Source organism: Chanodichthys erythropterus, chromosome 5, assembly GCF_024489055.1.
Source record: "Chanodichthys erythropterus isolate Z2021 chromosome 5, ASM2448905v1, whole genome shotgun sequence".
Lineage (NCBI taxonomy): Eukaryota > Metazoa > Chordata > Actinopteri > Cypriniformes > Xenocyprididae > Chanodichthys > Chanodichthys erythropterus.
In genome coordinates this window covers 6,912,232-7,043,756 of record NC_090225.1, presented here as the reverse complement: position 1 = coordinate 7,043,756, position 131,525 = coordinate 6,912,232, and the positions used below count along the sequence as shown (strand labels likewise).

The window sequence follows — 131,525 nt, the reverse complement described above, 5'->3', positions numbered from 1 at the left end:
AGTTTTCACTAAATGTGTTTACCGCTTTTTAAGCCAGTCATTTTCTCAGAAACATCACTCCACCCTTAAATGAAAGAGCAGAAACAAAACAAATGTAAACAAAGTGGTTATCATAATCAATCACATGCAATAATGTGAATAGACCGTAATCAGATCTGATTGATAAAGACGGGATCTTTAGTCTTTTTGTTGGAGAGAGCTTACAGAAATCCCTTAAGGTTTCTGAGAATGAAAAGCATTGCCACATTTTATAATGCCTGCCATATTTTCTGGTCAATTGCCCATTTCACAAATGCTTCAGTAATGAACCAGAACAAAGAACGCCATCATGACTTTCGTCAAACAAGTACCAGGAATAAACAGAATCATGCTTGTACTAATTTATAATTTATTACAGATTTTCCAAATGGAAAATCTCAGTAATGCTTTGCAGACTAAGAGAAGTCAAAGATTGAATTATGGAGAATAAAGTTAAATCGATCTATACGTGAGAAGAGAGCAAGCACCAATACTGGGCAGCATACTGTACATATCCGAGCGATATCATAATTACTCTATCAAGATACTTCAAAGAAAATCCAAACATAATGAGTGCAGAATAACACTAGAGTCTGTGCAGGACTTTAATTACTTCAGCTCCTCTGGAGAACTCTAACCAATAGCCTACATTCTTGCCATTCCCGTTATTGTACATGGCCACAAAATAGGATTATACATTTATTTAAATGGATGGTTTCCCAGTAGGGTTTGCTTCAGTCGGGCACTGCAGAGCAACTTGACAGTGAGCAGTTTTAGTCAAAGTAAACTAGTTCAGAGTCGCTCATTGTGAAGCAAAGCCATTGTGTGGCTAAATTAAGCACCCTTTCAATTCAAAGACCCAGTCTGTAACCCTCACCCAAGCCCCAACGACCCTCTGAGTAGCACCACAAAAGTGTCTTAGCTTACAGAGGAGCTTTGTGCGTATAGTTAAGAGTATCTGGCCCTTTTCATGGTATGGTGAACTACTTGATTATGCCATTGCTGTCCAATTGCCTTCATTTGAGACACCCAAAGAGGGACAAGTGGAGCCTCAGATCAGCAGTGAAAGAATTTCAGACACTAAGGCTCCATTTCTACTTTGTTTCACTACTTTGCAGAGTTGTAGATGTGGAATGAGTGCAGTGTTAAGCAGCTGAATTCTGCTTTGTTTAGGTGCCAAAGCTGTGTTCCATTACTGTCAATGGTGTGCGCCGCAGCGTCCCGGATCTCTGTGTTTGTGCAAGTAAAACAGGATGTGGCATAGTGGATCTACATGGGATTTTTTTAATGTGAGAAAACATTTGTGTGTGCACATGTGTGTGCTGTGTGTGTGCCACCATTATATAAGTGCTCACTGCTGTCCTGAGGGGGGTGGAAACCAAAAGCTGCAGCTCGCTGTATGAAATGTCTGTTAAACAAGACTTTTTCTGCACTGATTTTAAGGGAAATTCTGCAGAGCAAGGATGTTTGTCCCCACAGATTTTTGAGCCAAGTGGATTTGTTGCATGATTGTGACATGTTTTGTCTAAAATAAATTTGGTCACAGTTTCATATATGTACAGTGCCTTGTGAAAGTATTCATACCCTTCTTTTTTTTCCGCTAAACCGCTTTAAATTACTTTTTTTCACAATTCTGACTATTTTTCTCGCAATTGCAAGTTTACATCTCACAAATCTGACTTTTTTCTCAAAATTGCATCAGAATTCAGTTAGAATTTCATGATATAAAGTCGCAATTGTGAGTTTTAACGTCAGAATTGTGAGTTATAAACATGCGAGTTTATATCTCACTATTCTGACTTTAAAACTCGCAATTGTGAGTTTATAACACATAATTGTGAGTGTATAACTCGCAATTCTGAATTTATTTCTCGCAATTGTGTTTACAATGCATAATTGTGAGTAGGGCTGGGCTATATATCGCATGCGATTGTCACGTGCATTTCGTCAGTAAAGCCGGTTCCCTGATTACCGCTAAATCGCCATCACCTGCTTTCAAATGGAGCTGCATTTAATAGACCGAGACGTAGTTCACTGATAAGCCACGCAATATCGCGTTCATTAACGCAGATATCGAAAACCGGCTTTACTGACGAAATGCGCGTGACAATTGAATGCGATATATCCCCCAGACCTAATTGTGAGTTTATAACTCATAATTCTGACTTTATTTCTCGTAATTGTGAGTTTAAATCTCACAGACAAGATTTAAGCTAGTTCCAGACTGAAATGCATGTGTGAGCTGTTTTAATTTAAAGAAACTTGCACTGACATATCTTGAAATATGCAAGAGCCATTGTTTTGTCTCAAGATGCTTACCAGTAATGTTTTTTTCAAGGGTATATTTATAAAAACTACTTAAATACCATAATTGAAATAAGGCCTAATCCTGGCTTAATCTAAGCCCTGTCTGTGAAACCGGGCCATAAACTCGCAATTCTGACTTTATTTCTCGCAAGTTTATATCTCGCAATTCTGAGAAAAGAAGAAAAGTCGCAATTGTGAGGAAAAAAAAGACAGAATTGTGAGATAAAAAGTGAGAATTGTAAGATTAAAAATTTTTTGCAAATTTATTAAAACATAAAAACTGAAATAATTACATTGCATAAGTATTCACACCCTTAACGCAGCAGTTAGCTAAAGCACCTTTAGAGCCGCAAGTCTTTTTGGGTATGATACGAGTGCAACAAGCTTTGTACTTCTGCATTTGAGAATATTATGCCATTCATCTCTGCAGATCCTCTCAAGCTCTGTCAGATTAGATGGAAACCGTCAGTGAACAGCCGTGTTCAGGTTTCTCCAGAGATGTTAGATTGGGTTCAAGTCTGGGCCACTCAATGACATTTTTGCTGCGCTGCTCACACTGAATTAAAGCCACATAAACCCTTGTGCTTGGTCAAAATACACCTGAGTTAACATGAAAAATAACAAATTTCACCATAATCATATAAGTGAAGTGTTCCGTATTTCACAGTCAACATATGACCTTCAGACCTGTGAAAAAATGAATAAAACACACAAAAACACATCATTGTCAGGAATTTTGGGCCAAATTTCAAAGGCCTGTTTAAATGATTAAAACTAGAGATATATCTTAACTTTAAGATTACTTTTATCATATAAACCACACATATACTACAGCATGTTATATGCATATAAAGTATGTGTATGAGAGGAACACACTCTCATCACAGCAGAGTATGCTGCCCATGATAAATCAAATCACGCTACAGACCGTGGTCGCCGGAGAACACCTGAAAAATGTGGCACAATGGACAATACTGGTCTGTATTTGCAGTACACAAGCAGTTCAGCTGTGCGTGACAAACACTGCCAGTATGAAAGCACAATGGACGCGTGTTGCACTTCTGCACTGCCTCCACTCTGCTTGTTTGCCAGTGTGAAACGGGCGTTAGCTGTTAGGGTCATTGTCCTGTTGGAAGGTGAACATTTTGCCCAGGATCTGAGTGCTCCAGGTTTTCATTAAGGATATCTCAATATTTTGCTGTATTGAGCTTTCTTTCCGCCCTAACGAGTCCCTCAGTCCCTGCTTCTAAAAAAAAACACCACAACACGATGCTGCCTTCACCGTGCTTTACCGTTGGGATGGTATTGTGAAGGGGATGACTGGTGCCTGATGCACTCATTTTTCATTCAAGCTGCTGGTCAAGGACAGGTTGTTTTAGGAATTTTCTCTGTGGGAGTGGACCACTACAATTTCTTCAACTCCTGTTATATCAGATTATCTCAAAACAGTGTGCTTAGTGTCTGCAGACTGCAGCAAGTGAAACAACTAAATCATCTTCAATTCTTTAAACACCTCAAAGCTGATGAGGAAATACCTGAGGTGAGACAGTGGCAAAACGCTCCCATTGTCTTTCTTAAGATGCTGATAGAAGGATTCTCAGTGGAACCTGCAGGAAATTGGCAGGGCATACAATGAAGAAGCATATAAAGGGAAGATAAAGATATGGCGCAGTGGGAAGGCTAGTTTATGTTCGTCTACAGTGAAGGTGATAGGATCTAAATTGAGGAAGTGGGGCACAAAGAGTCGTCTCTGTGATGTTATTGAAATCCATGGGGTAGACAGAGATAAAACTGAGCTTTATCAAAGAATGAGGCACAATCTATCTGCATCTCACATAACACTGCCACTACACAACACACACGCACACACACACACTTTTCCTGCTTGTGTTGTTCTTAATAGTGTAGGTGTCAGCATTAGCCATGATAACATTAAGCTAGCACCCTCCAAACAAATGCAAGGACACACAGGCACCGACAGCTGTTAAGTGAGTGTAAACACACACTTTCAACTGTTTGTGTGACAATGGTGACATTTTGAACCCGCCACAGGGAAAACTCAAGCCATTTCAAACTCTGTTATCGTCATTTCTTTTCTGTCGATGGATTTAGAATGGCATGATGTGGGCTGTAGAGAAACTGGTGATGGGTGAGTGTTTGTTGTCATAATATTACCACAATAAGAGGTGTTAACATTTCACATTAGAGCATTTACTCTTACGTTACTCTTATTGAGGCCTAGATGGAATCTACAGACTTTCTTTGCATGTTATAAGCTGATTTTTAAGGTGTAATCTATTAAATTCTGCAGATTTAAACATGGTAAAATGTAATGAAATATTTATTTAGAAATTTAAAAGAGAATGTGTGGGAAATCAGTTGCCAAGGACCAGTGTTGTAACGCATTACATGTAACATGAGTTACATAATCAGTAGGGATGTAAAAGTATTATCAATATCGTGGTATCGCAATAGCAAAATTGTCTCGATATCATCGTGGTCACATGACTGTATGAAACGATACGTCTTCTGAGCAAAAAGTGTAGGTTTTTTCAGCCCAGTTGAGCGCAATGGAGGGAAGTGTTAACTAGGGTTGGGAACCGAGACCCGGTTCTTATCCGGAACAAAGTGCAAAGATCGTATCCTTTAATAGAGACGTCTCACCTCGTGAATTTTTCCCCCTTCTATTTTTAATTGGTTGTTTAAAGGTGCCATCGAATTGAAAATTGAATTTACCTCAGCATAGTTGAATAACAAGAGTTCAGTACATGGAAATGACATACAGTGAGTCTCAAACTCCATTGTTTCCTCCTTCTTATGTAAATCTCATTTGTTTAAACGACCTCCGAAAAACAGGCGAATCTCAACATAACACCGACTGTTACGTAACAGTCGGGATCATTAATATGTATGACCCCAATATTTGCATATGCCAGCTCATGTTCAAGGCATTAGACAAGGGCAGCCAGTATTAACGTCTGGATCTGTGCACAGCTGAATCATCAGACTAGGTAAGCAAGCAAGAACAATAGCGAAAAATGGCAGATGGAGCAATAATAACTGACATGATCCATGATATCATGATATTTTTTGTGATATTTGTGAATTGTCTTTCTAAATGTTTCATTAGCGTGTTGATAATGTACTGTTAAATGTGGTTAAAGTTACCATCGTTTCTTACTGTATTCACGGAGACAAGAGAGCCGTCGCTATTTTCATTTTTAAACACTTGCAGTCTGTATAATTCATAAACACAACTTCATTCTTTATAAATCTCTCCAACAGTGTAGCATTAGCCGTTAGCCACGGGGCACTATCAAACTCATTCAGAATCAAAATGTAAACATCCAAATAAATACTATACTTACGCGATTAGACATGTTGCATGACGAACACTTTGTAAAGATCCATTTTGAGGGTTATATTAGCTGTGTGAACTTTGTTTATGCAGAGCTCTGGGGGGGCGGAGACCATGAGCAGTTAAAGGGACCGCAGCCTGCATTTCTAATTATGCCTCAAAATAGGCAGTTAAAAAAATTAATTAAAAAAAATCTATGGGGAATTTTGAGCTGAAACTTCACAGACACATTCAGGGGACACCTTAGACTTATATTACATCTTGTAAAAAAACGTTCAATGGCACCTTTAATATTTTGTCCTTATTAAACAGTGCACTGGAAGTTCCAAAAAATATCATATCATGGACTTTATATCGAGATATTATCATATCGTGAGATTTTAAAATCGTTACATCCCTAGTAATCAGATTACTTTTATCAAGTAACTAGTAAAGTAACACATTCATTTTAAATTTACAACAAAAAATCTGAGTTACTTTTTCAGATTTATTGACTGACACCTCTTCTGTCCCCATGTTGAGAGAAATCAGGAGTAAGTGGAGAGGTGTTGTGTGTGCCGTGTAAACATGATGGTTATTGTAGTTCTAGACTAAATGTGAACATGCATTTACTCATCTCACTTGCACGAGAACAGATTCACCAAGCGGAATAAAAACAGTGAAATGCAAACTCAGAATATGAATAAAACCTGGATAAATTAAATATGTTAATAACACAAATATACTTTATGTATTTAATCTCACTTTATTAACCAATGTCATTTATACTGACCTTCGATGATCCAATTTAACCATACCAATAAGCAAAAATGACTTTAGATAAATATCACATTTGTATTCCTTTTTTTCTGAAGTAGGAGTGTTAACTTTTTTCTCCTGCATTCTATTCTTCTGAAATCCAGAATGGCAGCACAGCTGAATGGTTTGTTTGAGCTGTGCACTATATGAATTTGCATTTCCTGAGGCTTATTTATTTCACCTTTGATGTCAAAGGGCTTTTACATTTGCCAAAAATAGAACTTTTTTTGTTGTTATTTAAAAAAACAAACAAGTAAACCCAGCCCAGGTAAGAAAAATTGTATGCAAAAGTAACGTAACCTGTTACTTTCCGTAAAAAGTAACTAAGTAGAGCAATATTGTAATGCATTACTTTTTTTTAAAGTAACTTTCCCGAACACTGCCAAGGACATCCTAGTTAAGTGGTCATTGTGTAAACAATAACGTAATGTAAGTTAGTCAGTCGTAAAGGCAAAATATCTGTCAGGATCCTGTGATCTGTCTTTATTCTAAAATTTGTCATTCATGTTTTCATGTTCATTTGTAGTTCTGTCCATGGTCTTTGTAGTTATTTTGTTCTTTGTAATTAGTTCCAGGTGTTCTTTGTTATTATTTTTTTCAGTTAGCTATTTAACCATGGCTGCGCATACTTGCAAACTGCGCATTGTCACATAATCTCACGAGTAGGTACTTATTTTCAATATGTAATTATTTTTATTTAATGTATATTATCTTTAAGCTTCCACTATGACAATAATAGTCTAAAAGTACAAAAACAATCAGCCTAGTAACAAGATTAACATAGATGAACTAGAGTAATATTACCGGTAATACTGAATTTGCTGAGGTAATTTACACTTACTTGATGCTGCATTCAGGATAGCTTGGAATTTTCTCACCTCATACTAGAAAATTATGACTGGAATGAGCAACTGCCTCACAGTGCTAGTGTTGAGTGCACATCGGTTGAACACTCATGATTGCAGCGTCTTGAATGATTACAAGACAAATGAAAGCTGTGATTTACAGACTGATTGACTTGGATGATGATATGAGTGATAAAAATCTCTCTCTGTTTCACACACAAATAAAGAGGATGGGATGGGGGAGTTCAGTGGATTTTTTCCTCTTTTGCTCATTAAGCAGCATTACAGAAAGCTTTGCTTAAATTACATGGGTGGATTCATCAATAAGTGATGTAACACTTGGACTAAAGTGGGTTAAGCATTGGCCCCTTCCATCCTGTGATCTGCAGGCCTGCAGTGTGCCAGTGGCTGAACGCGGCCTCCCTAAACTCATCAGAGGAAATAATGAACGCTGGATCCTGAGCTGCCACAGCAGCTGTGGAAATGTTATGCTTGGCTGAGACAAGCACCAACAGCCAAAAGTTCCCATAGATGATGCATAGATGTCTGCTCAAACACTGCCTTTGTTCACCAAAATGGGCTTTCCATGGGAGTGATGGGTATATTTTCACACATTTATACATTTTTTGGTTCATTTTTGTTTTGGGAATTGCATAAGAGGGTGTGTTTTTTTTTTTCACACCACCCACATACTGAGACTCTTTCTATCATGGTGGGAACTTTGAATTGCTTTGAACTTCTTTTGTTTTTATTCTGAGCAAATTATATTTTCCAAATTATATAAATCTATTGTATGACAGTCTGAGAGTTCTTTAATATTTTTATTGAGTCATTTCCTCATGGGGACTGCTGGCTGGCTTCACAATGTAGGTGATTTCAGGGTTTACTATCCTTTTGGGAACATTTGGTTTAATCTAGGTAAAACCTGACACACACAGAGAGAGAGACAGAGAGAGAGAGTGTAGTTAATGCTCAGTGGCATTTTGGCGAGTGACCTGTAAAGCACTGTCATTATCTGGATTGATAGAATCGAGCTAAATGGGGCAGATTCTCTAGTGCCATCAATCACTGAGAAATGATTCAGGGTTTTGTGTGGCCACTAAAGGGACAGTTGAGGATATCATTTTACTGCTGTGTTAACAACATATTTGGACTGGTGACACTTGATCATAATATTTAAACAATATAGCAGATGTTGTGCTGCAGCTACTGATTATCACCACGTCTGTCATTGTTCTGTAGCCACAAGGTCACCGCAAATCAATCACGGCAGCGTTTGTATTTGAAAAATACCATGATTGTGAATGTAACATTGTTTTTTATATAATAACAAGAAGTTAATACCTTTAAATTTCTCAGCATATACATTTCTCAGGACCTCACAACTTCTCTGGTGAAGAAGGCACAGCAGTTGTTGTACTTTCTGAGGAGGAAAACCAACTTGTCCCAGCAGCTGCTTGTGTCCTTTTACTATTGCTCTGTTGAAAGTATACTAACCTATGGCATCTTGGTGTCCATGCTGGATGTACTGTGGCAGAAAAAAAGCACTGCAGAGAATCATTAACTCAACACAGACAATCATTGACTTACAGCTGCCTTCACAACAGGGCGTTTACGGTGGGCCAGAAATATAATAAAAGGTTCCCCTCACCCTGAATGGCAATCATCTCTTCACTCCGGAACCCGGACGCTATCGGTAAGATAAGATGAGCACATCCAGACTCCTGAACAGTTTTTACCTACTCGCCATCAAGAAAAGAGGTGAACTTAGGGTTTAATATGGAGTTGGCCCACCCTTTGCAGCTATAACAGCTTCAACTCTTCTGAGAAGGCTTTCCACAAGGTTTAGGAGTGTGTTTATGGGAATTTTTGATCATTCTTCTAGAAATGCATTTGTGAGGTCAGGCACTGATGTTGACAAGAAGGCCTGGCTGGCTTGCCAGCTATTTAGACATTGGGGACACCAGAAAACCTATATTACATCTTGTAAAAGGGGCATTATAGGTCCCCTTTAAAGGTGCACAAGAAATACATATTCTGAATAATATGTATAATAAATTAAATATAATGCTATGACTGGCAGATCAGCAAACTGACAAAGATGTGCTGTTCACTTGTATTAAAAGCAGGAACAGTGAATGAATTATAAAGTGCATGAATACAGAGACAGGGGTGAGATCGAGGGTAAAGAGTAAATTGAAGCCATTTAAGGATGCTAGGAATACTCAATGGAGGTTGTCATTCATTCAAGAATATAAGCTTCAAATGATGGTGCAGTGCCTACAGCAGCGCTGGAGTAAGTGCCCTGATCGTTCAATGCACTGATGAGAGGAGACGGGTTAGAGGCATGGGAGCATCTGTTTTTAGTGTTTCCTCCCTCTGTTTCACCTCCATGTCCTTCCACTTTAGTACTTAGAACAGTGAAGGCCCATCCCAAGCTGTCTCACAGTTTTAAAGTAAGTTTGTAAGTCGCTTCAGGACAGACAGTATCAACAACAGCAGGATTTCTGTATTTTGTAGTGTGATAAAGTACTGCTGTAAAGTACTCTGTACTTCAATACTTTGGGCAATACTTCAGTATAGAACAGAATACTTAAAGGAACACTCCACTTTTTTTGAAAATAGGCTCATTTTCCAACTCCCCTAGAGTTAAACAGTTGAGTCTTACCATTTTCGAATCCATTCAGCCGATCTCCGGTTCTGGCGGTACCACTTTTAGCATAGCTTAGCATAGTTCATTGAATCTGATTAGACCGTTAGCATCGCGCTTAAAAATGACCAAAAAGTTTTGATATTTTTCCTATTTAAAACTTGACTCTTCTGTAGTTAAATCGTGTACTAAGACCGACGGAAAATAAAAAGTTGCGATTTTCTAGGCTGATATGGCTAGGAACTATATTCTCATTCAGGCGTAATAATCAAGGAACTTTGCTGCCGTTCCATGGCTGCAGCAGTGCAATGATATTACGCAGCTCCCGTGAGCCCCTGCTTGCACAGGGAACGTGCCTTGCAACCATGGAGACGTTTGTGAGAGACGCTGCGTAATATCATTGCACTGCTGCAGCGATGGAACGGCAGCAAAGTTCCTTGATTATTACGCCTGAATGAGAGTATAGTTCCTAGCCATATCAGCCTAGAAAATTGCAACTTTTCATTTTCTGTCGGTCTTAGTACACGACTTAACTACAGAAGAGTCAAGTTTTAAATAGGAAAAATATCAAAACTCTTTGATCATTTTAAGCGCGATGCTAACGGTCTAATCAGATTCAATGAACTATGCTAAGTTATGCTAAAAGTGGTACCGCCAGAACCGGAGATCGGCTGAATGGATTCGAAAACGGTAAAACTCAACTGTTTAACTCTAGGGGAGTTGGAAAATGAGCCTATTTTCAAAAAAAGTGGAGTGTTCCTTTAAAGAATACTATATTAATTACATTTCCAAGAAAAACAAGCATTTAGACATATGTAAAAGCATAAGATATATACAAAGCTAACGGGTCAATTTAATTTGGTTTATTTTACGTTTATCGAAAATGTAATTTGTTATGCTCATACATTCTCGACAGTCACCTTAGCACAATCTTTGAGCTAAAGCAAAACATTTTAATTGTAAGATACAGTATAACCACCACTGCAGATGGATGTACCTGGTCAATGTGAACATGTTTAATGATCAGACTATAAACAATTATATACAAATGAAAAACCAGCTGACAAATTTCACGTGTCAGAAAGTAGGTTTCAGCTAGACATCTGGCGTGTCCTAGAGATGAATTACATATAATTAAACTAATTTTAGTTTAATTAGATGTAATTTTAAGTTACTTACTAGTTAATGAGAAATTGATTTCATCAGGCTATTTCCAAAGCAAAGCAAAACGTTCATTTTTTTATGCTTAAATAGTACAATTAAAAGTGAAAACTTGCTCAAAGTATGTTTTTGGTTAGATACTGGTTAGATATTATCAGTCATGTATAAGAGGTGGTAATACTTCACATTACAATGTCTATGTTACTTGTATTATACATGAAAATTAATGATTACAAATAGTATATAATTGTATTGTACAGTATTAACATGCTGTTTCCAATCAAACTGCATAATACACAATATATGTCCATGGTGTATGTACTAGAAACCATCTACACTGCTTAATATATAGCCTATTTACAGTGGATATTATTAAATATTTCAGATGAACATTTTACAAGCATCATATGTAGTGTCATTGGGAAAAAGATACAATATTGCTAAAATTCATCTTTACACTAAATACAAAAAAGAGCAAAGCCATTCTTCTGTAACTAAAGAGTGTATGGATGAATGAATAAAGAATAAGCTTGGACTTGCTTAGAAAGTTTGCATGGCAAATGATCAAAAGACAGGAATAGAAGTGAAAGGCTGCTCTTAATGTGGAACGGCCGAAACTCCCATGGAGGACATCCACGTGTGCTATATCCAGCAACAAAAAAAGCAGACTATTTTAGGCACTATGCATTTAAAGAAACATTGCTTAACTGTAAAATGGCCGCATTCAAGCACAACATTAAATATACTAATGTGCTGTTGTCAAGATATTATACAGTTATCAGTAAATTTAACAAAGAATTTGCTTTCCAATTACATTTGTTGTTTATAGGTCTGCCAATCAACTTAAAGGGATTGCTCACCCAAAAATGAAAAGTAACCCATGATTTACTCACCTTCAAGCCGTCCTAGGTTAGGTTCTTCTTTCAGATGAACACAGTTGGAGTTATATTAAAAAATATCCTGGCTCTTCCATGTTTTAGTGAATGGCTCTCATAATTTTGAACCAGAAAAAAATGCATCCATCCATCATAAAATATAATAACTAGCTTCTGGCAAACTATCATGGGACATTTTTCATTTCTGGGCGAACTATCCCTTTTAAGATTAATTAAAATAATTGCAAGACATGTTGATTAAATGATTGTATTGTAGAAGAACAGCGTGTTACACTCTTTGTGGTAGAATCACGAAATTATGGAGTACATTTCAATCTTTAATCTACTGTAAGCACTGTTCAGACACAGTTCAGACACATCAGCACAGCACACTCACATTTTCAAATTGTACAAACGACATTCTACAGAATTAATTCAGCATGAAAGGTAATAAAGATGAAAAAGAACAGAATTGGTGTCAATGGAGTATGGAGAAACTGAAGCTAATTCCCCATCTTACTAACCCTTCCTTGAGCATTGCCTTGTGATGCAAAATGAATGACTTGTCTTGAGAAAATGACAGAATGTAAGTTCATCTAGGAAGTTCAATGAATGAAAAAGTTAGGAAAGGTAAAGACAAAAGTTAAATAGAAGACAAAATATAATTCTTATATGTTAACACTTTTAAAATGTTGATGTAGTTAACTACATCAGTTAACATGAACAAACAATATGTAGCTACTAACAACATGTACTAATAAATGATTAAAAACAAAAGTTGTATCTGTTAATCTATATAATGGTTCTGAAAACAACAGTTGTATTTTTATTAACGTTAAATACTGTAACAAATGTATTGCTCATTGTTAGTTAATGTTAGGCAATGAGAGTTTGACGAGCAGGGCGGGCGAGAGCCACGAGGGAACGGCGCGAGGCCGGTGACGCGAGTGATAATGAGCGTCACCTGTCACGGAGGAGCTCCGGAGGCATAAAAGGATGAGCGACTACAGTGAAGGACGAGAGAGGACCAGGCCTGGACTTTATTTTATGTTTTATTATGTTTGTGTGGCCGGCAGACGTCTGCGAGGGTCTGCCGGCATTACTTTCGTTTTGTTCTTTGTTTATTTTGGGATTAAACTTTGTTTGAATGTTCGCCGGTTCCGGCCTCCTTCTTCCCACATCTACTGACCTCGTTACAGAGAGTTAACGTTAAAAGTGTAAAAATTTAACTTTTGGCCTCATCCCCAACTTTTTTGCATCCCCAACCACACCTTAACCCTACCCATAATCCTACTCACATCCCAAATGACGCAGTATACACTATGCACTTATACATTATGTACTTATTCGCTATGTACTCATCCATGTAGTGCGTGAATTGTATGAGGTTATTGTGTCATTTAACATCCGAGTCTGATCCCCCCCCCCCTCCCCTCCACTACATAATTCAAGCTGTGACAGGTGAGTGCATGAAGTGTCCAACATTCCATACTTCGTTTTTTCCTGTTAATTTAGTGCATCATCCGGGTATTTAAATACTTTTTCTTTTTGGAATTTTCAGTGTGAACGCACCACTTGCACTATTTCTGCTTAAAAATGTCATAGAATACTGCATAAATATGTGAATTGGTATGCACCTCCTGTCTATCCACCCATTAAACAGTTAAGCTCCACCTTTGAGCTCCAAAGAGGTGGAGCTGGAGGTCATTTTGCTCTGCAGTGAGCACTACTTGCCTTCTAGCGGTTAAAAAAACAAACTACATGTATTTTGCGGAAGAACATTGTTTTGGTTGCAACCAAAATAAAATGACCCATCACAACAGATGATGCTTTACAATGAACTCTGTTAGAGAGCTATATACAAACCCAATTCCAAAAAAGTTGGGACACTGTACAAATTGTGAATAAAAACAGAATGCAATGATGTTGAGTTTCAAATTTCAATATTTTATTCAGAATACAACATAGATGACGTATCAATTGTTTAAACTGAGAAAATGTATCATTTTAAGGGAAAAATAAGTTGATTTTAAATTTCATGGCATCAACACATTTTAAAAAAAATTGTGACAAGGCCGTGTTTACCACTGTGTGGCATCCCCTCTTCTTTTTATAACAGTCTGCAAACATATGGGGACTGAGGAGACAAGTTGCTCAAGTTTAGGAATAGGAATGTTGTCCCATTCTTGTCTAATACAGGCTTCTAGTTGCTCAACTGTCTTAGGTCTTCTTTGTCGCATCCTTCTCTTTATGATGCGCCAAATGTTTTCTATGGGTGAAAGATCTGGACTGCAGGCTGGCCATTTCAGTACCCGGATCCTTATTCTACGCAGCCATGATGTTGTAATTGATGCAGTATGTGGTCTGGCATTGTCATGTTGGAAAATGCAAGGTCTTCCCTGAAAGAGACGACGTCTGGATGGCAGCATATGTTGTTCTAGAACTTGGATATACCTTTCAGCATTGATGGTGCCTTTCCAGATGTGTAAGCTGTCCATGCCACACGCACTCATGCAACCCCATACCATCAGAGATGCAGGCTTCTGAACTGAGCACTGATAACAACTTGGGTTGATCTTGTCCTCTTTAGTCTGGATGACATGGCGTCCCAGTTTTCCAAAAAGAACTTCAGATTTTGATTCGTCTGACCACAGAACAGTTTTCCACTTTGCCACAGTCCATTTTAAATGAGCCTTGTCCCAGAGAAAACGCCTGTGCTTCTGGATCATGTTTAGATATGGCTTCTTTTTTGACCTATAGAGTTTTAGCCGGCAACGGCGAATGGCACGGTGGATTGTGTTCACCGACAATGTTTTCTGGAAGTATTCCTGAGCCCATGTTGTGATTTCCATTACAGTAGCATTCCTGTATGTGATGCAGTGCCGTCTAAGGGCCCGAAGATCACCGGCATCCAGTATGGTTTTCCAGCCTTGACCCTTACGCACAGAGATTGTTCCAGATTCTCTGAATCTTTGGATGATATTATGCACTGTAGATGAGGATAAACTCTTTGCAATTTTTCTCTGAGAAACTCCTTTCTGATATTGCTCCACTATTTTTTGCCGCAGCATTGGGGGAATTGGTGATCCTCTGCCCATCTTGACTTCTGAGAGACACTGCCACTCTGAGAGGCTCTTTTTATACCCAATCATGCTGCCAATTGACCTAATAAGTTGTACATTGGTCCTCCAGCTGTTCCTTATATGTGCATTTATCTTTTCCGGCCTCTTATTGCTACAGCTTTTTTGGAATGTTTAGCTCTCATGAAATCCAAAATGTGCCAATATTTGGCATGACATTTCAAAATGTCTCACTTTCAACATTTTATATGTTATCTATATTCTATTGGGAATAAAATATAAGTTTATGAGATTTGTAAATTATTGCATTCCTTGTTTATTCACAATTTGTACAGTGTCCCAACTTTTTTGGAATCAGGTTTGTATATCAGTTTATCTGTTCGATAAAATACCTTACTTGCCTGTTGAGAAATAAAAACGTAATCTCTGCGTCGCCTTTACATCATTTAAAATCTCTCAGTTCTCCAACTCCAAAAAGCCAAGCCAATATTGATTCTTGTTTTATTACGAACTCTGTCGCATTCTTGTTTTGCTAGCAGACTCTCCTCTATTCAGCGTTTATTTTAAATGGGTGATTCCCAGGAGGTTTGAGATTTATCTGCTCCATGTCAACCTTTCCACACTCATCTTCACTGACATTTCTCTCACTAGATCCTTATGTAATTACCAGTAGGGGATCTACAAAGTGAAAAGCATTAAAAGCTGTTAAGCAATGTCAGAGTGGTTAACTCAAAATGTTCTTATGTTCCTGATTTAGCTCCTGTCTCAGTGGAATAGTCGGAGACGGCTTTTAGCTTGGTTGCATTTGTTTCCTGTCTATAGCTGAGGATGTGGAGGGGTGGGCTGTTTCTGAAGAGGAATGTGCAGTGAACCGAAAACACAACCGGAGCTTATGTGTTAACATAGTTATTTATGAGTTTATGAGTTTACATATGCGTGACTGCGCTCACATTCATATATTCACTGCAGGGATGAGAAATGAGTTTAACCACCTCAACAGCTGTGGTTTGTCATCCCTGGCATTTGTACATCCACATGGGAAGAAAACTCCAAGAACACTTCGGTACATGCAGCTGTTCACTCTGTCTTTTTCTTCCTGCTATCCACCCCCTTCATCTCTCTCCAGTGGGCTTTCTTCAGGAACAAAAACAAACCCTTCCCTTCACTCGCTTAAAAGCTTTCATTCGCAATACAGAGTTGATACAAGACGTGGAAATACTGAGCTATAAACACCTTCATGCTGGATCTTAACTGCTGCATTAAAAATACATCATTGCACTTTGCTGTTTTCACTTTATGCTACTTTCCCATACGAAAAAAGATCACTTTAACATCTCGGTTGTCTAAATTAAAATGCTAAAAAACATAAAATCAACTAAAATCATGTTTCTTTCCATTTAATCAATAAATACAAAGTTCTGTCATGAAATTCTAGTTGGCACAGGCTGTTAGGTCCTAAATCTGCTTGCAATCACATCATTCTCTACAGAGCACAGCTGATTGGTTCCTTCTGTATCAGCATCCAATGAGCTCGTTGCTCGTTGTTCAAATTTGTTTGAAGTTTGCAGCACGCTTTCAGAAACCCTCCACCTTTCCCAGCTCCACCTGTATAAATCTGCTACAGGTAATTCATGCGTGCTATACTGTACAGCAGCAGCATGTCTTACGCTGCATTTACACGGGGCGTCAACACTTGACGGAGGACGTGTCTGAAGCTGGGTGCTTTTATAGTGACAACAGCAAATCACATTACTTTCCTGTGTTGCATGAACGCAACTGGCTAGCATCTGCACTAGAGTATATGCATAAAGCGATCTGGTTGGCTGAAGTTGGACAATGTGGGTCTTTGAAAAAAGGTCTAGAGGAGACACCAAGATACCAAATTCTGCAATTTGAACTGGGACATGGGTGAATGACTAAAACACAAAAGTATAAACAGACCTCTAAGAACGTAAAGTGAAATAACTGTCAGGTAGATGATGAGTGTTCAAAGGTCCACTAGAAGTCTGTGGAAAACTTCTGGAAAAAAAAAAAAAAAAATCAGTATTTATCTTCTGATATATGGACCCAAATTCATGAGTAAGAACTTATTTTGTCTTGCTGACAGTCCATGAGCAAACACAAAACATGCAGTCATTCTACCGATTCTTCACAATGCCCCAGTCTTTTGCCTGAGCTTCCAGCAGATGTGGGGTTCAGATTCCTCACTGTCATTACTGAGGCCCTGCTTCAGTTCAGAATGACACACAAAGAAAAGAAAACCTCTCTGCTGGAGACACAGATCATGTGTCTCCGAAAATAAAACAAGTTTCTCCAATTTCTTAAGGATATAGACACAGATCAGACATTTACATTAAAATAAAACATCCAGAGAGTCAATGTGTCTTTACCATTTTACAAAGGTCATCGCTGCAATAGTTTCTAATTGCACCTTTAAATTAGTATGTTCAAAGCAACGTTTCTCTATTTACTGAATACTGCTGATGTTTCAGATAACATGGTTCAGTGAGTGGACAGGAGGAAACAGAATAAAGTGCATAACAACAGCCAGTTTATCTGATCTGGGACTGGAGCACTGGAACAGAAACAAATGTAACCCAGTGTACATTCAACTATATGTGTATTTAGTTGCATGTGGGCCTATTAAAGGGCTAGTTCACCCAAAAATGGAAATTCTGTCATCATTCATTCACCCTCGGGTAGTTCCAAACCTGTATAAATTTCTTTGTTCTGTTGAACACAAAGGAAGATATTTTGATGAATGTGGGAAACCATTGACTTCCATAGTATTTTTTTTTTTTTTTTTTTCCTAATATGGAAGTCAATGGTGCCCCAAAGCAGCCTGGTTACAAACATTCTTCCAAATATCTTCCTTTGTTTTCAATTCATACAGATTTGGAACAATTTGGGGGTGAGTAAATTATGACAGAATTTTCATTTTTGAGTCAACTTTAATTCAAGGCTATAGATATAATGCATTATAAAAATATTCTTAATGCATTCATTATGTCTTGCAGTGCATTGCATTATCTCATTACCTCATGAATAATTGTAACCACACTTATAATACATTATAATACTTCATTTGTACACTGACAGAAATTATAATGCATTAAAACACATGAACAACCAATTTAATGTGTAACAACGAATCTGCAAATATTATAATGTATTTTTATACACTTATGAAAACATATCACTGCAATGTCCATATTGATCATACCTTTATAATGCATTATGCTAATGATGGCTGCATTTTTTAAATCAAAAATACAGTAAAAACACTGTGAATATTATTACAATTAAAGCTGAATTTTCAGCATCATTACTCCAGTCTTCAGAGTCACATGATCCTAAATATGCTGATTTGGTGCTCAAGAATCATTTCTTATTATTATCAATGATTAAAACAGTAGTGCTGCTTAATGTTTTGGTGGAAACATAAATCTTTTCTAACATCATAAATGTCTATTGTCACTTTTGATCAAATGAATGCATCCTTGCTTAATAAAAATATTAATTTCTTTAAAAAAAAAAAAAGAAATACTGATCTCAAAACATTTGAACAATGGTGTACACATTTACACAGGTTTTACAGCAGGTATAGCACCTAAATACAAGCTCCACCCAGCCAGCAGGTGTCAGTATATTTTACTCTGACCTGGTCTCTAGCTATCCTGCGTGAACTTGATTTGAGGACAGCACTGTTGAGACAGGTTGATACAGCAGAGTTTGCGACACACTGCCATCTGCGTCCACTGGCACTGTACACACTGAGTGCGCCTGTATTGTTAACTGGGTTAATTCCCTCTGGAACATCCTCTGAGAGATAAACGCCCTGTGAGAAAATCTCTAATCCGGGATTTTTTGTAGCAGGATCATCTAACTCAATTAAAGTTAACTTCATTTACGATCAGAAGTCAAAGAGTAAGCTGCTGCGTTTGATCTCTCTGAAGAAAACGACACTGAATAGATCACAGGGATGTAAAGTAAGGAGGAGGGTGTTGCACACAGCTGGAATACATGGCATACTGAAATAAAAAAAAAAGAGATTTAAATGTTCACCTCACAGACAGAACACATTCTAAGCACTGTGTTTGGTGTCAAAAAAAGAAAAAAGATCACCGTCCACTTGAAATCTCCTTTCTGTCCTGTTTATGATGCTTGATTAAATTCACACAGCAAGTGAGTCCAAAGAAAATAAGTCAAGAAAACTGCTCAGCTGTCTAGGCAAGGATTCAGCCTCAGGGTATTGAGTCACACAGATGGAAGGATGTAAAATGTGTCCATCTAATTTAAATAAGCCCTGGGGAGCTGAATAATCTGAGACAAATCACTCATAAATCGCAATTTATAAATACTTAAAGGGTTAGTTCACCCAAAAATGAAAATTCTGTCATTTATTACTTACCCTCATGCCGTTCCACACCCGTAAGACCTTCGTTAATCTTCAGAACACAAATTAAGATATTTTTGTTGAAATCTGATGGCTCTGTGAGGCCTCCATAGGGAGCAATGAACACTTCCTCTCTCAAGATCCATAAAGGTACTAAAAACATATTTAAATCGGTTCATGTGAGTACAGTGGTTCAATATTAATATTATAAAGCAACGAGAATATTTTTGGAGCGCCAAAAAAACAAAATAACGACTTATAAATGAATCGGAGCATAAATGAATCAGTGTGTCGAATCATGATTCAGATCGCGTGTCAAAGTGCCAACGGCTGAAATCACGTGACTTTTTCGCTCCGAACAGCAGATTCGACACACTGATTCATCTGTGCTCCGAAGTTTCCTGAAGCAGTGTTTTGAACTCGGCCATCACTAAATAAGTCGTTATTTAGTTTTTTTGTTGGCGCTCCAAAAATATTCTCGTCGCTTCATATTAATATTGAACCACTGTACTCACATGAACCGATTTAAATATGTTTTTAGTACCTTTATGGATCTTGAGAGAGGAAGTGTTCATTGCTCCCTATGGAGGCCTCACGGAGCCATCGGATTTCAACTAAAATATCTTAATTTGTGTTCTGGAAATTAACGAAGGTCTTACGGGTGTGGAACGGCATGAGGGTAAGTAGCCTAATAAATGACAGAATTTTCATTTTTGGGTGAACTAACCCTTTAAATTTAAAGTCACCATGAAATAAAAATGGACAATTCTTTTTTTTTTTTTTTTTTATGGAATATTGTAGCACTTAGCCTATTATAAATTATTTATCCATTTTCAGTTTGATCTTTCTGATCTTTTCTTTTCTTCTTTTCATCACATTTGAGTGAGAGACCATATGGTTCAAGTTTTCATTATTTCATTATGTTTATGCTCATATTGGCCTCGCAAGCTCGCTAGTTCAGCTTGATTATGGAAGAAAAATTTGCTGGCACAAATCACAAGAATACTGTAATATTTTACTGTGCTATAATGACATTTGCTAGCTAATGCAATATTTACTTTTGCACTAACCTTCAACCATAGCAGAAAACATGTTTTAAAAGACAAATGCACTGGGTTATTAATATGTTTCCAATTATAATGTTATAGAATCTGTCAATAAAATCAAACACACGTCAAACTCGTATACCCTACTCTAATATGACGCCTCCTCTGAGCTCGAGTTGTGCAGTGCTTGTATTTTACATTGTTGATCACTAGGTGGCGCAATACGACCAACAAACGATCAGAGAGCGGGAATAGACTGTAAGAGAAAGAGACCAAATTTGTATTACCAAATGTATAGCCTATGAGAGTTTTGAGATCTGAATGTAAGGACACATTACTGAAATCATTTAGACCTTCATACATTCCCTTTATATTATCAGGCATCATCTAAAAGGATAGCATGTCTATGATATTCTGAGGAGTAACAGATTCTTATCAAGCACCATGCAGTGTCAAAACAAACTTTATGAAAAAAGAAGATCAAGCACATGCAGCTAAATGATGGTATAAAAATCATGTGGTGAAAAATTATAGGTATACTGCAATGTGAATAGCCTGTTTCTCTGGTTCAGGGTGTTGCCTCCAAAAACAAACAAACACATCTGAGACAGAAGCAAAGAACCTGTTGTAAAGGACAATACATCTATAATTTCTTATTAGTAGTTTAAGACACCAAATATAAAGAAAGAACACGGAACAGACATGTGTGTTGGCTCTTGCCCATCAAGGCTTTGCCAAGCCAACATCAAAGTTTGTTTACTAACTTTATCTTCTAGTTTCTTATTGTCACTTATTGCCTATGGTAACAGAAAAGGAATACCTTTACAGACCACCAGACATGAAAGAAAGGAATAGGTGAGTTAAATCCTAAACTTATGGTAGGCCTATAGGAAACTTTATAAACTAATTTTGCCCTATAGCTACCAGTACCAGCATAGAGTAGGCTATAAAAGTATGTCCCTGCAAATCTCCACTCACAGTTCACAGCAGTACCTGAAGGTGAACAGTCGGGACAAATCTAAAAACAATCCTTTGTTGCTTGGTAACTAGTATAGCACAGTACGTTGGGTTCCCTCCTATGTTTTGCCTGTCTCAGTGAGGTTACCTGAATTCTCCTGCATAGCTCGAACCTTCAAACACCTTATTAGTCAGTGATACCTGAAGTGCAGCTAAACGGGTAATTCTATCGCTGAGCGGCTGTGGTAAGTGCAGAATAAAGTTCTCGAGTCTCTACCACGGATCATTTACTTTAACCTTTAACACACACGCACGCACATGAGGTTTACTCACTCAGCCTTACTCGACAAATACAAGATTATGCACAGCTGCAGATCTCAACAGTGAGTCATAAACAATAAGGAAGTGACATAATAGATAAAAATAATCAAGCAAATAAAGAAAAGAGGGCACGAGTCAGGAGTGACGTTGTTTTGACTCGTTTACCTTGCCTTATCATAAATCAATATGGATAGTGACTGAGCAGAAATGCAGGGAAGCTATCTGGTGTTTTTTTTTGTCCAGAATCTCCAGAGGCAGTGACTCACTCAGTTTGTCAGAGATTAAGTCAAATTTATTGTTATTTATTAAAGGATTATTTCACCCAAAAATTAAAGTCCTGTCATTAATTACTCACCCTCTTGTCGTTCCACACCCGTACGACCTTTGTTCATCTTCGGAACACAAATTGAGATATTTTTGATGAAATCCGATAGCTAGTCTTGACTAGGGCTGGGTACCGAACTCGATACTTTTTAGGTACCGATCGAACTGCCTCGATACTACCGAGTATGGAAAAGTGTCTTGTCATTCGGTACCAAATTTCGGTACCTCAGAATGGAGCCGATCGAGGAGAGGCGCGGAGAAATGCTTTCGCTGTCTCGTTGAGGAGCAAGTAACGTTGCGCTACATTGTTATTTATATCTAAATATGTAAAACTATACGCGCGAGAGAGACCCTATGTGCGAGAGGGCGATTGAATCAACTGTTTCGTTTTCAGTTTATCTCCGAATGGACGGGTGAGAAACGGATGTTTATGTGAGCAGCCGGTTCACTACAGATACTGTTAACAGAAAACAAAAGTGTAGCACTGCCTGCAGAAACAGCGGAACGCGCAATGTTTTTTAGACTAGTTATGGACAGGTACAACACACAGCAGCTTTACATCAGCGTTCGTTCCTCAAGTCTATGGAAACACGCGACCGGTTCGTGACAGGCTCGTTCACCTGCACGAGCACAGGCTCTGCCTCTGGCTCAAGAACGCGAACAATTCTGCTGAAAAAGGGGTATCAGCGTCCTCCTGATACTGCGGATAATTTGCGGGTCGGGCCAAGTAATAAAAAAATAACATTCAAATTAATTGCGGGTGGATGAGAGATGAATCATTAATGTGTTGATTTTAATGAAGACACAGAACTCTTATTTCACGGTAAGACGCAACGAACTTGCGTCACTCTTACTTCCGCTTTGATCTTGTTAATAATAATAAATTTTTTGAAGAACAATTGCTGAGTGATTTAAAAAGAGCCTCACATACTTAATTTTTTGCATTGAAAACTAAACTTTATTAAAACTATTTGCACTGATTTATTGTGTTGGGTAAATTTTGTTAATTTGTGCTTTTTTTATTCCCCGCAGTGGCTCAGGACAGGAGATGAGTCTTTGAGTCTGATAAAAAGTCAACAAAGTTAAAATATAAAACCAAAGATTTTTTTGAGGTTATGTAATTTTGTTTAAACAGATTCTTTAAAACTGGTACCGAAAAAGGTATCGTTTAGGTATCGGTATCGAAGTCAAGGTATCGGTATCGTCTCGGTATCGAAAATTTTTGAACGATACCCAGCCCTAGTCTTGACTCCTCAGTAGACAGCTATTTAACCACCACTTTCAAGGTCCAGAAAAGTGCTAAAGACGTTGTTAAAATAGTCGACGTGACTGCAGTGGTTCAACCTACGCTATGCTGTTTACGTCCAGCGCTTCCAGGTTCTACGTCTGAACAGCCACTCATTATTGGCCGGCTCCTGCGTCAGCATCACATGTATGCGCGATCAGCTTGAGCTTATACTGAGCTATTTTTGTATTGTCCATCTGTCCAAAGCCACTGGAAGGCAAGCATGCAAGCCAAAAAAGCTTAACGGCTAATGCTAACGCTCTTGCGGTACCGGGCGGTACGCAGAGAAGAATACCAGAGGCCATTACTAGTGATTGGACGGTTGATACCAGGGTTCCGATGCTCAGACGCAGTTTTCAAAGCAATATTGAATCACACACTGTACCGATGCTTGTATCGAAATGACAATACCATGTGACTGATGACGTTTGAAGCTTTGAATGTCATGCAGTATCGGAAAGTCGGGTAAGCTGGTTTGAAAAAATTGGCGCTTCGCCTGATGCACAAACCCCGAACAGAACATAAGGGTTAAACAGCTCACCCAAAATATTTTTTTCAACTACTCACGTCATCACATCATTGTATATTTTATATTATTGATCAATATGTGAATCCGTTGACCAGGCTACACATGACACGAGTTGCAGTCTCATTGTCACAAATTAATTTAGATGAGATTAGATCCGATTAGACAGAACTGATCCAAGACAAGTCATTCCCTATGTCACAGACTTCCGAAGCTTTTGGCCACAACCAGATCTGCTCCGCCTCCGCGATGATTTGATAGTGGAGAAAACAAGTCTGACCACCAGATGTCGCTAATGCGCACTGTGTTAAAAGCTTTGAGTAATGATCCGTTTTTTGGCACAGTTTGATGAAAGCCTCGGTTTCCCATCACTAGCCATTACACGATATGTTGAGAGGTGCCGCACGTGATTAAGTTAGCCGTTACAATTCTGGTCTGACAGTTATAAATGTTTGAGCGATCTACAGCTACTCCTGCAAACGAATGAGCTTTCCGTTTGCGTATTTACCGCCAAAAATTTGAGCACTGACAAAACGTGGTCAGATTTAGGCTGTTGTTTGGCGAATGTACGTGGGAAAACAGTCAATTCGACAGGAATCCACGCGAAAGATGTCTCCATGCAGGTTTCGCTTTTTGCAACTTAAAGGGATAGTTCACCCAAAAATGAAAATTTAATGTTTATCTGCTTACCCCCAGTGCATCCAAGATGTAGGTGACTTTTTTTCTTCAGTCGAACGCAAATTATGATTTTTAACTGCAACCGCTGCCGTCTGTCATGTAAAATAAGTCAAAATAAAATATAGTCAAATAATAGCAGTAGATGGGAACTTCAACTATAACAGTAAATAAAACTTGCTAAGACAAATCAAAATTAAAACCTGCGGCTCGTGACGACACATTAATAGCCTAAGACACGAAACGATCGGTTTGTGCGAGAAACCGAACATTATTTACATCATTTTTACCTCTAATACACCACTATGTCCAACTTCATTCAGCTTCCTGTTATTGAGGTCAAAAAACGCGTTCTGAAGACGGAAGTGATGTCTCGCCCATATACTTCAATGAGCGCGAGACATCACTTCCGTTGTCAGAGCGTGATGACCTCCTTCCTAGCCGGAAGCTGAACGAAGTTGGACATAGTGGTGTATTAGAGGTAAAAAATGATGTAAATACTGTTCGGTTTCTCGCACAAACTGATCGTTTCGTGTCTTAGGACATCTTAGGGTTTAATTTTGATTTGTCTAAGCAAGTTTTATTTACTGTTATAGTTGAAGTTCCCAATCACTGCTATTATTTGACTGACAGAGGGCAGCGGTTGCAGTTAAAAATCATAATTTGCGTTCAACTGAAGAAAAAAAGTCATCTACATCTTGGATGCCCTGGGGGTAAGCAGATAAACATCAAATTTTCATTTTTGGGTGAACTATCCCTTTAACCGAACCTAAACTTTGAGGTTACCGAAACTTTTGAAAACCCAGCTGAAACGTAAACAAGTAGACTGCTAATAACAGGTAGACTACTTTTAAGACAACCCAATTTTGTTAGTTTCTTCAAAATTCAATTCACCCTACAGTTAAAACCGGATGTCTCCATCTAGAATGCTTTCGCTGGGGCATTTTTGTAGGGTACAATACAGAAAAATTTAGACTTATGACACACTTTCCATAGAGACTCCAACAACACAAAACCACACTCCTCACGTACAAACACTGCTTATCTCCCTTTCTTTTATCCTGTATCATTCCACTGGGTGATAACCAACATAATGACCAGCATAACCCCGCACCCTTTTGTTGTAATGTGACGTCATTTATGATGCTGTAGGTGTTTGAATGTCTGGAGATTCATTTGATTTCTCTTTTAGAGGTTACAGTCACAGTATGTATGACCCTCCTCGGCTACGAGCCTGACTGTTGCTCGAGCAATAAAACATTTTGAATATAAGTTATGTGATGGTGACATTAATTGTGCAGGATCAGGATGTGTAGACTATATTAGATTATATCATACTAATCATTACTGATAAGACAATAAATAACCTACTCCTTTTTTTATTGGATGAACTAGTGATTTGTGGCTACCCTCATCAATGAAGCACCTCTCAAACCCTTTCATATGGACTGATGTGTGGAGTGCTTTGTTTTAATTCATTCTCTGCAGCAGATTTGAAGTCAATAAGAAACAGAAACCATTTTGTCATATTGAAAACCACTTGACCACAGAACAACCTGTTCCAGCTATTTGATCCATCAAGTGGTAATAATCTGTTGTGTTAAAGCACCTACACGTCAACACAGGTGAGGTATGCTAACTAATTTTGAATAGCCTATTACTGACTCATGAAAGCAGACTGACTGTTTGTAATATAACAGGTTTAATAACTTTTTTTTCTTGTAACAAAAAGAACTCTGAACATATAAATACAATAAAGTAATTAAAAAGTCAACAAATGTTTCAAACAGATTAAAGTGGAAAAGAATTATAGGTATTACTTTACAATAAGGTCTCAATAGTTAGCGTTAGTTAACGCATTAACTAACATTAACAATTAGCAATAGTTAAATTTGTTACAGAAGTTATTATTCTTTTTAAACTTTTCATTTTAGCTCAGGTCTATTAGATAATACAGTTACAACTTTTGATTCTAAAGTGTTATTAAATGTTGAAATTAAGATTAATACATTTTTTAGAAGTATTTTTCATTGTCAGTTTGTTAACTAATGAGTTAACAAATGTTAAATAATGGAGCCTAATTGTAAAGTGTGTCTAAACAATAGAGAATCAGAACATATTAAAACAATATCTAGGGCATGTTGTAGTCCACATTAAAATATAAAAATGTTTAAGTTTGGAAATAAATAGCCTTAGGTCTTTAGGTATTTGATACTGTGATTAAGACAATAGCCAATACAAAAAACTGAATGGCTTTTTAAAACATTTAAATACTGTTGTAGTAGCAAAGAGTATAGAGCAGCTGCTTTGTTACCGGGGTAACCACTGAATTTCTGCAGAGTGTGAAAGTGCAATTCCATTCACCGCGTCTCCTTCACTCGTTCCGCCATGCAATGCTCATGCACATTGAGCCTGTTTACATCAGTGCGTGTGGCTCTTCAAGAAAAATACAGCAGTGTTGTGCATTTTAAACGGTTGGTGGGTATTCTTAAAATGCATTCTAAAAATCTGAATAATTTGTTATAAATTATTATTTACAGTATTTTCAAGTGCCCACGATAACAATATCGCGCTTATTAATCATTGTGATAAATCGTATTACCGCATACCGGCACAATGCAAAAAAACACAAACAGAAACTTTAATACTGTTTATTAAAAGAATTTACTACGTAAACAAATCAAATGTCAGACTTACAAGTTTCCAATGTTGAACATAATGGATTCACACTTCTCAGCCTCCTCCCCTGCAAGCATGTCCCTGTGGGATTACTGTTAATTAAACACAAAACATAACAATTTGCCCTTGGACAAAGGGAAAGATATACACATTAAATGTATACCTTGGGCTTTGACTGTCTGAACAAACACGGGGCAAGATGTTTCTTGCATGGAGAGAGCAGTAAAGAATTAAACACTAAGCAAATCCATAATAATTCTATGGTCTTTTCACCATGGTGACAGGCATAGGTCTAACCAGCTTCATTAAATGCAGTTCCAGAGGCAGCCCACACAAACCTACCCACGACTGAAGAGGCATACAACTGTGTACTGAAGTGACTCGGAGATCTCTGCAGGAGATTTAACAATATTTTCCAAACACAAGAAATAGGAAGAATACAATCTTAGCTGGAATGTTGTTTAACATTTTAGCACATATATAACTGGAAACAGATTTTACAATTTTGGAAAATACTGTAATAGGAATTTTAACATGCTTTATTAGAATTATTAGGGTATTTCATTTATATTGTTATTATTATCATCAGCATCATCTATATTATTATATCTATAGTTGTTTGTTTTGTTTTTTTCAAAAATTGTAAATATTGTTTGCAAAAATGCATAGCCATGCACCATTAACCAACTACAATTTAGAAAATCCTAGTTTGAAACATGAAATAAATATACACAAAACTGTACAAAGCTATAAAATAAATATTTCCATTGACACATTTTTTACTTATATTGTATATACTGGAAGAAAGTATGTATGACTGAAAAGTGACAAATTAAACTCAATATAAGTATTTTCTGGTCATCTATACAGGGCATAAACCTGAATTATTTACTAAGTATTTAGTTCATATTGAAAATGGCTAAAATGGTACAACAACAAAATAACACACTCGATCAATAACAATTCTCCCATATATCTCAGCAGTGACTCCATTATGCTTTATGGATTAAAGCGGCAAAGAGATCTATTGTTTTGTAAGGACTGAAATGCCTGATAATGTCATGTTCTTGTTGTCTTGTTCTGTTCATTTCACTTCATGGGACTGTGCATCAAATAGAAGCTGGTCCTGCTCTCTTGATATCTGTCAAAAAAATAAACCCAAAATGTTTAAGAGCCTAAAGGTTCTGTTTTGTTTAAAGGGATATTTTGCCAATGTCTATAGAATAACACAAGAACTAACTCGTATTGTTTTGAATGGGAGAAAGTGTAACGTGCAATATGGCAGAATAAGTCACGCCTTCTACATAAGAGCCAATAGCCGGTAAAAGCTCCGTTAGAAGCTCCGGTTCATATAGAAACAGTCAGATGTGCGCTTCCAAAATGAGACGCAAGACGCGCATTTAGGACTGCGCATGCGCATTAGCATGCTAGCCTGATTTTTTTTCTTTTTTTTCTGTCATGATTCGAGAGTTTAGAAACAAAATTTATGAGACAGTTGTTGTCAGATTTCATTGATGATTTCAAATATGAAATTTAATCGAAAGCTTGGCAAACAGCTTTGGAGAATTTGATGTTTCCCAATTCAAAGAGACAGGAGCTGCACTTGAATGCGAATCTGAGAGCCATTTCAAAGATGGCCGCCGAGTGAAATGACTTAAAGGGACTTTGAATTTGTTTTTTTTCTCTCCTTAAATTCAAATTCCAAACATGTACACTGCTATTATTTGCTAAAGTTGTAATTATTATGTAGCTCTTGCCATTAAACAACAGTAGCTATATAATGAAAAAAGACAAAACAAAATCATCATAAAAGTGATGGATATGTCTCATGTGCAATATCAACTCTTCTGAAGCCATGCAATATGCGATGAACAGAGCAAAATTGCTCATGTCTAGAATTCAAAAGTAGCATGTCTTGTTCAGTTACTACGCCCAGGAGAGCCAATGGCATTTTAGCAACATTAACATGCCATTTTGAATCTGGAAGCAGAAACTAGCACTGCTGAGTGCTTTGTTGCCCTAAATGAGGATAAAAGGGCTTAATGACCATTTCCCAATCTATTTCAATGCAATCTCCAGACTCTCTTTTGATCTTTCACTGTCAATCTCATTCTCTCTCTAGTGGACTTTAAATTCACTTTGAATGCGGGCAGTAGTCAAGATGTTTCTCATCCACAAACCTGTCCTGGCATGTTTAAAGATTCTGCAGGAGTGCCTCTCTCGCAGGAATATAAGTCTCACAGGATGTAAACATTGCAAGCACAGACCATATGAGCTGCATGACGACAAGCATCTAATCACAGCTTGTGACCCTCTGGGAGAGTGGAGGTCAGACGTGGATGCAGATCTATTCTGCTCTCATTAGAGACTATGATGGAGGTGTATGCATGGACATGAATGCTATTTGTCAAAAGGAAATTGTGGGGGATTCAGAGAGGGAGAGTTGATAGAGTAAAATATGAAATATTAATGGCAGGAAACATAATCTGTCAAGCTCCAAAAATCACAAAGCACCATAAAGGTATCATAAAAGTGGTGCACGTCTTATGCGCTATATTCGCGTTTGAAGTCACTAACTATTAATCAGGTGCATTTCTCATTGCTTTAAAATGAGAAAATTTTGATCTAAAAGAGAAGCAATATCAAAGATGATGCATTTTGAATCTGGCTTCAGAAGATTTGAAATATTTATTGTATTTTTTATTTTAGTCTATCCTTTTTGGTCACTATAAACTGTCACTGTATGAAAAGACGTTAGAGAAGATATTGTCAAAATGTCTTATTTTGTGTCCCATGAAAAAGCAAGGCTGCGTGTCCACCAAAGCGTTTTTAGTCAGCTGAAAATGCTAGCTTTAGCCCTGGGTATACTTCGTTTTTTATCCATACGTTAGTTGAATGCACAGCCTTGGAAAGTATACTTCATTTGACTTTGAGGACGTTTTGAGCAATCTCTCGCCACGAGTTACAACCCATGTAAACATCTTTGTATTATTTCATGCTCTAGTTGTTCAAATGAGGGTACTTTCTAACACCTAAATTAAATGCGCATGTGCGATCAAGTGATGAGCGGATAATTTTACTCAAAGTTGAACATTCATTAACTCGAGGAGAACGGTTAAAAACGCTGAGCCCTCAGCGCTTGAGTGTGAAAAAGATGCTCAGTGCCTATAGTTACGCTCCTGGCGCTCCCATTGAAAACAATTGGAAAAGTACGCTAGCCACTGGAAAAAAATGCTTTGGTGGACACACAGTCTCACAGCATACTGTACAGGACATGAAGGTAAGCTAATAATTAAGTAATGACATTGTTTTAATTAAACAAAGCACTTTAGAATAAAAAAGAAAAAATAAGACAGAATCATTTAACAAGACAAAAACAATGAGTCTGAACACAAAGCATAAGGGAGAAAGCTAACTACACTATCAGCAGTGCTCATCTTAGCCCTGTTCTGAACATGTGGCCTTAATGTTCTCCACTCGGCTCCGTTGCAATCTGCATATTCTGATCTAAACAGACAGAACCAGGTGCTACGCTCTCCTTAAGTAGTGGGAGATATGCCAAAACGCTCTTGCACGCAAGTGTGGGCAGCTGAAGCTGGACCAGTTCCAGGACGAACATTTACACAACAGTTTAATGGACTTACTGGAAGAGAAAGGATAATTAAACCTCCCGATATCACCATGTTACAATGCTCATTGTTCATCATGTCCCAAATAGAATTATATTTAGTTTATTTACTGGCAGCAGAAACCCAATTTCATGACGATCAGCTAATTCGCTAATCCCTGTTAAGACTGTGAGACCTGACTGTAAGAGGTGCTGTAATAATTGGTCATGTCAAAAGGATAATCTAAAAAGGTCTGCATCAGCTTTACCTCTGCTTTGTGGTTGCCCTTGAAACCTAGCAGCCAATGGCTCTGGAATTCTGATGAAGGAATCCAATGAGGAATCATGTCAGTTCTTGTGCATAAGCAAGAAACATACAGATCCGAATCGGACAAATCCAGAATTAGCGTGTTTAGTGGTCCATTTCTCAGGGTTATACAGGTACTCATTCTGTCCACACACTGTAGTCTTCCCTTTCGCAGCATTTTCAATTTTATTGTATTGTCACTTTCATAATCATTTGCAATCTTCCCGTCCTTGTGATGCATTCCATTCTCTCCAGATCTGTCAGAATTAGCAGCACCTCATGGAAAAAACAAATGCTACCAGTCCATAAAGTGCATCTCAGTGGTTAATACTGTCATCTTCCCTAGTTCCCACCCCTGTGAAACTATTAATAAAAGCCTTATGTACACAATTAGTACCATCAAGTGCATTTCTCATTGTATTTAAAGTCTGATATCCCTGCTGTTCTTAATCATGATTAGTATTACAAGCTGTTACTGATATGGTCAGTGTTGGCATAAATTAGAAATACTAAAATAAAGGACATATGCAAAGACATTCAGTGCTTGACGGCACTAGAGTTTTCACACAACTTGCTTCGTCCAAGCGCAAACCTCCATCTCAGTTTATCTTGTAACTTTTATTACAATGCTGCCTTGTCTCTTCCAACCAGTCTGTAACGGAATCATTTACTTGATTCTCCCAGAAGGGCTCGTTTGTTTTGAAGATTCCCTTGCTGCGTGTCCCTAACTATACATCCCCAAATCCAACCCGAATTTTAACACAAGCACGCTGAAATAAGCCGAGAGCTGTGTGATATAATTTGCTGAGGTAGAATTTCCATGTGTTCGTTCTTTGCTATTTTGTAACCAGTGGGCATTCCTCAGTCTGTTGAAAGTCAAAAGCTCTACATTTGAAATGTAAACGGAGAGGCAGTTTGTCCTTTTAGAGGAACACCAATGTTTTGTTTATCTTCCAATAAAAGCTGCTGTTGCAGCTACTTATTAGCATCCCATTAAAGTTAGTCTGGGTGAAAAGGGGATATTAGACAATGATACTGCCCTTGAACACTTTAGAGGACACCAGCAGTTGAAAAACCTCTCCACAGGGTAGGTAAGGTTCACACAGAGCTTTCATCAGGTTTACTACACAGTTGCGTGTGCTTCCTCTTCTCCAGGATCCTGTTGAGCTCCTCCGTGAAGGAGTAATAGAGCGGAGACGTGGTATCTCCATCGGTCTGTCTCAGTAACACATAGCTGTTTCCATTCATCTTGCGTAAGACGCTAGGTAAGGTGGCAGAGAGTCCGTTGACGTACTCTGAATCTGGAGGCGGAGGGAGAGGTGGAGCGGGAGGAAGCTCTTTGTTGGGTGACGTTGCTGCTTCTCCGGGAACGATCTGCAGCAGGCCGTCATGAGCGTCGGCTTTCCCGTTGCAGTGGCTGGAGATGGTCTTGAGCTCCATGTGGGCACCTCGCTTCCTTTCGGCATGAGCAGCGGCCCGCAAAGAGTATTTACCTCTTCGCCCTTGCAAACAGAATCCCACGTAAAGAAGGACGACTGTTAGAACAAAACAAAGGCCTCCTAGGATTGTGATTAGGGATAGGTACATGGCTTCCATGTTCCTCACGGACAGGAACTCGAAGCGAGGAGACATTGGGGTTGGATGGAAGTCCTCCGGGGAGTCACTTTGGGAAGTCTGAAAGGTCCAGTAGATTGCTGTGGTCAAGTGCGGCTGCGTTGGCTCCACAGGAGGAAGTACAGGAAGCTCCTGGCGAACTGTCAAGCTGTAGATCACCACAGGAACATGGACACCATTTTCCAGGGCAAAGCAGCAGTAGTGGCCACTCTGGTAAGACCGCGCTTCGATGACTAGGAGACCATCAGTGCCGACGCGGTAGCCAGAGTCCAGTCCGTAACCCTGCAGTTTCTTTCCATCCAGCGTCCACTCGGGGGTTGCCAGATTGGAGCTGAGCTCACACTGAAGCAGCACGTCATCGCCCGCCATCACAGAGCGAGAGCGGTGTAACACTTGATCTATGATAGAGTAAGGACACACACATACATCATTTACAGGGACATGGAGTCCTGTAGGGTTAATTAGCTCGATTATATCACTGCATTAAAGGTAATTCATTGGACACTTCTAATGAGAAATAACCTGTAACCCTAGATATTGGCTAATATCCACTTCATCCCATCCCACCTTATCTGACTAATTGAGGAATAAAGAGACTACATTAGCTACATTTACATGGACACCTTTTGTTTTAATCTGAATGTACACAGCAAAATCTCCAGAATTAAATCAACTCTTAGAGTACATATGGTCCCTCTCTAAATAGTGTTAAAATAACACTAAAGCAGAGTTAAAGTTAATGAGATAATTAAGCAATTAATTAAGTAATGATTGTGCATTAGTGATGAACACCTGCTGTTAACAAGCAGAATCACTGAAGAAAAGAGAAACACAAGAACTACAACTGACTTCAGTCACAGCCTTAATAATTGCTTAATTATCTCATTAACTTTAACTCTGCTTCAGTGTTACTTTAACACTATTTAGAGAGGGACTATATGTACTCTGAGCAGAGTTGATTTAACTCTGGGAATTTTACTGTTACATGAATGCTAAATGGCAAGGTTGATTTGTGTGTTTATATGTCACAAGCTTCAAATTGGAATTGATTTTTTGACACACGCACACTGCATGAATATAGTTTCCCGCTATTTGCGCATACGAACCACTCCTTGCTTCTTTTCTTTGTTTTAAAGAGCAGACTTAATATTTATCTATTTCGCGGCCTAATTAGGAGACGACGAGCCCGTGAACCGCTGTGCTGTGCTGCTTATATTTATCAAGCAGTAAAAGCGCCCCTTCCCACGCTCAAAACAAGGCATCTGTGGATGAGAGTACGAAACAAGAACTGGTGGGACGTTGTTCTGCGTTATTTCAAAGACGATGAGTGGAAAGAGAATTTTAGAATCATTCAACAACAACAGCCCGTTCCACACATCATACATCATTACTAGGGCTGGGTATCGATTCAGATGTTCCAGATCGATTCGATTCCGATTCTTGATTCGATTTTCGACTCAATTTTATGTGAAGGTGGCATCAACGTTGACAAAGCACCTGAAACCGCCATTTAAGCACTGAATGAATGAATGACAGGTTCGCCTCTCGCTCCTTGGTGACATCGCGCAAGGCAAATAAGAGGGTGACATCTAGTGGAGAAGACTCGTAATTAGATTAACTTTAATCTTGCATTCAGTGTTTGCGGAAATAAATATGGGAAAAAAATCGAAAAAGTTTAAACCACCCCTTACAATCGGAAAATTTTTTTAATCGGATTTGGCCAATTCATTCTGATTGACATGGTTACATGTGACTTTTTTTATTCCAACTGTGTTATTAGTCCAATTACAGTTGGATTATTAGGGTCCATGTAAATGCACATACTGATTTAGAAAGCAACAATCAGTGTTGTTATTGTTAACTAAAAAAGATTCTAAAGAAATTGTAATTGAAATAAACCTGAAATAAAACATAGATAATGAAAAACTTAAATGAAAAATTACAAATGTTGCTAATTGAACTAAAAAAAGTACTTAAAATACTAAAATTACTAAAACTAAAAATAAATTAAAAATAAAAATAAATTTTTAAAAAACAATAAAAATGACAAAAGCAAAATTAAAATGAAAACTGAAAATATAAAAATAAATGTTAAATCAAAATATTAATAAATACTATAAAAGCATATAAATAATAAAAAAATAGCACTGAATCATCACATTAACAATGACTATTACAACAAATGTGTTTCATACCATCTGCTGTGGATTCCTCACAGCCCTTGTTTCCATTCAGAATATCCTGTGTCAGATTAGCTCTGTAGATAGAGAGAGGTTATTATTAGGGACGCACCGACATTAGAATTCTGACCGATACTGATAAACCGATAATTATTTTCATATAATAGCTGAAAACTGATAAATGTCTGATTATCTAAATGAAAAACAAAACTAGAAACTGTTTACATTTTTAATGCTACAAGTGAATCCAGGTATCACATCATTATAATGTACAGTATGAAAAAAATGCTATTTATTTTGATTTACTACAGGTAACATTTAAATGAGCGTTAGATGACAGCATATAGGAGAAATGAGCATGCACAATTAAATATTCAAATATAAAATATTTTAAAAGACATTTTTAAAAAGAAAACTAAAATTGTCTGACAATCAATATGGTACAGATATATTTCTGCGTAATTAATATTTCAATGATCAGATTTCACCAACTCTGGCTTTATCCAATACACATTAAAGGTGCCATCGTTTTTTTACAAGATAAAAAATAAGTCTAAGGTGTCCCCTGAATGTGTCTGTGAAGTTTCAGCTCAAAATACCCCATAGATTTTTTTTTTTTATTAATTTTTTTAACTGCCTATTTTGGGGCATCATTAACTATGCACCGATTCATGCTGCAGCCCCTTTAATTCCTCACGCTCCCCTCCCTCGGAGCTCGCACTAGCCTTAAACAGCATAAACAAAGTTTACACAGCTAATATAACCCTCAAAATGGATCTTTACAAAGTGTTCGTCATGCATACTGCATGCATGCGTCGGATCGTGTGAGTATGATATTTATTTGGATGTTTATATTTGATTCTTAATGATTTTGAGGCTATGCTCTGTGGCTAAAGCTAACATTACACACTGTTGGAGAGATTTATAAAGAATGAAGTTGTGTTTATGAATTATACAGACTGCAAGTGTTTAAAAATGAAAATAGCGACGGCTCTTGTATCCGTGAATACAGTAAGAAACGATGGTAACTTTAACCACATTTAACAGTACATTATCAACATGCTAATGAAACATTTAGAGACAATTTACAAATATCACTAAAAATATCATGATATCATGGATCATGTCAGTTATTATCACTCCATCTGCCATTTTTCGCTGTTCTTGCTTGCTTACCTAGTCTGATGATTCAGCTGTGCACAGATCCAGACGTTAATACTGGCTGCCCTTGTCTAATACCTTGAACATGAGCTGGCATATGCAAATATTTGCGGCGTACATATTAATGATCCCGACTATTACGTAACAGTCTGTGTTATGTTGAGATTCGCCTGTTCTTCGGAGGATGAGATTTATATAAAAAGGAGGAAACAATGGTGTTTGAGACTCACTGTATGTCATTTCCATGTACTGAACTCTTGTTATTCAACAATGCCGAGGTAAATTCAATTTTCCATTCGATGGCACCTTTAAGTTCCATGACATGCATAAACAAAATCAGGCTATGTCCTTATTAACAGAGTACTTGCATTGAGATATGATGTCAATAACAATCACACATTTTCATTCAGTTAATTAAAAAGTAAATAAGGACAGCAGAGGTACTAGTATCAATGACCATGCTTTCATACCTGCTGTTGTGTGATGTAATGTCCACACACTCCAGTCCATCCCAGGCACAGAAAGGATCACGTGCCATCACGCAGTCAAAGCACGAGGAGTATCTGCTGCATGTGGACAAGGGCAACTGCACCACTGAGCTGGCCGAACCCACATACACACTCATCTGACAAAGAAAGGTTCAAGTGGGTAATAACTAAGATTCACATTGATGGCAGTGCATAAAATCAAATTACACTCATAAAAATTCAAACAGAATTTAATGGTTTTGCAAACCCTATAATGGGTAATAATAATGTATTTACAACTTCCAGAATGTAGACACACTCATTTCACACCTGTTTCTCAGAGATGACTATACTGTCCACTGGCTGGGGCTCCTCAAACAGCTGCAGCTCCTCAATGATGTGCAGCTGACTATTAACCTTTACAGCCCGCTGTAGCCAACCTTCATCTGGAGCAACATCAAAACCAGATGAAATACATTCCAGTGTCACACCACTTTCAGATAAATGATTTAATACTTTAATAGAAATTGTTATAGAAAGCACTGAATATATAGTATATGTTTTATTAAGACCTGCACAACCCTGCTGATCAAAAAAACCTCAAATAAACGGCCAGGTTTTTGATAGATGAAGTCACTGCAGTACCTGTCCCAATGAAGAGTATGTGGTATATCTGACCATCTAGACCAGTCACTCTGTGTACGGCAATTTTAGTGTAGTCCACATTTCTCCTAAACAGCAGGGGGCGTTGTCCTTGAGGAAGGATCTGCCTGTACATGAGCGGATGGCGACGGACAAAATGAAGTACGTCATCTGGCAGGTTGGTGGAAGAGTTGATGCCTCTTGCTCTGAGTTGATCTGTGATGCACTGAAGAGAAATGGAAAGCGAGGTAAAGTAACCTTCCAACAACACATAAATTAGTGTAATGTCCAGCCTAGGAAAATTGACATCTTTGCCCTTTATTAAAATATTATCATTTGTTAAAGATTTTTTTAAGAATATTGCATAGTTGTGCTTGGAGTCACTTGTTGTATTTGTGATAACGCAATGAAACCAAATTGTGCAGACATAATTTTTGCGAAGAAATTATGAACACGTACAAAAATAAGAGAGAACCAACAAAATATTAATAACTGATAATGTTGTAGCTGATGTATGCTTTTTCCTGTGAGTCCGTTTTGTGAGTGTCCCTTTAAATGCAAATGAGCTGCTGCTCTCGGTCCGCTTTCGAGAAGAGGGCGGAGCTTTAACAGCTCGCACTTTGGTTGCTCAACAACAACAAAGCTGGAGATTCTCACACAGCCAAAATGAGGATTGTCAGTAACGGTGTTCAGCCTTACATTGTTCAAACCGGAGTCGGACACTGATGGAGAGACTCAGGAAGAAGTTACAACTTTTAGAATGCAACTGGACGTTTCTGAATGGTAAATGGATAAATTTATGTAGTTGCTGTGGAGGTGATTCAACTCATCGACTAGCATTTGCTGTCATGTTAATCTTTTGTGCAAATCCAGTGTTGAATTGACCCTCGTTTGTGAAGCAGTCCAGTGTAAAATGACGGCATGGTAAACAACACTCAACTACAACAACTCTTCCTCTTCTCTAAAGCAGCTCAACATGGCCTCACCCCCTTTGTTTCGTGTTCTCGGGGGCAGGGTTTGTGTAAATTTTAGGGTTAGTGATGTCACTAACCCGGGAAGAAGCTCATTGTAGTCCCTACCAACAGTTTGTTGTAGTCCTTAAACAGAGAATTCAGTAACACTTCAGTACAGGGAACACGTATTCACTACTAACTACAACTTTTGCCTCAATTAACTCTTAATTTACTGCTTTTGTAGTGTTTCAATTTATGCATTGGGTAGGATTAAGGGTTGTAGAATAAGGTCATGCAGAATAAGGCATAAATATGTGCTTTATAAGTACTAATAAAAAACGAATATTCTAGTAATATGAAAGGTAAAAAGCAACTAGTTAAAAGTGAGAATTGAAGCCTAAAATAAAGTGTTACCGAGAATTCTTTATAAGAAAATATCTCCCTTTGCACTTAACTTTGAGCGTCATAACTTTGCAGATGTTGTTTATGCTCAAACAGCAACGTTACACACTAACTAAAGTTAAAAAAAATGAAATCATAATCACCCACCCCTTAACCAAGTTTAGTGTTTTATTCCTCCCTCATATAAAAAAATAAATAAATAAATAAATTAAAAAAAATAATAAAAAATAAAAAAATTTATATATATATATATATATATATATATATATATATATATATATATATATATATATATATATATGTATTATGATTCCAATATATTCCGATGATTCTAACTTGTAGGGTCATTAAAAACAAATATCCTTTCCCGACATCACTTCTAGCTATTACTGTACATGCTGCCATATTTTCACAACCTTGAAAGGCTAGCATACACAAACAATGCCAGGTCTGAAATTCTCCCTTCTTCTTGCAAAGTGGGATTACCCACTAATTTCCAAGAACCAATCGAGAATGTAGGACACTGAGCTATTCTCAGTCTCTTGACTGAAAATGGACATTTTTTTAATTATCTGACAGAAAGTGTTCAAGCTTTCGGGAAGAAAATCTTACAGGAAAGGCTTCTTTTTGAAAACCTAAAATAGGCCAGGGAAAATCAAAACTGTTCATTCCTTTACATTTCTGAGAACAACATCAGCCGTCACTCACATACAGACTCACTCATAAGAAATATCACTGATTCAAAATTCATAATGTAGCCAATCAGCAGAGATGTTCTGCCTGCTGCTAATCTCCATGGCAAAAGCTTTGATGAAATAAGCCCCTTTTCTCCATGTGCACTCTATAAAATTGCTCATCAGTGTCTGATTTCTGGATGAAACCAGATCGACGCTCTACCTGTGCCTTGCACGGCGGTTAGAGAACTGTAGTAGCTCCACCTGTGAAATGCTGACTTGTGCTTCCCCATCAGAGTCAGCAGGCAGGCAGAGTTTCAGGGATGAGGATAATCAGGCCAGTGTAAGACGAAACAGAGGATCAGTATAGCTGTAATCCTGTATAGCTACTGCTGGTCTTACCGAGCCGGGTCGAGGTTCTGGCACCTTCCCTGTGTACTCTGTCCATTTGGAGCTGGAGTCTTCTTTGCTCTCCATGTAAGGCCCCTCAAAGGCCCATTGGATATCCGAAATGGAGTACTGGCAGATAGCAGATGCTTTTACATTTTTCCTGAAAAAGAAGCTCTGGTGAGTATTCTTTCAAAGTAGTACAAAGGAGAGAAATCCAACACTACATGATGTCAGGTATAACCCTGAACCAATGCTGGGACTATGAACACCCACGCTCAGCTATTTCTTTAGGATATATTTCAAGGAAGCACAAAGAAAATTTGTGAATAGAAGCTGCATTCATGAAAGTGGTGAATCAGCCTAGGTGTGAGCACTTTGTAGCTGATCCAGTTTCCATTTGGTATGCTTGGGTTTATTAACCGAAGAGCCTGTCAGCCTGTGCTGCGCTCATTGTTTCTCAAGGTCTTGGCATGCCAGCATAGAACCCTCATAAGCCCACTGTGTAACCATGGAAACATGAAAAATAGATTATAATTTATTAAAAAGTGTGTGAGAGAGGTGAGGGATGACAGTGAGTGGGTGAAGGGGGCAAGACAGGAACATAGACAAAGCTCCTCAATTGATCAGAACAACCTAGTGAAAAAAAGTGTAAGGGGCATTTATTAGAAGTGACTGCAGGTTAAAAAAAAACAGCACTGGAGAAAAAAAGAGTAGCTTAATGGAATAGTTCATCTAGAAAAACATCTACTCACCCAGTGTCATTTGAAAACAATATGATTTTTTTTTTGTCCATGGAACACAAAAGGAGAAATTTAGCAGAATGTCCAAGCTGCACTTTTCCATACAGTGACAGTAGATAGTAACAGAAAGTGTCAAAAATGACCCCAAAAAAGTATTATCGCTGTTGACAGTTTTGTTACGCCTGTAACGCCTGTTTCATAAACAGTTTGAAAGTTCTGTGTAACTGGCTCTGGTGGGAGAAATGTGACAATCGTACACAAATGTCGGAGATAGTCGAAAAGCTGTAATCCAATATGTCTTGTGCTCGTTAACACTGGTACCTATTAAGTTCGGGATATCTTTGGTCTAAAAAGTTACTAGTAACTAAAAAAGTACTAGTTCAGGGGTAGGCAAGTTCGGTCCGAGAGAGCCGCTGTCCTACAGAATTTAGCTTGCCTGGGAAATCCAGCCTCACCACTGTACCAGCGGATGAGTCTGGTCGGCCATTGAATCAAGGGCAGATATGACGTTAGCAAATCGACAAAGAGAGTCAACAGCGAAAAGTAAATAATTAATGAGTTTTTGGTCATTTAAAACTGAATTCACGGCTGAATAGAACAAACTATCGGGTCTCCCGTGCGCAATCTTTGTTGTTATTGAAGGAACTTTCGCCCCACTGAAATAAATTAATCTGATTGCACGATACGGTTTGGAGTTGACTCGAATCGCGACGGAGGGCGGACTGACCAGACTGATATGTCTTGTAGAAGATATATCAATCTGGCCTTGCCAGGCAAGAGTTTAGCTCCAACCCTGAAAAAAACCTTCAGCTGCCTATAGCCTTAGTTATCCTGAAGAGCTTGATTAGCTTGTTCAGGTGTGTTTGATAAAGGTTGGAGCTAAACTCAGCAGGACAGCGGCTCTCTAGGACCGAACTTGCCTACCCCTGGACTAGTTCTAATTTTTCTTAACAAGTAAGAACTAGTATCTAATAAACAAGTACTAGTATCTTTAAAAAGGTAATAGTACCTAAAGAATACGCAAGCAAATTAATAAGTACTAGTACCTAATGGAATAGATACTAGTATCTAAAAAAATAAGTATTAGTGGCATGAAAATAGATACTAGTACATTTTAAGGATTAAAAGTTAAAATGGCTTGCCATAGTACGTGTCGTTATGCCTTGAAATATAGTTTTTGCAAATTCTTCTGATTATGAATGTGTCATCAGGGTAACGTTACTTTGCAATTTTTAGTGAAATTGCAAGACTGACTCAAGATATCAATGGGTTTATTTGTTTATTTTTATATATGATTTACTAAAAAATGGGGAAATTAATGTGAGAGCGCAATTTCAAAAAGCGCTGATGGGAGTGAAAAGTTATGTGCGTGATTTACTGACGACGTGCAAATTAAAGAACACACACAACTGGATCATTTCCATAATGACCAACGCAATCTACCAAGAGCAGCGCAAATTAGCGTGTGGTTTAAGCTTTTTTGGGCGGTAAATAATGGCGCAAATACCAGTAAATTGACTAGCGCAAACCTTAGTAAATCACCTTGATTCATTTAAATATTCTCCTACCATAAATTTTAGTGGTATATAGTAAATTCTAACAATTTTTATAATGCCAAATAAGGGTTTGCGCTGGCACTGTTAGTAAATCTTGCCCAATGTCTATAAAACTGTAAAACACACTCATCTTTATGGAGCCTGAGTCTCCACTAAAACAAAACAAACAAAAAAAACCCCAACATGATCAAATCACGTAAACCAGGGTTGCCCAATCCTGTTCCGGGAGATCTACCTTCCTGCAAAGTTCAGCTCCAACCCTGATCAAACACAATTGAACCAGCTATTGGAGATCTTCATGAGCACTTGATAATTACAGACAGATGTGTTGGATCAGGGTTGGATCTGAACTCTGCAGGTAGGTAGATCTCCAGGAAAAGCATTGTCACCCCTGATGTAAACAATGACACAATTTTCATTTTTGGGTGAATTATCCCTTTAAGAGAAAAGGTCTTTTACTGGATATTCCATGTCTGATTTAGACTTGCCTAATACTCAGGAAAACAAACACCCACGTCAATGTAAACTTTACACCCAAACTGATGACATGGTGACACAACAGTCGTTCAACCTTACCCTGCTAGAGGTCAGTGTGATCAGGTCATCAATGCTCAGCTGACGCACTCACTCTCATTTTATTTGTCTCTCCTTGTCTCGCTCGCTCTCCTTCTGCCTCTTAATTATTTTCTAACCTAGCAGACATTATGGTCCTGCCTGTCCTGTCATTCATCACTGTTTCTCATATGTTTGCGGTTTGCACCTCAGGCAGCCGCAACCCACAGACTGATTGCCTGGCAGCTCATCAGAACCTCCCCTCTGCTTTCAGCAGGGCATCAGGACTGTCATGTCAGTCAAAACGGCAGACGTAAAGCGTGTGTGCTATAACCAGTTTAGCTCTGAAAATATGTGTGAAATTGAATAAAAATAAAATGCTTAACTGCCATGCTGACCAAAACAGAAATGTGGCCCTCAAGCATCAAAGTACAACATTTTGGATTTTACAGTTTTATCAATGAGCCTGGATATACGTGTCCAGAGCAAATTCTCTGATCTCCTGAGAGAATGTGACCTGCTTATGAATAAAACATGCTTAGTGCTGCAGTCAGCCAGAGGACGTGTCAGCGATTTTCATTCTGATGATCCTGGTGGGCTGTAAATGCTGTCGCCTTATTTGATGTAAACTGCCAGAATGAGCCTAAACAAGGAGTGTGTCCAGGCTGACAGATGAACTTACTAATAGACAAAATCTATTTCAACAAACCCACCAGTCACAGCAAAATGACACAAAGCTACCTCACAGAATCCTTTAATCACTATTGACTGAGGTTTCATTTGCATGCTACCCTGCATGTACAGCAGCACAACACTTTAAAGGGTTAGTTCACCCAAAAATCAAAACCCTGTTGTTAATTACTCATCCTCGTGTCGTTCCACATCCGTATGAACCTTCATTCATCTTCAAAACACAAATGAAGTTACTTATAATGAAGTCCAAGAAGTTTCTGTTCCTTCCATAGAGATCCAACGCAACTACCACTTTCAAGATCCAGAAAGATAGGAAAGACATCATTAAAGTACTCCATGTGACTCCAGAGTTTACACTCAATTTTATGAAGGGATGCAAGTGCTTTGTTTGCACAAAAAAACATAATTTACTACTTAATTTACAAAAATATTATTATCCAAAACGTGGTCACGCAACAATGTCAGCTCTCACGTGAATACAAAACGCATGTGTTGTGGTGCTCTCGCTAACACTCGCGCATGTGCGGAAATAAAGTGGTAAATTATGTTGTTGTTTTTTTGCGCAAACAAAGCACTCACGTCGCTTCATAAAATTGAGGTTAAACCACTGGAGTCACATGGAGTACTTTAATAATGTCTTTACTATCTTTCTGGACCTTGAAAGTGGTAAGTGCGTTGGATCTCTATGGAGGGACAGAAAGCTCTCAGATTTCATTAAAAATATCTTAATTTGTGTTCCAAAGATGAATGAAGGTCTTATGGATGTGATTAATTTTTAGGTGAACTAACCCTTTAAGTTTCCAGACACAACCTTCTTTCTAAGGAGAACCAGAAGAAGTGATTTTCATCATGACAGATAACAAATGTAATGGACATCAGAACACAATTGCAAGTAAATAAATAACCCATTATGCAAAAATGGATACTGAAGGATTGCACAAAAGACATCTTACCATTCCAGGCCAAAGATGCCGTAGAAAACAGAGTCTTGAGAGCTGGAGCCCTCCAGAAAAAACACACTCCGCAACACGTTGAAGTGAAATTCATAGTCCGGTAAAGAACACGCCAGACGTGCCTTTAGGAAAGAGGTCCACTTCTTCTGTAGCGTGAGAAGACCTCCTCTGTCTCTCTACAAGATAAAGGACAGAAAACAGCTGAAAGATAATCAAAAGATGCAACGGCAGAATCCAGAAGGTGTACTAACACTACGGCTCAAAAGATTGACACTGAAGACTGGAGTAATGATGCTGAAAATCCAGCTTTGCATCACAGGAATAAATTACATTATAAAATATATTAACATAGAAAACAGTCATTTTAAATATTATTGTTTTACTGTGTTTTTGATCAAATAATTGCTGCCTTCTAAATGTGACTTCTTTCAAAAACATTAAACATTTTACCAACCCCAAACTTTTGAAAAATAATCTACATTTAACATGTATTTATGAAGCATTTGAAATGACACTTAAAAATAAAAGTAAACATAAACATAATGAAAATTATGTTACATTAGGTGCACCTAGTGACATAGAAACATTAAATATATATATATATATATATATATATATATATATATATATATATATATATATATATATATATATATATATATATATAATCAATTTAACTATTAGAAAAGCTCAAGAGTATTGCAAAAACAGCAGAAGAAAGCTTATAACTTTTTTTTTTTTTTTTTTTTACATGGATCACTGGTTACTGGCATGGCTGTTGGCAGCAAACATTATTATCAGTGTGACTGTGGGAAAGGGAAATGCACTAAACTGGATGGGGGTTTTGCATGTAAAGGAATCCCCCATCATGTCAAGGGGATAAAGTGAATTTTCCATGCTGCCTCCAAAGAGGATAAATAAATCTTCATGGAGGAATGACTTTGACAGGACCCCAAAGCTTCTTAGCAATTCTTGGTTTCTCCAGTAATAACACTGACAATATATTGCAACAACCTTTAATTCACTGTGGGGAAAAAAGGCTTTTGAATGTTGATTTATGATGCCATTCAACCAATCAGAAGTTTACAGTTTATGTCAAGTTTAGGCTTACAACCAGGGTTAGGTGCTTCTACTTTGGTGTTAATCACCTATCATTTCCCTCTGATTTTAGGGATAACTTATGGGTAGGGTAAGGTTTAGAGCTAGGGATAGGGTTACATTTTTAGATAAAAATGTTGTTCCAGGATCAACAAAATATGGCTCAGCAGACAGTTACTGACAACAACTGAGTTACTATCCTTAATTATGGCTTTTCCCCCAGCTCACTGTCAGTTAGTGTGTATTAACAGCATTCAGTCTCACTAGTATGTGGATAATGAACAATAATCTACTCATTAATGTGACCCTGCTGTGTGAACTGCCACAGAGAAGCTGATTTTACCCTCAGTCCTCACAGCCGGCTTAACACACTTCACCAGCCCCGGCCTCAATCCACTTGAATTCAGTCTGTGTTATCTACAGTTATGTAAACTACTGTTCAAAAGTATGATTTCATTTAAAGGTGCCATCAAATGTTTTTTTTCCAAGATGTAATATAAGTCTAAGGTGTCCCCTGAATGTTTTTGAGAAGTCGCACCTCAAAATAGACGTTAATACGGGCTGCCCTTGTCTAATGCCTTGAACATGAGCTGGCATATGCAAATATTGGGGGTCATACATATTAATGATCCCGACTGTTACGTAACAGTCAGTGTTATGTTGAGATTCGCCTGTTCTTCTGAGGTCTTTTAAACAAATTAGATTTACATAAGAAGGAGGAAACAATGGAGTTTGAGACTCACTGTATGTCATTTCCATGTACTGAACTCTTGTTATTCAACTATGCCAAGATAAATTCAATTTTCAATTCGATGGCACCTTTAAATATTTTTTATTTTTAAATAAATTAATTAGCAAGGACACATTAAATTGATCGAAAGTGACAGTATGTGATATTTATAATATTAAAAAAGATTTTAATTTTAAATAAATGCTATTCTTTCTGTTAATCAAAGAATCCTGAAAAAAGCATTTCCACAAAAATGTTAACTATGGAAGCTTGTTTCCTCCAAGAAATAATAATAAAAAAGGACTTTTTATCTCATGAATTTTTACTTTTTTTTCTCACAGTTGCGAGTTTACATCTCACAAATGTCACTTTTCTCAGAACTGTCTGTTATAAAGTCACAATTACCTGTTATAAAGTCAGAATTGCAAAATATTCTGAGGAAAAAACGGCAGAATTGCAAGTTTATATCTCGCAATTCTGACTTCATATCATGCAATTCTGACTTTATAACTCGCAATTGTGAGTTTATATCACAATTCTGACTTTATAAGTCACAATTGTGTGTTTATATCACACAAATAAACACAATTATTAAAAATTGTGGAATATAAACTCACAATTCTGGCTTTTTTTCTCGCAGTTGAGAGTTTATATCTCGCAATTCTGACTTTATAACCTGCAATTCTGACTGTAACTTGCAATTGTGACTTTATATCACACAATTCTGACTTTATAACTCGCAATTGCCAGTTTATAACTCGCAATACTCACTTTAAAGAGTAAGTTCACCCAAAAACGAAATTTGTCATTTATTGCTCACCCTAATGTTGTTCCACACCCATAAGACCTTCGTTCATCTTCAGAACACAAATTAAGATATTTTTGATAAAATCCGATGACTCAGTGAGGCCTGCATTGACAGCAAGACAATTAACACTTTCAAAGCCTAGAAAGCTACTAAAGACATATTTAAATCAGTTCATGTGACTACAGTGGTTCAACCTTAATACTATAAAGTGACGAGAATACTGTTTGTGTGCCAAAAAAACGAAATAATGACTTTATTTAACAATGTCTAGTGATGGCCAATTTCAAAACACTGCTTCTAAGCTTTACAGATCTTTTGGCAGTTTGATATGTGATCCGAACCACTGATTCAAAACAAAAGATGTGTAAAGCTTCATGAAGCAGTGTTTTGAAATTGGCCATAACTAGATATTGTTGAAAAGTCGTTATTTTGGGTTTTTTTGCTACACAAAAAGTATTCCCGTCGCTTTATAATATTAAGGTTGAACTACTGTACTCTCATGAACTGTTTAAATATGTTTTTATTAGCTTTCTGGGCATCTGAAACTGTTAATTATCTTGCTGTCAATGCAGGCCTCACTGAGCCATCCGATTTCATCAACAATATCCTAATTTGTGTTCTGAAGATGAACGAAGGTCTTACAGGTAACGACATAAGGGTGAGTAACAAATGACATAATTTTCATTTTTGGGTGAACTAACCCTTTAACTCGCAATTGTGACTTTATAACACGCAACTCTGAGGACTTCACATGCATACCCATGCAAAAATGATTTAATTCTGTGTGATAATGTCTAATTTCACAATAATGCCAGCTGAACCCTAATACACTCATAATTTAAATCTTGTATGCTAGATGTTAGACAGCCAGATCACATGATAAATAAACACTGTAGAGTAGCAGTCTAGGAAAGATGTGAAATTGCAGATATGTTCAATTGGCACTTGGATCTGAGTGTGTAGAGCTAGACTGATGGGTTGAGAAGCGAGACAGAGAGGCGAGTCTCGTGGGAAGGGAGCCGGTAGAGAGGGAAAGATGCCTGGCAACCACGTTGTTATAAAGCCCTATTAGAAAACCTGTAGAAAGCCACACTTCAAATAAAGGAGCTTTTTGAGGAGTCCTTACAATGCTGTGAATGAAACAGTTTACAAAAAACACATTCGTGAAAAACTTTTGTTACTTTCCAGGGCAGGGCAATGGATGTCTCTGAATAAATCAAATGCGAAGACCGTGTCTTGTCATCTGTATCATTATTTTGTGGCGAGAATAAAACATTTGTTCCATCCCCTGTGGAAGAGATTACTTTCTCAGCCATTTTTGTTCCACTTTACTATGCAAAGCATATTTACCACACTTTGGATTTATACCCGCTAATTTGAACACTTCAATTAAATGACTTAATTAAGACGCACATGAAAAAGAAAAAGGTAGAGCGACGGTGGAGAGATCATCTGTAGCCTCGTACCTTGCACACACGTGCAACCCGTGCTACTCTGCTGTGACTGAAGTATGGACTGAGCTCTTGGCTCTTCTCGGTGAAGAAGAAGTAAATCTTATCGTCATCTCCCACTGAACTGTTCACACTCTCCTTCACCAGCGCTGAGCCCACAAAATCAGCCTCTGTGTGAGACAAAACAGTAGACTGCTGTTAGTGCATCACTCCACAATAGTGACAAGTAAAATAAAAATATAATGCAATACAATGCTACACATTAAAATGCTTAATCTTTCATTCAACTTATTTTTAATGTTTTCAAAGAAGTCTCTTATGCTCACAAAGGTTGCATTTATATGATTAAAATTACAGTGCAAACAGTAATTTTGTGAAATATTATTAAGATTTTTTAAATAACTGTTTTTTGTTTCTAAAATGTATTTTATTCCTGTGATTTTCAGCATCATTACTCCAGTCATCAGTGTCACATGATCCTTCAGAAATCATTCTATGTTGATTTGTTGCTCAAGAAACATTAATTATCAATGTTGAATCAACAGTTGTGCTGCTTAATATTTTTGTGTGGTATCAATTTAATGCATCCTTGCTAAATAAAAGTATTCATTCCTTTCAAATAACAACTTTTGAATGGTAGTCTATATAATATATGGTTATATTATAATTACATTTAAAATTTCATTTTTGATTTTTAAACATACAGTGAAGAACCATTTGCTTACATTTGACCTGAAATAATCTAGAATTTGAAATATTTTCAGTTTTTTTTTTTTGTTTTATTTCCAAGTTTAAATGGTGGTCAGACTTGTGGACGCCACTGAAGTGTTAAATGTCCAAATAATATTAACCTACTATGACTTGATAGATCCAAACATATGGTAATGTTGATGGTGAGGGATGAAATATTTTACTAATAAAATGTGTTGCAGTAGACTGACCCTGTAGCCACTGAGTTGGAGCCTCTTCTGTTTTCAATGTGGGATTCGGAGTGTTGCGTCGGATATCTGGAAAGCTCCGGAACTCATACTGAGATGCTGTGTACATCTGCTGATCTAAGGAAAACAGAGGGTCAAAATATAGTTCAGTTTAATATCTTTAAGATTTTAATATTATTATACGATTGTTTTTAATAAAAGGAACCAAAGTCGAAATGTATATTACTAATTCATTTACTGATGCCATACCAATTAGCAGGCCAGTGTAGCCTTTTGTGGGGTCATATGGACACTTCTCTCGACCCTCCTCGAAGGCTGACGATATTTTAAACTCCCTCGCATCCTGAAAAACGCAACTAAAATATTTAGAGAATCCTAAATATGAAGGTTCTCATTTTAAGAGGCTTAAAAAGTAAGCATTACAGTTACTTACAATGTATGCACATAGAGGGCTGAAAGCATGTGTACCACAAGTGTACAAGTGTGTGCTGTTGAACCTCTGCAGGAATCGAATGTGGTTGTAACACTCCGTCTGTTAGGATGAGGAAGTGTACATCAGTATGTGTACTAGAGATGATAACACAATACATGGAGATCTTCACTAACCTTGTTATCTTTCCCTTTGTTCAAGCATTGTTGCTTCTGATCGTCTGATGCCTCCCAGTCAATCTGTCCAAGTACAACATTAACAAGAATTCTTGAACTGTCAAGACTTGTAAAAATGTTTTCTTGGCAAAACAACTTCCTGCTCTAGGTTGTGGTGCCAAATTGTTCCAACTGGTGTTTGTAAACAACTCTCACATTACCCTACTATGCACTAGTTGGAACACATTCTCAGGAGGAAAGAATTTACAAATGATAAAAAAAAGTGATCTTCAAAACCAAAATACACTAGATTTGTATTTCTATAAAAAAATATTTGTACGTTTTACAGAGATAGAAATGAAAATGTTGGTAACTAAACCATTTCGGTTCTCACTGACTTTTATTGTAAAAAAATACAATGGAAGTCAATGGTCAGGGGCGTAGCAACCGGGGGGGACACGTCCCCCGCACTTTTAGAAACAGGTGATTCTGACCCCTTCTATTTTTTATTTTTTTTGGATCCAGCGTGAATATTTCCGACACCGGCAGTGTTCTCTGATTTGTTACTTAGATTTGAGTGAACTAACATTCAGCCAATCACAGAGCGAATCATCTCTTGGGCGCGTCTGCTATGAGCTTCAAATCCTATGTTCAAATCTCTTGTTGCTGTTGTGAGTTTTCGTTCGTTCATTCACTTTGCTATTAGGCCATCTGGGATAAAATGCACCCCAGAAAAAAGCAAAGGACGATTACATCCTTTTTTCAAACACACACTGTAAGTATGTTACAGTATGTCGCGATGACACGAATCACGCGATAAAGTTTTCATGTTATGATTTAAACCAACTCTTACTGTAACGTCAAAAGACAACAGAACCCGTATGGACCTCGTCACGTCGCGCCGGATTCAGTGTGTTAAATGCTCTCCTACTTGTCGCTTTGTATAAAAGCGTCTGCTAAATGAGACGTAACAAATTATTGGTTTCTTCTGTCTTTTGTTGCCTACGTGCTGCTCGCTGAGTAGAATTATCCTTTCACAATAAATCAAAATTGTTTTGCACCGAATATCTTAAAATACTTTATCAAATTTAAAATATATATATTTTTATACTTTATGTAAATATTCTACTTTATGTCCTAACTGGTCTGTAGGAAAGGCAGGCTGTGACGTCACTGACAGAGAGAGGGGACAGTTGCTCAACCTCTCCAGAATGTGTACAGGTGAGATTTGTATAAAAAGAGCAGATTGACTATTTTAAGGCAGTGTTACTGCTTGCCAATATTTTAAGGAATTACACATCAATTTAATTCAATTTTATTTAAATCAATCACCTTTATTTATACAGTGCTTTTAATAATACAGATTGTGTCAAAGCACTGAACAGTATCAAATAGCAGAATAGAGTAATATGACAAGATTAAACACTGAATTTCCAGTTTAAGGCATTTTATTATTGAATGCAGAGACGTCATTGTCTAGGTCAGCTCAGTTTAAATAGGATCTGTGTAATCAAATCAACGATAATCGCTAGAAAAAAAAAGATAACATTTTCTATTTTATGTTCAAACTGTTAAATAAAATTAGTTTTATGTATAAAGGCTGTGTGTTCCAATAGTGTTAACTACTGTATTAATTAATGTATAATTATAATTATATTAATTAATGTATATTAATGTATAATTCAGTTTGGAAGTTTTGATTAAAAATCTCACTTCGATCTTGAAAATATTAAAAACTTGTAAATACATTGATTTAGGTTTTATTGATATATTTTCATAAAATGTATGCTGTATAAAATTACTGTAGATGTAATCTGTATACTCAATTAACACAACTATTAAGAAGTAAGAAAAGTTATTGTTCAAATGTAGTGTAACTGAAATATTTTAAATATCATAAAATATTTTTATCTAAATAAAGTATAGATGGTCTCTATGGAAGCCAGTTTCCGCCAAAAAAAAAAAAAAAAAAAAGCCACTAAAAAAAAAACTTTTTATCTCAGAATTCTGACTTTTTAACTCGCAATTGCATGTTTATATCTCACAATTGCGAGTTATAAAGTCAGAATTCTGAGATATAAAGTCGCAATTGCGAGTTATAAAGTCAGAATTCTGAGAAATAAAGTCGCAATTGCGAGAAATAAAGTCAGAATTCTGACTTTTTATCACGCAATTGCGACTTTATATTTCAGAATTCTGACTTTTTATCACGCAATTGCGACTTTTTATCTCAGAATTCTGATTTTATAACTCGCAATTCTGAGATAAAAAGTCGCAATTAATCTTTTTTTTTTGTGTTTTTTTTTTATTTAGTGGCGGAAACGGGCTTCCATAGGTCTCACATTGGTCTCAAAGTCCTGCAGTATTTTTAAATTTTGAGGATGATTTCACAAAAATAGGTTCCTGTAAGCTATCACGGCATGTTCCCAAAATTGCCACTAGGGTGCTGTAAAATGCCAATTGGTATTCTATTTAGAATTTATTATTATGAATATCAGCTTTGGGTCACATCACCATACAGCTGTCCCCCCCACTTTTAAAATGGCTGCTACGCCCCTGTCAATGGTAGCTAAAAGCTGTTTGGTCATCAACATTCTTCAGAATATATTCTTTTGTGTTACAAAGAAGAAAGAAAGTCATACAGGTTGGAAACAACACAAGGGTAAGTAACTATCCCTTTAAGTTTTAAGTTTTAGGATACTGCAACACATCATTTGACTTCTGCAGTGTTCATGCACCAATATTATGTAAGAAAAAAACACAAATTTCAAATTTCCACATTTCTCAAAAAGTGTAAAGTTTGCATAAACCAAAAATAGATGCCACCTTACACTGAAATTATTCACAAAATGTTTGAATGCAGTCTGCATTTTAAGCAGTTTTTACTGAACTAATTGCAGAAAATTGTACAGAGGAAGAATAGTATATTTCAGGAATATCAATACACTTCTGCCTGGCAAACTCTGTAATTAAGTGCTGATGTGTTTGTCAGTACGTACGGTCTGCGGAGAGCTTCTGGAGATGTCACTAGCCTGCAGGGCATATAAAGCCCCTCTAGCTCCCACGTACAGCACGCCTGCCTCCTCCTCCAGCAGCAATAAACTGTAGTTCAGAGTCAAGCCTCTGAAGCGCCTGCAGCCCAACAGCCCTGAAACACACAGGACATACCAGTTAAAGAAATATTTTATCCATAAAAGGGATTCGTAAACACTTCAGTAAGATCTGTGGGTGCTTGTGCCGTTTCCTGTGGCAGTGAGTCAATGTTTAAATTATTGACATCCAACTTCAGCTTCCCTATTCCAAATCTTTAAATTCATCTTGAGAGATGCATGCTGTAGTGCTGTAGATGCATGCAAGTACTTCTTGGCATGGTTTTTCATTTCTATAGCCTTCCATGGCATATACAGGAAATCTTTTTGAAAATAATTACTAGATAAGTCCATAAATCCATGCTTCATCCAGATGTTACTGAGGTAACTGACTTAATGACATGCTTCTCTCTTTATGTTTGCAGCATCAGAACTAGTAGAACTAGTAATCATGTCAGGCCTAGCAACAGTAACCAAGAAGACAGGGCTTATTGTTGTTTTTATGTTACCATGTCTAAGGCACCCTGCAGAGGAGGCAAGACAACACACCTCATGCTGATATTACTCCTATATGGATAACCTTAAAGGGTTAGTTCACCCAAAAATAAAAATTCTGTCATTAATTACTCACCCTCATGTTGTTCCAAACCTGTAAGAGCTTCAGAAAACACAAATGATGAAATCCAAGAGGTTTTTTATTCCCCATAGAAAGCAACATAATTACTCCATAAAGGTCCAGAAAAGTAGTAAGACATTGTTAAAATAGTCCAACTAGTGACTACAACCTTAAAGGTGCCATCGAATGGAAAATTGAATTTACCTCGGCATAGTTGAATAACAAGAGTTCAGTACATGGAAATGACATACAGTGAGTCTCAAACACCATTGTTTCCTCCTTCTTATATAAATCTCATTTGTTTAAAAGACCTCCAAAAAACAGGTGAATCTCAACATTACGTAACAGTCGGGATCATTAATATGTACGCCCCCAATATTTGCATATGCCAGCCCATGTTCAAACATTAGACAAGGGCAGTATTAACGTCTGGATCTGTGCACAGCTGAATCATCAGACTAGGTAAGCAAGCAAGAACAATAGCGAAAAATGGCAGATGGAGCAATAATAACTGACATGATCCATGATATCATGATATTTTTAGTGATATTTGTAAATTGTCTTTCTAAATGTTTCATTAGCATGTTGCTAATGTACTGATAATGTGGTTAAAGTTACCATTGTTTCTTACTGTATTCACAGAGACAAGAGCCGTCGCTATTTTTTGCTGTCTGTATAATTCATAAACATCTTCATTCTTTATAAATCTCTCCAACAGTGTGTAAAGTTAGCTTTAGCCACGGAGCACTATCAAACTCATTCAGAATCAAAATGTAAACATCCAAATAAATACCATACTTACGCGATTAGACATGGTGCATGACGAACACTTTGTAAAGATCCATTTTGAGGGTTATATTAGCTGTGTGAACTTTGTTTATGCAATGATAGAGTCGAGAGCTCGGGAGGGGGCGGAGAGGGCTGGTAGCCTGACTTCGTCATACTCATATTCTAGGCAGAATGTGAGTCTGATACTGCTCCATTGCACTTGAATTATGGGGCGTGTCTTAACCGAACCAGTAAAAAAAAACCCTCTGCACTCAATTGGATAGACCTACAACCAATCAGAGCAACGCAGTAAGTGACGTATGTTGAACTTGTACTTAAACTTTTGCCGAATCCCGTTGGAAGGACGGTAAAGACATCTTTCCCATCGACAAATGCCTTGATTGCGGTTCTTTGTTCGTCTTTTAAAATTAATGCGCTGTCGATTTCTTTTATTACAGACGTGATAGCGGAATCTAAACATCTTACTTCTCCAGCTGCAGTCATCGTTGGTGAAAACCAATTCAACCCAAGCGCTCTTTGATGACGTAACCGCAGATAGCCTGTCCATCATCGATTAAAACCCGCCCTAGCAATTTGATTTGCTCGGCCTTCTGGGAGCCGAGCATAATTACTCCACAATGGATCGAGTCCAGACCGAACTTCCCGTCCAAAAAATGTTGTGGGCGGGGTTCGGGCTGGCACCCAGGCTAAGGGCTGGTGCGATATATACATTTTGTCAGTAAAGCCGGTTCCCTGATTGGCGCTAAATCGCCATCACCTGCTTTCAAATGAAGCGGCATTTAATAGACAGAGCCGTAGTTCACTGATAAGCCACGCAATATCGCGTTCAATATCGACGAAAGCAGGTGATGGCGATTTAGCGGCAAATAGGGAACCGGCTTTACTGACAAAATGCGCGTGACAAAAGCATTCGATATATCGCCCAGCCCTACTCAAAATAGGCAGTTAAAAAAATGTATTTAAAAAAATCTATGAGGTATTTTGAGCTGAAACTTCACAGACACATTCAGGGGACACCTTAGACTTATATTACATCTTGTAAAAAAGTGTTCGATGGCACCTTTAATGTTATAAAGATACGAGAATACATTTTGTGCAAAAAAACAAAAGAAAAATAATGACTTTATTCAACAATTTCGTATAATAATTCATTATTGGCCGGCTCCTGTGTCAGCATCACATGTATGCGTCATGGTGCTCACGTGAACAGCGTCAGCCAATAATGAGTTGGCGTTCTGGCGTAGAACATGGAAGCCTGCACTGTCTATACAACGTAAGCAGCGTAGGACACTCATAGGGTAGAGATGAAATTGTTTGAAAAGTCATTATTTTTTTTTTGCACAAAAAGTATTCTTGTCACTTCATAACATTAAGGCTGAACCACTGTAGTCACATGGGCTATTTTAATGATGTCTTTACTACTTTTCTGGACCTTGGAAGTGGTAATTATGTTGCTTTCTATGGGAGATAAAAAAAAAAACCTCGGATTTCATCAAAAATATCTTAATTTGTGTTCTGAGGATGAACATAGGTCTTACCGATGTGGAATGATACAATGATATTAAGTAATTAATGACAGAAATTTCATTTTTGGGTGAACTAACCCTTTTTGATTTAAATTTTATGAAACAACGGGAGTGCTTTGCGCAAAAAAAAAAAAAATGACCTATTTATTTACAAAATATTAATCTCTATTGCCTGTTCACAAGAGCACCACGACACATGAGTGTTGTGTTGTCATGAGAGCAGACGTTGTTACGTGACGTTGTCACATGGATTTCTTTACTGATGTCTTTACTACCTTTCTGGACCTTGAAAATAGTAGATGCATTGGCTCTCTATGGAGGGATAGAAAGCTCTCAAAAAGATGTTGATTTGTGTTTCGAAGATGAGCGAAAGTCTTACAGGTGTGGAACGACAGTAGGGTAAGTAATTAATGACAGAATTTTCATTTTTGGGTGAACTAACCCTTAAATTAATCATTTGTGGCCTCTTATTTAATGTAAAATAATTTCAGATCATCCAAAACATCAAAGGTTTGGTCACGATGAACCTTTTGATGTTCAGTACCATTCAAAATTTTGGGTTCAGTAAGACTTTTTTAAAGTAAATAATTATCTTATTCAGCAAGGATGCATTAGATTGATCAAAAGTGACAGTAAAGATATTTATGATGTTGCAAAAGTTTTCTATTTCAAATAAATGCTGTTCCTTTGATCTTTCTATTCATTAAAGAATCCTGAAAAAAATTATCATGATTTCCACACAAATATTAAGCAGCACAACTGTTTTCAAAATTGATAAATAATAATAAATGTTTATTGAGCAGCAAATCAGCATTTCTGAAGGATCATGTGACTCTGAAGACTGGAGTAATGATGCTGAAAATTCAGCTTTGCATAACAGGAATAAATACCATTTTAAAACATATTAGAACAGATAAGAGTTGTTTTAAATTGCAACAATATTCCACAATATTACTATTTTAATGTAGTACTGATCAAATAAATACAGCCTTGGTGAGCATAAGAGACTTCTTTCAAAAACATTTTAAAAAGCACCAAGCAGTAATTTAACTGATTTGCAAACAACTGTAACTAAAGTGGACAAGTCCATGCAGTAAAGAAAAAGACTCCAAGTAGTAAAAGACAATCGCTCATTCCTTAAGTGTAGGAGGTGGAACGCCCTTTTAACACAAAGGTGAGCTGATAAACACATACACACACACATTTCTGGTTCCTTGTTTGCACAACTGCTTGTTGTGTATCGCACTACTGTGATGACGTGTTCACGTGGTGTTCGGTATGTGCACTGCAAAAATAACACCACGCGCTTTAGAGCATCAACACACGCAGCCCACATGACACACGTCTCATTCGTGTGTAGGCAGCACTGCATGCAGGGACAGGACAGGTTATGCAGGTAGGCTGACGTCCCAGAGCGTTACAATGACAGCAGAGCTGACAAATACAGCTATGGAGAGAAAGAGGGGAGTCAGACACAGGCAGAGCATAAGAGAGACAGACGAAAGCAGAGATGAACAGAAAAAGAGAGGATAATTAAGGTACCCTGTGACTCCCTGCTGATACAGCACTGCTGTGTTTCGCAAACATGCAGAATCGTCTGCATTTCCTTAATGCTTCCTGCTCACACACACATGCAACTGATTAAACCTCTCTCTAATGCTTAAGCAGTCCCATTCATTCACTCCTATGTTTTTGTGTCTGACTGTGTAGGTTGATTGTGAAAAAAATGATGACCTACTCTGAGATTTTAAAACCAAACAAATGATATTACTAACGACCAAAACATTCAAACCCTCACCAACTCAATTCTTGACAAACATCTTCACACCAAGGATGATGATAACTAAACTATAATATTAATAATCATTTTAATGGATTTTTTGAATGGGATTTTAGTTAAACGGCTGAAATAAGGTCTGTGGTGAACACAAGTTGAAGACACTCAAACGTTTTATTCTATGTCATAATTTAAAAATCAACAATAGAAGAAAAAACTATCTATTACTCAACCATTACTCTGAATGTTCCCTTCAGTGTCTATGGTGGTTTTGCTTCTGCTGAACAGTCATAGAATCATCAAATAATAATTAGTGGGCAAGAGGTCATGAGACTGGAAGATTTAATTTATCAAACCAATTTCTTGAACCTTAAGAAAAGCCATGAGTCTAATCCGCTGGCTCAAAGTTAAATAGCAGAATGATCCACTCTGTGCTCTTTTCCAATTGCTGTCATCTCTCTTCTTAATATCATCACCCGCCACCCCCCAGAACAAAGCCAACTATGTTAACAGAACAGACTGATTCACTATCAGATGACAAAATGTGTTTCCCACAGTCCTCCAGATATAATTCAGTTGTCACGTTTCAGTGGACAGTGTTATCCTGGAGAAGCATAAGGGCAACCTAAAACCCACAGAGCCCAACTGGACTGAGACTTGCTCAAATTATTAGTGTACCACTGTAAAAGATGTCTAGTCACAAAAGACATTACACATATTGAACACATATCGTTGTCATACTGACACTCATGTTGGTTGTACTTTGCCACTAGGCATCAGATTCAACACGAACAGAAGTTCAAAACGGTAAACAAATTACAAGCCAAGGTTACTCGTAAATCTACAAAGTATTTGTAAATCTACAAATGATTCAGAACACAGCAGCACGTCTCGTCTTCAACGAGCCCAGAAGAGCCCACGTCACGCCTCTCTTCATCTCTCTTCACTGGCTACCACTTGCTGCTCGCATCAAATTCAAGGTGTTGACGCTTGCTTACAGATCTACCACAGGCTCAGCACCCTCCTACTTCCACTCACTCTTACAAGTCTACACTCCTACCAGAAACCTGCGCTCATTAAAGGAGCGAAGGCTTGTGGTACCATCACAGAGAGGCACAAAATCACTTTCCAGAACATTCTCGTTCACTGTTCCTTGCTGGTGGAACGATCTTCCTGCCTCCATCCGGAATGCGGAATCCCTGGCAATATTCAAAAGACAGCTGAAAACCCATCTCTTTCGTGAACACTTAACCTCATGTTAAAAAAAAAAAACCTTCTTATTCCTATCCTTTCACTTCCTTTAATCCCTCTCTATTGTAGCTTAGGATAATCTGAGCACTGCCTATAACTTGTATTATGAGCACTTCTTGTCTTTTTGCCTCGTCATGACGACTCGCTTGTTGTATTGCTCACTTGTAAGTCGCTTTGGATAAAAGCGTCTGCCAAATGAATAAATGTAAATGTATAAATGTAAATGTACTCAAACATAACCAAGGTTTACGTGAGCACAGCACAGAGACCTCCACAATATTCCCGCGTTGGAGTGAGCAGAGCAGCTTTGAACTTCAAACAAATGTCAAGAGATGTGTAAAAATGGCACCGGCCCAGCATGAAGCAACGCCCATCCCAACCAGACCAGCTACCTGACTGACATTAGTCTACAGGCCTGCTATTACGCAGACACAAACCACACGACCTAAAAGTGCTTGTCATTATCAGACACATGGTAATGCAGAGTGGAGGAACGCTATTATTTCCCAAAACCGGAATTACTTGCTTTCCTGATTGCTCAAATAGAGCTTCTCAAGATTTTAAAGCTGTACAAATGGTTGTCTGTTCAACATGGTCATGGGATCTTACAAGGAACTGATGGAGATCATTGAAAACTGGCAATCTAAACAGACAGACAATGAGTTTATTCGGTGGGAATGAGTTTGGTTTCAACCTCCATAACGTTCTTCCAACATAAAGTTTGGGATTATCAGTGCAGCTCCACTTATAAACAATGTTGGGTGTAATGCATTATTAAGTAATTAACTACTGTCATTTAATTACTTTTTTCCTTGAAAAAGAAAAGTAAGGGATTACTCTTAACTTTTCTATAATTTAATTACAGTTACTTCTGATTAAATTAAATTAAATACTGTATAGAACAGTTCTATATAAAACAATAGTGGATTTAACATATGTTTTTAATGTAACCTTCTCCCTTTAAATACTTTCCTCAGTTCAATAATATTTTTTGCAATTTTATATCATTTATTTGAAAGAATTAAAAGAGCAGTTTCACGACTATCCTTGCTGCTCAACTGGTTGAGGTTGATGTGAGATTTATAAAGTAATTAGTAATTAGTAATGCAATACTTTTTGGAGAGAGTAATTAGTACAGTAATTATATTGTTGAAGATATAATTAGTAACTAGTAACACTGCTTTTAAACCAGTTTTTTTTTTTTTACCATCTTTTTGGACATGATACAATGCTAAAACTATTGTTTTATTTAGAAATACAATAGTAATGTTTTGGGCCTTAAATTCTGGTATAATATCCCCATATTGTTCTACAACTCAGTTCAGAAATCTACAATTTATCGCTAAACTGTGTAACTAAATGCTAAGAACAAAGAGCGCTGTTGTTCCAACCTATCCCATTAACAATAAACTAAAGACATTTAAAACAGTTCATGTGACTACAATGGTTTAACCTTAATGTTATGAAGTGACGAGAATACTTTTTGTGCTCCAAAAAAACTAAATAACGACTTTATTCAACAATATCTAGTGATGGACGATTTCAAAACACTGCTTCATGAAGCTTCGAAGCTTTACAAATCTTTTGTTTCGAATCAGTGGTTCGGAGCGTGTATCAAACTGCCAAAGTCACGTGAACCATTGAAATTTCAAAACACTTATGACGTAACGAAGCCTCGTTTACTGAAATCACGTGACATTGGCGCTCCAAACCACTGATTTGAAACAAAAAATTCATAAAGCTTCGAAGCTTCATGAAGCAGTGTTTTGAAATCGCCCATCACTAGATATTGTTCAATAAAGTCATTATTTTGGATTTTTGGTGCACAAAAAGTATTCTTGTCACTTCATAACATTAAGGTAGTCACATGAACTGTTTTAAATATGTCTTTAGTAGCTTTCTGGGCGTTTGAAAGTGTTAATTAACTTGCTGTCAATGCAAGCCTCACTGAGCCATCGGATTTTATCAAAAATATCTTAATTTGTGTTCCGAAGATGAATGAAGGTCTTATGGGTGTGGAACGACATGAGGGTGAGCAATACATGACACAATTGTTATGCCATTCCCATAGATACATAGATAAATTACAAATAAATAAACCAATTGAATAGACTAAATACATAAAACAGGCTTACAACTCTAAAAACATAAAAGAGTCTGTCTGATGTGGTGAAACAGATGATATTACAACTCCCTTGCATTTAAATACACTGGTATATGTAATCATTCGATACTATAACCCTCTGACCTCAACCACCATAACAATTTTAATTAAGAATAAGAATGTTTCTGGGAATAAAAAAAATGACATAAACAGGCATTTCATTGTTATTCAAACATCCAATATAGTGATGACCCTAAAAAACATCTCAGAACAAAGACAGCTGATACACTCTCCTGCTTCTTTTACCACAGATTCATGTATTTCAGTCTGGTATAAGATCTATTGTGGTGTAACAATGAAGCAACAGAACAATACTAGCATGTCCTGTTCTCTGGATGAAGTATAATCCAACCATTGAGACAGGTAAGGTGAGGCAGCAGCCCACCAAAATGACTCACCCACTATAAGAAACACCATCTGACTGTAGCATAATTTATTTGTCATCCACTGCAATACACAACACTGCTTACAAGAAACTCACAATATACACTAGTGTTCAAAAGTTTGGGGTCAGTAATATTTTTATAAAGAAACTTTTTTATAATTTAAAAAAAAAAAAAATGTAATTAAAAAAATCTATGGGGTATGAGATGAAACTTCACAGACACATTCAGGGGACACCTTAGATTTATATTACATCTTTTGAAAAGACGTTCTATGGCACCTTTAATAATAAGAAGAAATGTTTCTCAAATCAGCATATTAGAATGATTTCTGAAGGATCATGTGACACTGAAGACTCGAGTAATGATGCTGAAAATTCAGCTTGGCGTCACAGGACTAAATTAGTTTTATTTACATATGCTTTCTAGTCTGATATATATATATAGTAGGTACGGAAAGTATTCAGACCCTTTGCTCAGTATTTAGTAGAAGCACCCTTTTGATCTAATACAGCCATGAGTCTTTTTGGGAAAGATGCAAGTTTTTCACACCTGGATTTGGGGATCCTCTGCCATTCCTCCTTGCAGATCCTCTCCAGTTCTGTCAGATTGGATGGTAAACGTTGGTGGACAGCCATTTTTAGGTCTCTCCAGAGATGCTCAATTGGGTTTAAGTCAGGGCTCTGGCTGGGCCATTCAAGAACAGTCACGGAGTTGTTGTGAAGCCACTCCTTCATTATTTTAGCTGTGTGTTCAGGGTCATTGTCTTGTTGGAAGGTAAACCTTCGGCCCAGTCTGAGGTCCTGAGCACTCTGGAGAAGGTTTTCGTCCAGGATATCCCTGTACTTGGCCGCATTAATCTTTCCCTCGATTGCAACCAGTCGTCCTGTCCCTGCAGCTGAAAAACACCCCCACAGCATGATGCTGCCACCACCATGCTTCACTGTTGGGACTGTATTGGACAGGTGATGAGCAGTGCCTGGTTTTCTCCACACATACCGTTTAGAATTAAGGCCAAAAAGTTCTATCTTGGTCTCATCAGACCAGAGAATCTGATTTCTCACCATCTTGGAGTCGTTCAGGTGTTTTTTTTTAGCAAACTCCATGCAGGCTTTCATGTGTCTTGCACTGAGGAGAGGCTTCTGTCGGGCCACTCTGCCATAAAGCCCCGACTGGTGGAGGGCTGCAGTGATGGTTGACTTTCTACAACTTTCTCCCATCTCCCGACTGCATCTCTGGAGCTCAGCCACAGTGATCTTTGGGCTCTTCTCCCCCGATAGCTCAGTTTGGCCGGACGGCCAGCTCTATGAAGGGTTCTGGTCATCCAAAACGTCTTCCATTTAAGGATTATGGAGGCCACTGTGCTCTTAGGAACCTTAAGTGCAGCAGAAATTTTTTTGTAACCTTGGCCAGATCTGTGCCTTGCCACACTTCTGTCTCTGAGCTCTTCAGGCAGTTCCTTTGACCTCATGATTCTCATTTGCTCTGACATGCACTGTGAGCTGTAAGGTCTTATATAGACAGGTGTGTGGCTTTCTTAATCAAGTCCAATCAGTATAATCAAACACAGATGGACTCAAATGAAGGTGTAGAACCATTTCAAGGATGATCAGAAGAAATGGACAGCACCTGAGTTAAATATATGAGTGTCACAGCAAAGGGTCTGAATACTTAGGACCATGTGATATTTCAGTTTTTCTTTTTTAATAAATCTGCAAAAATTTCAACAATTCTGTGTTTTTGTGTCAATATGGGGTGCTGTGTGTACATTAATGAGGAAAAAAAATGAACTTAAATGATTTTAGCAAATGGCTGCAATATAACAAAGAGTGAAAAATGTAAGGGGGTCTGAATAATTTCCGTACCCACTGTATATATATATCAGACTAGAAAACATCTATCTCAAAAGATTAGTTCACTTCCTGATAATTTACTCAAGTCTTTCTTTCTTCTGTTGAAAATAAATTAAGGTTTTTGAGGAAAACATTCCACAATTTTTCTCCATATAGAGGACTTCACTGGGGTTCAACAGGTTGCAATGAAAGGAAGCTGCAATGAAACTGCAATTTAGACCTTCAACCCATTGAACCCCAGTGAAGTCCACTATATGAAGAAAAATCCTGAAATGTTTTTCTCAAAAACCTTAATTTCTTTTCGAAAGACATGAATATCTTAGATGACACAGGGGTGAGTAAATTATCAGGGAATTTTCAGAACATTCAGAAGTGAACTAATCCTTTAATTTGTAATAATATTTAACAATATTACTATTTTTACTGTATTTTTAGCAAATAAATACAGCATTGGAGAGCATAAAAGACTTCTTTCTATAGTGTTGTTATCCGCTTCAAGTATGCAAATATCCTATATGGTCAAAAGTATCTCAATTTCTCAAACATTTAATTTCAAAACCATTAGTATTAAGAGGGTTTATCCACTCAAAAATCTCTCTTCTTTTCCAGGAGATGATGTAACATGGATTCAGAGATAAGATCCTCTCACCAAACTCTGGCCACAAAGTTGGAAGCTCAAAATTCTCAAGAATATCACTGTAATCTGTAACATTAAAATCTGTCTTCACTGGAATTAAGGGCCTAACTGAACCTTTCAGTTAGAAGGATATGTCAACATGCAGTTAGCCATGTAGTGAATATGCAATTGAACGCTACAAGCAGAATGACTAACATCAGACCTTAACAACTGACATTACAGTAGTACATTTACTCAAGACACTCCCATCTAGTCTGCACACACACAAACACCTTCCTCTGTCTCCTGAACTGAAAAGATGAACTAATTAACAAATCAATATGACATGCACAACATGATTCAGTCTGTCGTCCCAGTGGCCTTGTGCATGTGTTGTGAGAGAGAGACTTTGTATTTGCTAAATAAAGTGAAGGTCTCCCGAGAACCAGCGAGGAACTCGTCATGTTTCAACCAGTCACTTCATGCAGTTTCACAGCAGTGTGAGCTTTGATATTTGACAGAAGCATAATGAGTGTGCTCAGTGTGTCTTTGAGGAGTACAAAACATACAGTGCAAATATAATTTACACTGTCCTCCCTCAGGTAGCCTGTCACTATCTCGACTCATGTCTCTGAGGGTTACTAGGGTGTAAAGTACAGAGCTCTCTGAACTTATTAATGATTAAGCAGCCTCAGAGAGAGGCAATCATTGTTTTTAGAGGTGCAGGATACTGACTCTGTATCTGCTTTGGGGTTCCTGAGACATACAGTCCAAATTAAATGGATACTGACGAGTGATTATGTACAAGACAATGGTTTTTCAGCAAGATTCTGCAAAACCATACATCTGTATTAAAAACTTTTTTATTAACAACAATTGATGGTTCGTAAAGACCCGCCCCCTGTAGTTACTGTTACTAAGACGCTCTCATGCCACACACACGCAGTGAAAAATACATTGCGGAGCAAAAATGACACGGACAGCACTTTTAAATTGTTTTAAATTGTAATTTTTAAAGAAATATAAACAAATACCGTTCTGTGGCTGTTTAATGTGTTGTGACAGATCGCTGTAGCGCTTGTGAACTGATCATCTCTTCCTACTAGTAATTTATAGTATCAAATAAACATGAATGAACACCAGAAGGAATGTTGTTTCAACCGCAGAAAGTACAACGTTTTTCAAGTTCAAGTCTACCGACATTAATTTACTAAATCCCCTGACTGCTTTGTCGAACATAACAGCGGATTCGGCATTATGATTGGTTAGATCGCCTGTCAATCAAACTCCCGTTGAAGGGTCACCATCCAGGGTTTAACTTGCAATAATGACAGAATAGCTGTACATAGTGCTTAATAAATAAATAACTATAAGATATTAATTATTATTATTATTGTTATTTACACCATATTAGTATCAACAGTATATTCACTGCAAACTCAAATGTAATAAAGTTTAAAATAATAAAAACAAAAATTAACAGTATTATTTTTATAAACATAACAATAAGAAATAATATAAAAATAACAACAATAATAATAATTATAAGTTATAGAACATCTTTCAGTTTGATTTTTGATAAAAAGATTCTTATATTTTCCTCAAGATAAACTGTATTAAAAATATCCATTAATGTAATTTCTGAATAAAAACATTGAATGATTTTATGTAAGAAGAAAGAGAGCATGGATTGTTTTGCAACACATGGCTATTTTTATATCAATTATAAACTTTTATATAGCCAATTATACACTTTAGCGATCATATTTGACTAAGAAAATTTGGAGATTTTTGATTGAAATTTTTTTTAATGTTTTTATGTTTTTTTAGTTTTTTTTTTTTTTTTTTTGTGAATTGTGTGGACATTCCATAGGCGTAATGGTTTTTATACTGTACAAACTGTATTTTCAATCACCCTACACAACCCCTACCCCTATAAGAAAAAATTTATCTATTTTGACCACCTTTAGGGTAGTGATACACAAATTTTATTTCTTTCCATCCTATGACCAAAAAAATAAAAAATATGAAAATGACACTGAAGAGTGTCAGAAACAAGTTTTTTGAGGAATACACCAAATCTAAAAATAAATAAATAATTTCATTGATAAAACATTTTTTTAAAAATTTGACTCGCTTTACTAAGGTTTAAAAGGTTTCTTTTTTCTTTTGGTCAGGTCTTTTCTCGCTTAGAGCACCAAGTGAGCCAAGAACACTACAGTTTAATGTATTCCTTTTTACACACTTTCATCTCTTGCCTGTTGCTGAGCAGGGGTTTGATATTAACTTTGATTAATTGACATCTTATTTTCCGCTCACAGTGATAATCTGAGCTCATGCCTGCACAGGGATGCTAGATGAACTGATGAGGAGAGATGAGCTCATTGGTTTTTGTAAGTGCAGTAGCTGCTAAGTAACTTGATGAAAAGATCTGTCTGATGTATGGAGGGATGGCGTACGGTCTTGCGAGTCTCTAGCCACTTGTTTTTTCCTTAGCAGCTCCAGCTACACTTCCCTCTCTGTTTCTCAGCTTGTGCACTATATGCAAGGTAATGGGCAGTGTTGCCAAGTCCGCGGTTTTCCCACGGAATTGGGCTACTTTAACACTGTTGCCACAGGTTGAAGCAACCCCAAATATATCCAGGGGATATTTAGCCCCGGGAATGTGAGTTTTACCAGGGTAACCCTACCAAAAATGCAAATTTTACCCCCGGAAAACGATTTTTACCGGAGGACGTCTGACCTAATTGCATATGCATTTGTATGAGTTTCCCTTTCAGATGTGAAATTCATGGGAGGAGAGTATTTAAATGAATCATTCAAGGTGATTTACTAAGGTTTGCACGAGTCAATTTACTGGTATTTGCCCCATTATTTACCGCCTCAAAGAAGCATGACTTAAACCAAACGCTAATTTGTGCTGCTTTTGATAGATTGCATTGGTCATTATGAAAATGAACCTGCTGCATCTGTGTTCCTTAATTTGTTACTAAAATAATATACAACAAGCTGATTATGAATGCATAACTGAGTTGTGTGGAAGTAATGAATGAGTAACATGGTATGTTTTGAACTCAAGAATTTTTTTAAGCAATTAACTTATTCACAACAAATAACTCAATTTTAAAGAAAAAAAAACTGCAGACCAAGCAAAGCATTATTGTACTGGAAGAGAGTTTAAATCATCAGAAAAAGTAACAGATAGTAAATAATATGTTACTTTCCACAAATTTAACATAATTAGTTATTTAATGCAAGTAACACTGTTTATGATTATCTTCTGCATTGAAAATCTGCTGCAATGCTCCTTCTCTAGGTCATTGACCTGGCAGGAAAAGGTAGGAAGACTCTTGGAGAGTGAACCTGCTGCTCTTTCGGTGTTTTTGCACTCAACACAGGCCTCAAGTCTCTTAGCTCTCTGACCTTTCTGCGATTGTGTAACGAAACACTGGTGATAAAGGAAACCTTGGGTTGACTTATTGTGCCTTCTCTCCAGCATTTCTGCTTCACAGATGTGAGAAAATGCGGTTTTATTGTTCAACAGCGAAGAGAGATACAAAATTCAAGCTGGCAAGCAGCGAGTCATCTAAACGGCTGTGATAGAGCCCTTGCTTACATCTGAATGATTAAGTACATAGTTATAAACAGTCCATGAACCCACTCCCCCTCATGTATCCACACAGCCAATTTTCTGCATCTGCCTGAGCAGCCATTTTTATTTACTTGAAAATTAACCATTGAGATCCCTACAGAAAAGTACTGTAGTGCCACAATAGTGATGCTAATGGACACATGAATGATTACACATTGATATTTACCATGGTCCTGAATCATTATCATATTTAAAGTCATCATGAAATCAAAGCGAACCCTATTTACTTTGTTAGCGCACATTATTAATCTTGTGGTGAAATATTAATCCATGCACGTTAATACACAGAAAAAATGTGTTTGTCGTGTTAATCCAAAATCTGAAAACTTGCTTCCGCTCTGGAATGGCTTTCCTTCTCTTATTACGTCAGTTTGACGGCTTGGGTTGAATATCCTTAAATACTTCCATCCAACCGTCAGTCTGCTATGAGCGAGGGAGGGAGAGGATGTGCGCTAAAATAAAACCCTGCCCTCTATTCAATATTCCGTTTCACTTGGAAATACGTCACAACACTTAAAGGGATAGTTAATTTACTCACCCTCAAGCCATCCCAGGTGTTTATGACTTTCTTCTTTCAGCCAAACACAATTTGAGTTATATTTAAAAATATCTCCTCGCTTCCAAGCTTTGGTGAATGGTGCCTTTTTTGAAGCCCAAAAAAGTGCATCCATCCATCATAAAAGTAATTCATATGGCTAAAGGGGGTTAATAAAGGTCTTCTGAAGTGAAGCGATGAGTTATTGTAAGAAAAATATCCATATTTGTAACTTTATAGACTAAAATCTCTACCTTCCAGTAAAGGCCGTTACCGGAAACCAGAGATTTTCTTCAGAAGGCCTTTATTAACCCTCTGTAGCCGTATGGATTACTTTTATAATGGATGGATGTGCTTTTTTTGGGTTAAAAAGGCACCATTCACTCCCATTATAAAGCTTGGAAGAGCCAGGATTTTTTTTATATATAACTCCGGTTGTGTTTGGTTGAAAGAAGAAAGTCACATACACCTAGGATGGCTTGAAAAAGTAAAAGAAATCCATATGGCTACAATGGGTTAATAAATAGGGATGTCCAGATCCGATCATGTGATCGGAAATCGGGCCCGATCACGTGGTTTCAGACTCGATCGGAATCGGACGTTACCTCCCGATCAGGACTCGGATATATGTATTAGGGGTGCAACGGTTCTCGGTAAAAAAATCGAACCGTACCGTATGGTTTGTTTAAAATAGCAACGTGGAAAACAGACAGACAGAGTTAAAATAATGTATGTTTCAGTCGATGGATGCGCAAAACGATAATCAAAAAGCGTGGACAAAACAGTCACTCTTTGTAAACTGTTAACTGCGAGTGCCGTCTGCTCTCATGTCCAGTCATTTACGCCGTCATCACCCGGGTGTTGATACAGGTGAGACCTGAACAGCACAAGTTGCTATCTGTGTTTAAACTAACTCATTTAAGAGTTGCTGATTTAAACCTTCAAGAACAAGACGCGAAAGAGAACTCGCACGCGCTGTGAGAAGATTTGTGTGCGCTCCTCCGAAGCGCGCACACGCTTATTCCAGTCAGCGCGCAAATACTGAGTTCTCTTTCACGTCTTGCGCTTCAGCGTACAAATTCATACAAAAATTATTTAAAAATGCCCGTCCTAGCGAGTATCCTAGCAAACATAGTCGGTTATGTCTTAAGTGAACGTATATTAGTCGAGAAAGACAGCGCATGTGGAACAGTATAGGTATGTACTGAATTGTGCATGCCTTAAAGGGAGAAAAACTATTCCTGCTGCCTGTATTTAATGTTAAAACAACAAATAACAAAGAAATTACTTACTGCTCTTGACTGAATAGTTTTTGTAACTTCAATAATGATTAATCTTTATTTATTTTATACAGTAAAGATAATTTGCAGTGATATTTTATATTTGATTACTTTATCCATTTTCTGTACGTGAAAATAGATACCTGAAAAACCTGAAAAGCACTGTTCCTGGATCCTGTTTTTTCGCCCTTCTTTATTCTTTTTCATGTATTATAGAAGTATCGGATCGGGACTCGGTATCGGTAGATACTCAAAATCAAATGACTCGGACTCGGACTCGAGGGCAAAAAAACGTGATCGGGACATCCCTATTAATAAAAGCCTTCTGAAGCAAAGCGATGCATTATTGTAAGAAAAATATCCATATTTATAACTTTATAGACTAAAATCTCTGGCCTCCGGTAAAGGCTGTTACCGCAAACCAGAGATTTTCTTCAGAAGGCCTTTATTAACCCCTGTAGCCGTATGGATTACTTTTATGATAAATGGATGTGCTTTTTTAGGGTTAAAAAATTCACCATTCACTCCCATTATAAAGCCCGGAAGAGCCAGGATATTTTTTTATATAACTCCGATTGTGTTTGGTTGAAAGAAGAAAGTTATATACACCTAGGATGGTTTGAAAAAGTAAAAGAAATCCATATGGCTACAATGGGTTAATAAAAGCCTCCTGAAGCGAAGCGATGTGTAATATATCCATATTTATAACTTTATAGACTAAAATCTCTGGCTTCCAGTAATGGCCGTTCATGCGTTCATGAGAGAGTCGACATGTATCGATGGCCGTTACTGGAAAATAGAAATTTTCTTCAGTAGGCCTTTATTAACCCCCTGGAGTGTATGGATTACTTTTATGATGGATGCCCTTTTTGGGGTTAAAAAAAAAAAATGGCACCACTCACTCCCATTATAAAGCTTGGAAGAGCCAGGATATTTTTTAATATAACTCTGATTGTGTTTGGTTGAAAGAAGAATGTCATATACACATTGGATGGCTTGAGGGTGAGAAAATTATGGGATAATTTTCACAGGGACTTTAATTCATAGATTTTCACATGACGTCACACCCTTATAGGAACGCCCACCGGAAGGGCAAAACAAGGCTTTCCTCCAGTTATTTTTACCAGGTTTGTACTAATGTAGAAAGACAGTGGTATTAAAAGAGCAAATTCAATACACAAATTATTGATGATGCATACTATATACATGTAATCAGATAAACCCAGAATATAAGCGCAACACAGTAGAATAGAAAACATAATTTGTATCATGACAAAAAACAGAATTTGTATCATACCGTTGGAGAAGACCGTAGTTCTGGGGGTCACATCCAGGTCTAGCGGGGGTCTGAAGGGGTAACCCCACAGAGTGGACACAATACACAGCAACAGCAGGAACAGCAGCCATGCACTATGGGTCATCATCTTCAGTCTTACTAGGAGGGGTGAGTGAGTACCACAAGACCGCCGCTCACCCCCCCTCTTAAGGGAGCAGGAAGTCACTCAGGCCGTCTCTTAAGACTCTTTCCTCTGGTGAGCACAAATGCTGTTGTTTTACTCTTCTTCACTAAAAAGTAAAACAGCTGTCCTTCCCTCAAGCGGTTCACTCTGCAAAACAAGAAAAAGCAAGACGGTTAAAACAGGTACAGATATGACTAATCAGTGCTGATGTCATAGTTAAGCTGACAGGTGATCAGGTGAAACGTGTACTGACGCTGTAGCTAAATCGGGTTTCTCAAATAACACAATTTAACTGTGGTTCTCTGTCCATAGTGCCTGAGGACAACTTACTATCAAGATTCTCATGTTTGCACGGAACAAAGGAACGTGGGCACGTTAAAAGGAAACCAGTGCACCCTGTGGCACTAAAAGGTTACCTTAATAGAAATGAAGTCTTCTTTTCAAATATAAAAAGCCTGAGTGACACATGCACAAAGCACATGGACACCCAGAGATGCGTCAAGTGAAGATCAAAGGCTTTATTGGATGCAGCGCTGCATCCAATGACACCGACCTTTCAGGCCTTTAATCCTGAGCTCTCTATGAGGTGACTGTGTTGAATAATAAGCCGGTGATTATGATGTATGACAACTGAATAGTGTGAGTCCTAATCCAAAAGAGCCAGGACTTTACGCAAATATCACAAACTCAACCAGAGCTCAGCTCTGACTTCTCTCACCTTGCATCAAAAGCAGAGTGGCTTAGTCTCGAAATGCTCTAGAGTTTTCATGTTCAGTGTTCATGAGAATGCTGCAATAAACTGTGTGCTCGGAAGAAATTAGGAGCTAACTAAATGATATGTTAACAAATAAACAAAAGTCACCTGAACTGAATATTCCAACACAACTTAGTTTAGTAGCAATGACTTTATGAATTTCTTCATTGAGAAAAATGAAAGCATCACAAATATAATTGTAGATTTACAAACTTTGGCAGCGTTTTATGATTCAGTTTCAATTATTGCCCCTCAAGAACATTTGCAGTGCATTTACAATGACAGGAAGTAGGGCTGCAACGATTAATCGCGATTAATCGTTTGCAAAATAAAAGTCTGTGTTTACGTAATATAAATGTGTGTTCTGTGTATATTAATTATGTATGTATATATATATATATATATACACACACATACAGGTATAAAGTTTAGAAATATATGCATGTATTATAAATATATATATTTATATATATTTTATATTACATATAAACATAAATATTTTATATATAAATATAACATTTTTCTTAAATATATACATGAATGTGTGTGTATTTATATTTACATAATTATTATACACAGAACACACACATATATATTACGTAAACACAGACTTTTATTTTGCAAACGATTAATCGTTGCAGCCCTAACAGGAAGAGCTAAATAAACTTATCATCTAAACCAACAACATGTTTATTAGATCTAATACCCACTAAATTAGTGAAAAGGCCACGACACGGCAAGCCGACGGTTGGCTGTCAGGCAATGTCGGGCCATTTTTGAGCATCGGTCGGCTGAGTTTTTTCAGTGTGTTCCGCACCGTTGGCTCTAGTCGGACACCGTCGGGTTTTTGGGGGGCCCACACCTACTCCTAAACCTATACTAGGGGGGTAATAATCTGGCAGGGGTAAGAATTCAGCACAATACCGGTTCTGTGTTGAATCGGTGTCAGGGCGGGTTGTCAGTGAAAGAGAATTCTGATTGGCTGTTCATCTTAGTCAGTGCACGAGAATAAAAGCGCAAGCGCAGCTTATGCCAGGCACACACTTAACGATTGTAAGGCCGATTATGAATGTAATTTAATACTTCCTGCCCAAACGCGCCGAGTCAGAGCCAGTTGCGTTCAGTCGGTGTTTGTTTAAATTCTGTGTGTATTGTGTAAGCATTTAAATTGGCTTCAGTTGTAGGAAACAGTCTTTGTGTGTTGAGCTCAGTCTTAGAATGTTTTAGCAAGTCGTTAAGTGTGTCCCTGGCTTTAGTTTACAGTTTGTATATCTGCAGTCCTAGTTTCGGTTTCCCTTTTGAATGACGAAAATAGACTATTGATATCTGTTGATATAGACAGATATTTACTTACACGCAGGCGCAGAATGCACATGCAAGTTGACAGTCGCCTTTAGTCCTTTTGGTGTGTTAAGCACAGCCGACGAGAGGCAACAACACAGTCAGTATTCGTCGCCGCTAGTTCTGTAACGTCGGCTTTGGTGTGTCCCGGCAAAGAGTTGTTAAATGTAGCAGAAGAGCCTCTTCTCAATATTATTAACTTGTCTCTATCTCTGGGTCATGTCCCAAGACCATTTAATCTAGCCTCTCATTAAGAAACCACAACTAGAACCGAATGAATTGTTAAAATACAGACCCATTTCAAACCTTCCATTTATGTCTAAAATACTAGAAAAAGTTGTGTCCGCTCAATTGTGTACAGAAGAGGATTAGGGCCAAGCAATAATAATAATAAAAAAAAACATCTCGAGATTAAAGTTGTTAAATTTCGAGAAAAAAGTTGAGATAAAATGTTGAGAATAAACTCGTTAAATTGCGAAAAAAAAACTCGTTAAATTTTGAGAAAAAAGTCGAGATAAAATGTTGAGAATAAAGTCGTTAAATTACGAAAAAAGGTCATTAAATTACGAGGACAAATTCGTTAAATTATGAGAAAAATGTTAAATTTCGAGAAAAAAGTCTAGATAAAATGTTGAGAATAAACTCATTAAATTATGAGAAAAAATTCGTAATTTAATGAATTTGTTCTCATAATTTAACAACTTTTTTCTCATAATTTAATGAGTTTATTCTCAACATTTCATCTAGACTTTTTTTCTCGAAATTTAACGGCATTTTTCTCATAATTTAACAAATTTTGTTCTCGTAATTTAACGACTTTTTTCTCGTAATTTAATGACTTTATTCTCAACATTTTATCTTGACCTTTTTCTCGAAATTTAACGACTTTTTTCTCGTAATTTAACGAGTTTATTCTCAACATTTTATTTCGACTTTTTCTTGAAATTTAATGAGTTTTTTCTCGAAATTTAACAACTTTAATCTCGAGATGGTTTTATTTTTTTATTATTGCTTGGCCCTAATACTCTTCCGTAATTGTGCTCCTCCTTGCAAAAAAAAAAAAAAAAAGATTCAGGGACAGTGATTAAGATAGTTTAAATCATACCTATCTGACATTTATCATTTTGTTTATTTAAACAAGGAATTATCCAAGTTAACATCAGTAAATTATGAAGTGCCGTAAGCAGCCAGTATTAGGGGTCATCGAGATGATGTGCGTAGTATCAAATGTGGCTCAACATAGAATAGAATAAAACAGTTTTATAAAGACCACTGATGCCACTGGAGTTTTCATCTACTGTGCAAACATTTAATTTAATAAACATATCTATCAAAAATACTATTCACCTGATCAATTTAATAAACATATCTATTAAAACTACTAATCACCTCTTTAGTTCTAAAACATTTTTTCTCCATATTGACACTGTTATCCTTACCAACAAGGCTTGACATTAACACCTGCCAATGCGAGCGGATTTTAGCAGTGGCGTGTAACGCAGTCACTCTTACAAGCCACTTTGGTGGGTTGAATTTTAGATATAATATACCTTTATTAAATTGTAGTCTTTTAAAAAGGCATCTGAAATAATAAACTAAGTGCAATATAGTGTTGTCAAAATATTGATTTTTCGACATATATCAATACTGAAATATCTGAAACGCTTCCAAAACTCATTTTCCACAGAATAGATACACTGCGCTTTCTCCTCTCTCCGACAGATAAACACACACACAAACCTGCCTCCCCTCACTTACTCGTTTCATTTGCTCCGGATGAATATTGTTGGTGTTACAGGGATGAATTTCAGCATGGGATTATGCGGATTGTGCATATATTTACTCATTCCCGCAGATTTTGTTCTCACACCCAAAGTGCGCACACATAAAGCCACCTCTCAGTACTAAATTGAGGGGTTTTGTTGCTATTTATTGCGCTTAAACAGACAAATATACACAAAATAATGTCAAAATGCCTGTCTTTTTGAGTATTCAAGTAAACTTAGTAATTTATATTTTAAGTTAACGTAAACAGTTGAGAAAGAAAACGCATGGGTAACAGTATAATGGATCCGTGTGTCAGGTCTTAAAGTGACAGCAACCTAATATCCCTGCTGCCAAATTATGAGATAATATCAAAAATATCTATATGGCAGTTTTCCCCATGGTATCGATGTCAAAATTGTGGCCAGTGAAAATGCTGAGTGGCTAGTAAATTTGGAAGTTAACGTCAAGCCCTGCTTACTACTGTTGGTTCGTTTGGTCGTTACTGACCTGTAAGAGAATGGTTGTTACTTAAAAAGGAATACTCATTGTGTCACAGACTCTCACACACACACACACACACACAAACACGCTCCAGCGCACTCACAGTCTGATGTGATTTAGGAGGACAGTGGCCTGAGCATCCAACTGTTCGCCTCCCTTCGACCACGGCTCCAACACACTCAGTCCCTCTCTTCTGTAAACACTCCAGACTTCTCCCCCTCTCTCAGATAAACACACTCTCTCTCCCTCATTCCATTAAACAAGCTTACGCACCAGATGAGCACTGTTTTCTTTTCCCTCTATCTCCCCTTCAGAAAGAACATTCCCAGTGGCTCTCTAGGCCTCCATATTCTTGTTCATTCAAAACTATTTCACTCCTTTCCTCTCTGTTTAAATGAAATACACAAAACAAACTCTCTCAAACATAACTGCACAGATGTGCTTGAATTCACACCTGCTATAGCACAGGAATCAGCAGTACTGTGCCAGAGAACTTCATCGGATCAGCATCCCTCGTTCTGCTCTCAATACAGTTCTCTACCAACAACAGAAACAACGTCAAAGAGCAAAGCTGAAAAGTCGCACAATGAGAAAGATGCTTTGATTTTTTAATGTTTTAGAAGACGTCTCAGAATGTATTTGATCAAAAACACATTAAATAATGTGAAATATTAATATCATTTTAAACAGCGGTTCTCTTTTTAATATATTTTAAAATTGTAAAGCTGAATTTTCAGTATTATTACTCCAGTCTTCAGTGTCATATGATCCTTCAGGAATCATTCTAATATGCTGATTTGCTGCTCAAGAAACATTTCTTATTATTAACATGTTGAAACAGTTGTGCTGTTTAATATTTTCATATTTTTGTGGTAACTGTTATAGATTTTTCTCAGGATTCTTTGATGAAAGATCAAAACAACAGCATTTATTTGAATTTGAACTGTGTATATATATATATATATGTGTGTGTGTGTATATATATATATATATATATATATATATATATATATATATATATATATATATATATATATATATATATATATATATATATATATATAGTCAATCATTGCTATCATCTCTTACATAAATGAACAATAGTGTATATAATAAAAAATGTCTGAATAATTTTTGGTTTCACTGTGTGTATATATATATATATATATATATATATATATATATATATATTCAAAGAATATATGAATTTACAAGTATTTACTGTCACTTCTGATTAATTGAATGCATCTTTGCTGAATAAGTGATTTCTTAAAAAAATGCCAGATTTTTCAATCGTATTATATTATATTATATTATATTATATTATATTATATTATATTATATTATATTATATTATATTATATTATATTATATAAAATAATATATACTATAACTATTGTAATATAATTTATAAATTCATTAAAATGTCATAACTAGTACAGTTTAGGCCATATCCAAAATTTGCTCAAATCATTTAGAAAAAACTTAATCACAGACGAAAAACCTTGGGTACAAGGTACAACCTTGATTTTAATAAGGGAACGATTTTTAATCACAAAAATATGCTTTGAAAGGTCTGTGCAAAATTCCTTCAGGAGTTGATTTATGTGAACAAAGCATTAGCAGATATGAGAGTATGTGGTATTAAATATCACTAAAAGTTTCAGGAATTAAACAACTGCTCAGAGAACAGTGTGGACTGAATAATAGTTTGGTCCAAAACTAGAATCCAGTTAAAGTGTAAGAGGTTTATGAATGAAATCCATTACAGGATTATAACTACACAACCATCAGCAGTATCATTATTCAGATGCCCTAGAGAGAATGAGAACTAGAAAGAAAGAAAAAAAACACAGAAAGAAAGAAAGGTCAGACACATGAGGAGCAAAGTGTTCCCAGTGTAAAATCTCTTATAGCTCTAGCGCCATAAAAAAAGCAAATGAAAGCATATCAATTGGCGCTCACTGTAGCCCACAGCGACAACTCCAGATCAGCACAGTGGTCTTATGCTGCGTGGTCACATCAGACAGAAAGAGATCAGTCAAACAGAAATCAGTAGAGATGGGCCAAAGCCAGTTCCAGACAATAGAAGATCAGCTGCAAGTTCATTTAAAAATAAAGTGCTGAGTTGTACAACAGGGTACATGGTATCAGGCTTTAGGATGGACCGAATCAAGTGACAAGAATCGAGCAGCTGCTGAGAGAAAAAGATAGCTCTGTGTCTGCAAGCAGCTCAGCTCAACAGTGACTGCATGAGACCCTTCATGCATCTTTAACCAGCTGTCAATCACGTCGGGCGCATTTACCTCAGAGTCCCCTCTAAAGAGAGAGCAGCACCGACAAGCACGCTACATTCATGATTTCATGAATGTAAACGAATGATGGTAACATGCTATATTGCATGCATTAATGACCTGCAGAATCTTTGTGAATGAATGTGAATTTAAACATGGCATTTTAAATTAAATTGCAATCTAGAACAACAGATCAGTTCAAGGCCTTTTGAGTATCTATAGACAAATCTGACAAATAATCTTCCATAGAAATTCAACAGCACATCCACCATCAAGTTCATCATCACTGAAACATGATCCATCAATATTCTACAAAGCAATGAACAAAGAAAGTAAATAAAGGAACTTTTCATAGAAGATGGTGCACCAATAAAGCTAGCTTAAGATATTAGCACAACAACTAAATCAATGTTTGGCATATGAATGAGAATTGCAAAATTATGAAAGCAGTCTTTTACAAAAATGTTACACTTGCATGCATGGGACCTTGAGGGTAAGCAATGATAGTGCCCGATTGTACAGTGGGTCATTGACCGGATGCTGAATCACATGCGCGACTGTCTCTTTTTCAGTTGAGAATAAAAATGTTATTCTGTTTAACTATAAAAGCATAATAGAGAAGAAAAATCATATGCAACAAATCCCTCTCTAAAGGCTTCTTTACACAGCTGAGTTATGGAAGATCTGAGCAGCTCTGTATCTGCTCTAAATTCTGATTATTGAAACAATACCGCATAAATGTCATATTAAAAATGCAGCTTTGACCCACATCTGCCTCTATATCAGTGACAGCTCTGATGCTGCTTTGCATCTGTGTAAAATGATGCAGCATTTGAGGAGCTTTAAACTTTGTAATTTAAAATTGTTATATTTTATTCAAGACAGCATAAGATCGGCAACGCTTCAGTATAAGATTCAGAATTAAAGGCTAAAGACTTTCAGAATTATGTGTCAGTAATGTGTTCACATATTTATGAAGCAATTATTAGACATTTCAATATAGTTATATTCTTGACAGGTACATTCTATTACTGTTATGTAACAAAAAAGACTTTCTCCCAGATGCCATCTTACGTGGACCATTAAATGTGTTTGTGCCAGGAAAAATTGCCCAGAAAAGTCTCACTGTCAGGTGACTAATACTTAGTGCATTCATCAGATTAAACGCAGACTTGTCCACAGTCTTCCTGACACTCTTTCACATCACGTACCAATAGCCTGAAGTAGCCTATCTTTCAGTCATATGCCCTTTAACACAGTATAATGGTTAACTTTTAATGAACTGCTCTTTGAAATATTTGACATTGTATGGCAAGCCATTCTCACATGTATTCCCTGAAATAAACTAGCATCTATTATTATGTTACTAGTGTAACAATTCACTTCCTCCTAGTATGTGTTCCAAATGTTGCTGGTACCTATTCTGCTTTCTCTTGTAGTACATATTCTTTAGTTATTTGTAACCGTTCGCTAGCTCTTAATACTTTGCCACTAGTCGCTATCCCAATATTTACAAGTATTCAGTTTTTACTGGTAACAAATTGCAAATTCTGTGGTTCAGATATTGACTTTTATAATTGTTGTTGGCACATATTTTAGTTTTACTAGTAGAAATTGTATAATTATGTTATTTCTTATAGTTACCAATATCTATCCCAGTAGTCTGTAGTAGATTTATTAGAACTTTATTAGTCTGTATTTATGAGAAATTTACAGAGCAAATTTACATGACATGCAGGAAAAAAAAAAGTAAGCTAAATCATGCACATGATTTACTAATTTGTTCCCTTGATTAGCAAATCGAGGGAATTAAATAGTAAATCATGCAAACGATTTAGCAAATCGAAGGAAGGAAATAGTAAATCGTGCACATGATTTAGCAAATCAAGGGAACGAATAGTAAATCGTTTGCACGATTTAGAAAATCGAAGGAACAAAATAGTAAATTGTGCACATGATTTAGCAAATCAAGGGAACGAATTTGGGCTGACCGATATATCGCATGCGGTTGTCACGCGCATTTTGTCAGTAAAGCCGGTTCCCTGATTACTGCTAAATCGCCATCACCTGCTTTCAAATGGAGCGGCATTTAATAGACAGAACCGTAGATCACTGACAAGCTACGCAATATCGCGCTCGTATCGCAGATGAATCGCCTTCGATAATGAACGCGATATTGCGTGGCTTGTCAGTGAACTACGGCTCTGTCTATTAAATGCCGCTCCATTTGAAAGCAGGTGATGGCGATTTAGCGGAAATCAGGGAACCGGCTTTTCTGGCGAAATGCGCGTGACAATCGCTTGCGATATAACGGTCAGCCCTAGAACGAATAGTAAATTGTGTGCACGATTTAGCAAATCGAGGGAACGAATAGTAAATCACGCACATGATTTAGCAAATCAAGGGAACGAATAGTAAATCGTGCACATGATTTAGCAAATCAAGGGAACGAATAGTAAATCGTGCACATGATTTAGCAAATCAAGGGAACGAATAGTAAATCGTGCACATGATTTAGCAAATCAAGGGAACGAATAGTAAATCGTGCACATGATTTAGCAAATCAAGGGAACGAATAGTAAATTGTGTGCACGATTTAGCAAATCGAGGGAACGAATAGTAAATTGTGCACATGATTTAGCAAATCGAGGGAACGAATAGTAAATTGTGTGCACGATTTAGCAAATCGAGGGAATGAAATGGTAAATCATGCACACAATTTAGTAAACCAAGGGAACAAATTAGTAAATTGTTCACACGATTTACTTTTTTTTCTTGCATGTCATGTGCAGGGCTCTATAGAAATTAGTATATATCCTGGTTGTTATCAGAAACATTTTTTTATTCTTCCTATTTAATTGTTTTACTTGTTATATGAAATGACTAGTCAGAATGGTTGTTCAATCAAAAATCTAACTAGCAAAAATAAAATATCAATAATAACAATTTGAATAAAGTATTGTCTAATAAATAGTTATTAGTGTTTATCCACTTAGTATTAGGAAGACTAGAATAGATACTAGTATATATATAAGTAGTTACAAAATAGCCTAATAGAACATTTGTTATCAGTATAAAAGGAATAGTTGTCACTTCTGGGATTAGCGACTGGTATTAAAAAGTATTCGTGAGTAATTTAATAGATACTAGTAAAACAGAAGAGGATTCTAATGGATTTCTTTATAATGAAGCACCAGTAAAAAAGGAATACATTTTAAAGCGGCTTGCCATATACGTTGACGTTTCGCCTGTGCGAAATTATAAATTTCAGCTTTTATATGATGTTGTCTTCACTCAACAATTATGTAGGAGACTTGTTCATACTGATCTGTCATAAAGAACTTCACTTTCGTGCGATGCTCACTATTAAGGTACATGCATTACCGACAACAAATATCACAAAAAGAATAAGAAAACGTGTACAGTATCAAAGTAGTCTACTTACTGAAATGGCTTTCGTCACAAACCGTCCAAAAACGAAGGAAAATCGGCTAGTAGTTACTGTAAAGCCAAGGAACGTGAGAAAGAGCAGAGGCGCGGAATGAACTGTGATAGTCGCTGTGCTGTGCAGTGCGTGCCCACGGCGCGAGCCTCGTCTCGTCACAGGTAGCTACTGTACGCCCTCCTGCGCCACTTCGGCATCTCACAACAAACACGCTTCTGACGGACGGCATTATTGGGGGGAAAAAACACACCAAAAACATTTGAGTTGCCGCATTCCTTCGCTATCTATTGGAAAAAGCACACTTACACAATTATAATAAACAAAGGGCACTGTTAAAACATGCAATCTATTCACTGTGTTGAATATGATGCTGCATAGATCAAAGAGCAGGATAGACTGATGCTCACTACAAAGCACACACTTGTGAATATCCGTGTAAAAAGCATGTCTTCTTTTTTAAAATCACACGTGTTGCTCCGTTACCACCACCATTTGGAGGAGATGAACAGTACAAGATTATGATGTAAACATTTGTAAGACCAGGCTGCTGTTCTTGAGTGCGAATGGAGACACACAGACCTTTTTATCAGAACAAGTATTTATTTTCATAAAAAATAACCAAAGGATTTTATATATATTTTTTAAGAAATGCAGCATTTTTAAATAATCGATCCTTATGAAAAAAACACCACTGTGATTTTTTTCTTTTTCCTTTTTTTTTTTTTTTTTTTTAGGAAGACAGGATTGCTAACATTAACAAAATAATAATAAAAAATACACTATATCCACTAGGTACTCAAACCTATTGGGATGCTTAAACACCCATGAAACCTAGAGAAAAAGTCGACAGTGATTTAAGCCCTTGTTTTTGCTGCTATAGTCATTTTGTCTGAATAAAGATCGCCTAAGTTTTTGGCTAACTATAAAAAAATAAATGGAATAGATTTAACAGCAGCATAAAGAGTAGATCCTGAAACTATCAGTGTGCACATTTACCAAATAGATGTTAAGTTTTAACAAATTAAATATATGTACATAAAAATATGTTTAAGGTCTTGTTTTCAGAGAAACAGAGGCTAAACATTTAATAATAGATCTTATATCTTAAAAGGAAGGAACCTTGTAAAAACAACTGTTTAACAATATAAACAATATAAACAACTACATGCATCACGTGTGTCACTTTATAACTATTAATAAATGCAAAAATCTTTACATTATGTGCATATGAATGGATAGCAACAAAGGTGTGGTGTAAAGTTCTCTCAGAATGACCTGAGAAAGTTTCAACTATTCTTTCTCAGACTCCTCCGAATCCAAATACATCCCCTCTCAAATCCCTTCCTCTTTCATCTCTAACAGCTCCTTATCTTTCTCTAACAAGTCCTCAAGCTCCTCTAATGCATCAGTGTTTTCTTCTACAGGTATGTGCGTTTTGTCTTCTTCATCTTTAAGAAGCTCCTCCTCTCTCTTCATGAGATCGTCGTCATCATCGTCCTCATTCTCTAAGTCTTCGTGACTTTCAAACAGCTCTTCGTCAGATATATCTTCAAACTTTGCATCATCACGTATCTCCATCAGCTGTTGCTTTGGCTCATCACTTTTCTCCTCTACATCACTGATGTCCTCCACACAAATTTCATTGCTTCGTTCCATCTTCTCCTCACAGCCCTCCTCTTCCTCTTTGCTCTCAGCTTCTTCATCTGACTCTGTACTGCTCCACTCCGCGGTCAGAGTTTCTTCTGGACTCTCTGAAGTGTCTTGTGCTTTGATGCGGGACTGGTCCTGTGGACTGCTGGGCAACTCATCCTCTGGTGGGGGCTTCCAGTAATCATACAGCTTTCCCTGTGAATTATAAAAGACAGATAATTCACACAAAAATGAAGATGCAGTCATTTACTCACCCTCAACTGTCAAACCTGTATGACTTTCTTCCACTGAACACAAAAGGGAAAATTTGGTAGAACATGCTGGCTGCTTTTTTCCCCATGCAATGAACAATATGATAAAACTATATTCTCAGTGGCCATTCAACCAGAGCGTATTTTTGTGTTTAAAAAGCAAGACGCAAAGTAGAGGAATGAAAAAAGCGCATGTTTAGAGTTTAGAGGTTTTTTTAAAGTTTAGAGGCATGTTTTTAAAACTTTTTTTTTTAAACTTGAATGCTGAATTTTTAGAATGCAGTCGCCAACAAAACAGTCAAACATATGTCTAGCTCATGTTTGTATAGAAATACAAACAAAGCAAAGCAGTGGAATTCAAAAACACGTTCTGTGTGAACGGCCCCTAAGTCTTCCGAAGTCATAAGACAGCTTTGTCTGATTTTCACTGAATATCTTGACAAGATGCAATTAATAAATAAAGCTATCATATTGAAAGAAAAGAGTACAAAAGTCATATGGATCACTTTTATGATACTTTTATGGTGCTTTTGCTAGTTTTTTTTCCCAAGTTTGAAGAGCAACTGGGACATTCTTCAAAAATCAATCTCTTTTTGTGTTATAGATAGAATATAGTCATCAGGTTTAGGAAAAACATAAGCCAGAGTCAATGACAGGACTATTCTTGGTAATGCATGACTGATAAAAAAATCAAAAATAATTGGCTGGGTTTCCATTACAGATTTGCACAAAAGTTTTGCGATACTTTCTAAATTTCAATAAAAAACTATTGCGAAATGACAGTTTTTCTATTAATTGATGTTATGGGACTAAAACAATTTTTTCCTCTCTCAATAAGACGTCCCAAAATGTCCCGAAAATGACGTGTTTCCATTGGGCGTATTCTCAATTCAGAATTTCAATTTGTGTAATTTAAAGGGTAATGGAAACAGCTATTGACACAACAAATTCTTCATTCTTCAAACAGTGTCACTGATTCTTCCAGACTGACTACTTGTGAGCTTTCAATCATAATGCTTTCTTTTTATCTGATGATAGACTGTATATTATGAATTTAAAAGACTCCTGCTGCTTGAATTGTGAAAATACTTTAAAGCAAAATTTGGCCTTCACCACCAGATAAAAGTAATAGCAGCTTTCATCTGCATCAGCTGACTTTATTCTTTCACATTACCTCTTGAGGCCTTGTTCGCGTGAGAAGCACCTGCCACTTGGTGTATATTCTTGCCACAAAGTCTTTCACCTACAGAAGAAAAGACAAAAACACTAAAAATCTGAATCCCTTTGATATCAGCAGAATGAGGGATTCTCAGAGAACAGAATGAAGCAGCTCTTCACCTTGCTTCTGTACAGCATTTTCTCGCTCTCCCTTATGTCACACTTAATGTGCTTCTCCAGCTGAGAAGAAAGACTCCGCAGATCATTCTGGCAGTGTAAGAAGGCTAAAGTTAGTCCAGTTAAGTAATAAACTTGTGATATAAAACAAAACAGACAAGAGGAAGACTAAGGCACAGTCAGATGAGCTTTACTTCATTTAAACAATACTGAGAGAATAAATTAGACCCCTGATGTGGTAAGCTCTTGTTGTGCAGTTGGATTCAAACTTCAGAAGCAAAAACACCATGAGGAATTGCTAAGTTAAAGAGTCAAAACTTATTACAAGGCTCTCCTAAATATTCAACTCTTGACATTCTTTAGTCAAATATTTTTGTATACTGATTTGTGTAATAACCCTGACAACCACTTTCCTACACTTTCAGTCCCAATTCACCCATAGCACTCCATCTGATCTTACAAAATCAGACTGTTTCAAATGAAATCAATACTTCATGGATATATACACTATATTTGGTAATCAGTTGTGTAATAAGTTAAAATAATGGACAGTCAGCCTCTTATAGGGATAGTTCACAAAAATTAAAATTCTGTCATCATTTACTCGCCCTCAAGTTGTTCCAAACCTGTATGAGTTTCTTTCTCCTGCTGAACACAAAAGAAGATTTTATTAAGAATGTCGGTAACCAAACGATTAATGAACCCCATTGACTTCCTTAGTATTTTTTTCCATAATATGGAACTCACTGGGGTCCATCAACTGTTTGGTTACCCAAATATCTTCTTCTGTGTTCAGCGGAAGAAAGGAATTCATACAGGTTTGGAACAACTTGAGAGTGAGTAAATGATGACAGAATTTACATTTTTGGGTGAACTATAGCGTTAAAGAAGATACAAGATCTGACATGTTCTGCTCACCCTGTTGTGTTTATTTTACCATAATGACCATCTGACTACCTCATTTAATAATATTAGTGCATTAGTGCATTTATAAATTAAAATTATTATGCATTATTATTCCTTGTGTTTATGTAGTGAAATACAACCTTGATATTATTTAACAATTTTTACTGTATTTTAAACATTTATCGGTAGCACTTTATTTTACAGTCCTGATCCATTTGTACACTCTGCATTTATTATAGTACTTACAATAACTGAGTAATAACTACGTACTAACCCTGAACCTTCCTAAAAACCTAACCTTATCATATGTTGATACCTTATTTTACCAGTACTTTCTTAGGCAAGTACACACAAGTGTGCGTAATGTAAAATAAACTGCAACCTTTTTATCAATAATTAACAACAATGACTGTTTTAATGTTTGTTCCTCTATCCTGGATCAATCATAAAGTTGATCCATTTAAAAGAAAATGCAAAAAATACTGACATATACTATTAACTGTTGTCAAAAGTCTGAAAATGAATGAATGACACTAATCTTATTCATGATAAAATGAAAAATGCTATTTAAAAAAAAGAGACCTGGAAAGAAAGGCAGTTAATACATTCACGCATACTGAAACAAATCCCCCCCAACATCACCATTCTGGTCAGTAAAATCACCCCTCACTTCAATTCACAAAAATGCTTTCTCTTTAGAGAGTAAAATAAGTTATATTCATAATTGGTCCCTGAGGGTGAGAGTGGTACCAGAAGACAGAGTGGGGCTGTGTCCACTGACAGGGTCTTTCAGTGACTGATTCATTTACACTGCTCCTTTTTGACTGCACTGTAAAACAGGGTTGGGGAGGAATCTATTCACAGATGCATCACGATTCTTCTAGATTGATATACAAAAATCATAATCTGATCTCTAAACCCATTATTATTAATTCTGTTAAATTAAAAAGCATGTGTAGAAAAGCGGCACAACAATTCAAATTAAGATACATAGAGAATTGTTTACCTTACTATAAAATGCTATAAAAACAGACACTTACTCTTTGGTTTGAAGGTAAAAACTCAAAATTGGAGGCTTCATTTGTCAAAGTCAAAAGGCTGTAGCAGAGGTAATATGCCTGAATGAAAGAAGATCATTTATCAGCTTATTAAACTAAGTGGTTTTACTATATCACTCTGGGATATTAAAAAAGTAATGATCCAATAGCTCTCAGCCTTCAGATAACTTTCAGCTTACTTGTTGGTCTAGAGTAGCATCACAATCGTCTTCTCTCCTTGCAGACCTGAGGCCTTTCAGCAGGGACGAGGGGCGCATTTGAGGTAGGAAAGGTTTCAGCTCAGATAGCTGGAAAAATACAATGTCAGAAACAAAGATGATCTACATCCAGTAAAAAAAAAATATATATATATATATATATAAATATAATATAATATATATATATATAAATATAATATATATATATATATCATTACTTCAAAAAAGAAAGTGGTTTGACAAAAGCATGGCCTGCCAAGTGTAGTCAGTGAATGATACATCGGTATAATTACACCCATCACAAATCATAAAGCATCTACAGACCATTTGGGTGTCTGCAAACAGCAATGATGTATTTTGTGAGCAGAGCCTACATGGTGGCAGAAAATGACAGTTACGGTCTACGGGCACCATGGAATAAAAAAAATAAATAAATAAAAGGTAATTGAATTTCTCACAATTCTGTCTTTTTTTCCTCGCAATTTTGAGTTTATATCTCACAATTCTGGAAACAAAATAAGAATTGTGAGATATAAACTCATTATTGTCTTTTTTCCTCAGAATTGCAAGTTTATATCCCAAAATTCTGCCTTTTTTCCCCCTCGGATTTGCGATATAAACTTGCAACTGTGAGAGAAAAAAAAAGTCAGAATTGTGAGAAAATTGTTATAGGTTTAAATCTTATCCATGCAAAATGTTACAAGTTTAAAATTTCATGCTGTAACTGTAGGGCTAATAAATTATGTCCCCTATGAGCTGCACATGTGAATATTATGTGGATCTATTGTTTACATCATATTCATGCTTTAATAGTAGACTAATCATTGCAGGTTTTATCAGTCCAGTCTGTGGCTTCGACGTTGTGCATCTTCGACAACAGTATTCTATAAAAATGAATTAATAATTTTTTGCATTGTGATTCTGACATCCAAACGCAAAAGACATTTTTTCCTCTTATTTCATGGATTTTGCCCATTTTCCTTCACTTGTTACCATTGTTTTTCAGCCACCACAACGCGTGCACAGCTGCAAGTGACAAATCTACTCCCAAATGGTCTATAGAGCTAAACTGTTTTAGGATTATTCTCACCTTAAACTCTGTGCCTGAAGGTTTGTAAGTACAGGTGTGATTCAAAAGCTTTGAGATGATAGATACACTTAGGTGTCGTTTTAATTGCCTGTTGATGAAACATTAGATGAATAAATACAGAAAGCTCATACAGTAAATGTTGATTCACCTACTTATCTCTATGATTACATTAAAAGTAGAATAAATATTTATTTTGCATTACAGGTTTTCACTCACTTTCCACGACTGCTATCTGGCAGAAGATAAACGAGTCTCCTGAGGTTGTGATGATCTTCTGACAAGTCAGTCAGGATCTGGCAAGCTTTAGATATCTACACATATAAAAAAAAGAGACGGCTGTGTTAGATGTGAGAAAATGATGAACTGACACTTTTAAAATTCTGTCATCGTCTTCTGTTTTAACTTTTAATATTTGGAACACATAAGAAGAACGTACCGACTTTTTATTCATTATATAATGACAATGAATTTCTGGCTCCAAAATGACAATTGTTTGAAATGGCATGAGGGTGAGTAAATAATGACAGAATGTTTTTTTTTAGGAGAACTATGGCGAATATTAAACGGACTGTTTCTGACCTGCACATCCCAGTTTGTGATGTTTCTGAGCAGATTCTGGAGCAGGAGGCTGAAGTTTCCAGTTGGTAGCAGCTGAAAATGAGTCTCCAGTCCAATTCTACACACTACCGCCAGAAGCAACAGCAGCTCCTCGTCAGTGTACGCTCTCGGACACAGCGCAGTACACAGGGAGAGGTACTAAACGAATAAAATAAAAACACAGGCACAAAGAAAATCGACAATAACTTATTACATTTAAAGCTAATTTAGCATTAAACAAACAACTTATACATGATAAAACATTTCCTCAAATATTAAGCTTACCTTGAGAACACTCTCTAAATTATGCATTGGTAAATTGCCACTGTCTTTCATGTCAGATATCACTCTGTCTTGGCTGGTTTCTTCCAGCTGAAAGGCCTCTCTGCCAAAACATACAAATGCATGAAAAATGCATTATTATGAAGCTGCTGCTATTATCATGGCTTATGTCTAATATTTGAAAGGCCAAAACATAATAGTACTACAAAAGTTATAATGCTGCAGATAGAAAGGTTAAAAAAAAATAAAAAAAAAACTCACAAAAGGTCGCCCTCAGTAAAAGGGGGTTGCAGGGCCTCCAGGGGGAAGAGACTGATGAACGAAGCCCCCATGTTCAGGAAAACCAGAGTGATGTCCCGTATAGAGGGTTCCCACACTTTAAAACGTCGGCTCTGGTGTTCAACTACAACACAACGGTCAATTTTAGCTCTTTATCAGTTGGACAGGAAGAGCACATTTGTCCATTATGAGGTATTTTGAGCATACCAATGTGTTGAGCAGCAGACAGAGCGATGGTTTGCAGGGACTGCATGAGCAGTGAGGAAATGATGGGGTTTGGGTGAACGGACATCATCTGAAAAAGCGTTATTGTTATTAGCTGTACATAAAACTGTACAAACATTTCCAGTAGATAATTGCCTGTTAAAGTGCCTGTTGTTATTACTTGTGAAAATTATATTGAATACATTTAATTGATTTTATCTTTTGTAACATACAAGTTGAGTCTGCGAAGTTGCATGCATGTTGGAGTGCTACAAGCATAAGCTCTCAGGAAATTAACCTGACTGTAATGTATAGGTTTTGACAGGTTTAAACGTAAATGTCCTGAGGTTATGCAGGTTTCCCACAAGAGAATATAAACAAGCATGAACAAAACATTAAACAAGGTACATTTTATAACTTAAGTCAGATGTATATCATGGGAACAGTGTGCCCTAAAAGTGCAATAAATTCATTTAACAATACAAAATGAAAGCTAAAAATAAATATATTACCCAATACAGCTAAAAAAAAGACTAAATCAACAGATCAAAAACATTAACACAATATGCATGAGACAAAACATAGTGTCCCCAAAAAGAGCATTGCATTAGATAACAAAATATTGAGTAGCATTCATATATTTTTAAGTGTAGTTTAAGTTTTTTGGGGCCACTATACATACTTCCAGATGTTATTGAAAAAGCAAACAGTGTTTTGTAAGACAAAAAATGTGAGGAAAGAGGATGATTTTACCTGGAAAAGCCAGCATGTAACCTCAGGCTGACAAGGGAAAGAAAAATAGGCTTTCCTCAACAAGCCAGCACTGATCAGAGACAACACATGTTCAGTACGGGCCCTATAGAAAAAGAATCAAAACATTCATATAGCAAGCAGCACATAAGACTTTGTTTTATTTCATTCCTTTCTCACATGAATATCAATAACAAATTCACATTCTTTGAAAAATGAACACAAATCTGATTAGTAACAATGGCAAATTACAGAAAGATCTCTTCTATTACTAAAATAATATCTCAACAGGAGGAATAAATCAATTCACTAATTTTCAGCATTTCAAAAAAATGGCATGTTTTGACATTTTTTAACACCTTTTTAAATGGTATCATACAAGCAAGAGAAAACTGGATATGACTTGTGTTTGGGTACAGAGTGTCACATTATTGCCAGTCTTACTGAAGGAGGATTTGTTGTGATCTGTTGTGCGGAGTCACGCTAATCTTCCTCAGGTCCAGCGTCTGGTGGTTGAAGAGTCGACCAAACTTAGCAGGTATGAATACTTCCTCTCCTGGGTGGATGTCCCTGATGGCACATGAGGCGACCGAGAACCTTTGCAAAAATTCCCTAAATATTAAACAAAAATTATTCACAGATTAATGATAAATACAATATTCTACAAAGCACCAAATAGCATATATATTCAAACTATATTAATGTACATGCAGTACAGTCCAAAAGTTTGGAACCACTAAGATTTTTAATGTTTTTAAAAGAAGTTTCGTCTGCTCACCAAGGCTACATTTATTTAATTAAAAATACAGTAAAAAACAGTAATATTGTGAAATATTATTACAATTTAAAATAACTGTGTACTATTTAAATATATTTGACAAAGTAATTTATTCCTGTGATGCAAAGCTGAATTTTCAGCATTGTTACTCCAGTCATCAGTGTCACATGATCCTTCAGAAATCATTCTAATATGCTGATTTGCTGCTCAATAAACATTTATGATTATTTTCAATGTTGAAAACAGTTGTGTACTTTTTTTTTTTCAGGATTCCTTGATGAATAGAAAGTTCAAAAGAACAGCATTTATCTGAAATACAAAGCTTCTGTAGCATTATACACTACCGTTAAAAGTTTGGGGTCAGTAAGAATTTTTATTTTTATTTTTTTGAAAAGAAATTAAAGAAATGAATACTTTTATTCAGCAAGGATGCATTAAATCAATCAAAAGTGGCAGTAAAGACATTTATAATGTTACAAAAGATTAGATTTCAGATAAACACTGTTCTTTTGAACTTTCTATTCATTGAATAATGCTGAAAAAAATATTGTACAAATATTTTGTACAATTGTACACATTAAATATTTCTTGAGCAGCAGATCAGCATATTAGAATGATTTCTGAAGGATCATGTGACACTGAAGACTGGAGTAATGATGCTGGAAATTCAGTTTTGCCATCACAGGAATAAATTACTTTGTGAAATATATTCAAATAGAAAACAGTTATTTTAAATTGTAATAATATTTCACAATATTACTGTTTTTACTGTATTTTTAATTAAATAAATGTAGCCTTGGTGAGCAGACGAAACTTCTTTTAAAAACATTAAAAATCTTAGTGATTCCAAACTTTTGGACTGTACTGTATATTTAAATTCCAAACTAATTCCTTTAAATGAACTGCCTTAATCTACTCTAAAACATCAAAAAAGATTCAAAGAAAATAACCTTTTTGAACTGGTGCGGAGTCATTACTTAACACTGGATTTGAAAAACAAACAAATGTTGTGAATGAAGCCAGCTATTAACAAAATACCTTTGCTCAAGTGAGATGTCTTCCTCTTTACTTTCCCTGTTCTCATCCTCATCTAAATTTAGCAGATCCTCTTCACATGACTCAAGTAACTGTCTCTCCAACTCTTTTGACCTGTGTATTAAAATAAAAAACAAAGTCAGTCAAGTAATTATACATTTATTAGGGTGAGACTGTAGGCTAAATGCAGTCTGCTTCGTCTTGACAAATTTTGTCATGGCATAATTACAGGTCTGTGAGACTGACGTTATGAATAAAAATCATCTGTCAATTTTACACACCCAGAAAGCCTGACATCAATACAGCAAGAGTACTTAGAAAAATAAGTGAATTAGGACTACAATTTTACATTTTAAGAACACATGTTGTGACTGGTATTTTTGGGTAGTTTTCTGCACATTACTACTGGGTCTAGTTTCGGTTCTAATATTGTCTCAGTCACCGGAGAGCTTTGTCTGGTCATTTACTTATAAAGAGCCCAACTAAGTCTCTATGGTAGTATGGTCCCTAGATAATATTTGAGTATCTCCTTTAATGCAAACTATGAGATTTTTCTGCAGTATTATTGTCTACCAGACATAAATCATACGTTTGATGACTGCATAGTTGATTTAAAGTATAATTCATGTCTGTAGTCCAGAGTTATGCAAGTTTAATACTTAGACTTACGAGTTTTGAAAAGTCCCTAATTCTAAATACAAGCAATGTAAGCATGTTAAGACAGTTCAGTCAAAAACAAAAATTCTGTCATCATTTACTCACCCTCATGTCGTTCCAAACCCATAAGACTTTTATTCATCTTCAGAACACAAATGAAGATATTTTTAACAAAACCTGAGGTATCTGTCCCTCCATTAAAAATCGATTCCCAAAACTTGACACTTCAAAAAGATTATAGAGTTTGTAAAAGAAATCCACATAGAGTTGTTTAAACTAACACATACAAGAGCACATTAAATTTGTAAACCTGCTTACTTGAGGTTTGTTCTTGTGTATCATGCAAGTAGAGCTTCTGTTTACCATATTTGATGTGCTGTATGTAAGGCCCTGTTTACACCTGGAATTAAGGAGCATTTTCATCAATCCGGTCATAAGTGGCAACGTTAAATACAGGTGTAAACAGGGTCTAAAACGTTTTGAGCTTGTCTACTTTCAGCGAATTCCAGAGGTAGTGGAAAACGCATTCGACCGGATTGCTTTCATAGTGTAAATGCTCATGTGGTCAAATGTGTTCAAACAACCACAAAAGACCGCCTACTCTCCACCTACTGACCTAACGCATAAACGTTATGGGAAGCGCGCTAGCCAGATGGGATTAAACTTTGTAGGCTGAAAATCCAAGTTTGGTTTGAAGACAAAAAAAATGTACCAAGCACAATGTTTTCTCACCATTCCTGATTTCTAACATGCCCTCACAGCGTTCGCCGTGGTCTTGTGGCTATCAGAGGAGAAACGAAAGCTGCTGCTCCGTATGTTTTTCTGTGGTCTCCTTTTGCATTTGTATGTAAATTGTCCAAGCTTATTTCATCCATTAGTTTGAAAGAGCTGAAAAGATCCATATTTACCCACCCATAGGCCCTCCCCTCGAAGAAATCAGGACAGAAGTGGTCAAAAGAGACGGATTAAAACTCCAGATGTTAGCAGGGTATGTCTGCCTCGTCTACTTATGATCCGATTGACCTAAATGCATCTTAATACCAGGTGTAAACAGGGCTGATCAATGTTTGTGTGTGAATAAAGGACTAAATTAAATCTGTTCATCATATAAAGCGACCGTGTCTCTTGAGAAGATTTTTATTGAACTCCTCGATTGATATGGATTTCTTTTACAATGTCTTTATTAACTTTTTGAATCATCAGTGGAAGGAACTTTCAAAAGAGCGTCACTAAATTAGGCTGAGAGAAGAGAGAAGACTTAGAGGCTTTTGCATCTGAAGTCTTCTTATTTATATTCATACATCTGCTCTTAGTAAATGTTTGAAAAAACATGGCCTTTTTTCAGACCAAGCATGAATTCTATTGAATCACTTTTTATACCTTTGATGCACGGTGTCCACTACAGTGTACTTACTCCCTCAAAATAAAATATATTGGGGAAAAAGTTATTGGCATGATTTTTCAAATGTTTAAAAGTGAAAACAAACAACAAAAAAATTACTTTGTGATTTAATAAATGATACATGAAAGGGTTCAAATAAATACTTGCCTTATTAAACACCAATAAAAGTTGTGTTTTAAACATTGATAGTTTAACCTCTCAATCACTGAGCACTACAGCAATCCAAGCACAAAATGAGACACACTGGGAATTAAGTTGGGGTGGGAGGACAAATCAGGTTTTCAAACCAACCTCTGATATTGTTCCTTCTCTTGCAGCATCTGCTCCAGTGTATTTCTATAACATACGGCTTTGGTTTTCACTGCCTCGGGCTAATACAGATGGAGAAGAAAAAATAGAAAATTTGGCGTTTGTGCTTGCAAAAAGAAGATCAGGCATGTCAAGGTTTGATTAATGACACATGAAATCATGATGTGTTTTTCTGAATATTCTTAGACTTACTGCTGCTTTTGGGACTGGTGTGTTGGGCTCTGAGAAAGCATCTTTTTCGGGAGTTACCGGCACACGGACACTCCAATCCAGGATGTCCCTTAGGGATGGCAGCTGCTCATCTTCATGACCACTGCTACTGCTGCTCAGGCTGATAGCGCAGCCTTCTCTCAGCTCATCACCAGATTCGTCTCCCAGCTCAATATCTAAGGGATCTTTCCACTGGGGGCAGCACTTCGGTTCTCTTGATCCTTCTACTTTCACCGACGCAGCTGGGCCAGGCATGATAGCCTTGGGGCTGCGTGACTGCTCCACTTTCAACGGTGTTCTTTCATCCAGTTCCATCTTACATGAACTGGCTTGCTCCGCAAAGCTGGGTGATCTTAGATCAGTCTGATGGGGGGATGAGCGAATGTTAACACTCTCCTTATGGCTGGATGAGGAGGTTGTGTGTGTGGAGACTATACAAGCTTCTCCCTCACCATTTGTTTTTTTGTTATGAGTTTTGGGCAATGATAAGCAGTAGTCTGGAGTAAAGAGGGTGTCGATATTATCGAACGTCGTGCTTGACTTTGGAGAGACTTTGCGCAAATGCGGCTGGCTCAGTGGAGCTTTGGGATTTTTGTTGGCACGTGCCACCATAGCATCTTTAGGCTCTGCAGATGTGGGTGATTTAGTAAGTTGAAATGAGTGAGGTTTGTCGCTCTCCGTGTTTGAGTCCTTACCTGGTTTAAACAGCTGCCTGGTGAGGGAAGATGAAGGTGTTGGTTTGTTGTTGGTGTTTGATGATGAAGGAACCTTTGTAGGGGACTGTTTATCTTTTATAGTTATCACAAACTCATTGCTGGAATTTACAAAAGCACGTTTGATGTACTTTAAAGGAGAGTTTATAATGGAAGAGCTGGGGGTGGGTTGGAAATCAACACAAGTCCGTTTAATTTCCTTCTCACTGTCTGTACTACTGTCCCTTTTTCTCTTTGCAGATAAGGACAGCCTGCCCTCTGTTGGCAAAAAGGGGTAATTGACATAGAAAGTGAACCAGTTTAGTTTAAAAAGTTATCAAATATACAGCTGGGCAGTATCAACAAAGTGTAATAATCCTTACCTGGACTAGTCTTTTGGTGAGAGCTGCTTAATTCCTGTAATGCAACCATTGAAAACAGGGGAAAACGTGTTTAACATGCACTAGTCACTCCGACAAAGGTGACACATCATTATATAACATTTTTCAATACAAATGAAGAGCTTGAACTGTACCTTCTGTAAGGACATGTTGCTACAGTGGGAGGTTTTGTGGTCTCTCTTCTCCAATCTATCTTTTTTCTGATCAGGATGGTGGATGATTTGCTCCAAAGTGTTAACTGAGGTTTTGGGTCTATGCTGGAATGAGTAGGAATTATGGCTCTCAGGATTACGCCTGCAGTTAGACGACTGAGGAAGTGTATATCTCCGATCCTTCACAGCTGACTGAAACAAACCTCCTCCAACCTCAACACAGAACATCAGAGCATTAATGGTCATGAAGTTAGAATCCAGTAAGTAGACACCAACCACAAGCTATAACAATTATGACTATAATAGCCAAATCCATTTTTCCAGTACATTGACCTTTCCAGTCAATTGTGATGACTAGAAAAGACATTATTCTGATGCTCTATTGAATCATTCAGATTGATTTGAGAACCATTTTGACATTCACTGAAAATAATTGTCTTAAAGAACAATATGCTCACAAATTGGACATCACAATAACAAGTTTTAATCTACACAATAGCAAGATAAATAGCCAATAAAAATATTTTAGATCTGAAATAGAAAAAAAAAATCCCCATTTTAAAATTCTTATATTAATAATATTTCCACCCCATATTTATAGTCCATCCCCATATATTTACATATATATAATCCAAAACAGTATTCAATAGTACAGAGAACCATGAACATGCAAATATGTTGTTAAATTATTTAAATATCAACTGATATTCAATTGATTATTTCATTTACTTTTTTTTTTTTTTAAATACTGTGACGAGCAGGGCGGGCGAGAGCCGTGAGCAGGCCCGGATTAAGAACACATTGGGCCCTGGGGCTATAGCAACACCGAGGGCCCCCTTTCATCTGATTGCCATTCCACAGTGTGATGGCACCAATATTTCATTGTGCATTGGACTATTTCTGTCGTTATCTAAAGGGGCAAAGAAAGCATTCATAAAAACCCTTGCTTTCATATTAAAATGGTAATTGTTTCTCATGTGGACGTCAGTAAAAATAAATTTGCATTGCACCTCAGTGCAACTCATGCATTCAGATGGAGATTTGTCCATCTGGTTTTCTATCTTGCATTTTATCTCAAAATGATAATGTTATTTTTAAAAATATAGAAATTAGCAGAAATAAGTTACTGCAGCCTCTTATTTACACGAAGTAAAGTAGACAATAATTCTTTCCTCTGATTAACACAAAATAAACTATTTTGAAGAATATGGGTAACCAAACAGTTGATGGTCCCCAGTGATTTCCACATTATTATTATTTTCCTACTATGGAAATTAATGGGGACCAGCAACTGTTAGGTTACCCACATTCTTCAAAATATTTTTGTGTGTGTGTGTGTGTGTGTGTGTGTGTGTGTGTGTGTGTGTGTGCTTTTGTTTATATTACATTGTGGGGACCAAATGTCCCCATGATGTAATATAAACCTGAGTTCACCTACATCGTGGGGACCAGCCAGCGGTCCCCACAATGTAAATGGGTTTATAAATCATATAGAATGAGTTTTTGTGAAAAAGTAAAAGTTTGCACAGTTTCCTGTGAGGGTTAGGTTTAGGGGTAGGGGCAGGGTAGGGGGATAGAATGTACAGTTTGTTCAGTGTAAAATGCATTGAAGTCTATGGAAAGTCCCCACAATTCACAAAAACAAACATGTGTGTGTGTGTGTGTGTGTGTGTGCTCAACAGAAGAAAGAAACTCATTCAGGTTTAAAACAACTTGAAAGTGAGTATGTGATTACGGATTTTAATTTTTGGGTGAACTATCCCTTTAAGGACAAGGGTCCGCATGCTAACTATAAGGATGCTGTCACTTTAAGACCTACACGCGTCCGATTTTCTCAACTTCAGACATAACCAACTGTGTTTATGTAAACCTTTTGTGTAATTGACAGTATTGTAGCGCAATCAGACGCGGAAAGATGAAGTCCAGTAGTCAGGTACTGTTTGACAGGCTTAAATGTGTGTGCACGCTTCGGGTGTATGGGGTCAGAAAAGGCGCATCTCAGAACAGCACACGAATGACATGTTTAACTGGCAGGGCTTTAAAGCACATGCAAATAAAGAACTTTTGTGATTGCAAATTATTGCAGTGTTCCGTGAGTAACTCTACCGCTGTGTTAACGTGTGTTCTGAATGTGTCGAGGTCGAGTTGTACGGATGGAGCCACCAGAACTGCAACTGATAAAATGTGCTTCAAAGGCAGATATTGGAGACAAGTCACTCGACATTGGTGTTCATCAAAAAACAGTAGGAAAGTTAATTTGGGATTTTTACACGGGTGATGATGATGAGAGAAAAAAACACTGACATTCTGAATCCACGGCAATAAAATCAATCGACTCGTCCCTGTAAATGTTGAAAACACCTTACGTTTTCATGAGAAACAATTACCATCCGAATAGGGCTTAACTCATAATAAAAATAATAACTTGATGCAGCTGCTATCTCACCTTTTTCAACGTGCAGTGGGTGAAGATAATTGTGAGCTGCCGCTGCACGCGGGGTCTTCCACTGGCTCGGATGTTTTATGTGAACCAAAGTAGTTAGTTTTGGAATTTTTGATGTAAGGTTAGCATCCCTTTTCTCCCTTTCAAGCTTATTTTTCCTTTTTTGCGCACCACTATCACTTTTTTTATCATTTTGAACACCAGCGAGGCTGAACAAGCAATAAAGGCTTGCATAACGTCTAATGCTTGCTTGTCTAATCTACATGCATAACGCAAAGAGGCGTTTCCCGCGATGTCATATGGCGCGAATTGTAAAGTGATTTTGATTGGACGGGGATTTATCAGTCAGGCACATTTTCCAATCATTTTTTCTTGTTATTTTATTAGACAAAGATCAACCACCTATGACTTGTCAATCTCATTTCCTCCAGCCAATCACGGGCCCCCTCTACCCGCGGGCCCTGGGGCTTCAGCCCCACCTAGCCCTTATGTTAATCCGGCCCTGGCCGTGAGGGAACGGCGCGAGGCCGGTGACGCGAGTGATAATGAGCGTCACCTGCGAGGCGTGCCGGCCTCGAGTCTCTCACGGAGGAGCTCCGGAGGCATAAAAGGAGGAGCGACTACAACGAAGGACGAGAGAGGACCAGGCCTGGACTTTATTTTATGTTTTGTTATGTTTGTGTGGCCGGCAGACGTCCGCGAGGGTCTGCCGGCATTACTTTCGTTTTGTTTGTTTATTTTATATTAAAGTTTTGTTGAATGTTCGCCGGTTCCCGCCTCCTTCTTCCCACATTTACGAACTGTGTTACATTGGTGCCGAAACCCGGGAGGAAGGAGGGACATGCTGTCGGAGAGCCCTCGCTGCTGAGGGGGATCGCGGTGCTGCGGAGTTCGGGCAGCGCGGGAGTGAAGACCGCGAGAGGCTGCCCGAAGCGGTGGTACTGGAGCCTAGTGAAAGGTGGGACGGAGAGACTCGAGGCCGGCACGCCTCGCAGGTGACGCTCATTATCACTCGCGTCACCGGCCTCGCGCCGTTCCCTCACGGCTCTCGCCCGCCCTGCTCGTCACAAATACTATTGGGTTTTCCATGTTAAAGTAATGGAAATTAATACAATTTTAAAAGTCATGTCATTTTTTTTAATGCTCAGGTCTAAAATAGCAATATCTTGCTATTGTGTAGAATAAAACTTGTCAAATTTGTCAGAAGACCCAATTAGGTCAAAAGTGTTCAGCTGACAAAAACGTTTAGGAATCCCAGCATTAGAATATTGTTAGAAATGCAGATAACTTTAAAATGCATTAAGAAGAAATTAATGGTTGCATTTACCCTCAAGTTTTCATTCAGCTCCTTACTGAGAGCAAAAGAAATTTCTCTGTCTCTGTTGTAAGAACTGTTCCTTCGCAGATTGTCCTTTTTAACCGTAGGATTAAGAGAGCCATTTTTACTGAGGTAAAGGTTGCCATGGTTTGGCTGTAGTTTTTTCATAACAACTTTGCAATTCTGAAAACTATGCAGTTCTGTCCTCTTGTTGGAGGCTTTGAGTGCAGCTGAAGTGGATTTGTCCCTCTGCTCCAGCTCAGGGTTTTTGGTGGGTGGGATGCATTTAGGCACTGAACTCAAGAGTGTTGGAGTCTTCTCAGAAGACTCAAGACATGGACTACTTGACACAGGACGAGACGTGGCATCTAAACTGTTGTGTCGTGGTATACCAAGTGGAATTATTTCTTTCACTATTTAAAGAAAAAAAAAAAAAAGCACTGTCAGACATTCATTAAAAAAAAGTGCAAAAGCAACCCCCTCATACCACCAGGGAAGCTGAATCGCCTCACAAACCTTTATTAGATATTAGAACATGTTTAGTAAAATTGTTAGCTGGCACAAATCACAGTGACAAGCAAATATTAAAGAGCATTATAATCATGACAGTTGGCTGGAATACACTACATAGCTTTTTCTACAAATTTTTGTCCTGATTTGCAGTCTGGTGGAGTCAGCGCTAGTTGCCGAAAGTCAAAGTAGACAAAGTCAGTCTGCAGATTTTGGTTAGTCAGAGTTGATATCAAACATGTTTCATATTTTCAGTCGATTTAAGAACATATTTTGTTTTCATTTGTCACATACATCTCCTAGCAAGGTTTCTGTGTGAGTGTGCCCTTCGTTCCGTCAGTATGATGTATGTATGTATCGCGCTTGCAATATTGATTCAGGGTAATCAGCTAATCGGTAATCACAATTCATATTAGTGTTGTCAAAAGTACTAACTTCAATACCAAGTCGATATTGAAATTTTTACAATGTGACGCTTTTTAATTTTTTTTTTAAATGTGAGGAGTGTTGAGTGGATTCATAAACACCTCTGATTAGCCATGTGATTGGCAACAATGATCAACACACAGGAGCGTTTGAAAGCACACGGAAGTGTTTGAAAGCATCTTGAAAGCGGGAGCATTTAAAAACGGACCGGTCTGCTGATAGACGCCAGCTTTTAAACGCTCCCGTGTGTATCCGTGTAAGCGCTCGGTAAAGAGTGTCATTAATGTCTTTTTACAACATGTTTTTGAAGTGTTGTTCATTGTAGCCAATCACAGAAATATCTGTTGAACACGTGAACACAATGGCCAATCAGAAGTGTTTACGAATCCACTCAACAGCGCTCAAAGAATCACATTTTTAAAATTTCAGTACCGACTTGGTATCGAAGTTGGTACTTCTGACAATACTAGTTCGTATCACTGTGTGCAGAAGTGCTGAGGAAGCTTACGGAGCCAAAATTCAGATATGGTAATGGAAGTTTCATTTCTGGCACACACTATAAGCAGTAGATCGATCACAACCCAGAATTTTTAGGGACCTAGGAAACTCGTATTTACGATAATTCTAAGAGCAAGTGAAGGCAGCATTAGGAACACAAAATGGAAACACTTCGGGAGTTTTCATCATCATCTGATTGGTTGAATTCTACAGGACTTTGCATTTTCAACCCCCTAAACATGGTGCGGAGCAAAACGAACTGTGATTGGTTGCTTTACATATCATTGAGACACACTCTTGAGCGGTCCCCGGCCAATGAAAGCTGTGATGGAGTCCAGACTTTCTGCTGTAACTCAGTTAGCTGGATTTGATTGATGACAATTTGGCATGATCTTGGATTGTTCGGTTCTTCGACGCTCATCCTAGACTTGCTGTCATAGCAACAGGTCCGTAAGCTTGAACCTGCTTGTGAGCAGGCTTATTTCATGTAAACAGGATTAGATTGCATCTGTTTAAGTGGAATTGATACTTAAAATTTGTCCCAGCCACTGCTACTTTATTTCAGATGTACTCTACTTATCCAGGGACAACAATTTAAAATTATAATAATTTACAAATTAATTTGGAAATAATATTATAAATGTTGTGTAGTCTATAACACTATAGACAGTAGGGCTGGGCGATATATCGCATGCGATTGTCACGTGCATTTCGTCAGTAAAGCCGGTTCCCTGATTACCGCTAAATCGCCATCACCTGCTTTCAAATGAAGCGGCATTTAATAGACAGAGCCGTAGTTCACTGACAAGCTACGCAATATCCCGTTCATTATCGAAGGCGATTCATCGCAGGTGATGGCAATTTAGCGGTAATCAGGGAACCGGCTTTACTGACGAAATGCGCGTAACAATCGCATGCGATATATCGCCCAGCCCTAATAGACAGCCAGTTTTACTCATTGAAAGATTTATTTGTGATGGAATAATTGCTTTACAATTGTATTGGAGCCTTACACACATGCTTGTACAGTTATTCTGAGCCATGACAGCTATTATGGGAGTGGCTTGATGCAGCGCAGGAGATGCACGTAACTTGATCTTGACTTTAATTAATTTTTAATTAAAAGTTTAATTAATGCTGTCACGTAACAAATCTGCTTCAAAGATAAAATTAAATGAATTGCGATTTACAACATTGAAACAAAAATGCACAACTGTAATGCTTGTGAATCTAAGTAATTGATGTAAAATCATGTAAAATAAATAAATAAATAAAACAGTGCACATTTGATTTATTTATTCTAACATTTATGTCAAAATGTCATTTTGTTCACTTGGCTGTTTCATTATAAAGGTCCAGAAATTCATCAAGTTTTTTGTCAGGTGTCTTTTCTAATTATACGTCATTACATTGCTGTCTTGCCGCCAGCCAATCGCTGCATTGCTGATTGTGGTTTCGAGTATCAATACATCTGCCCTTTTCAAGGAACACAAGAACGTGCAGCAACCTCAGACAACTTAATCCTGATATTTTAATCCATTCCACAAATTCGTTTGAAGAACCAAATTAATCAGAGTTCAGTTATCACGATTAGAAGATCTAGCATCCGTCAAATCATCTCAGATGTATTTAGCGAGGTACGAAGAACGCACCCCATATCCTTGATCAAACCATTTCAGACAAAGTGAGAAAAGAGGTGATGCTGAAATGTATATTATGAGAAAATTAAACTTTGATGCAAGTAAATCTATTGTAGGAATTTATAAATTAGCATATAGGGGCACTGTCAAATCAGATCCAATATTTGTGTAGTGTATTCCAGGGTTATGACTACAAAATAAGTGGAAAAAAAATCAGCAAGCCAATCAATACAAAATTACCATTGTAGCCACAACAGTAAGCCCACCACAAGCAGACCAACAATGCAGATCAGCAGCAGCCCAACACACCAAGCATCCCTGAACACTTGTGATCTATATCTCACCCATAGAGGACATATGCTGCTTGAGGAAACTTGACATTTTATACAGATGAAACACAGACAGGTATCTTTAAAAGTCTTCTGAATGATCTGTACAAAATGAGATGCATGTATCAAGTGTTAAAACAAGTGAACTTATATGTGCATGCAAAAACTATCATTTATTTAGACCAGGGGCCTGATGTATAAACGTTGCGTACGCACAAAATGGGCATAGAAATATGCGTACGCATTTTTCCACGCACATATCGGGATTTATAAAAAAAATAAACTTGGCTTAAATAAGTGCGCACCGTAAGGATGCTCTTGACCGTGCGTACGCACTCTTTTAGAAGAGTATGTGTTTTGGCGACACCAACTGGCCCAAATAGCAATAACTATTTAAAATGAAAAACTTCTAAATTATCCTTTTACATCACCCAATAAATCAAATTGCATCAACCTGAATTATCATTATCAGCATTCTTAACCAGGTACAAATACTTTGAATTTACTATTTTTTTTAAATGAATGGGCTATAAAAAGGTATGTGCGTATATAACATATCATCATAATGGATGCTCCCCCTCAGTGGAGACAAAAGTGATATGAATTGAGATAGTAGATGTGCTACTTTCGATCACTTTTCCAGTGACACGCTGTTTTAATGACAGCGAGGAGTGCTGGAAGCACAATAATTCCTCTTTAAACCACACTGCCGATGTTATGACAAAATATTTTTTCGAGAATGACGATCAGTGATGCACACTTAACTTGGATATTACGGAAGACACTGCTGGATTTGGTGGTCGAACGGTCTGTTGTCCAGTTTGAATAGGTCCAATAATATCTTACTGTACAACCACAGCTGCAGGAGGTGTTCATGTGAAGGATCTTCAAATAATTACCATTTGAAGGATATAATTTGAGGAAAACGGTAAGATTTGCATGTTTTCTTTTAAAAATACTTTGTCAGTGACCCGACGGCCCGACGCGCCGTTTCAGACAATTGTATTTACACTGCAATAAATAAGTGCCTATAAATAATAGCCTATAAACTTCCTAAAAGATATGTATATCAGCAAAACTGCATAAATTTGAATTTGAATTGTTTAAAACTATTAAAATACTATCTGGCCAGTGGAAATGAATGAATCATCTCTATTCTAAAACCTTTATCTGAAGTATTTTATACAATTTTGTTTTTATGGATATTTTGATATATTTATTCTAAAACAAAAAGAGGATATTGGATGATCTTTATCAACATAATGTGTGGCACAAATTGCATTTATAGTCCATATCTAATATTTTCCAATGTCTTGTACCTTTGACGGTGTTAACTGTGGATGTCACGTGGTTGGGAACGTGTATGGAAATGATATGCAGATGAAGTTTTGCATAGTAAAACTAGGCGTCGTAAGCTCCATATATGGTGATTTCGGGGAGGAGACAGGGTGGAGATGCATGTACGCACAATCTTCCGCTGACTGGGATTTATAAAGGGATTTGTGCGCAGGATCTGGCGTACGCATGGTTTTATAAATCAGATTTTTTTTGTGCGTACGCAGAATCTAGCTTTTGCGCGTACGTACACTTTTAGGATGAAATCTACGCAAAGTTTTATAAATGAGGCCCCAGGGGTTTTCAAACCTGTCTTGGAGGATTCTAAGCACTGCACATTTTGTATGTCTACCTTATCTGACACACCCACTTCAGGGACCATTTGCATAAACTTAGTCACTATAATAAGTGTCTTAAAGAGTTAGTTCACCCAAAAATGAAAATTCTGTCATTTATTACTCACCCTCATGCCGTTCCACATCCGTAAGACCTTCGTTAATCTTCAGAATACAAATTACAATATTTTTGTTGAAATCCGATGGCTCAGTGAGGCCTGCATAGGGAGCAATGACATTTCCTCTCTCAAGATCCATTAACGTACTAAAAACATATTTAAAACAGTTCATGTGAGTACAGTGGTTCAATATTAATATTATAAAGCGACGAAAATATTTTTGGTGCGCCAAAAAACAAAGTAACGACTTATTTAGTGATGGCCGATTTCAAACACTGCTTCATGAAGCATCGGATCATGAATGAATCAGTGTATCGAATCATGATTCAGATCGTGTGTCAAACCACCAACGGCTGAAATCACGTGACTTTGTCGCTCCGAACAGCAGATTCGATACACTGATTCATTTATTATCCGTGATTGTTTTGAAATCGGCCATCACTTTATAAGTCCTTATTTAGTTTTTTTTTGACACACCAAAAATATCCTTGTCACTTAATATTGAACCACTGTACTCACATGAACTGATTTAAATATGTTTTTAGTACCTTTATGGATCTTGAGAGAGGAAATGTCATTGCTGGCTATGAAGGCCTCACTGAGCCATCGGATTTCAACTAAAATATCTTAATTTGTGTTCCCAAGATGAACGAAGGTCTTACAGGTGTGGAACAGCATTAGGGTGAGTAATAAATGACAGAAGTTTCATTTTGGGGTGAATTAATAGAGTCTGCAAGATCTGGGGCCGGTTGCATAACCACTTGGACTAGTCTTAAAAGTTAAGACACTAATGTTTTTCTTGAAGACTGGTCCTAATTTTTTAATGAACTGATGAGTTGAATCAGGTGTGTTAGATGAGGGAGATATACAAAATGTGCAGTGCGGTCTAAACCCCTGGTTTAGATAGCTCAATTCTGTGCCATTACACCACAGTGCATCGCATCTCTACAGTAATAGATGAAAGAGTTTACATTTAACAGACCTGTGCTACATGCTTCCAGTTTTGTCAGGTCAGGTGGGCGTGTGTCTGCAAAAAGAAACTTTAGCCGCTGGTCCTGGAGGAAAAAAGGAAATACTTTCAGCGCATCACTTGTGTTTACTTTCAATATTTGCACTTTATAACTGAAATGTGTAATATGGGCGGGAACAGAGCATATTATGCTAGTATTGAGAAATGAAAGTACTGGCAACAGTTCAGCGTCATCGACCTCGGTTGTTTAAACCGAAGTGTTGCTGTTTTTTTGTTTTTTTTAAAAACCATATGACAAAACCATAAACAAACAATTTCACCGAAAGGAAACCGTCAGTTGGAAGACGCTAACTTACCTGTCATTAGATGCTCTTATAGCTCGACGCTTTACCGAACACACAGGCAAACGAAAAACATTATCCATTAAAACACTTTACAAAACGGCGTTTAGTTAACAAAATGTTACGTATATAATGTCAATTTTACAAGTAAGTTACATTAGTAAACCAGAATATACTAGCTGTCAAACCCCGTGAGTGGCGCTGACTTTACCGCACAACGCAGTTCAGTTATGAAAAAGAATAAAATGTATTGTAAAAACCTTACAGCGTAAATGGTTTACGAGGCGTAACAGCCATTGTTGAAGTTTATTTGATACACTCCAAGACCATGATGAAAGCGCTGTTGTGTTCGTTGGGAGCCGCCATTCTGTTGGTAGGAGGAGCGATGGATGACGTAGTTCACGGAAACGGCCACTAGAGGGCGTTAGGATCGAGCGCCAAAATTAAAAAGACGTCCACAGAGCAGCAGAGAGTAACGTTAGCTTTATTTCAGAAGCAAAAAAATGATTTTATTTTAAAATATATATATTTGTCATAGGCCTATATGAAAAAATAAAAACATTTAGTCCTAAATATGTCCCAAAATACCACTGGAAGTGATTTAATATATACAGTTGCAAGAACCACTTGCAGAATCTGTGAAAATGTTTACATATAATCCATAAGATAAAAAAATAGCTGAATTTATTCAAATGACCCAGTTCAAAAGTTTCTGAACCTTTGGTTCTTAATACTGTGTGTAGTTAACTGATGATCTACAACTGTTTTTTTTGTTTTGTGATGGTTCTTCTTCATGAGTCCCTTGTTTGTCCTGAGCAGTTAAACTGTGTTCTGTTCTTCAGAAAAAATCTCCAGGTCCCAAAAATTCTTCGGTTTTCCACCATCCTATGCATATTTGAACCCTTTCCAGCAGTGACTGAATGATTTTGAGATCCATCTTTTCACATGGAGGACAACTAAGGGACTCACAACTATTAAAAAAGCTTCAAACATTCACTGATGCTCCAGAAGGAAACACGATGCATTAAAGGATTAGTTCACTTTCAAATTAAAATTTCCTGATAATTTACTCACCCCCATGTTGTCCAAGATGTTCATGTCCTTCTTTCTTCAGTTGAAAAGAAATTAAGGTTTTTGATGAAAACATTCCAGGATTTTTCTCCTTATAGTGGACTTCACTGGACCCATAACAGTTGAAGGTCAAAATTTCAGTTTCATTGCAGCTTCAAAGCATTCTACATGATCCCAGACGAGGAATAAGGGTCTTATCTAAAGAAACAATCGCTCATTTTCTAAAATAATTAATAAAATAAAATTATATAAGTTTTAACAATAAATGCTCATCTTGAACTAGCTCTCTTCTTGGTCAAAGTTTGAACTAATTGTTATATACTTGCACTAGCATATTGTATATGACAGTTTAGTACAAACTTTGACCTGTGGAGGGCAGTAATACACTTAGCATTGTTTACACTACCGGAATTCTAATAGAGAAGAAGAAGAAGAGAGCTAGTTCAAGATGAGCATTTATGGTTAAAATGTATAAAAATTATTATTATTTTTTTAGAAAATGAGTGATGGTTTCTCTAGATAAGACCCTTATTTCTCATCTGGGATCACGTAGAACGCTTTGAAGCTGCAATGAAACTGTAATTTTGACTGTTTGGAGTCCATTGAAGTCCAATATTTGGAGAAAAATCCTGGAATGTTTTCATCAAAAACCTTCATTTCTTTTCGACTGAAGAAAATAGACATGAACATCTTGGATGACATGAAGGTGAGTAAATTATCAGGAAACTTTTGAACAAGATGAAGAGGTCCAAATTTGTCTTATTTCGCTTGAATATAATTTTTTTTCATTTAGTATGCCCTCCGGAACCAACTGAAGATGCTTGCATATTTCCCAATTTAACCCCCCCAACTCTTAATGCATTGTGTTTCCTTCTGGAGCATCAGTGAATGTTTGAACCTTTAAGTCCCTCAGTTGTCCTCCATGTGAAAAGATGGATCTCAAAATTATACAATCACTGATGGGAAGGGTTCAAATATGCAAAAGATGCTGGAAAACTGAAGAATCTGCAGGAGCTGGAGGATTTTTCTGAAGAACAGAGCTCAGTTTAACTGCTCAGAATAAACAATGGACTCATGAACAACCATCACAAAACATAGATCATCCAGGTAATCACACACAGTATTATGGTTCACATAGCCTACTTATGAATGGGGTTATTTTAATAAATTCAGCTTTTTTTCTTTTTTTTTTTAGTCTTGTGGACTATATGTAAACATATTTTATGTAAAATATCTTACACAGGACAGTACTAAACAAAAAATAACATGCATTTTGTATGATCTCTCTTATTTTGTTAAAATTATTCACATTTTCACAGATTCTGCAAGTGGTTCACATACTTTTTCTTGCAACTGTATAGTCTTTAGATTATTTATTAGACGACTTCTTCTTCTTCTTCTTCTTCTTCTTCTTCTTCTTCTTTGCTGTTACGCTTTCAAGTGTTGGTTGTGCAAAAACCTGTCCCATATCATGTTTTCATAGTGTAACCACAAACTGCAAAACCAGCTGTTCCCAGAAAGTGTTAATAGTGTTCAACATGCCTAAACAAGAGATGTGAATATAGCACAAATCATGTGACATGTAGCTTCATGGAGTAATTTAACACCTCACTAGTAGCATAAACATGTAAACAAACATGGTCTTCTGTGTTAACCCTGACATATAGCCTAAAATAACAGTCAAAAAAAGTTAAAATGGAACAATTTATTTAACTTTAAGACAAATATTATAAAAAAAATAAAAATAGCAGAGCCTATGTCTTTTATGTTTCATATCATATTTGATTGGCTACATTAGACTTTTATTGTCCGTATGTTACAGGAGAATATCACTGGAGGATGATAAACACCTCAGTTTTACTCGGAGGTGCAAACTGAGCAAAATGTAGTGCGTGTTGTTATTTGACAATTTTTGATCATGTTGATTATTTAGAGGCTTCAGAAATTGATGTATCAAATATGATGGGCTTTACAGGGTTAAAACTACGCTTGACAACACAATCACGGTCCACACGGCGTCTATTCTACAATATACGGTAGTGGCGGCAGTCTGGTTTAATGTTACGGGGCGTTCTTCCAATATCTGACTTTTAAATTCTGCTTGGAGTCTTGGATAAGAATATAGGTTACTGAAGAAGGAAAATGCTTATGCAAAGCGTACATATTTGTGGTGCAATAATACTTTGCATTACACACCACTGTCTTTCATCTGAAAATCAGACTGTCAGTAATAATGTTACTAAATCTGAGTCTAACGATTTAAAGTCAATATTTAATCTGGATGGAAATGTTACTAAAAGTTTGGAGAAAGCAAACCCTGCTGAAGACCACACTCAAGCGCAGAGGAATACCAGTGAAGATGGAGAACAGATGAACAAAGAGACCCATGGAGTAAAACCAGGCGAGTTCATGATCAATCTGCAGTCCTTTTATGTCACGGCGTTATCCCCTTAAGATTAAGTTAACTCTATTTATGACAAAGTGATTGACACTTCAACACATTTCGTGCAATTTCTTTCTTCTGTGGAACATAAAAGAAGATATTTAAAGAAATTTGTAATTTCTATTTTATTTTCCATGCAATGGAAGTCAATGGTATTCAAAACCATTGGTTACCAACATTCTTCAAAATATATTAATTACATGTTCCAAAGAAAGTCAGGTTTGGAGTGATGTAAGGGTGAGTAACAGAATTTTCGTTTTTGGGTAGATTATGCCTTTAAGTTGACCCGATAGGTTACAAGTATATTTTGCAGTTTCACTAGTCATTGTTCATTATATACTAGTACTTATTTCAATAGTCACTAGCAGTGTTGGGGAAAGTTAGGCCCCTTTACAATATTGCGTTAATCCCTAAAAAAAGTAACAGTGGCATGAAAAAGTATGTTAACCACTTGCAGAATCTGTGAAAATGAGAATTATTTTAATTAAATAAGAGGGATAATAAAAAATGCATGTTATTTTTTGTTTAGTACTGTCCTGAGTAAGATATTTTACATAAAAGATGTTCGCATTTAGTTCACAAGACAAAACAATAGCTGAATTTATTAAAATAACCCCATTCATAAGTATTTGAACCATTGATTCTCAATACTGTGTGTGGTTACCTGATGATCCACGACTGTTTTTATGTTTTGTGATGGTTGTTCATGAGTCTCTTGTTTGTCCTGAGCAGTTAGACTGAGCTCTATTCTTCAGAAAAATCTTCCAGCTCCTGCAGATTCATCAGTTTTCAAGCATTTTTGCATATTTGAACCCTGTCCAGCAGTGGCTGTATGATTTTGAGATTCATCTTTTCACACTGAGGATAAATGAGGGACTCAAACACAACTATTAAAAAAGGTTCAAACATTCACTGATGCTCCAGAAGGAAACACGATGCATTAAGAGCCGAGGGGTGAAAACTTTTGAATTCAAATATCAAGGTAAATTGTACTTAATTTTTCTGCCGGGAAACATGCAAGTGTCTTCTGTTGGTTCTGAAGGGCAGTACTAAATGAAAAACAATGATATTTAAACAAAATAAGAAAAATTGTGACATCTTCATCCTGTTCAAAAGTTTTCACCCCTCGGCTCTTAATGCATCGTGTTTCCTTCTGGAGCATCAGTGAATGTTTGAACCTTTTTTAATAGTTGTGTTTGAGTCCCTCAGTTGTCCTCAGTGTGAAAACACAGATCTCAAAATCCAACAAGCCACTGCTGGAAACGGTTCAAATATGCAAAAATGCTTGAAAACTGATGAATCTGCAGGAGCTGGAGGATTTTTCTGAAGAACAGCTCAGTTTAACTGCTCAGGACAGACAAGAGACTCATGAACAACCATCACAAAACATAAAAACAGTCGTGGATCATCAGGTAACCACACACAATATTGAGAATCAATGGTTCACATACTTATGAATGGGGTTATTTTAATAAATTCAGCTATTGTTTTGTCTTGTGAACTAAATGCAAACATCTTTTATGTAAAATATCTTACTCAGGACAGTACTAAACAAAAAATAACATGCATTTTTTATTATCCCTCTTATTTAATTAAAATAATTCTCATTTTCACAGATTCTGCAAGGGGTTCACATACTTTTTCATGCCACTGTAATTGAGTTACTTAGTTACTTTTTATATAAGAAAGTAATGGGTTACATTACTTCTGCGTTACTTTTTCTTACCTGGGCTGGGCTTGCTTGTTTTTTAATAACAACAACAAAAAAGTTATATTTTTGGCAAATGTTAGGGCCCTTTCACACCAAAAGTGAAATGAATAAGCTTCAGGCTGAAGGAAATGCATATTTGCATATTTACTCCTGTACAGTAGAGGGCGCAGCTCAAACAAACCTTTCAGTTGTGCTGCTATTCTGGATTGAAGAAGAAGAAAAGGAAGTTCAACATTCTTATTTCTAAATATAAAGTAATTTTTCCTTCTTAGTATGGTTAAATTGAGTCATTGAAGGTCAGCAGCAAAGACATTAGTTAATAAAGTGAGATTAAATACATAAAGTATATTTGTCTAATTTAATGTACTTTATTACAGGTTTGCGTAAAATTCTGAGATTGTATTTCACTTTTCATTTTGAGGAATACTAAATGTTTTGTGCAAGTGAGATGAATAAATGCATGTTCACATTAATTGTGGAACTACAATAACCATCAATTTCACACATATTTCTCTCAACATGGGGAAGGGAGAGCTGTCAGTCAATAAATGTGAAAAAGTAACTTGCGTTACTTATTTGAAAAAGTTAAATTGAAAAAGTAATGCGTTACTTTAGTAGTTACTTGAAAAAGTAATCTGATTACATAACTCAAGTTACTTGTAATGCATTACCCCCAACACTGCTCACTAGTGTTTATTCAGCACACATTAGTAGTATCTATTCAGCACATACTAAGTCCTTTAATGATAGTCACTATGCACAATGCTTAATGTTTTGCAATGTGTTACAAACTTCTTTATAACAGGATTTGTTATCTGGTCTCATGTGTTTGATATCAGGCTGTATACTTAAGAGGAAATTAGTTCAAGAACTGGTGGGAATACAGAAATGCTTAAGCAACAAACATGATGCTGATTCACCAGACTTTGTTTTAAGCAACAATAGTGAATCAGTGTGACATTTGTTTGCTCAGCATTCCCGTATTCCCACCAGCTCTTGAAGTAATTTCATAAGCACACCAATTGAACACCCTTGGAGAAGAGAGAGAAATGATTGCCTATGCTTTAAAAATAAAGGTTCTTTATTGGCATTGATGGTTCCATAAAGAGCATTCATGGAAACTTTCTGCTGCACAAAAGGTTCTTTATAGTGGAATTATCTGCTCTTCACTTTAAAAAAAATGGTCCTTTTAGAACCTGGTCACTGGTTATTCTTTTTCAGAACTCAAAATGGTTTGCTGTGAAAATGCCTTTTTGGAACCTTTATTTTTAAGAGTGTACTATCATGTGATTCTTTAGAGCACACTCACTGTTATCTTTCATTCAAACATTCTTACGCTCCTCTCTGGCTTAATAAGTAATTTTTCATCAGCGTTACATTTGTTTGTCTCAATCTCTATTAGATTGTCCACCGCTGGGTTTGGAGTCTCTGAAAGTCTCAGATGATCAGTTGGAGGCTTCCTCGTATTGGAGCGTCGGGCTCGGCCCTCACAGAGGACGCCTTAACATACAGGTCAGCCCACTGTGTGTGTTTGTTTAAGAAGATTTTGAAGGTAGATTCAATGTACTATGTTATGAATTTGCATACGTGTGTTTGTAGTCTGGTCTGGAGGATGATGATGAGTATGACGGAGCGTGGTGTGCTGGGGTGGAGGATCAGGAACAGTGGTTGCAGTTGGATGCTCTCAGACCGACACTCTTTACTGGCGTCATCCTCCAGGGCAGAAACTCTATCTGGAGGTCATTGTGTATCTTTGATCATCATTATCATCACAGTTGTCATACACACTTCATTAGTTCCTGCTAGATAGCAGCAAATAACTATAATTATTTTTTTCTTCTCCAATTTTCTGCAACTAATCATCTCTAACTGCTAAACACAGACTCGCTCCATTCCAACTTTGTTTTGTAAATCATTTCAGCCATGTGGTGTGCTAACCATTATGATTTTTTTTTATATTTGCATAATGAATTGCAGTTGGTATTTCGTTTCTTACACATATTTACCATCACATTTGCCAACTTTAAGGCCCATTCACTCCAAGAATGATAACTATATTGGCGTCCAAACCAACGAATGATAACGGTCCATTTTAGTGTCTGAAAACATTGCATTCAGTTCACACTTAATTATATTATTTTAAAGGTCCCGTTCTTTGTGATCCCATGTTTCAAACTTTAGTTAGTGTGTAATGTTGTTGTTAAGAGTATAAATAAAATCTGTAAAATTTTAAAGCTCAAATTTCAATGCCAAGCGAGATATTTTATTGAACAGAAGTCGCCTACATCGAACGTCCAGTTTGGACTACATCCCTCTACTTCCTTCTTTAATGACGTCACTAAAACGTCACTTTTTTGACTAACCTCCGCCCACAGGAATGCACAAGAGTTGCGTTTGTAGAGTGTGTTTGTCGCCATGTCATCGAAACGCTGTTATTTTCATCCCGCAGTTTAATCACCGGGTCTGATTACGGCTCAAATTGATAGGGTAAAATTAAAGACATGTTTACAATAACACTGAGCGCATGCATCTCCACGTTATGGTAAGAGGCGTGACCTTTCCGGGCAAGATGTGCTAAGCTGCTGTCGAATCACAACACAGGAACCGCTGGCACAATCAGAACTTGTTACGTATTTCTGAAGGAGGGACTTCATAGAACAAGGAAGTCATCAGCCCGTTTTTATGACAGTGGAAACAGCGGTATATAGATAAGTAAATTATGTGAAAAATACTGTGTTTTTTTACACGCGAAACATGAACACGATATATTGCACACTATAAACACAATCAAAGCTTCAAAAAAAACACGAAAAACGGGACCTTTAAGGAATATTTCCATAATAAGTACTGCTGAAGTGTACTTCTTTTTCACAAGGGTCTGCTTTTACAGGATGTTTACAAATGAAACCCTCTTTTCATTACATTCGTCTTGCCAAAAGTCTTTATTTGTGTGTGTGTGTGTGTGTGTGTGTGTGTGTGTGTGTGTGTGTGTGTGTGTGTGTGTGTGTGTGTGTGTGTGTGTGTGTGTGTGTGTGTGTGTGTGTGTGTGTGTGTGTGTGTGTGTGTGTAGCTTGAACTGGGTCCGCACGTATAAGGTGCAGTTCAGTAATGACTCATTGGTCTGGCAGCCCTGCATGAATGGATCAGAGGAGGCTGTAAGTTTATGACTTTTATAAGTACTGCTAACCTACTTTTGTCAACTCTGCACCATGAAGTTTCCCTGTAGATTTCTGTGTAAGACATGACTAAGAAATGTGTTAAGCATATAAATCTTTAAAACCTATAGTCTGTAAAGTGAATTTTACCCATGTGTCATATTTTTTCTTTTCTATATGTGTACTGTCTTTCCTGATCTCAGAATCTCTGTGCAGGTGTTTATTGGGAATGAAGATTTGGAGACGCCAGTTTTGGCTCTGTTTCCCGAGCCCTCGGTGGCCCAGTACATTCGCATTAACCCACAGACCTGGTTTAGCAATGGCAGCATTTGCCTCCGCGCTGAAGTGCTGGGTTGCCCAATGCCAGGTTCAACATTACACTACTGTACTTTGAAATATTTGGGTCAAAACCCTATTTGGGGTAACCCTATATGGTTGGGAGGGGCGGTAAGACTTTTAAGCAGTTTGACAATTTGTCTGTATGTGTAGATCCTGACAGCCTGCAATTTTCTGAAACTGAGAGCGGATCCACAGATGACCTCGACTTCAGACACCATAATTATAATGAGATGAGGAAGGTTAGAGTGATTTTAGACCTTCATATTCTTACTGCTTATTCATGTAAGCGAACTAACACAAGTCACTCTCCCTCTAGTTAATGAAGTCTGTGAATGACGAGTGTCCGAATATCACACGGATCTACACTATTGGGAGGAGCTACACTGGACTGAAGCTTTATGTTATGGAAATATCCGATAACCCAGGAAAACATGAGCTTGGTAAGTGTTTGTTATTCAGATCCCTGAATCTGATAGACCACACCACACACATATATTCTGGTGCAATAACCAATTATGGTTTTTGCAGAGAATTCACTGTTCATGCCCTTCTAATGTTTTCCTTTTAACACAGATAGAAGAAGATGTTTTCTCTTTGCTTGTAGTCTTTATTTTGCCCATTCATCATACCTTTATGTAACATGTTGTAGTCACACATCTGCTTTTCATCATTCATTTGGCCAGAGTAAACATTCCATCATTGATCAGATGCTGTTATGCTTTTACTGAAGACACATTGTCAGCGGTTTGACTTCTCTAATCTCTTTATAAAGGTAGAAAATGTTCCAATTTCAAATGTTCATTTTTTCATAATACAATTCCTGGTGGATAAAGACTCTAATCCTGACCTTATTTTATCCTGCATGCTGTTTCACTCTGAAATACATCACATAATGGAAGTAAAAGGGGGGTTTTAAAGGTGCCATCGAATTGAAAATTGAATTTACCTCGGCAAAGTTGAATAACAAGAGTTCAGTACATGGAAATGACACACAGTGAGTCTCAAACACCATTGTTTCCTCCTTCTTATATAAATCTCATTCGTTTAAAAGACCTCTGAAGAACAGGTGAATCTCAACATAACACCGACTGTTACGTAACATTCGGGATCATTAATATGTACACCCCCAATATTTGCATATGCCAGCTCATGTTCAAGGCATTACACAAGGGCAGGACGTCTGGATGTGCACAGCTGAATCATCAGACTAGGTAAGCAAGCAAAGACAGTAGCGAAAAATAGCAGATGGAGCAATAATAACTGACATGATCCATGATATCATGATATTTTTAGTGATATTTGTAAATTGTCTTTCTAAATGTTTTGTTAGCATGTTTCTAATGTACTGTTAAATGTGGTTAAAGTTACCATCGTTTCTTACTGTATTCACGGAGACAAGAGCCGTCGCTATTTTCATTATTAAACACTTGCAGTCTGTATAATTCATAAACACAACTTCATTCTTTATAAATCTCTCCAACAGTGTGTAATGTTAGCTTTAGCCACAGAGCATAGCCTCAAACTCATTCAGAATCAAATGTAAACATCCAAATAAATACCATACTTACGCGATTAGACATGCTGCATGACGAACACTTTGTAAAGATCCATTTTGAGGGTTATATTAGCTGTGTGAACTTTGTTTATGCAATGATAGAGTCGAGAGCTCGGGAGGGGGCGGAGAGCACGCAATTTAAAGGGGCCGCAGCCTGAATTTCTAATTATGCCTCAAAATAGGCAATAGGCAGTTAAAAAAAATAATTAAAAAAAATCTATGTGGTATTTTGAGCTGAAACTTCACATACACATTCAGGGGACACCTTAGACTTATATTACATCTTGTAAAAAAATATTCGATGGCACCTTTAAATGAATTAATTTTCCGAATTGTACACATTTTATTGTTTATGATTTCACTGTTTGCATATAGGTGAGCCGGAGTTTCGCTATGTTGCCGGGATGCATGGGAATGAAGTTTTGGGCCGAGAGCTCTTGCTAAATCTCATGCAGTACATCTGCCATGAATACAACCGAGGCAATCAGCGTGTCATACAGCTGGTAAAAGACACACGCATCCATCTGTTGCCATCTATGAACCCAGACGGATATGAAACAGCCTATGAGAAGGTAAGCCAAAACAGAAAAACTGATGTGAGATGAACATTACGTTCCTAAAAATAAAGGTTCTTTATTGGCATCTGTGTTCCACAAATAACCTTTAACATCCATGGAACCTTTCCATTGCACAAAAGATTATTCATAGTGGAAAAAGGTTGGTCACACTTTAGATTAGGGTCCAATTCTCACTATTAACTAGTAATATAACTAGTTCACTATAGTGTCTTCTATTTGCATTTGTGCATCTGTTTGGTTCAACAGGGCTCAGAACTCTCTGGCTGGGCTCTTGGACGCTACAGCTTTGAGGGCATTGACATGAACCATAACTTCCCTGACCTCAACAACATCATGTGGGATGCTCAGGAGTTGGCCACGGACAAGAGGAGAGTGAGCAACCACTACATTCCCATGCCAGAGTACTACACCTCAACCGAAGCATTAGTACGTAAGCATTGTCATGCTTGCTTGGTACACACTTATAATATGTGTAGTCTACTTATAAAAAACTTTGGGAACTTCTCTCTCACACTGTATGACGTTACAGAAAACTAGTTGTGCAGTTCCGTTCACATGGCAGGGCTTCGCCAATAATGAGGTTTTGAGTCCTAAAAGTTTACGGGTGTAAGTTTGGTTATCGAATGCAGATGTCACTACTCTGAACCTCCATATATAAGAATAATTATTTTCAGAATTCAAATTTCCTGATAATTTACTCACCCCATGTCATTCAAGATGTTTATGTCTTTCTTTCTTCAGTCAAAAAGAAATGAATGTTTTTGAGAAAAAACCTTCCGGGATTTTTCTCCATATAGTGGACTTCACTGGGGTTCAATGGGTTGAAGATCCAAATTACAGTATCAGTGCAGCTTCAAAGGGCTCTACATGATCCCAGACGATGAATAAGGGTCTTATCTAGCAAAACGATCAGCCATTTTCTAAAGAAAAGAAAATTTATATACTTTTTAACCACAAATGCTCGTCTTGCACTGCTCTGCGACTCGCCATGCATTACGTAATCAGTTTGGAAAGGTCACGTGGTTAAAAAGATCCTTATTCCTCGGCTGGGATCATGTAGAGCCCTTTGAAGCTGCACTGACACTGTAATTTGGACCTTGAAATTTGAAACTTTTTGATTTGGTCCACTATATGGAGAAAAATCCTAGAATGTTTTCCTCGAAAACCTTAATTTCAAATTCTTGGATGACATGGTGGTAAATTTTAATTCTGAAGTGAACTATATATCATTTTCGTGCAGCCAGTTGGTCCTGTAAGTCTGTGCATTAAGAGTCCCTGGTTGTTTCATTATTTTTCAAAAATAGTATATACTGTTTGTTAAAAGAGTCAAAGTTTTTGGCTAAGAAAACAGCCGAGCCTTGAGCTCTTTCAGTGGTTTCTGTCAGTGTATAATGTTTGTTTTATTTGGATTTAAGGGTCACATTCATTAAAGTTGGCATAAAATGTATGTTGCAGCAGTCTTTGTTTCCTTAATGTGATTTATGTCCAAATAAAACTTCTCGAACGAGGTCAAATGTAGGGCTGGACTTGACTTTTGTCCATTGGGAATTGATTGGATTGTTAGATGGTTTTGGTTGTTATTGCTGTGATGTCATGTGAGTGACAGGTCGCCCCGCCTCCTCGTGCCAGTAAACACGTCATCAGAGAAGAGAAGAGATGTCACTGCAAGAGGGAGGGGAAGATATTTTGGTAAAGATTACGAGGGCACGTGAATTTTAAAAAGTAATGATGTGCACAGTATAATCATTTATAATTAATACCTCAATATTCCATTTATAATGGTCAGTTTGGATTTGATGGTGACTTTTACCCTTTCGATAGACTTTTAGTCTTTGCCTTACAGAGGAGGACACGCTATGCACATGGGAATCAGGGTCAAGCAGATCTGTGAAGAATGTGAGCACTTCCTCTCAGCTAAAACTCCCTGTGCTGGGCCTCCGATAGAAAAACACACCACAATACACAGATTAGAAATGAAATTCACACTTCATCATGAAAGATGATAGAAGGAGACTTCAAATATGAAGAAACGCAATAAAAGGACACCAAATTATCATCTTTTCTTTGGATTATGAGATTATTATTATAGGCAAGGAGTCACTTTTGTGGCTGGGGGGAGGGGCAATGGGGGACAGACTCACACTGAAACCAGACCCTCTTATTACAGTCTTAACCACATGATAGCAGTTGTGTCCATATAGTTAATCAATCTTTTTGTATAGTAGGCTACATATTATATAAATGTATTTTTATATACACTACCAGTCAAATGTTTGGAATAATTAGTCTCCATGGAAAAAAAAAGATAATTGTAACTTTTTATCTCACAGTTCTGATTCTTTTTCTCACAATTGTGTACATTATTTTCTATTTTATATTGTACTATATATTTGAACACGTTCATGTTTAAGGTTGCCCCGGAGACGCGTGCTGTAATCAGCTGGATGCAAGATATCCCGTTTGTACTGAGTGCTAATCTGCATGGGGGAGAGCTGGTGGTCACTTACCCTTTCGACTGCACACGTGACTGGATCCCTCGCCAGGACACACCCACCGCAGACAACGATTTCTTCCGTTGGTTGGCTACCGTCTATGCTTCAGCCAATCTGGTGATGGCAAACCCAGATCGGAGGATCTGCCACTCAGAAGACTTCCAGCAGCACAACAACATCATCAATGGGGCCGACTGGCACACTGTTCCAGGGAGTGAGTAAACATCACAGACACACAGACATGCCCAATGTGTGCAACTTCATCCATTTCTGGAACTTCATTCATTTGCAAAATTGTTTTTGCTTAATATATTTATTAAACTTTTAGTAACATTATAAAGATATAGGAGAATAGTGAAAATATTGTTCCCACTCCACCGCCAACCTCAACACCAAAAAGAAAGAAGGGAAAAGAAAATAAATAAATTAAATTGAAATTAAACAAACTAAAAAAAAAAACTAATAAAAAAACTTAATACATAGAGGGTAATACAAATTATGTCTAGCAACAGTGAACTTTCTAAAAGTAAATTTTAAGAGATGACACAGGCCTATTCGAACAGTCAAAATCTTGAAGAATATATTCAGGAGAATTATGTAGACTGTATATATTCAGATATTAGTTGTGTTCAATATGGTGGACTAAATGTGCCATTAAAAATAAAATGAAGAAATTGTTTATTAATCTTACATTTGAAAATTGATTAATGTTTACATTTTTATTTTTGCATTAATACACTGATAATTTTCATTTTATTTTTAAGAGGCAATCCTAGTTTCGTGCTCATTATATAAAGACTTTATGTACTGAGAAGTTTCAATGTCATATATTCTTTTTCTTATATACTATTTTTGCTTTACAGGCATGAATGACTTCAGTTATCTCCACACGAATTGTTTCGAAATAACTGTAGAACTGTCCTGTGATAAATTCCCACATGCCAGTGAGCTTCCTGTCGAATGGGAGAACAACAAAGAGTCTCTCCTGCTGTACATGGAGCAGGTCAGTTCATTTTCCTTCTGTCCTATATGGAAACATGATCCTAATGGATCCTACCCTTTTCCATTTTTATCTGCTCTCTCGCTCTTCTGCAGGTGCACAGAGGTGTAAAGGGCGTCATCAGGGATAAGGACACTAAGGCTGGCATTGCAAATGCTATCATTAAGGTGGACGGCCTGGACCATGACATAAGATCTGGTATACCTCTAAAATCAATTTGCCAAATTAACTGCATTAAAGAGGACCCATTGTGCTTTTTTACATTTTCAACTTTCTTTAATGTTGCCGTTTGAGCATGAAAAAGGTGACCAATCACAACACACCCATCAGCATGAAAACCGATTCTAGTAGACCCCAAAAACAAAATCAAGACTTTGTAAAAGGGCATAATACAGTTGGCCCCCTTTAAACATTTCAGTTTTGTCAATACAGGGATATAATAATGTTTGATTCATATGTTTGCAGCTCTAGATGGTGATTACTGGCGTTTGCTGAACCCAGGTGAGTACAAGATAACAGTGTGGGCAGAAGGCTACTTCCCCCGCATCCGCCACTGCACTGTGGGGTCAGAGCCCCATGCAACCATCTGTGACTTCACCCTCACCAAGACTTCACAGGATCGCCTAAAACAGATCCTGGCAAGTGGTAGAAAAATTCCCCGGGATGATCAGGTACGGATCCGAGCCATGCGAATGCGCAAACTCCGCATCAGCACCAAGATTCTGAACCGCCGTCGAGAACAACAGCAGCGCCTTAACAAAGTTAAACGGAAGTGAGCAGCTCATTTATAAAACAAGAAGCCGGTCTGTCACAGGTTGAGGGACGGTGACATTTAAGAGACACTGAGATTGTCTGCTGTTCAACATTTGAATGTTTTTTTTTAACCACTAACAGATTTTTTGAGCAAGACTCTGAGATTGTAGCTGGTTTTCTACACTCAGAATATGATATTGATGATATCATAATAAAGCTAATAAAATATTTTACAGAAAGCACATCTTAGTTTCTTCAACTTAATTCAGTGATGTATAGAAGCTTGTTTCTGCCACTTAATAATTCTGACTTTATTTCTCAGAATTGTGAGTTTCTAACTCGCAATTGAAAATTTAAATCACAATTCTGAGGAAAAAAAGTCAGAATTGCAAGATGTAAACTTGCAATTGCTAGAAAAAAAAGTCAGAATTGTTATTTTTTTTATTCACAAGCTTCTATAGAGGTGTCTGCACTGCAGGACAATTTGAGGAAAAAAATGCTAAAATACATTCATGTCCATTATGTTACTTCTCAGAACCAGCTATGTTGCAGTATTAGGGCATTTCTTTCAATTACACATGGAAATTGGAAATTTCTTGAAGAATAAAGGGAAACCAGTGCGAGTTTGATATCTTGATTCAAAATTTTGCATTTATGCTTGATATAAAAATGTCATTAAGATTTTACATTACTTATATTATGGGTTACACATTTCCTGGTCAAGCCAGTTTATTTTCCACACCTCTACTTTCAATCACAAAGGACCGTTCAAAAGTTTGGGGTCAGTAAGATTTTTTTTATAAAGAAATTAATACTTTTATTCAGCAAAAGTGACAGTAAAGACATTTGTAAATAATGTTACAAAATAAAAAGTTAGTTTTAAATAAATGCTGTTCTTTGAACTTAAATGTATCAGTTTACACAGAGATATTAAGCAGCACAACTGTTTTCAACACTGATAATAAGAAATGTTTCTTGAACGGCAAATCAGAATATTAGAATGATTTCTGAAGGATCATGTGACACTGAAGACTGGAGTAATGATGCTTAAAATTAAAATGATGCAGCTTTGCCAAAAGGAATAAATTAACTTGTAAAATATTTTCAAATAGAAAACAGTTATTTTAAATTGTAATAATATTTCACAATATTACTGTTTTTATTGTATTTTTTTATTAAATAAATTCAGCCTTGGTGAGCCATATTAGACTCACATTAAAAAAATCTTACAGACCCAAAACTTTTGAATGGTATATAATCTTAAACTCTCTTGTATATGAAACTAACCAATTCCATATATTTTCTATTCTGTATGTATGATCTACACCAGTGCGTCACAAAAAATCAGCCCACACAAGGTGACTTTTTTTTCCCCCCAACGCAACTTTTGACTTAAAATGAGTGACGCCCCTGTCCCAAATGATCTGTTTAAGTGAGTCAGATGCCAATGCTTATTCTCCATGGATCCAGGAATGCTAATATCTCAAACAGCTCTTTAGTTTACAGAATTTTTCTTCCCCAAGCCAAACAAAAGCTATGAAAAAACTGTCTTTATTTAATATATCTGTAGCACTGCATCCTTAGTAATGTTAACATGGATAGAGTGAATCAAATGAGAATCAAGGATGAATAAAATTATGCTAACTTTTGCTATTACTCTGCTTTTAAATTTCAATTTTTAATTATGGCCACTCTATTTAAATAACTGCTACGGAGGAACCACCGATATTAGTCCCAGAAAAGCTGAACATTCAGATTGTGTCCTCTATTTAGTCTTCAGAAGGCTAATCTCATCATGTCCAGCCATATAAAACACTCATCCATCAGCTAGACCTGCATCAAAACTGCCATCTCCCATCGTCTTTGTCCAGAGTTCAAAGCTCTCGCTGTGCGTCGTGAGCATCAGTACATTTCATAACTGCTGATTGTCCTTGTAGAATCCAGAAGCATATGAAAAACAGAATATTACAAAATTCCCAGTCAATTCAATCAACCACTGACAGAAGTCATATTCATCCCAACACGTACATGGTACATACTGCATTGACAATTTACAAATCAGACCTCAGTTAGTGTTGTTAAGAACAAGCAGTCCAAAAGTAAATACAATTGGTAAAAGTGACACTTCCAGAACAAAATGTTTCTGAAAACGATTATGGCATTGCAAAGTCTAAAATGTTTGGCAAAATGCAAAAAATTGCCTTGAACTGCATACAGTTACATGAAAATGATTGGCTTAAGCATTTACTGCAGTGCTTCATGGATGAGCAAACAAAGAAAACATTCCACACAATTCTCTAACGCTCACGTGACTCATTCATCCTCCATCACGGAGAAAAACTAATGCTCTTTGCTTTCATTCTTGCACAGACTGATAAGTTCAGAGTTTACACAGTGTAAAGAACAATTACATCTAAAAATAACAAAAACGTACAGGTCATTCACATGCAGTGTGACCCCTCACTCTCTCTCTCTCACACACACACATACACACACACACACACACACACACAAATACTCCATTTAAAGGGATAGTTCACCCAAAAATAACAATTCTGTCATCATTTACTCACCCTAGTTGTTCTAAACCTGTATACATTTCTTTGTTCTGTTGAACACAAAACAAGATATTTGGAACAATGTTTGAAACCAAGCAAATCTCACCCCCCCCATTGACTATCATAGTATTTTTTCCTACTATGGTAGTCAATGGGGGGCGAGATTTGCTTGGTTATGAACATTCACACAAAAGTAAGAATTTGGAAGAATGTAACCAAGCAGATCTTGCCTCCGATGGACTACCATAGTATTTTTTTTCCTAATATTTTTTTCCTAATATTGTAGATCTGCTTGGTTACGAACATTCTACACATTTTCAGACAAAGGATGATATTTGGAAGAATGTTTGTAACCAATCAGATCTTGCCCCCCATTGACTACCATAGTAGGAAAAAAATACTATGATAGTCAATGGGGGGCAAGATCTGCTTGGTTACAAATATTCTACAAATGTTCAAACAAAGGAAGATATTTGGAAGAATGTTTATAACCAAGCAGATCTCACCCCCCATTGACTACCAAAGTATTTTTTTCCTACTATAGTAGTCATTCACACAAACGAAGATAGTTGGAAGAATGTTTGTAATAAAGCAGATCTTGCCCCCATTGACAACCATTGTATTTTTTTTTCCTACAATGGTAGTCAATGGGGGGCGAGATCTGCTTAGTTACATACTTCCAAATAACTTCCTTGGTGTACAGCAGAACAAAGAAATTTAGACAAGTTTGGAACAACTTGAGGGGGAGTAAATGATGACTGAATTTTCATTTTTGGGTGAACTATCCCTTTAAGGTAGTTTCGTTCTCCCATTGTCCGCCATCAACATCAAAAGCTTCTGCCATTTGCAGGATGTAGTTCAGTGATCAGTGTAAATTCAAATGAATTTGTATGTGTTAAAAGTGTGGTTGATACAGAGCTACGCGTCCACTAAGGCAACCTGATGCAAACTGACAGTGAGTGGGCGAGAACTTTGAGGTGAGCACCACATCGCTGTGAGAGTAGATGGAGCGGACCTCCCGCAGCAGAGCCGTCCGCACAGGCATGCAGTCCGTCAGCTCAGCGCAGTGCTCATCGAACGCCAGCAAGCGCACGCCGTAACCGTACGGCGAGCAAATGAGGCGGCCGTCAGGACTGAAGCACAGCTCTTTAATGTAGCCGCGGCCGACGTTAGCCTCCTCGATGTAGTGCGTGAGACGCAGGGAGCAGCGAGGAGACACTGGTGGTCGAGGTGGAGCTCCCTCTTGAAACTCGTACACACATGTCCACTGAGAAACATAGAAAGACACAGAAATGAGTTGATATTCATTTTGCTGTCAGCCTGTACGTTCCACATTGGTTTAGGTTTAATCACTGACCTCTTGGTCGTCCATGTTGCTGGAGCAGCGTAACAGTGTGGCCCAGCCCTTAGGATGCAGTTGCAAGGAGGTGATGCAGTTCCCACGATCCCGCTCACCCGGGATCTCTGGGGTTAAAACCTCAAGACTGTTTCTGGGTGACAAACCTGGGAAAAGACAAAATGTGTATAAAATGTGAGTAAAAACCTGTAGTTGGTTAACAAAAAAAAAGTATACAATCATAAAAAAAGCACAAAAAGACTAAACTACTTATGCATGTACAAATGTCATAATTCATTCTAATTGGGTTTTACCCTCTCTGTGTGGATGGGTTTTGCTGTCAATGGTGTGACGAGAACCACCTGACCTGGAACCTGCTGATGAGCCTTCTGAGAGAAAGAAGAGATGATAATAAAATAGGTACAAGATTCACCACACAATTAACCTGTATAGTTCACTGTGTCATATCAGGCTGTATTATAAGTTTTTGCACCATTCAGAGCTGAGGTAGCAAATGAAATGATAATTTATATTTAAAACTTGCCAACCTCAAACTTTTGAATAGAAGTTTATGTTATTGTTATTAGTTGATGAAATTACTGAAACGCCTAGTTTAAGCAACTTTGTGATGAATTTCTCTGAAGTGCAATGCAGTAAATAAAGTAAAAATTAATCCAACTCATGAACAAAGGAAGATCATTCTTAAATTCTGAATTTTGCCCAACCCTGCCTGTAGCACATATGAACCTTTGAATACTGATCTATTTCCATGTCACCTGCATATCTCCAAATTTCAAATTTCTGGATTCTTCATTTCCGACTCACATATACCTTATTTATGATTTATGCATGTACCTGTGCTGAGCGGAGCCCTGCGGGCCCGTAGGATGCGGTAGCTCCCGACCTCAAGGCTCTGGGTGAGGTCAAGATCATGTAAGATGAGCAGGTAACCAGAGGATGTTGAGATCAACATCTTACTGCAGTCTGGAGTCAGACGCATCCGCATTAGATAGCGCGTGTGGAAAAACTTCTTGTGTGGACAGCCATCTTCTGTGAATCTAAACGTACAGAAAGTACAATGACACAGTCATTATACATGCAATCCTAATTAAGATGGCTAGAAAACACAGAATCTCATGTGTTCACACTCGTAGTTTGGTTTTCATGGTTCTTTTGGTCCAGACCAAAAAAAGAAATTATATATTTAGTCTTGGTTCGCTACGCATTAACACTACCATTTTTAAAGAAATAGTTAACACAAAAATTTCAGCCAAACACAATCAGAGTCATAGTAAAGGGTTAGTTCACCCAAAAATGAAAATTTTGTCATTAATTACTTACCCTCATGTCGTTCCAAGACCTTTGTGCATCTTTGGAACACAAATTAAGATATTTTTGATAAAATCCGATGGCTCAGTGAGGCCTGCATTGCCAGCAAGATAATTAACACTTTCAGATGCCCAGAAAGCTACTAGACATATTTAAAACAGTTCATGTGACTACTGTTGTTCAACCTTAAATGTTAGGAAGCGACAAGAATACTTTTTGTGTGCCAAAAAAACAAAATAACAACTTTATTCAACAATATCTAGTGATGAGCGATTTCAAAACACTGATTCATGAAGCTTTGAAGATTTACGTATCTTTTGTTTCGAATCAGTGGTTTGGAGCATGTATCAAACTGCCAAAGTCACGCCCCCCAGAGGTGAACCATTGAAATTTCGAACACTTATGACATAACGAAGTCTTGTTTACTGAAATCACGTGACTTTGGCAGTTTGATACATGCTCTGAACCACTGATTCAAAACAAAAGATTCATAAAGCTTCAAAGCTTCATGAAGCTGTGTTTTCAGGCCATCTCGCAATGTGTCCAGACAGGTGAAACAATATTTTTGTAAGTTGGATTCATAAAGACTTCATTTGTTTCTGTAATTTGTTGTAACAATGCAATCGATACAGTGGTTATTACAAGCGTTTTCAAAAGGTGGTTTATCCTATTTTGATCAGTAAAGTAGACATCAGCGTATCTGAATAATACACTTTTGTATACTACTGTGATAATTGGAATATTTGTAACAGAAATGATACTGTGTGTTTGACAAAATTGTTTGTGAAGCTGTTTATATCTAAATATGACAACTCTGTCGAGATCAACAGCAGCATGACCACAGATTTGAATGTCGCGATTTTATTTTTGTCAAAGGTTTAATATACACGGGCGAATCGTTGGAATTAGATCATGTGGGTGGTGAAATCGAGAATGCTCTTTTAAAGATTAATAATCGTGCAGCTTGCCTTTGTGCACGTCTCTCTCACGTTCTCTCTCCATTGATATCTGACATATATGAGCGTGAGGGCTTTTCAGTACATTCATTGGTATAATATTCATGAGCTGAAATGTCTATTAAAGGATACGCTCCTCGCAATTCCTCCACCCACCACACTAGAACTGTTTTCGGAACCAGGCTGAAAAAAAAAAAAACTACACTTTTTGCCCAGAAGACGTATTGTTTCATACGGTCATGTGACCACGATAATATCGAGACAATTTTGCTATCACGATACCACGATATTGATAATACCGTTACATCCCTAGTAATTAATGATAGAATTTTCATTTTTGGGTTAACTTACCCTTTAAATATTATCCTGGCGATTCCCAGTTTTCTATTGTAATATCAATGAATAGTGTCTGAGTTTGTTTCAAAGTGGACCAAGGCAGCTAGTAAACACACCTGATCACATATATCACCACACGTACCTGTTAGTATCCCAGGTGATGACATTTCCGTCAAACCCTGACGTCACAAGCAGGCGGGTATGTGTATCATACTCAATGTTCTTGACCCAGCTGGCATGGCCATGCAACGTGCACACCTTCGAATTGAGTTTCCGCAAATCCCACAATGCAATGGTGGTGTCATCAGAGCAGGTCGCAAACAGCCGGTTGTCGAGAAACCTGAATAGTGCACAACATCAACCATACAATTTTCCATGGCGGTTATCCTCATGAACTTTATTATAGTGCCAGACAGTATGTATGTATGTGTGTGTGTGTGTGTGTGTGTGAGTGTTTGCGTGTGTAAGAGACGGAAAAACTAAATTTGCATTATGCAAATCTTAGTATTCAACGTTCTTAAATTAAACATTGCTGTTACTGAAAGAGCTTTTGCTCATGTAACTGACGTTCCCTCACACTGCAATTGATTATGTGACGTGTTCACATGTACCTTATGTTGTTCACACAGTCCTCATGAGCCTCCACCAGTGTTTTAATATGTCTGGAAGAAACAGGGTCAAACAAAAGCACTTCAGTCTGCTCACAAGCGACCGTCAAAACTGACCTAGAAAAAAAAACATAAGCGTGTTTGTCAATTAGGGGAACTTTTCTGTACCATAGATGTACCCTATTTGAAAAAATGGTTTTGCTTAAAAAAAAGAAAAGAAAAAAGGATCAATTCAATGTATAGAATAGATAGCAAATGCGTTCAACATTTTATTGCATTGCTTTGATTAATTTATTTGAAACAGACATAAATGGGTTAGTTCACGCAAAAATGAAAATTCTGTCATTTATTACTCATCCTCATGTCATTCCACACCCGTAAGACCTTTGTTCATCGTCAGAACACAAATTAAGATATTTTTGATGAAATCTGATGGCTCAGTGAGGCCTGCATTGAGAGCAAGTTAAATTACACTTTCAATGCCCAGAAAGGTAAAACCGCCAAAGTCACGTGGTTTCAGTAAACAACGCTTCGTTACATCACAAGTGTTTAGAAATTCCAATGGTCACGTGACTTTGGCGCTCCAATCCACTGATTTAAAACAAAAGATTTGTAAAGCTTCAAAGCTTCATGAAGCAGTGTTTTGAAATCGCCCATCACTAGATGTTGTTGAATAAAGTTGTTATTTTGTTAATTTTGGTGCACAAAAAGTATTCTTGTCACTTCATAACATTAAGGTTGAGTCGCTTGAACTGTTTTAAATATGTCTTTAGTAGCTTTCTGGGTGTTTGAAAGTCTAAATTAACTTGCTGTCAATGCAAGCCTCACTGAGCCATCAGATTTTATCAAAAATATCTTAATTTGTGTTCTGAAGATGAACGGCTGTGGAACGAGAGGAGGATGAGTAATTAATGACAGAATTTTCATTTTTGGGTGAACTAACCCTTTAACATTCTCTGCACTGAAAATGTCTAATTGTCTAATATCTAAATTAAATTCTGTTTAAATACTAGACAGCTGTTTTACGGGACATCACATCTCTATTGCATGTCTGCTAAATGTAGTAACTCACTCATAACATTTAATTGATGCTTTAGTTTAAAACCTAGTTATTGTGCAAGAAAACTGGCCAGGTGATCACCAAATGTTGTCATAATGTGAGCCATACTGGGTTTTTTTTTCCCGCTCTGCTTTTTCACTATGGCAGTCAACTCTGGAAATATTTGTTGTAATATACAAATTTCATTTTTGTTGACACTGCTTCCTATACAAGAATTTCAGTTTTGCCTAGCTGATTGATACACTGTACAACGCTTACTTTAATCTAATTTTTATTCATTTTAAATATTCTTCTTATTTATTAAACTAAAGTATATTCATTTAATTTGCATTATTTATTTTAATTCATTTTTAGTTATTTCAATATATTTAATTACTCATGCACCCTCTTTTCTAGTCACACATTTTAATTTCCACACTAAAATAAATATAAAAAAAACTTTCGCATTACCATCACAGTTTTCTCTCTGCGACATTGATTTGTTTTTGTTCATTACTTTTACAGTAGTTGTCATAATCAAACCAATCAGTATTTGAAAATTTTCGGTCCCACTTTATATCAGGTGGCCCTAACTACTATGTACTTACATTTAAAATTAATAATTTGATACCATGCACTTATTTTGTACATTCATGTTTTTACATTGCACTTATATTTTTAATACCTGCATGTAATTACATCTGTAATGAATTTCTGTAATAACATCTATAATTACACTATTGACCCATCCCTTAGACCCACCTAACCTTACCCATATCCCACCTCAACAGCAGCAAAAGTGTTTTGCAATACATTATGAACACAATAAGTACATCGTACTTATTTTTGATGTAAAATGTAAAAACATGAATGTACAAAATAAGTGCATGGTATCAAATGATTAATTTTAAATGTAAGTACATAGTAGTTAAGGCCACCTGATATAAAGTGGGACCGAAAATTTTAATTAAAAAACAAATTTCTTTTTATTTTCATACATTAAAAATGAAAATTGTTAGTTAACGGTATCAAGCAAGATGAAATGAAAAAAAGTTACCATCACACAATACCAAAAAACACTTGTAAACTGCTCAAGGCCATGTATTCCAGCACATATGATAACATACGACTAATTTAACAAAGAAGATGTTTGAATGTTTAGTCAAAAGTGCACATAATTGAAGAGAGACATTCATAACTGGACTGAGTACGGGACTCATGACAAGGGCAACACAGACTCAGCTCTTACCCGTCCGGGGAGTACTCCAAGTTAAAGACAGCCCCGTGAGTTTGTGTAGTGAGGTTCACCGAATCCGTAGCCGGGCTCATGGACGAATAAAGCCGTGTCATTGTACGGAAGTGATCCCGCGCGGGGTCTACGAACGGCCCCCTGCGGATTGTCCTCCTGCAAATCCACGAGAACAGAGAGTCGCAAGCGCTCGAGCTCCTGCATCCCGAGCCCGTCCCGCCGTCTGCGGCCAACTCGAGCCTCGAGCTGCCCTGCACCTCGGCACTCTCACAGCCCTCTTGCGGTGATGATGTTCTCGTGGAGCTTTTGTCTTCATCGCTGTCCTCCTCGTCCTCATCCTCCTCGCGCAGCAGATCAGCGCGCGGCTCCTCATTGTCGCTCGGCTGTCCCGAGCTCATTGTTGCGCGAATGTTGCTGGCGGCTCCGTCTTGAGACTCTTCCAAACTCACCCTCCTGCAGTGGGGGGACAGGCACTGGATCCGCGAACCAGGCCGTCTCGCAATGTGTGCAGATACTGCCTAAACATCCATTAATACAAACACTAGAGAACTGCGGATGTGTGCGGAATACAACAGACTACGTATTTCCGGTTCCTTCTCTGCATTAATTAAATCCGTAGATGTTTTTTTTCCCCCCTTTTTTACTATTTTTATACCCAAAAAAAGCACACCGCGCTTGGTATATATATATATATATATATATATATATATATATATATATATATATATATATATATATATGAAAATGCTTTTATTTAACTTTGTGATTGTGTTAAGTTTAAATATCAAAATGTGGTAAGCATTTATATACTTTTATGATCAGAAATGACTATCAATTCACTATATTCACTGAGTGAAAGTTTACTCACTGACTTACATTTGATTTTCTAGTAGGATAATAAGAAAAGTGTCATAAACAGCGCTACAAAATCCATTTCTAGAAAATTTAGAGAAGAGTCATTTATGTTCGATTCACATTACTAGTGAAGAAACGAAGCTTGATTCAATCGAAACATCACAGGCTGGCGACACCCGCTGGTCAAAAGGTTGTAAATGCAATGACAGCTCAGCCCAAAAAAATGGATAATACCTTTTACAAATCAGTTGCAAATGTTTCACGACAGTGTAATGTTTTAAATGTAATGTACAAATAAATTATATTTTGAAGTGTTTCAAAACAGTATGATGAAAATTCTGAAATCACGTGAGTTTGAAACAAGCTCCGAACCACTGATTCGAAACAAAGGATTCATTAAAGGGTTAGTTCACCCAAAAATGAAAATAATGCCATTTGTTACTCACCCTCATGCCGCTCCACACCCGTAAGACCTTCGTTCTACTTCGAAACACACAAATAAAGATATTTTGGTTGAAATCCGATGGCTTGGTGAGGCCTGCATAGCCAGCAATGACATTTCCTCTCTCAAGATCCATAAAGGTACTAAAAACATATTTAAATCAGTTCATGTAAGTACAGTGGTTCAATATTAATAGTATAAAGCGACAATAATATTTTTTTGTGCACCGGAAAAAAACAAAATAACTTATTGATGGCCGATTTCAAAACACTGCTTCATGAAGCTTCGAAGCGTTATGAATCTTTTGTGTCGAATCATGATTCGAA

General features: G+C 37.1%; 4 protein-coding genes across 11 annotated transcripts; 1 reads left to right on the top strand and 3 right to left on the bottom strand.

Annotated features, from left to right (window-relative positions):
• Window positions 1–27,268: 27,268 nt before the first annotated feature.
• On the bottom strand, window positions 27,269–81,084 carry sema4ga (sema domain, immunoglobulin domain (Ig), transmembrane domain (TM) and short cytoplasmic domain, (semaphorin) 4Ga). Of its 3 annotated transcripts, XR_010895190.1 has the most exons (16): window positions 80,896–81,084; window positions 70,631–70,940; window positions 52,802–52,950; window positions 49,824–49,886; window positions 49,651–49,749; window positions 49,467–49,560; window positions 49,221–49,334; window positions 48,295–48,449; window positions 44,193–44,368; window positions 39,711–39,858; window positions 37,283–37,505; window positions 36,968–37,083; window positions 36,641–36,795; window positions 35,025–35,086; window positions 31,178–33,227; window positions 27,269–28,442 (listed from the first exon to the last, which is right to left on the bottom strand). XR_010895190.1 is itself a non-coding variant. In XM_067385820.1 (15 exons), exons 2-15 carry the CDS (start codon window positions 70,755–70,757, stop codon window positions 32,314–32,316), a joined length of 2,595 nt encoding a protein of 864 aa, XP_067241921.1. In that variant the 5' UTR covers window positions 70,758–70,940; window positions 80,896–81,084; the 3' UTR covers window positions 27,269–32,313. The 3 variants fall into 3 exon arrangements, 2 of the variants coding, with proteins under 2 accessions (XP_067241921.1, XP_067241922.1); XM_067385820.1 differs by having other exon boundaries at window positions 27,269–33,227; XM_067385821.1 differs by having other exon boundaries at window positions 27,269–33,227; window positions 52,802–52,934.
• A 401-nt stretch (window positions 81,085–81,485) lies between these two features.
• Window positions 81,486–105,774, bottom strand: slf2 (SMC5-SMC6 complex localization factor 2). 4 transcript variants are annotated; one of them, XM_067385812.1, is made up of 23 exons: window positions 105,660–105,766; window positions 105,410–105,438; window positions 105,066–105,138; window positions 102,310–102,396; window positions 98,901–99,304; window positions 95,113–95,343; window positions 94,961–94,994; window positions 93,868–94,856; window positions 93,658–93,737; window positions 91,311–91,421; window positions 89,939–90,106; window positions 89,498–89,600; window positions 88,748–88,835; window positions 88,523–88,664; window positions 88,265–88,364; window positions 87,962–88,138; window positions 87,599–87,693; window positions 87,383–87,470; window positions 86,275–86,382; window positions 86,078–86,155; window positions 84,135–84,221; window positions 83,971–84,039; window positions 81,486–82,740 (listed from the first exon to the last, which is right to left on the bottom strand). In XM_067385812.1, the coding sequence occupies exons 4-23, from the start codon at window positions 102,344–102,346 to the stop codon at window positions 82,228–82,230; spliced, it is 3,702 nt and encodes a 1,233-aa protein (XP_067241913.1). In that variant the 5' UTR covers window positions 102,347–102,396; window positions 105,066–105,138; window positions 105,410–105,438; window positions 105,660–105,766; the 3' UTR covers window positions 81,486–82,227. The 4 variants fall into 4 exon arrangements, with proteins under 4 accessions (XP_067241913.1, XP_067241912.1, XP_067241915.1 ...); XM_067385811.1 differs by lacking the exon at window positions 105,410–105,438 and having other exon boundaries at window positions 105,660–105,774; XM_067385814.1 differs by lacking the exons at window positions 98,901–99,304; window positions 102,310–102,396.
• Window positions 105,775–108,585: 2,811 nt separating this feature from the next.
• On the top strand, window positions 108,586–120,544 carry cpxm1a (carboxypeptidase X (M14 family), member 1a). The gene is made up of 13 exons (XM_067385819.1): window positions 108,586–108,866; window positions 112,022–112,131; window positions 112,219–112,358; window positions 113,690–113,774; window positions 113,991–114,141; window positions 114,264–114,352; window positions 114,430–114,553; window positions 116,044–116,240; window positions 116,493–116,672; window positions 118,658–118,952; window positions 119,602–119,741; window positions 119,834–119,936; window positions 120,204–120,544. The coding sequence occupies exons 1-13, from the start codon at window positions 108,608–108,610 to the stop codon at window positions 120,512–120,514; spliced, it is 2,184 nt and encodes a 727-aa protein (XP_067241920.1). The 5' UTR covers window positions 108,586–108,607; the 3' UTR covers window positions 120,515–120,544.
• A 462-nt stretch (window positions 120,545–121,006) lies between these two features.
• On the bottom strand, window positions 121,007–130,486 carry wdr32 (WD repeat domain 32). Of its 3 annotated transcripts, XM_067385818.1 has the most exons (8): window positions 129,903–130,486; window positions 127,618–127,731; window positions 127,149–127,346; window positions 125,241–125,443; window positions 124,700–124,774; window positions 124,407–124,552; window positions 124,004–124,316; window positions 121,007–122,421 (listed from the first exon to the last, which is right to left on the bottom strand). In XM_067385818.1, coding segments are annotated over exons 1-8 (1,449 nt in total). In that variant the 5' UTR covers window positions 130,301–130,486; the 3' UTR covers window positions 121,007–122,419. The 3 variants fall into 3 exon arrangements, with proteins under 3 accessions (XP_067241919.1, XP_067241918.1, XP_067241917.1); XM_067385817.1 differs by lacking the exon at window positions 121,007–122,421 and having other exon boundaries at window positions 123,793–124,316; window positions 124,700–124,771; XM_067385816.1 differs by lacking the exon at window positions 121,007–122,421 and having other exon boundaries at window positions 123,794–124,316.
• Window positions 130,487–131,525: the final 1,039 nt, after the last annotated feature.

Bases quoted from the DNA above. Each gene is read 5' to 3' on its own strand.
- cpxm1a (XM_067385819.1), top strand. From the start codon at position 108,608: ATGCTTATGCAAAGCGTACATATTTGTGGTGCAATAATACTTTGCATT. The intron at 114,142-114,263 runs GTTCAACATTAC...CTGTATGTGTAG, and splicing joins GCTGGGTTGCCCAATGCCAG to ATCCTGACAGCCTGCAATTT. The intron at 119,742-119,833 runs GTCAGTTCATTT...GCTCTTCTGCAG, and splicing joins TCCTGCTGTACATGGAGCAG to GTGCACAGAGGTGTAAAGGG.
- sema4ga (XM_067385820.1), bottom strand. From the start codon at position 70,757: ATGATGACCCATAGTGCATGGCTGCTGTTCCTGCTGTTGCTGTGTATT. The intron at 52,951-70,630 runs GTATGATACAAA...TGTGTGTTTCAG, and splicing joins AACTACGGTCTTCTCCAACG to GGCTGTTGGGCTGCAGGCGC. The intron at 48,450-49,220 runs GTCAGTCTACTG...TGTCTCACACAG, and splicing joins TCCAACTCAGTGGCTACAGG to AGGCTGATTTTGTGGGCTCA.
- slf2 (XM_067385811.1), bottom strand. From the start codon at position 102,346: ATGTCAAGTTTCCTCAAGCAGCATATGTCCTCTATGG. The intron at 94,857-94,960 runs GTAAGGATTATT...TTTTGCCAACAG, and splicing joins TCACCAAAAGACTAGTCCAG to AGGGCAGGCTGTCCTTATCT. The intron at 90,107-91,310 runs GTATTTTGTTAA...TTTAATATTTAG, and splicing joins GACATCTCACTTGAGCAAAG to GGAATTTTTGCAAAGGTTCT.
- wdr32 (XM_067385816.1), bottom strand. From the start codon at position 130,300: ATGAGCTCGGGACAGCCGAGCGACAATGAGGAGCCGCGCGCTGATCTG. The intron at 124,775-125,240 runs GTACATGCATAA...TCTTTCTCTCAG, and splicing joins CAGGGCTCCGCTCAGCACAG to AAGGCTCATCAGCAGGTTCC. The intron at 124,317-124,406 runs GTCAGTGATTAA...TATGTTTCTCAG, and splicing joins GCAACATGGACGACCAAGAG to TGGACATGTGTGTACGAGTT.